The 130,746-nt window shown below is 37.8% G+C and overlaps 1 protein-coding gene across 1 annotated transcript; it reads left to right on the forward strand.

The window, feature by feature from the left end:
* The first annotated feature begins 59,018 nt into the window (after positions 1 to 59,018).
* LOC134848359 (uncharacterized) lies at positions 59,019 to 121,498 on the forward strand. Its single transcript, XM_063865768.1, has 5 exons — positions 59,019 to 59,129; positions 59,479 to 59,617; positions 116,638 to 117,135; positions 117,616 to 117,856; positions 120,309 to 121,498. Exons 1-5 carry the CDS (start codon positions 59,119 to 59,121, stop codon positions 121,124 to 121,126), a joined length of 1,707 nt encoding a protein of 568 aa, XP_063721838.1. The 5' UTR covers positions 59,019 to 59,118; the 3' UTR covers positions 121,127 to 121,498.
* The last annotated feature ends 9,248 nt before the right edge of the window (positions 121,499 to 130,746 follow it).

Below are 130,746 nucleotides of genomic sequence, written 5' to 3' on the forward strand. Positions count from 1 at the left end.
GGATCATTTGGATCAAATCTTTATATTAATTAAAAAGAATACCCATACTGTTTTATAAGACCGATCGTTTCGATCAATCTAGCAATTTAAACCAGTGACTTCAATAAGGTGTCCGAGTGGGGGGCGTTGTTAAGGGTTTTCAGATAGATTGCAACCTAGCCGGACCACTAGGAGACTTGACTGGAAGAGGTGACCAACCGAGTGGGAAAGTGGTTCACAAGGGCGAACCGGACCACTAGGAGACTTGACTGGAAGAGGTGACCAGCCGAGTGGGAAAGTGGTTCAGAAGGACTGAGCTGAACCCACTGGAAACTTGGCTGGAAGAGGTGACCAGCCAAGTGGGAAAGTGGTGCTGCTGTCAAGTGCAGAACAGAGACAACCAGCACAGGATCACTACAAGAGGACGCTCAAGTTGGGCAACGGGTATCGTTAGAATCCACATTACATTATAGGAGATAAGTGTAAAATTGGATAAGCGGAGCCCCACTGTTTTGAGGAAGTTTTTACACAAGCAGGCCTGGAAACAGGTCTACGGTTTTCTCTCGAGAGGTTTAGCACCCGGCGCTTAAGGGATTTTTCGACTTAAGAGGGGGGCTAAAGAAGGGGGAGGTTAGAAGGGGGACTGGTTAAGTTAGAGGTTAGCGGTTGTAAATTGTAAAAGGGGGGACACGTTAGAGTAACTAATTGTTCGGCATCGTCGATTTAGTTACATTAGATACTTACACGCGTTGGTTATAAGAAGCGGATATCCAAATTTAAAATCAGGTTAAGGTAGGTACCCTGGTTGGATCGGTAGGGGGGAACGGACATAGACAGTTTTTGTGATACCCTATAAGATCGCTAGCATGGGGGAGGAAAACGCGTGGCAATTGGGTACTAGACATTTTTTCGGACAAAGATTGACATCGGTCAACCTTGAATTTCAGGAGAATTCATCCATCTGTTTTTGAAATTTTTTCCAGTCTAAATCTTTACGTTTTGGTGAATATTTGTTGCTGGTATTTTAACGAACAGGTGATCACAAGATACCTGCGGGGAATTTAGGGTTTCAAATAGCCTGAAACATAGAGAGGGAGACAAATACAGGGGGATTAGTATTTGGGTTTTGACCATTAAGATAGGGATTTTGGGAAAGTTTTTACTAGAGCTCAAGTGGTGGCAAAAGGTACAGTGGTTCAATAGTCCCTACAACGAAGAAGAAGAGATCCGATATCCAGACACTCAGTGACAAGTCTTGGGACAGTACCGAAGAAGTCTTGGGACATTGCAGTCTGGGGACAGTCTTAGAGCAACACGGTCTTGGGACAGTCTCGGCACAGAGCAGTCTTGGGACAGTCTTGAGACAGTGCAGCCTTGGGACAGTCTTGGACCAGAGCAGTCTTGGTACGAAACAGTCTTGGGACATTGGTCTTGGGACATTGGTCTTGAGACAGTGGTCTTGGGACATTGGTTTTGGGACAGTGGTCTTGGGACATTGGTCTTGGGACATTGGTCTTGGGACAGTGTTCTTGGGACATTGGTCTTGGGACAGTGGTCTTGGGACATTGGTCTTGGGACAGTGGTCTTGGGACATTAGTCTTGGGACATTGGTCTTGGGACATTGGTCTTGGGACATTTGTCTTGGTACATTGGTCTTGGGACAGTGGTCTTGGGACATTGGTCTTGGGACATTGATCTTGGGACAGTGATCGTGGGACATTGGTCTTGGGACAGTAGTCTTGGGACACTAGTCTTGGGACAGTAGTCTTGGGACATTAGTCTTGGGACAGTAGTCTTGGGACAGTAGTCTCAGGGCAAGGGTCTTGGGACAGTGGTCTTGGGACACTGACAAGAAGTACTGGGACAACACTGAATAGTCTTGGGACAGTAGAGAGAAAGTCTTGGAACAGCATAAAGAAGGGGGTACTAAAAGAGTACTAAGTCAGGTTGAAGTAACCAATTGCAAAATCAAATTTTCTATTCAATCCTAACACATAGAAATTTCATAAGCTCAGGAAAAGTTGTTTTTAGCAAATTGTAATTTTCTTTTCACAAAATTTTGTCAAAAGAGGTTTTAACCTTAGAGTAGAATTTTGTAGATAGTAATACTGTAAATAGGAACAATTGTAAATAATGAAGCGGAGCAGGGTACCGGTAGCTGAAAGAAGATCTACCGAGGCGAAGACAAAGTATAATTCGTCGCTACGTAAAACAACATAAATGGGTCCGAAGGTAACAAAGAAGAACTTTTCAGTTAGTATGGTCAACACGAGGAGTACTACGGAGAACAGAGCAAAAGTGGGCACGGAAGGGGAACGAGTAGAACCCACCATCGAGATTGAACTAGAGACACCGGATCAAAGTGTAGATGAAAAGGGAAAGAAAACGACAGAGTCAACTCCGATGCCCAATGCGGAAGAACCTAATCCGAAGCCCATGGAGTTCTCACCGATAGGCAACGTGGAAGACACAACAGGCAACACGCCAGAAACGGTGAAGGATGAGTCTCAAAAGAGAACTTCTTCTACTGAAAAATTGGCGATGATGGTCGGAATGAAATCGAGAGACGCAGCAGTGGAGGAGACGAAAGCCGAGAAAAGCAAAACATTTGGAACAGTATCCACGAGAACGACAGAGACCGACCAAAACGAGGATCAGAAAAAACCGGGACCAGCGACCAACTACAGGACAACAACGGACCATGGAACAACTACTCTTGAGCTAAGCGATTTGATGGCGAAGCTAGATCAGATAGACGAGAAACTGAAGCACAGCGAAGAGGATAGAAATGTGATAAGGAAGGAAATGAGAAACAACAAACATGAGCACCTGGACAACTATTTCCATCTAGCAAGAGCAACGGAGGAAAAGCTTCAGCAGATGTCTGACAAAGTAGAAACCACTGATGGAGAGCGAGACAAGAACATCAGAAAAGACATGCTAGAAATGAAGCAACGATATGACGCAGTGAATAGCCAGTTGGGGAGTTTGGAAACGAGAATGGATACGACGAGTAGGGACCAGGCTGAGAGCTCAAGTGCTATACAGCCAAAGTTAGATGCAATCTTGAGGAATTCAACACCACAAGACAGGCCAGCGGCAGAGCGGACACAAGGTAATAGAGTTGACTTCGTGGAACCACAAAGGAACAAACGACAGTCAACACCGTTACCAATAACCCGTGAGGCCGCGAGTACGGCACCGGTGGGGGCCAAGGCTATTATAAAAAATGGAACAGCGAACACAACAAGTGGTCCAGGAGACTTCAAGACTCAGAACAACGTGGGACCGGATGCCATGACATGGGCAAGTACCTGGGAAATGATGAACAGGACACTAGAGGCCTTCGCTACAAGGAACACCGACTCGAGTGACAGAGGAAGCAACAAATCCAGGAAAACTTTCAAGAAACCAAAAGAATTCAAAGATGATTCAGATGGATGCATTGACACTTGGGTAGAAGTCATGAGGTTGCACTTGGAACAAGACAACTTGAACGATGAGAGGCAGGCATGCACAGCGATACTGAGTAATCTGGAAGGCACGGCATTGAAATGCGTGGTTGCGAAGAAGGAAGAGGAACGCGACACAGCGGACAAAATCTTTGAAATATTGTTAAATAGATTCGGCTCAGGCATGAAGGGTTATCAAGCGATGATGCGATTTGAAAAGAGAAGACAAAGGGACGATGAATCGATAGACAGGTTCCTAGATGATCTTGAGACCAATCGAAGGAACTTCAGCATCGCCTCAAAGTTTATTGATGGGGTAAAGAGTGATGACTTGAGAACGATGTTAGCAACATACTATACATTGTCGAAAGACAGTGCACCAACTCCAGAAGAGATGAGACAGAAGTCAAGAGAATACATGCTGATGAAACCCAAGAAATACTCGTACTCAGACAACAGGAATACGCAAGGGGGAGTCAGCCACAAAGGTCGTCATGGTACAAGCCCAGAGATGACATGGACAAACGCAGATCATGCGCTAACTGCGGGTCAGCTGATCATTATGTGGCGGATTGCACGACATACAAACAGGGCATGAAGAGTTTGGGATATGCACCCGATGAGGAAGATATGAGCCAGATGGAAGAACACGAGTTATATAGTGGCTTGATCATCAAAATAGGTGCAAGATGCTTCTTCTGCAACGAAGAGGGGCACTTCAGGATGGACTGTCCGTTGTTTTGGGAAGCGGTTAAGAATCAGAGTCTTCCAAAACACAAGTTGGCGCTAGCAGCAGTACAGAACCAGAGAAACAGACAAGGTGAATTTGAGAGGAAAAACCTAGAAAAACCAAGTGCGGAGCTACCGACGAAAACAATGAAAGCTGTAACACAATGTAATGGTGCAATAGAGGCCACGGCAAAGAACGCCCTAGAAATAAATTATGAGAAGGCGGCAGCGGAGGCTATCAACAAAGTGAAACAGGACCTGGCAGCGAAAGAAATAGAACAACGGCTGAAGCAAGAAATCGAAAGACAGAAAATGAACGAAGCATTAAGTTGCTCACAAACAATACCAGAAGCTGCTGAGGGGTCGACAAAAAATGGAAACTGCAACACTGTAAAGATGATTACAGGAAAGCCATTTGGCATAACAAAGTTTGGGGCAAAAATAATGTCAATAATCACTGTGGGCGGCCATGAAGTAACGAGAAACTTGAGCGAACCAAGTGACCAGACAATAATGCACATTGATGTGTACGCAGATTACTTGAGTTGTATAAGCCCACAAACGACTTTTAGAGCATTGAGGGCACTACTCACGAGAGGGGGTAGCAAGTCGGTACGTGTTGATAACAGGTACACAGAAGCTTATGGTCCAGCTGAGGTGATGCTAAATATAGATGGAATCAACATCTATACGAAAACAATGATAACATGTGATGAAGATCTAATTGGGCAAATCTACGTGGGAAAAGAAGAGTTGACAGTGAGATCGATTGGACACTGCGCCATGCTTGAGGAAGATGCAATGCACATCGGGACAGAGGCAGATGTGACAGCACATGTGCTTGACATAAGTGGTAAGAAGACTCAGTTACGTGGGTTACTTGATACGGGAGCAGTCTTGAGTGTCATACCAATCGAAACTTGGGAACGAATGGGCTTCAACAAAGATGGTTTGATAGATTCAAGAATACGGTTGTCAGCTGCAAACAAAGGGGCCCTGCGGGTGTTGGGCAGAACGCCGATAATAACCCTCAATCTGGGGGAACGTAACCTGTGGATGAGCTTTCTTGTGGTAGAAAACATAGATGAGTCTGACCAATTTATTTTAGGCAGAGACTTCATCAGGAACTTTGATGTGGCGATTGATCTAAACAACACAATGTTCAGGATACGGAACCCGGATAGGAGGTACGCAATCAAACCGGTAAATTTAATAATGGCAAATGAAACCAAAGCAACGGTATTCTTGAGTAGGAGGGTGAGGCTAAAGGCGAACGAGGCGGCGATCGTAAGCTTACGAATGAAAAATTACAATGAACTAAGTGACAACAAGCAGGTATGCATAGTCCCAAATCCAAATAGTCAAAGTGCTGCTGTTTTAGGAAGATCCTTCTCGATCACGAAGAGCGGTCTCTGCGTGAGTGTCTTGTTGAATACCCTTGACATGCCAATCACGATACAGAGGGGGAGGAAACTGGGATATGCTTTACCTGTAAAAACTCGATAAGAAATGACTGAAAACCATAAACAAAATGAATTTGTTGATTGTCCCAATCATAGGGACAAAATTTGTATCTTGAGACGATTGACGAAAATAAAAGATTCATCAGGTCTTGTGAAGTCACTTAAGTCAGAGACAGACGATGGACTATCGAGCTGTTCGAATTTCCCGGAACGGCCCACACTAGATGAAATACAGAGTGATAAACCGGTCTTACCGGAAATTGAACACTTAAGAGGCAAGTTAACGGACGAACAGCTCGAAGCCATCAAGGACGTACTAGAACGGAACGAGGAGGTTTTTTCAAGACATGAGGCAGACATCGGGTGTTGTAATTTTGTTGAGCATGAAATAGAACTCGAGGAAAACGCAATACCGCACAGGGAGGGGGCGAGGCGCATGACCCCACACAAATCGGATGCGTGTAGAAAGGAGATTGAAACGCTACTAGAGTATGACATGATAGAACCATCCAAATCACCGTGGGCGTGTGGAGTAGTGATGGCCAAGAAGAAAGGCGACCAGTTGAGGTTTTGTTGTGACTTTCGATACCTGAACTACGTCACGGTGAAGGATGCCTATCCCATACCTAGGATTGATGAGAGTCTCTCGAAGTTAGGTGATGCAAAATTTTTTACGACTCTTGATTTAGGCTCGGCCTTTTGGCAGGTACCACTCAGGAAACAGGACAGGGACAAGACAGGGTTTGCCTGCGAGTTGGGTCTGTTTCAATGGAAACGGATGCCGTTTGGACTTTGCAATGCCACTGCCACGTTTCAGCGGCTGATGGCACGCGCGCTGATAGGCGTGACGAAAAAGTACGGCAATCTGGTAATGTGCTACGTGGATGACGTGGTAATAGCGACACCCACACTAGAGGACCACATTGAGAGACTTGACGAAGTATTTGCGTGTATGAAGAGGTCGGGGCTGAAGTGCAAACCATCAAAGTGTGAGATACTCAAGGACTCGATAAAATACTTGGGCAGGATGGTGGACAAACACGGCATCAGACCAGATCCAGACGCAGTAGAAGCAGTTCTAACTTGGAAATCGCCGAAAACGGAAAACCAATTGATGAGCTTCCTGGGTTTTGCAAATTACTACAGAGAATTCGTAAAAGGCTATGCAGACAAGGTTTATCCGATGCAACAGTTAATGAGGCACAAGGGCAAGAAGTTCACGTGGAACAACGCAGCGGAAGAGTCATTCCAGAGAATAAAGAAAGAGTTGTGCGAGGCACCAGTACTAGGGATGCCAACAGAGAAAGGTATGTACGTGCTGGATACGGACGCGTCGGTAGTAGCGATATCGTAAATACTCCACCAGGAACAAGAGTGGAACGGGAAGACAGTCTTGCGACCAATAGCGTACGGGAGCAAAGTCCTAAGTGACACGGAAATGAAGTACGGAGCACCGAAAGCAGAGATGTTCGCGGTGGTTCTCTTTGTCGAGAAATATAGGGCATACCTAGGCAGCGAGCCATTCAAGCTGCGGGTCGACAACAGGGCACTAAGCTGGCTGAAGACGTACTCAATGGACCAAAGTTACATTGGGAGGTGGATAGTTCGCCTGGACGGATACGATATGATAATTGAGCATAGAACACGAGACAAACATCAAAATGCTGACAGCTTGAGCAAGAAGACGGAGTTCTACGAAAGACAAGAACAGAGGGAGGCAGATAGACCTGAGATCAAAGATGGCTTCTCCTTCATGGACAAGGAAACCTATGACAGTCTTCCTTTCACGAGATGGTTGGACAAATCAGGCAAACCAATAGAAGATCACCCCGAATTACCAAAAGATACTACGAAAGAAACAATCTTGAAAAAGAACCGAGGGATGCCGATAGGAATAATGCTCAAGTCAAAGATCGTGAGGGAGATGCTCAAAGCAAAAGGCTACGATCTTAACCAGGTAGAGAAGGGGGAAGCACAAATAGACGATGACTTAAAGAGGTTACTCGAGAAACTAGCAGATGATAAGCCCGTGATTCAAGAAAACTGTAAGGAGGAACCTGAGGTCACAATACTGCGAAAGAGCGGGACAGCTAGTGATGGAAATACCTCGAAGGTGACTAACCTTGATGGGAAGGAAGTGGTGCAGTCACTGGTTGAAAAGATCCCTGCCGACTTACTTGAACAGACTAGAGTTAGGAAAAAGAGAGTGGAGTTCAAGGAAGAAGCTGAATACCTGGGACTAGGTCAAGAGTCCGGGGAGCGGTCCACGTCCACGGAGGAAGAAAACACTGAAGGAGAAAATTTGTCCGGGGAGTGTGAAATGTGGGATGAGGACTCGGAAGCGAGGAGTGACAATCAAGATAGTCTCTGCATGATATTGGCAGAAGAAAAGATTAGACACCGCGACAGGGAATTACAAACAGATCCGTCCTCAGGAACCTTCAACTTGGACGTGCAGGAAGTACGAGGAGGTGAAGAATTTGAAAGGATTGCAGTTTCCAGGAAGCCATTCAGGGAACTATCATGCAACTCAAATAGAGAACAAATCTGGTGCCAGAAGATGACATGAAGATAGTAAAGAGGATAGTATGCGTGAAGCTGAATGACGATGTCCACAACCCTGGGGAGATGAATGGGCAGATCATGGCGCTGAAGGAACATGTCAAGGCGAGATATAGGCTGTAGGACCTGATAAGAGCCCAGAAGAATGACAAGATGACAAGTAATCTCTCCAAATGGATCCGAATGGGGTCCAAGGAGAAGGAGGAACTTGAAGAAGACAGCTACAAGATCCTGAGCCAGTTCTACAAAGAGAGGAAAGAGTTACTCTATCACATGACTGACGGGGTGGTAGCATGCAAGAGAAAAGACGAGGAGAAGATACACACAAGGGTTAGGGTTAGGGTTAGGGTTAGGGTTAGGGTTAGGAGTAGGGTTAGGGTTAGGGTTAGGGTTAGGGTTAGGGTAACCTCATCATATTACCACAATTGTATTAGACAGAGTTGCTGTTCAGATCGCATGACCAAATGGGGCACCAGGGGATAGACATGGTGCAACAAAGAATACTTCACAGGTTCGATTGGCCAGGATTGAGGAAAGCCTGTGAGAGGTGGGTGAATGCATGCCTGGTATGCTTGCAAGTGAAAGACCCAAGGAAGATGAATGTTCCACTCAAGTCGGTGGAAAGCTCGGAATTTAATGAAGTGGCGCAGATAGACCATCAGAAGATCTGTGTGACGAAGTCGGGGTATAACCAGATACTGGTTATAATTGATCACATCACAAAGCTGGCAGAAGCCGTGCCGTGTCAAACAACTTCGGCAGAGGAGACTTGTGACCACTTGATAACCCATTGGATATCAAGGTATGGTTGTCCAATGACTTTTCAGTCAGACAACGGCAAGGCCTTTGGGGGAATTGACTAAGGAATTAATGAAGAGGTCACACATTGCTCAAGCACACTCAACGACTTACCATCCTCAGACCAACGGGCTGGTAGAGAGACAGAATAGAACGTTGGTGAACATGCTGAGGGTATACTGCTCCAGATACATGACGGACTGGGATAAATATCTGCCGCAAGTCGTAGGGGCATACAACAGTACTCAACACTCAACGACGGGAATCAGTCCATTCATGATGTTGACAAGCAAAGAGAGAGCGATGCCCCTGACGTTCTTTTACCCGGAGTATGAAGGGAAGAGGACGTCGCCTCAAGCTTACGTGAAAGAAGCGATCAGGAGACATCAGGAAATAAACGAGCTATGCAGGAGGAACACTGCGCAGGCACAAATGAGACAGCGCAAGAATTATGATGAAAAGATATTACAGGCGAAGCCATATGAAGTGGGCCAGTATGTGTGGGTTTTCCAGAATGTTATACCGCCGAAAGGGACGAAGAAACTACTCAAGAAATGGAGAGGACCATTCATGATAACTGAAGTACATCAACAAGGACGGTTCTACCGCTTGAGTACTGGGCGAGCAGCACATTATGAGAACCTGAAGCCTCATGTCCCATCCCCAGTAGACTGGTGTATACCAAAGGAAATGGAGGGACTAGATTACCTACTGGTGGAACCAGCATGTGAAGTGAACGAAAAAGGCACCAGAGATAAGAATGATGGCAATGAGAACTTGAGTTTGGATGACAATGAAAAAATAGACGCGAACTCTGAAGCGGAATCTTATTTGGAAGAAGATTGGAACGATCCGGAGCAAGGTGAGGTGCCGAAGTGGACTGAACCAGACTTGTCAATACCAGCGGGGACAAGGAGTGGCAATCGCAAACGCACAGGCATGAGGTACAACAGGTATGGGGACGATTTCCTGATCGACAAGATACAGCCCAATGACCTAGGCAAAGAACTAATAAGTGTGGGCGAGCTGGCGGCAGATGGTGAATGGCAGATCATCGATGATAATGAACACTACCCACAGGAAGACTACTCGACACCGGAACAGGAGACGGATTTAGAACAGAGCGAGATAGAGAGGAGGGAGAATAGGAACCTGAGGATATTAGAATGGATGCCTGATGTCAAGAACGGAAGCGAGGAAGGACAGAGCACACAGCAAGTTGACATATCAGCGGGGAAGTACATATGAAAACGGAAAATCCTCTTTTCGGCTGTACGGCAACAGACAGCCCGCTCGATATTCCGCCAGAGAATTCAGACCCAGCATAATCGACGGGGACGTCGATAAATATTTTTGTCCGAGGAGTGGGGGTAGGACTTACCCACACCGAAAATTTAATGATAAAGAAACTCAGAGAAGTGAGAGAAACGTGCGGACTGGAACTGGAAGGGGAGGAGGCCGAGCCTACCATAGGACGGAATTTCAAAACGATGTTTGAAATACCAAACGAATACTCAGAAAATATCCTGATAACGGATAGTGACTTCATTCTGTCAGACAGGACTAGCGCAATCTGTATCACCGCGGACATGAGTTTCAAATCAAGACTGGAGGCTGACTTCAAGAGAGAGTACCAGAACGTGGAGTTTCTGTTTAGACAGAGACCGGGACTGGGACGAATGGCCGCGCAAATACCTGTGCTTCCTAGTGACGAGGGTCAATGACAGGAACACGATCGATCCCGAACACGTGATGTTGGCACTAACAAGACTACGAGACTTCATGATTGAAAGAGGGATAACGGAGGTCTCAATGCCGGTGTATGACCCAAACAAGGGGAAATTGAGCCCAAGGGAATTGTACGCTATCCTACACGTGGTCTTCGCAGAAACTGAGATAATGGTGCATCTTCACAAGAAATACTACTTGAGCATCGCCTGAGTCGGGTACACAGGGGTCTCGAGTTGGGCATGAGGGAAGAATCTCGAGTTAGGTGTGGGGGTACAAAACAGGTAAAGAATCTTAGAAGTGATTGGCATGACAATTAATATTTTAAATGATTGATGGTGCTAAAACATAAAATGAATCTGCATGTTTTTAGAAAATTTCCAATTGAACTATTTTTGTAGGACGAAAAGGAAAGGGTTTTAGCTATAGTAGTGAAGGGGGTTTTTAGGTTAGGAACACAGCCGGTTAGTCTAAAAATCGGGTGTTATTTTCAGATTGATTTGGTAAAGTCAAATTGACTACCCAAATGTATTCAATTGAAGAAAGGAAACGCAAATTGAACGACGCTTCAAGAAGTAAAATCAAGTTGCTCAAGTAAACTCAAGAAAACTCAAGTTGCTCAGGTAAAACTCAAGTTGCTCAGGTAAAACTCAAGTTGCTCAGGTGAAACTCAAGTTGCTAAAACTCAAGATCATCTGGAAATTACAGAAATGGCAGATCGATTCTGGAAGTCCATGCCATCGGCTTTGAAAAAACCCACACTTGATGAGTTGTACAGACGTCTGCGGGACCTGGATTACACTCAAGTGGATAAGAGAATGGCAGTGATGCTGAATGCCATCCTCCAGTTGGAGGAACAGGGCGAGTGCCGGGAGTCTGCGATAGAAGCGGTTTTGATGGTGGGCTACACCACCGATGGAATATCCAATCAAGAGCAAACCAGGTGGCTGTCCTGGAACGTGGATGGAGCAATAAGGGGGTTCGACTTGGCAAGGAACCCTGGCTTGAGTAACAATACTGAGTATGGTGCAGGGGAGTTCCCACTGCCGGTCAGACCATCAGTCAGATCCACGGGCCCGAGCACGAGTAAGATACCATCGATGTCACGAGCGCAACAAACGGGGGAAGCGTATCCAGACCTCAGCATCATGAAGAGAGAGCTTGAGAGGACTCAGCGGGAGAGGAACAAGGCGAACCTCGACCGGGATCAAGCGAAGCTTGAGAGAGATCAGGCGAAACTTGAAAGGGATCAAGCGGTCGTCGAAAAGGACCAAGCGCGGAGGGAACTGGATATGTTGAGAACTGAGCATCTACAGGAACAAAGAGCACGAGAAAATGATGGAACTTGAGCCTCTCCTAGAAGCCTCGGGAGAACGCAATCTTAGGAGCATCGACCTCACACACGGGGATTGTCCATGCCACTGTCTGGCGCAGACAGTGTGGTACCCAGACCACGCCAATCTCTGCCTGATCTGGGATGTGGAAGAAATCAGGTCGTTGGGACTACCCGAGCATCAACAAAAAGTGACCATCTTGGTGGTGAGCACAATGCTGGCTCTACGATGGATAGAAGAAAATATAGCAAAGTATCGGGAATCGAAGGCGCCAACAGCAGAGTCGATTCACGCGATAGATTACAGCAGGAGACTTGAGTTGTTCGAGACCGCATGCAAGGTATTCGCCATACCAATGGAAGTCAGACACATGTGGAGCCGCTTGAGATTCTTTCCTTGGTTTCGCGCGACGTTAACGTCCTGGTTATACGTGGTGACGAAGGATCACATTAGGAAACATCAAAAGGAATATCGACAGTTCCAGGCCGAGATAGGACCAGATGCCTTCAAGAGACCTCTGCTGACCCATCGAAATGCGATCACAATACTGGAAAAGGGTGGGTAGAGTATCCAGAAACAACACTAGAGCGAGGGAGTCGATACTAGAAGAGGACCTGGCGAAAAATGTAAGCCTGAGTCTTCACAATTCCTTCTGTTTGAACCGGGAATCGAAAGTGAAGAGCTTACCGAGTCAAGTGAAGAAATTGCAAGAGCAAAGGGAGTGGATGCGATCCTATGAACAGCTGAAGGCTTGGGAGGAGATTGTGATCAGCTCCGATGACGAAGAGGCACTATTGAAACAGGTCACAGTGTCAAATATATCTGGATCGGGTACCTCGAGGGCGAAGAATACGAGGTGAGCCGGTGGCTCAAAAGGAAATTCTAGAGTCTTGAGTCTTGAGAGGGAGGGGGCTCGAGGGTGAACTCGGATGAAATCTGGGTTCACCAAAAAGAAATTTTAACAAATGAGATATTGTTTTTAATATGCTATATCTATTATTTAAATCAAAATGCTGCATGAAAATTTCCTGATTGAATAGGACAAAAGAAATTTTAAATTACCAGCTTAAAAAGCGAGAATTCATAGGTGCAGGTGTGTGCAGATTTTGATTGCTGTTTAGCGATAGTGTGAAAATTTTATATGGTTGTGAATTTTGGAAGGTAGATAAACTTAAGTCTGCTGCAAACTTCTGTAAATGACCACTGGCACTGTATCTTGAGTGAAACTCGGGTTTCTGGGGATTCACTGACAGAGACAGCACGCGATGAGGACATCGATCTTGAGTCCGGGGAGTATGTGCCAGTCGGTTATATCTGGAAGTTTGACCTTGAGGGACACGAAAATACGTGATTTTGGAGTGAAGTTTTAATTTTCAAAATTTCGAATGGAGCCTGTCATGCTCAGTTTTCTCGCACCAACTGAAAACACAAAGTGAAAAATCAGAACGACCGAATTTGCAATTGCGGGAAAACACTTAAGAAAACAGCAGGAAATTGCTATTCGCAATATCCAGATACAAAATAATACACGAGTAGAGCCGTCTTATCCTGAAATAGGAGACGAGATAATCGCGAGAGAAGAGTACAATTATTCGAACTGAACTAGAGTGAACCTTCAACGGAAAGGTGGACAGCTTGAGTGTCCCAATGGTTCAGACAAAAACTCCAAATCTAGAGTCAAAACTTATTTCTGTTATCAAAACTGATTAGTATTGAACTTATCTAGTTATCTTATTTAATTCTTGAGTTGCTTATCAATTTAATTACTCCCTGTGCTTGAGTGCATCAACATGTGAGTCCCTAATTTAATTTTCTCGAGTGTGTTTTAAGATTGTTATGTCGAGATAAGGCGAGTTTTAGGTTGATTCATCTGAAATGGATCAAAGTTCCACTGTCCAATAAAAAGTAACTTAACGGATTGTTCCGACCCTGTTTTTAATGGCGTTCGTGTATTTTGGGTATTTCGAGATCTAAGTATGGGGACGTTCTTATTTTCTAGAGTGGGGTGATATTTTGGTAGTAGCCTTTAAGCTGTAACGGGTTCTAGTCTCATGTCGCAAGCGAACCGAATTGGCTCCGACCGTTCTTGAGGTAGAAAAACACAAGACATAGTGTCCCTGACTCTTGAGCCAATGGTTATAGGGCCTATTTTTCTTAAGCCTCATATGTGACCGAAGTAGGCGACTGTTACAAGTACAAAATGAGAAAGAAAGAAACAATTTCTGGTATCGTGCGTGCATGAGAGCAAATATTTCTGATGTGAATATTGATTTCAATAACCCCGAAGGACTCAAGGCTAGATTATTAGATCATATGTGGAGCTATTTTGTACAACATTATCAAGAGAACAATGCCTGTTCATGGACCTTTTATTGTCTATGCAACAACTGCAGAATGATTTACCACACATGATCAGAATTGGAAAGAAATCCTTTCGCATTGCGAAAATCCACCACAACAACAACAACAATAAACAAAAAATAAAATCTTAATATCAATCAAATTTTAGCATTATTACGTAAGAATTTTGTAAACTTTAGTTTCCTTAAATTTCAGAGATTTTAAATCTTACTTAGCGTCTCCTTAAACTAACTTTTCGATAATACAATTTTTTTGATTGACATGTTCGATATTTTAAGCCAAAAATGTTTTCGAACTAAAATCATAGTGTTAGCTCCCTGCTCCTGAGCTCATCCCGCGTGTTGAGCCCTGGCCTCAGTTTCTTAATATGCAGCGCTTCCAACGAATTACGAGTTTCATTGCGTTGTTTGAATGATCTATTATTACCCAATTCAATTGTGCAGTGGTCGCTTCCTCGTCACACTGACGTATGTGAATGCCAACAGGCGAGTCCTCTTTTTTGTGTTCCTAAACCCTCGTGGCAAATTGTCGAACAGTTTGTCCAATATACGTGGAATTATATCCACAACAAGACAGTTTATAGACCACATTAGATTTCAGAACACGGGAGAATGACGACTTAAGGGCGGGAAGAGCGGTTTTCAATTTCCTGGTCGTACACACAATTTCAGCGGTGATGATGCTGCGCACCTTGTTTGCAAACAATTGACTTTGATTTCCTCGATGTTGAAGCATGAGCATTGGGGGTTTTTCGTCTCGTTTGTCATCGGTTGCCCGGGTTTCTTTCTTAGTTGGTACTATTTTTGCTCCACTAGTTTTGCTTAATGTTTCCGACTTAATTTTGGATGACCACTTCTCTGGGTATTGATTTCCTTTTCATTGCTTTCTATTGATCAGCATTGCATTATGTAAAGTTCCCATGTAATAGATGTGCTCTTCAAAATCCTGTGCACCGTACCCTCTATTATATTTCTCTGCAATGGTGCGCAACTTCTGAACTTTAGAAGCGTGCCAGTTTCCGTTGGTTTTTGGTACCATCCACATTCAACTTGCATGTTGCCATCTACATTCATATTAATGTCTAAAAACGGGAAATCACCGTTCTCATTCGGTGTTTCAAGCGTGAATTGTAAGCTGGGGTTCAATTTTTTGGCAGCATGAATTACCAGGCTCGGGTCACCTTTAACAGTCTTTAAAAAATCGTCTAGAGATCGTAGGAGAAGCTTCACACCTGTCACTGTCAGCTCACATTCACGCCCCTCCTTGCAAAATTTGCAGAACCAAAATTTTTTTGATATGCCTTTGTATTTCTCATCCGAAAGGCCCCCACAATCTTTATGATACCAATTCAAACAATCCTCACATTCCACTGCCTTGGTTTCGAAAGTCACCCTTGCGTTGCATTTTGGGCATTTTACATTCATGTCCTCTGGGATATTAATCTTTTGAGGGTTATCCATAGCCAGAACTTTTTCATAGTCTTTCAACCAAAAGTTTCTCAGAATGACTGCCATGGATGCAGCCGTGGCAAATCCAACTTTCTGTACACACGTTGGGTCGTTGCACTTAAAATGGCCATTACTAACAGCCATGTACAAAAGGCGTTTGATTGTACTTCTTGACAAGTCAGGTGAATCTTTCTGGCTGTATAAACTCTCAAGCGCAATGTCAATGGCATCTCCGAGTGGAACATTTGTGTACAGTTTTTTCACATCCATTCAATGATGCCCTTTACAATGCGCTTAAGAATTTATACAGCCGGAATGAGCCAATTGAATTGTCAAGAAGTACAATGAAACGTCTTTTGTACATGGCTGTTAGTGATGTCCATTTTAAGTGCAACGACACATGGTACGTACAGAAGGACGGATTGGCCATGGGTGAATCCCTGGCACTCATTCTGGCAAACCTTTGGTTGAAAGACTATGAAAAAGATCTGGTTATAAATATCCCTCAAAAGATTGATATCCTAGAGGACAGGAACTGAAAATGCCCAAACTGCAAAAGAAGGGTGGAATGTGAGGATTATTTGAATTGGTATCGTAAAGATTGTGGTGGTATTTTGAATGAGGATTACAAAGGCATATCAGAAAAAATTTGGTTCTGCAAATTGTGCAATGAGAGGCGTGAATGGGAGCTGACGATGACAGATGTGAAGCTTTACCTACGATCTGTTGAAAATATTGTAAGGACTGTTAAAGGCTAATCGAGCGTGGTATTTTATGCTGCCATCAAATTGCACCCTAACCTACAATTCACGCTTGAAACACTAAACGAGAACGGTGAATTGGCTTTTCTAGTCATTGATATCAATGTAGATGGCAAAAGGCCACAGGCAAAATTGTTGTAGCAAAAATAGTACAAATTAAGACAGAAACCCTAGCAACCGATGACAAGCGAGACGAAAAACCCCCAATGCTCATGCTTCGACATCGAGGAAATCAAAGTCAATTGTTTGCAAACAAGGTGCGCAGCATCACCACCGCAGAAATTGTGTGTACGACCAGTAAAATGAAAACCGCTCTTCCCGCCCTTTATTCGTCATTCTCCCGTGATCTGAAATCTAAAGTGGTCTACAAACTGTCTTGTTGTGGATATAATTCCACCTCTGTTGGACAAATTGTTCGACAATTTGCCACAATTGAGGAACACAAGAAAGAGGACTCGCCTGTTGGCATTCACATACGTCAGTGTGAGGAGGAAGCGACCACTGCACAATTGAATTGGGAGATAATAGATCATTCAAATAACGCAATGAAACTCGTAACGTTGGAAGCGCTGCATATTAAGAAACTCAGGCCAGGGATCAATACGCGGGATGAGATCAGGAGCAGGGAGCTAACAGCTACAAGATTTTAATTCGAAAACATTTTTGGCTTAAAATATCGAACATGTCAATCGAAAAAATTGTAAAATTGAAAAGTTAGTTTATGTAAACGATGAGTAAGATTTAAATCTTCAGAAACTTACGGAAACTAAAGATCACGAAATTCTTATGTAATAATGCAAAAAACTTGAATGGTGGAAAGATTTTAATTTTTGTTTAGAACCTCTTGATAGTCTGTTATGATGTTTTAATGAGGGTGAATCAATTTATATCCATTTTGTTAACCTGACGATTGATATTATTCCGAAATCGTTCGAATTCACACTTAAATCATTTTCCCTCGAAACGAATTTCATGATTCGATGAAACGAATTTTATTTCATGGTAACGATCCTAATTGTGAAATTTGTAACAATCGCGTGTAAGTACATACCGACGGAAAGAAAAACTAGGTTCTAAAACGACTGGCTAGCGCCTAAACAGAGCTTCACATGCTTTTAATCGTCTCTACCATAGCCAGTTCAATGTGTGGTTCTCGTAATATCGGGTCGACAAAATCGTTACTACCCAATAACTATCGGCCGAACGGCTCAATTAATCCTAAATACATGCAAAATACTGGATTTATAGCTGAATTTCAGTATACCCAGACCTCGAGGTCACTCCTTAAAACAGGGCTTGATTATCATATTACTATTGTTTTTATTCAGTAGATAAAATCATATCAGTCAGAGATGGATCGACCCTTCAACTCAATCTTTAGCTTCTCATAATCTGAAAATGAATCCGATGTTAATTTAAGTTAAATTCAGGCCAGTCAGGTAAGCTAAGGTTGTTAAGATTGTTAGAAACTTCCTGATTCCGAGTGATGAAACAAGTCCTTCACGATCAGAAAGGGTGACAAGTTCTCCCGTTAGTCCTGCTGGTTCGGGGGGTTTGCTATATAACGAGTATAGCCGAAGAATCGTTGCAACTCGAAGCGTCTTCTTCTATTGTTCCAATAATTCCGAATTTGATCGTTTTTTCTGCATCTGATCAGCTAAAATTGTTGTTCTATCCAATTTGTTCTGGCGAAAAGCGACTGTCTGATTTTTGTCTTCACTTCTACACTAATGGCAGTGACATTCGCATGCTTCTGCTCTAGGTTAGATAGTGATTTTAGAGAACCAAACATGCTGCTGAATCCTAGAACAGTCACTAGATTCACTTCGGTTACTGCTTGAGAATCTGCTTCTAATTCTGTTTCCGTCTTTGTTTCCAAATAGCATAATTACTTGCTTATGCTGCCTTGGAAGTATTTTCACACAGTCAAGACCTTCACAAATTTGACCTTCCAGTCCGCAGATATTCGCCAAACAGCTACTATGTTTAGCCCGGGTCCCCAGCCAGGCAACTCCACAATCTTCTCTCGGGTGCTCCTAGAGGCTGTAGTCATCTAAATACTGATGGTGTTGAGGTTTCGCAAAATGCACTCCGCGGTCAGTTCTCTTTATATATCTTGCGTCGCTCGCAATATCGAAACAGCATTTGGACTTGAACACCATGATAAATTCATTAGTTCCCAAAGGACCATCAAACTTGTCCACAGTAACTCACCTGAGAATCCCAACCCAAACTTTTTTCTTTTATCAGATCTCGGTGTACGAGTAGTTCAGATTTAAGTCCAATTTAAGTCTCAACCTATATTATTGAATGGCAAAATTTCTTAATGTAGATTTTCTAGACACCTAAAATTTTAGCAATATTGCCTGTTCGTAAGTGGGGTGGCAATGAGGTATAACTTCATTGATGAAATGGTTGTATGCCATTCCAACAGTTCTGAAACAAAATTGTGCCATTCTGCCACACTGACACAGCGCAACCTTCCGAAGCACGTAAACATAGAAGTAAAGGTCTTAAGGACTGAAAATTGCTGCGAAGGAGGGTCGGAATATTCGATAATTTTAAATTTTCAACGAACTGAAATTTCTCAGAAATACAAAAAACTGCCATTTTGACTAGAAAGAGTGATAAAATCAGAACAACAGCAAACTTAGTGAAAAAAATCGCACGAAGACAATAAAAACACAAAGCCTCGTATCGTGAAGATCACGCACGATAAGACACTTAGCGGAAGAAATTAGTGGGGAAGGAGGCTTCAGTGGGGAAGAATATTGAGCAGTACCCTCCCGTGCCACGAATTGAGAGTAATAACGACATTGATACAAGAAAAACACGGAAGCGGAGGCTCGGCCCCCCAGAGACTGATATATGGTGAAAAACTAGAGTAAACTAACTTTTTAGCTACTCTGATGCCATAAAAATTTGAATTAACACCGGTATTGTTTTCCTATTTTTGAATATGAGTAGCTAGGAAGAGGAAAGGGTCAATCCATCTCCAATGGATTTAATTTAGAACTGACATCAAAAACATATCAAAATAGGGTATTCGAGCCGTGTTTTTAATAGCAATCACGTAGTCTGAGGATCCGAGACCCAGCGATGTGGTTGTGTTCGCATGTAAACGAAAGCTGATCAAAAGTCGTTTGACTGATGGCCTAAAAATAGTAACTTTTTACTTAGCCCTAAACAGACCAGAAAATCAACTGGCAAGGTCGAGACGGTGAACAACGAGTAGAATTAAGGTAACTGACGCCTGCGAATCATTAATAAATGTTTTTTCTACGCTCTGTCACTGTGTAGTATTTGGGCGAATGTTACAAAGACGTTTTTATGGCGCTCCTGGGTGGACCTGTTAAAGGCATGAGACCATCATGATCAGCAAACGTTTCAGCGACAAACCCTCCGCTCCCGGCGTATGCCCGAGTTAGTGGCCTTAGTGACATTTGTTGTACTAGGGGAAAGGTACCTACCCTCCGCCTAGTGCTATTTAGCTTTTTAACTTAGTTAAGACCGAAAATTCCGGGGGCCGGAGGGTTAGTTGGCAAGTCATGAGCCCGCTTGTCCCTAGGTCCCAGGACCAAAAACAATTAAAGAGAAAGAGTAAAACCAAACAAAAATTGTGTATAACCAAGAAAAAATCAAAAAGAAATATATTTGAGAACAAAAAATACAAAAAACAGTAAAAATTCCAAAAAAGACCAAAAAAACTATAAAAAACATAAAGTGACAGTTTATATGTTTTTTCCGGACAAGATGTGACGTGACCTTCCTATTTCTTGTTGTTTCAGATTCATTTATATCATTTCTGATAGAAAGATTGTGTATTTTGGTGACGGGTTGGGTACCCTCCCTTGAGTGTAATTTGAGTATTTAAGCACGTTAATGATGATTTTGCCGGTGACCGGAGGGTAGAGTGGCAAGCTGACCGACGTGGTCCACAATCAACAGGGGCACCAGAGACAACATCCACAACGACTGTTGGTTATCGTTGAAAGAATTTTAGTATCGTTCGGGTACTATTTCATTAAAAATTAAGAGTTGGGGGCACGAGTGGCACGGTCCGATTGTATCCTCCATCGATCACGAATTTCCGAGTTAAGGGTCTTAATTCGGGTGTTTTGGTGCAAAGGAGGGTATAGTAATATTCATTAATGACTATTAATAGATTATTGTCCCTACTATATATTACTTATCTTTTATTTAGACCCGAGAAACCCCCCAATTTTGTCAAAAATTACCGATGACCCCCAAAATTTTGGATATCGGAGTTTTTCCGAACAGCAAAAAGCTTTCAAACAGGGTTTTACTACGTATTTCGATTCCTCTGACTAAAGAAACCGCGTGAAAAAGGACTCAGTAGAAGTTAGAAAAAACAAAAATTCTTCGATCAAAGTTTTGATAATTTTCCGAATTTTGTTAATATGTTTTGGGGATCGAGTTTTTGAGTTTTTAGAGTTAGAGCAATAAAATATTTTGCGTCAGGAGTATTCCAGCATACCGTGCTCGGTTACTAGAGAATTTTCTGAGAAACACTCCGATTAACTCCGTGGATAGAGCTAACGACTTAAAGATTGGAAAATGAAGGAATCGGAGGGTCCAAATTTGATAGTTATTGGCCAAATTTTTGATTCCAAACCAATTTTTGGTCCGGTTTTTGCATTGTTCTAGTGCCTTACGGGGCTACCACGCTCGTTTCAATTATTTTTAGGCACTTTCAATAGGAATTGCGGAAAAAGTCTTTCAGAACCTATATAGGTGGTGAAAAAAGGCCATTTTAACGAACGCGTTTTTGGCAATTTCTCAAAGACTAGCCAACCGATTGGGATAACTTTGATACCATTAAGCGAAATTTTTGATCATTTTCCCCCACTGCAGCCGTTTTTGGGTTGATAATATCGGAAAAGAAATTTTTTTTAGAATTTGTTAGTTCGGAGGGTCCGAATTTTAGGGAACACTCCGAGCGGCAGAAAGTTTTATAAGATCACCTTTTCAAACTACTGGGAAGGTTGACCGTGTCAGCCAACCTGGTTTTAAGTCAGTTATACCGCATTCGGAGGCTTTACCGCGGTAGAATAACCAGTTTTCTTGATTTTTGGGGAACCCTCCGATGTAACCCTCCGGAGTCAGCTAAGCTCCTTAGCAACCCTCCTTTGTGGAAACTTTCCACGAGACCCTCCGAAGAAGCTAAAACAACCCCCCACAGAGAGTTTAGCTTGTTTCGACACCTTTTGAGACTACTTGGAGAACATTTTAAGTGAGATTCGAAGAATTTGGAAGGAACCCTCCGAGGTAACCCTCCGGAGCATATTAAGCCTCTTATTGACCCTCCTTAGTGAGTTTAAGGGGACCCTCCGAAGTAACTTGGGTGATTAAGGTACCGTCCGAAGTAACCCCCCGAGGTAAGCTAAGTGTCTTGACAACCCTCCGAAGTAACCCTCCAGAGTGACTTAAGCCTCTTAACAACCCTCCTTATTGAAAGTTTAGGGGTACCTTCTGGGGAAATTTGAGCAACTAGAATATCCATTTATAATCGGAATAAAGGTCAACTACCAACGGGCGTGCATATTAGGATCACAGGAGCCCATTTGACCCGGAGATTTGTGATCAACTTTGGGTTCTAGATCGGGTCTGACGCAAGCACCCGAACCAAAGTTTTTTTGATTGTTATTTTGGTTGAGTGGTTGCCTTGAGCAACTTAATAGGAAAGCTCGGGCAATCCGGGAACACATAAAAGAAGAACTCGGTGAGTGTATCAGGCAAATACACACTCACTTGAGAAGAAAAGTTGTTCCCTGCTCTCGTGCACTTGGGGCGTCCCGGGTGTGGGGGAGCTTTTTCATAGGCTTTGGAGATTTTCGATCAGAGGTTGCCTTGAGCAACTTGGTAGGACAGCTCGGGCAATCGCAGGACACCTATAAGAAGACCTCGGTGGGTGTATTAGGCAAATACACACTCACTTGAAAAGACTGTGTCCTGGGCTTCGTTCTTTTGGAGTGTTCCGATCGAGGGAAGTCTTTTTCTTTAAGACTAAGTTTTATTTATTAATTCCTGAATTATCACTGCTTTTTTACAGTAGATTGTTTGATTTCAACAAAGCAGTGATTTGCGAGGAGTATGGCGGTAAAACTAGGCAACTGGGTGGATTAGCATTATCTTAGTACTAAGCAAGCTCCGTGTGTAACCTTAGCTGAGTCACTAATATCATCACCAAAAGATCTAGGGAGCAGTCTTGAGATTGAAGAAGTCGAGTAGGTAGCGTTAAGTAAATTAAATTGAATTTATTTGCGGTACGTGTGCATTGCCATTAATTTGTGCGAATATTACTGTTCATTACAAAATATGCAGCGTAGAGACTCGTTAGGATCGACTACCAAGATTCACAGGCTGAGCGAGGTAAGCACGCGAAAATTTAAAACTAGACGTAGCCAATCTTCGTTTAGCAGCGCTTCCGACGTTTTTGCTGACAACGGATCGACCTAAGGTCAAGCTGATCTTTCGGTGAACGGAATGAGACTAAGGAGCGAGAAGAACCTCGATGGCAGTCAAGGGCGAAGTGCCGAGGTCGGACCGGCGAGCGAGGCGCTTGTGGACCCCTTCGACGAAGAGGAACAAACGCTCATCCGACCCGACTTTGAGCCAGGTGAGGACCTTGAAGGGGAGGAAATCGAAAGGACGGAAGAGGCCTCGGAGCGTTCCGAGGTCGAGCCGCGAGAAGAAGTGTTATTCAGCGGAATGTCCAAATCGGAGACTAAGACTCACAAGTGGAGGAAAAAACAATCATCTCTGGTCAAGCAGAGCAAAAATGCGATGATGTCGAGTATAAGTCCGAGTGAAGAACAAACGGGTTCGAAAGCCAAGAAGAGCTGGAAGTCTTTGTACGATGAGCGCATGGCTTCATTACGAACTGAAGGTCTATCTTCCAGTTATGAACATCCGGAGTTAACCCATCCGGATGTGGATTTCACGCCGTGCCCAAGGAACGACATGAGCAGGAAGGCGTTGTCCGCCTCGCCGACCAGGCCCATGTCTGATGGGATAACGATGGGAGCGTCCTCAACGTTCGACAGATTGATGATTACGATGGGCGAGCAAAAGGGCGGCGCGTCATCAAGTACCAGGCTGCAACCGCAATTGACCTCATCTTCTCTGGGCCTAACCCCGTCGTTGGGGGCGGCGGGTGATATAAGCGACATGTTTGCTGGCCTAATAACAGGCCTGGAAGAACTGCGACAGGACATGACTAAGAGAATAGATCAAGTCGAGGAGAGAGCTCACCAGGGTCAAGAGAAATTGCGAGATGAACTGACACAAGTAAAGTCGCAGGCGAGAGTCGGTCAGGCTCAATTGATTGGCAACACCGGTCAATGCCTGGCGGAGGGCTTGGCTCAGGCGAACAAGGAGTCAGAAGAAATAGAAGTTAGGATGACGAGAGAGATCGAGCGATTATTGAACGATCAAGACAATAACTAAGCTCACACGATGACTAGCCTGGAAACAAGGTTAGATGCCAAATCTGACCTGATGATGCGGAAGCTTGACGAAATCTTAAACGGGAGCAATCGGGAGAAGCGTTCAGCCTCAAGGGAGCGTTCACGCCAGGCAAATGCTGGAGATGGAGCACGCAGCCATCGAGGCCAGGTTGGACAAACCCGGTCCCGCCGGAGGCGGATGCCATCCCGGAGACTAGATTGCCCACTGTGCCACAAGTCAGATCAGTGCCACATTTGACTACGGTCTCACAGGACACAACGATGTATGCTTCGATGTTTGAGCCTCTGAATGGATCGCTCGAAACATTCATCACCAAGCTCTCGAAGTCAACCGAGAGAGGAGAGAGGTCAAGAAGGACACTCAAAAAGCCGAAATCATACAAAGACGAGTCAGACGGTTGCATTGATACTTGGATAGAGGCGATGAAGTTGCACTTTGAAGAAGAGAATCCCTCAAAAAACGGGAATGCAGCGCACTGACAAGCAACCTGGAGGGTACCGCCCTAAATTGTGTGATGGCGAAGAGGGCCAATGAACGAGACAGCGCTCGCAAGATATTCGACATCCTGCTGAACCGTTTCGGCTCTGGAGTACAAGGGCATCAGTCTATGGTGAAGCTCAAGAATAGGCGTCAAAGAGATGAAGAATCCATAGACAAGTTTTCGGACGGCCTTGAATTACTCAGAAGGTGAACCAATCCCGATGAGAGAATATCGGAGCGGAACTTAGCGATTGCTTCGAAGTTCATGGATGGAGTAAAGAGTGACGAGCTGAAAACCATGCTAGCCACACACTTCACCCTGTCGCTTGACCAGGTACCCACGCCCGATGATTTGCGTATGAAGTCGCGTGAGTACTTTTTCATAAAGCCGAGGGCGCAAAACCGTTACAGCAACTATGGCAACTACAGCGGAACAAACACTGGCGCGAACTCCAGTTGGTACAGACCTCGTGACGACATGGATAAGAGGAGGTCATGCGCAAATTGTGGCTCTATGTACCACCATGTTTCCGCCTGTTCTGCTTATAAACAGAACATGAAAGTGATAGGCTACTTTCTCGATGACGTTGAGGCGACCGACGAGGACCACGAAGAGTACGTCAGAGAACTCATAATGAAGTACGGACCGAGGTGCTTCTTCTGTAGTTGAATTGCACTCAGTTTTGGCATGCATTGGCGGATGCGAAACATCCCCGTCATGAAGAGGCGCTTTCAGGTGTCAAAGCCAGTCGAGCACGTCTGATGAACGAGGCTGAGTCTCGGAGAAAAGAAACGACACCAAGCACCTTTACGACTAAGAAGGTGAAGACCTTGCCCCCTTGCCTGAAGAGGTGGTAGCCTCGAGTCTGGAGGCAGAGTCGGCCGGCCCGCTCAAGGTGGATTATGGCTTAGCAGCGAGGACAGCGTTAAAGAATGTCCAACAGGAACAGGCCACGAAGGAAGTTGAGCAATGGGTGAGGTCGGAACTGGAAAGCGGGGACCCAGAAAGACTGGACTAAAGCTAAATGATATATCGGGTAAAACCTTTGGCATGACGAAAGAAGGGACGAAGATAATGTCAATTATCTCGGTCGCAGGACGCCCGGTGGTCAAGAACTTGAGTGAACCGTCCGAAATTACGCTGGTACACCTGGACATTTATGCGGACTACCTGAGGGAGAAGGATCCCAAGTTGGACTCCAGGGCAGTGCGAGCGCTGCTCACGACAGGAGGTCCGAGGCTAATGAGAGTGGATGGACATTACATCGAAGTCCATGGCCCATATCCGATTCTGATGAATGTAGATGGCATTAATATCTACACGAAGGCTCACGTGACTGATGCCAGTGATCAGGTGGGCCGGATATACATTGGCCAAGAAGAGCTGAAGGTGCGACGAATCGGACACAATGCCATGCTTGAACAGGATGCGGTCGACATAGGTTGCGAGGCCGATCTGGCAGCACACGTGCTAGATGTGTAGGGCAGACAACTTTCAGTAAAAGGACTGTTAGACACGGGTGCAGTGGTCAGCGTCATGTCTGTCAGCACCTGGACTGATATGGGCTTTAACAGGTCGGATCTGATATCGACAAATGTCAGACTGGCAGCTGCTAGTCAGGGAGAAATCTACGTGACAGGACGGACCCCGATTAGATCACTGCAGCTTGGAGGAAGACATCTTTGGATGAGCTTCCTGGTGGTGGAAAATTTGGACGAATCCGATCAATTCACCCTGAGAAGGGTTTTCGTACGAAACTTTGATGTCACGATCGACCTCAATGACGGGTTGATCAGGATCAAAGATCCTGAGAGGAAGTATGAAAAGAAACCTCTTAATAAGATCTTAATTAACCAGGCTAAGGTGCCGATTTTTCTGGATCGAAAAGTGAGATTGAAACCAAACCAAGCCGTGGTGGCGAGGTTTAGGATGAGGAATCTAATTGAACTCAGTAATGACAGACAGGTGTGTCTGGTACCAAATCCAAACAGTAAGAGCTCGGCTATTTTAGGAAGAAGTTTCTCACTCACTCAGAGCGGACTGTGTGTGAGTGTGTTGTTGAACACAGAAGCAACCACAGTGACAATACAGAGGGGAAAGAAATTTGGCTACGCATTGCCTCTGAACACAGACTTTCAGAGTGTGGAGAACTTGAAAACGTTTGATGTAACTAAATGTGCCTTGCACGCGAACCAAGAATGTATACTGAAGACAATAAATGAATTGAAATATTCTATGAAATTGTTTTCAATGAAGTCGGAGACAGATGATGGGTTGTCTAGTTGTTCGAAATTTCCCGAGATACCGACAGAAACAGAGATAGAATATCTGAAGGATAACGTATCAGACCGAGAACTAGATTCGCTTAGGGCGGTGCTAAATCGGAATGCAGACGTTTTTTTCAAAGCATAAGGCCGACATAGGTTGCTGCAATTTTGTAGAACACGAGATTGAGATAGACGAGGGCTCGGTACCTCATAGGGAAGGGGCGAGAAGAATGACCCCTCATAAGTCGGAAGCGTGCAGGAAGGAAATCGAGATGTTAATGGAGTACGACATGATCGAGCCGTCGAAGTCCCCGTGGGCTTGTGGCGTGGTCATGGCTAAAAAGAAAGGGGGAAACTCAGGTTTTGTTGTGATTTCCGTTATCTGAACGCAGTGACAATGAAGGAAGCATACCCAATTCCCCGCATCGATGAGAGCCTTTCCAAGCTGGGGGACGCGAAGTTCTTCACGACGTTAGATTTGGGCTCGGATTTCTGGCAAGTGCCACTCCGAAAGCAAGATCGTGAAAAAACGGTCTTCGCGTGCGAGCTGGGATTGTTCCAGTGGAAGAGGATGCCGTACGGATTGTGCAACGCGACGGCCACATTCCAGCGACTGATGGCCCAGGCACTCACGAGTGTGACAAAGAAATACGGGAACCTCATCATGTGTTACGTCGATGACGTCGTGATAGCAACACCAGCCCTGGAGGATCACATAGAGAGGTTGGATGAGATGTTTATTTGCATGAAGCAGGCGGGTCTGAAGCGTAAACCCTCAAAGTGTGAGATCCTCAGAGACTCCATAAAATATCTGGGCCGCCTGGTGGATAAGCATGGAGTGAGACCGGATCCCGAAGCCGTCGAAGCGGTCTTGACCTGGAAGGCACCCAAGACAGATACACAACTGATGAGCTTTTTGGGGTTTGCTAATTATTATCGAGAATTCATCAAGGGATAGGCCGACAAAAAATACCCCATGCAGCATTTGATGAGAAATAAGGGCAAAAAATTCACTTGGACTGATGAGGCACAAGTTTCATTTGAGAACATTAAACGTGAACTTTGCGAGGCACTGGTCCTCGGCATGCCAACGGAGAATGGGATGTTTGTGTTAGACACGGATGCATCAGTGGTTGCGATATCGGGCATACTTCACCAGGAGCAAGAGTGGAATGGTAGAACGGTTCTCCGTCGATAGCCTACGGAAGTAAGGTCCTGAGCGATACTGAGATGAAGTACGGCGCACCAAAAGCGGAGATGTTCGCGGTGATCACTTTCGTGGAGAAACACAGGGCCTACTTGGGGAGTGCTCCCTTCAAGTTGCGTGTGGATAATCGTTCCCTTGCCGGCTGAAAACCTATTCGATGGACCAAAGTTACATTGGTCGTTGGATCGTGCGCCTAGATGGATACCACATGAACATCGAGCACCGTACCCGTGACAAGCACCAGAATGCTGACAGCCTCAGAAAAAAGACAGAATTCTACGAGTGCCTCGAGGTGAAGCAGGCTAACCAAGCGGAGATCAAAGACGGATTTTCATTCCTAGACAAGGAGACCTACGACAAAATACCACTCACTAGGTGGCTGGATAAGTCAGGGCACCCTATACCAGGACACCTTGAACTTCCAGTGGAAACGGCCGCTGAGATAAAGGTTTTAGCCAGGGGTGAACCCGTTCCGCTGGATTTGCTAGTCCGATCCAATCTGGTACAGCAGGAGCTTACCAGGTTGGGTATAAACAGCATAGCTCTGTTAAACAGGACGGTGAACGTGGCGCCGGACGTCATGAGGAAGCTCCGTGACTTGCTAGATAGGGAAATCGATAGACATGATCGTGAATGGATGGAAACTATGCATCGATTGACCGTCACTGAGAAAACGGAGAAGAGGCCAGTGATCATTCGCAGTCGAGGTTTCGAACGGGATTGTCGGTTGATAGTGAACCAGCTGGTGAACTCAATGCCGAAATGTGTCTTGTTGAGGACTTCGCTCACGGAACATCGGACATTGACCCAGTCCATGCCACTGAAGAAGTCAGGGTCAAGTCGAGATCCAGTTTCACGAGAAAAGTACATTTCATGGATGCAAAAGAAGAGTACGAGCCGAGCTCAGATTGTTCTTCCGGGGACGAGACAATGTCCGGGGAGTCAGGCACCTTCGAGCCCGACTTGTCCGGGGAGAGGTTGATGAGACAACCAAGGGATAGAATGTTGTCCGGGGAGTCGGATTCAAAGCGACCAAGGGTCGAATTTTGTCCGGCAAGTCGAGAAACATCGCAGACAGATTGGAACATGATGGTGTGGAATCATTCGGCTCAAGTGATGACTCGAGGCCCCATCTGAGACTACTTCCAAATCTGATGTATCGGAGAATGCGATTCATTCCTTGTTGGTGGACTGGAAACAGCGCGGGCTGGACCGAGAAATGCATCAAGATCCGGACAGAGACAGGTACACCTCCGATGAGGAGGGCACTGTGGTGGGTAATGCCGCCGATGAGCTCGAGCTGATAGCAGTTTCGAAACGCCCAAACAGATTACTACTACATGGTACGGTCGTCCGTACTAATCTGGAGCCATCCGTTCAGGAAGCAACACCCTTGAAGAAGATATGGTGTGTTAAGTTGATGGACGATGCTCATGCTCCGGGAAGGATGAGCGGGCAACTGAACGTGGTAAAGACGTATCTGAAAGCCAGATACCGGCTGTCGGATCTCCTCAGGGCTCAAAGAAATGATAGAATGACGAGCAATCTGAAGAGATGGATTGAGAATGGAGCACCTAACAAAGGAGATATAAGATCTTGAAGCAGTTCTACCTGAAAAGAAAAGATTTGTTGTACCTGAACAAAGACGGAATCGTAGCCTGTAAACGTAAAGAGGGGGACAAGGTCCTTTACAAGTACAATTCGATAGTGTTACCACAGTTATACCAGACCAAATTGCTCTTCCGTTCACATGATCAGATGGGCCATCAGGGCGTGGACAAAGTGTACAACAGGATACAGAAACGATTCGAATTGTCTGGTTTGAAGAAGGCTTGTGAGAAGTGGATCTCTGCATGCCTGTCATGTCAACATGTCGAAGTGGTGCAAATTGATTATCAGAAGATTTGCATGACAGCCACGGGCTATAATCAGGTGCTGGTAATGATCGATCTTGTTACGAAATATGCGGAGGCAGCCCCCTGCATGACAGCATCGGCAGAAGAAACGTGCGACCATTTGATAAATGTGTGGATAGCGAGGCACGGCTACCCCATCACATTCCAATCGGACAATGGTAAAGCGTTCGTGGGTGAATCACGAAGGAGTTAGTGAAGAGGTCACAGGTGGCACAGGCCCACTCGACCACTTATCACCCACAAACGAATGGCCTAGTTGAAAAGCAAAATCGCACACTGGTATCCATGTTGAGAGTTTATTGCTCACGCTACATGGATGACTGAGACAGGTACTTGCGCAAGTGATGGGCGCTTACAACAGCACATAACATTCCACCACGGTAATAAGTCCGCATATGATGCTAACTAATCACGAGAAAGCGCTTCCGTTGACGTTCTTCTACCCCGATTATGAAGGGAAGAGAACAGCACCGTAAACGTACCAAAAGGAACCAAAAACAACCAAAGTAGTTCCACCAAAAGGAACCAAAAAATTATTAAAGAAATGGCGCGGCCCATTTCAGATAACAGAGGTGCACCAAGGAGGTCGTTTTTATTGATTGAGCACTGAAAGAGCAGCTCATTGCGAAAGCATCAAACCACACAATGCCTCATCAGAGGACTGGTGCATCCCAGCGGACATGCAAGAGGGAGACTATTTGATAGTGGATCCTGCTTGTGAGGTGAATAAAAGGGGTACTCGCGACAAAAACGACGGGAATGAGGTGGTGGATGATTGCGATCTACCACTGGACCTGGAGTTGACCGTGCGAGTAGAAGTGGACGACGAAACTACATTATGCCAAAGAGGACTGGGACTGCCCAGAACAAACTGAAATTGACAAAGGAATACAACCTGACTTTTCTCTCACCATGGAGACACGCTAGAGCAAGAGAGGAAGGAACAAGAAGAAGTACAATCCGTATGGCGAGGATTTCGTCATAGACAGGATGGTTTAAAGTGATATGATGGACTCGCTGGTAGGATTGGATGAAGTGGCGGTGCCAAAAGAGATTGTCTTGGTGAAGACATAGATCATGATTGGATCGACGATCGCTCCGAACCAGAAATAGAGTTCGAACCAGAGGTGGAAGAGACTCATGAGCAAGAATTAACGAAATTGCGAGTGCTTGAATGGCTCCACGATCTGCCGGCAGATCTCAAAGAGATGATCTTGACGATTCAGGATGTCGATAAAGACGGCATCAAATACGTCAGCCATGACAATACCTAGTCCAACTGGGTCGCTCCAGATGGCCCTCTACGCGTTCCGCAATCCAACCTCGATCTGCTTGACTTTGGGCGATCGACCGGGACGTCGATGGATATTTTGTCCGGGGAGTGGGGGTAGGACTCACCCACACCGAAAACCTGATCATTAAAAAATTAAAATCGGCAAGAGAAACCGGAGAACTGGAAACGGAAGGCGACAACGCTAAAAAACCACCTTTCGGACGGATTTTTGAATCTTATTTCGACCTACCGAACCATTACTCAAACAATATCGTCATAACGGACGGCGATTTCATACTCACGGAACGTACATGCGCTATAGCGATAACCGCGGATGTAAGCTTCAAAACAGCACTAGCGGCTGACTTTAAAAGAGAATATAAGAATATCGAGTTTTTATGGAAACAGAGGCCTGGTGTGGGAGGGATGATAGCGTTGCCCCGTGTTGCATGAGAGATACCAGGGAAATATTTGTGTTTTCTTGTTACTAAGACCACTGATAAGCAACATGTAAGTCCAGAGAGCTTGGTATTGGCCTTGACTCGACTTAGGGATTTTCTGGTTGAGAGAGGACTGACCTCTCTCTCGTTACCAGTCTATGATCCCAATAGGGGAAAACTGCATCCGAGAGAGTTATACGCCCTTGTACACGTGATATTTTCAGAAACTGACATAGAGGTTTACTTACAAAAAAATACTATCTGAGTATATGCTAGGAGTTGCATTCGACGATAAGTGGTTTTTATTAAATACTTTATAGGCATTAAGATTAAGTTTTAGGCAATCCACTAGGGATTATGTTTATACGTAATAGAGTGAATATGTGATGCTTATGTGTTATGTTAGTTAGGTTATGTTTTATGTGATGTTTGTGTCATAAAGGACCTGGAACACTCCAGGTAGTGAAGGTGACAGCGCTCATTTGTGTTACCTTGATGAGGTTGAAGGTGGACGATCCACCTTGGTGCTAAGTTTTAAATCAGCAACGAAGAAAAAATTTCGATGGATTGTTTTTAAAGGATGTGAATGATGTTTTATCCTGAAAATGGGACGGCAAGAAACGATGGTTATAAGTCGTGAATTGCTTTTTAGATCTTTATTGATCCAATCTTATTTATTGAATTTGACAAGTCAGAAAGAAGACGACGACGAGAGATAAAACTGTAGAAAAATGGGTAACACGAACGATTTGATAGAATTCCTCTCAGCGAGTTTAGGAGCGACTCTGGACGAGATATATCAGCGGCTGATTGACTGTGACTTTACACAAGAAGACCGGGCATTGGTTATGTTTGTGGTCGCGCTCCTCAACGCGATAGGACGAGAGGGTCGAGGGAATCGTCCCACGGAAGTAGTGCTGGCCTTCGGTGAGCCCGGGACCGCCGAGAGAGGTCGAAATCGATTGATGAGATGGCGCCGAGGAGAAATGTCTGGACACGACTTGGCTCGTGAGCCGGGACTAGGCGAGCAGAGGGATCACCGGCTAGGTGAGATGCCCCTACCTGTTCAACCTGCACAGCCGCTCATCGGAGCAAAAAGACTAGGTGATGGGCCGGGTCCGTCACATTCAGTAGACTCTCCAACAGCTGATCTTCCTCTGACGAGAGTGAGGGTGAGTGAGATAGAGATACAGACCTCGGAGACGATCGAGACGTTGGAAAGAAAGAAAGGGATCAGAACGAGCTGTGTGCCAAACTGCAGGAATACCGAGCAATAGCTCGAGAAAGGGATGAATGGAAAAAAAAGTTTAAAGATCTGCAAGTGGCCTACAAGGAAGAAGAAATAAAGCACCTGAAGGAGCTGTTTATGGCGAAGATGAGCCAACTGTCACCGGAGGTTCTGGCGACGATGAACCCCTCGGAGTGATCCAGAGCGAGGGACCCAGGACGAGGGTACAGGAGCTGTGCGCACCGAGAGAGCCCGAGGATCCTCAGCAGACATCAAAGTCGGCCTCCAACCCGAGAAATACGATACCAGACCGCTCAGTCACCTATCTCGCTCCTCAGTTCCAGGAGTCGTTCAATCAGGTGGTGAGAGCAGCTATGAACAAGATCAATAGGACCACTAGCCGGACGCTGGGTAGTGTTGTCCCTTTCCAACGCTTTGATCGTTCTTCAAGCAGCTCGGAGCGAATACCCCGAACTGTAGTACCAGCAGGGACCACGCATGGCGGGACGATTCAGAGATCTCGCGTAGTTGATATTAGAAAGAACCTAACGGTGCGCAACCAGTTCGTGCAAGTGGCCGCGGAGCATCCTCGTGCTTGTTTGAATGGCATGGGCTGGAACCCCGCCATAAGCAACCAGGCAATTCCCTCAGGGAGTCGTCATTTGGTTATAGGGGACAGTTTAGAGAGGGATCTGAACAAGATCGTTGTCAACGGGCAGACTACTGTCCTATCTTTTGGAGGCGCTTCCGTGGCTCAAGTCATCAAAATGATGGAGTTCCAGGGAGAGGATCACCTAGACACGCTGGTGATAATGCTCGGGACCAATGACGTTTCGAGGGCTCCTATAACTCCAGAGGGCAAGTGGGAACCCCTACTGGTCTGCCTTTTGAATGAGCTGAAGGAGAAGTACAGACCCAGACTCGTGTTTCTATGTACGATACCACAGAACCCGGAGGCGGGCACGCCGGTTGCGGATTTTATGAATGGTACGTGAACCGGTGGAACGAGATGACTCGCAGTCTGGTAAGGAGCAATCCCAGCGAGCTGCGACTCATGGATCTGGAAAACATGCTGCGCATAGTCGATCACCTCGCACTCACCAGGGATGGCATACACTTCAACACCCAGCAAGGGAGGTACTGGACAAGCGACGTGTTCCAGACGCAGTTGAGGGAAATGAGCAAGAATTGAGGACAACCAGCTCACTGGCTCGGACCAGTTCGAGTGGAGGAGGTAGAGTCAGGAGTAACGTGCCAGAATCACTCGCTAATTGCCTCGGGCCCCTGGCAATGGAAACGGGTGCAGCCGCTCTCGTTGCTCCAAGCTCGGATGTGAGAGAAAGGTTGAGCAATGCTCCTCTCCCTAGAAGACAACCGTTGGAGAGCCGACTTGGGAATTCGGTTGATCAGAATCAACCTAGATCCCAGACGGTGTCTAGGACAAGTGATCCGCCCACTACGGCAACTCCTGCCTCGACAGCAAACCAATCGACGAGCGCCATGCCGGTGGAGGGAGTTGAGCCAAGTAGCGTGCTGCTTTGGAACCGTCCAGATTCCAGCGATTGGGGACAATATAAGACGGACATGTCAGCGAGATTGAATATGAACACATTGACGTGTCGGGAGGACGCAAGGAAGTTGATCGGCGGAGAGGGTCCCACAGTGTCGCGATTATATCGAATACCGGGCGTGGATTGGCTGTTAGCGGAACAGGATTAGTTTAGCTCCGCTTCTACGCTCAGGTACGTGGACCTTAATGGATTGCAACAGGACAAAACCTTTGGGCCCTTGAATACCCGATCTCTTACGGACGTCCGTCGGAGAGCCAGAGAACTGACACCACCTGCTCGGAAGGGCAAGTTTCTGGCAGAGAATAAGCCTAACAACAAGCATCACAAGATGTACAGGTAGTTCTCTAAACCACCCGGCTAGGCGCCTGGTGAATATTCGAGAGACTATCCCCGAGCGACTTCGGTGGAAGGAGACGACAAGAGATATGCGGGACTGAAGGCACCAGTCGGTTACAGCCTGTTTGCCGCCTATGATCCCTTGGATATAAAGGCTGCCAAATATCTGATAGTGACCAGTTCGGATTACCTCTAAACGCCCCGTTCTCATTTTTGGCCCGATGTGATTTTCTTGACGGCGCCTAAGTTGGACTGGGGACAGTCAGGAGGCATGACAATAAGTGTGCGAAGGATAGTCAGCATGGAGCCGCAGGTGATAGTAATTGCCGGCTCGAATGACCACCTGCAGAGCAGAGGGTTGTAGTCCCGTCTGACGGATGGGTCAATCCCGAGCAATGAAGTCATAGGAGAGGCGATAATGACATTGCTCTCAGCCATGACCGAGGTGGAGTCATCAGTACAACGACACTTCACTAAGAATGTAGTGAAGGTCATCTTTGTGTTATCACCGGGGTACGCCACATTGCCAGAACCCTTCAGTTTGTGTACAAGATGGTCACAACGATAGCAGAGGGACGATTCAGCGTGATAATACCCGTGCCAAATAGAACGGTGGAACCCAACAACTACTACCCATCCCGATGCGAACTTCCTGCCATTTGGGCTGACATTTCCAATGCCATACAGGGATTCAAGGATTGTAGCACAACTCGGTTGGTGCTGGATGAAGTCCTGGGGCTGGATCTGTCCAACTTCGCCAGGTTGCTGAAGTTGAGACCAGGGGTAGATGATGATCACCTGTTGGTACAACAGGTGGCCGATGACCTCTGGTTCAGGCAAATGGAGTACGCGGAAAATGAGCAGGGGAGGACAGTCAGAAAAAATATGACATCGGCTGAAGAGGTCCTCATGGCGTTGGCTTTGCGGACGAAGCCACACATCAACTCATGGCTATACTTGTCACCAAGACTGTGTACCTTGGGAGAAGACGAGTTTGAACATGCACCGGCGGTGATCAAAGAGATACATGCTTATCTGAAAAAAAATTTAAACGAGAGGGAATTAGCCGGGGGCATGATGTTACAATTGATGCAAGATGTGAACACGATGTCATTGGACAAATTCCAGGCAGATATTTTGGCCACGAGGGCACAATATGAGCAATCAGACGCTATCCTGGGTGGAATGGGAGTAGTATGGAAGGCATCCTTCCTGTCGACGTGTTACCTGAGGGCCTGCCGGAACCTGATCGCGAGCTTTGTCAAAGATATCCGGAAACTGTCGATCGGCCTGATATTAGCCTTGTACGTGACATTTGGTCACGAGAATTTCGTGAAGGGACCTGCGAATCTCTTCACCCAAGCTTTGGCAGACCTGAGATTGGACGGACTCCTCATACTGATCGCTATGACGTATGGTCGGTTGGGCGATTTGCTCATGCTATTGCGCTACCCAGAACAACTTCAGGGAACGAGTCGTGAATTCAACGCGCAGTTGGAAACCGCCTCGCTCAGTAAGATGAAGGATTGGAGGATCCTCTTGCTCCAATATCTCTAGCAACAGAACAGGAGTATTACAGGAGAAGATAAGGTGGCGACGGATGCGGGTGAATGTAAACCGTATTGTGGCATTGTTATGATGCGGATCGATCCGCTGACTCTAATTCATAGATCACGGGAGTTCGTCACGGTGGTGTATGGACCCGTGATGTCATTTGTGTTCCCAGACGTACAAGTAAAGGCATACAGGAACTCGGTGTTATATGTTAATCTGGTCTCGGTTGTGGAATGTTCCGTGCTGAATTGGGTGGAACAGAAGGAGCTGAGAGGGTTGGCCCGCAACGATAGGTTATTCGGAAGAATAGCAGAGCCGGGTTGGGTGCTGATGGACTTTAGCAATCATTTCAAATGTCGAATGGGCCGCGAGGACCTTTCCCACCATGTCCAGTTCAATCCAAAGCATTGGAATCTGCGACCAGTGGTGAAGGATTCAGGAGAAGCGATGCTGGTCCCACTTTGGTCAGAAGCCTATGCACATGTCAAAGAGAACCAGCAAGAGTGGCTTTCCGGGTCCAGGCCGCTGCCGGACCAATGCCCTCGATACCCACCGATAAAGAGGATGTTGTTGGGAGTCACATCTCCTGCCATCGTCTCTCGCATTGGAGTGGCTCGTGATGCAGTAGAAAGAATGCTGAAATGGAGAGGAGGGATGGAGCCACGCTTCATCAGTTGGAACGCTGCGGCCATACATACGTTCGATTTCACGTTCCCAGATGCTTGGAGCCGAAAGAAAATAAAGGCACCACCTTCCAGGAGACAAGATGTCCCGGTTGACGTGTGGAACGATGTGTATACACCCGCAGATGATCTGTCACGATTGAAGTGGTCAGGAGAAGTGAAAGTGGTGATATTGGAAGAAGCAAAGGAGTGCAGAGGAAGCACGTACATAACAATCGATGATCTGGCGCCATGTGGCGAGGAGTCGGTAGAATTTCTGGTAAATGACGAACTGTTCTATCACGCAGGGGATCTGACCGTACCGGCGCGGCCGGACTCGGGCAGGGATATGCGACAAGGCAAAACCTGATACGAATGACGACGAGCTGATGGATCAGGACGATGATCACATGGAGGGAAAGGGAGAGAATTCGTGTGGAGTGGACCTAGGAGCATTGGAGAGAGACTTGCTGGAATACCAGTTTAGTGAAGATGTCGACGGGGAAGTCGATGGGGATCTATTGCTGATGACACCATCGTCTTTCATGTCCCCTACGAAGGAGGCGCCGGCTAGCTTATCCCCAGTGGACCCAATAAGACTGGCAATGGACTACCGGAGTAGGGACCTACAGAAACTGCTCCATGAGTCACCAAGGAGGAGGAAGATTGAGGAGACTATGAGGGTATCCTTCCTGAGCACGCTACCGGAAGAGGAATTGGAGCGAACCAGAGCGAACTTGAACGTAAGACAGGAGTAACCTGGAACCGAGTGACCTTCATGGAGAGGACATGGGACGTGATACGTAGATACGGGTCGCAGTCCGTAATGAAGGTGGGATTAAACCAACCCATCATGCGCGAGGTACTAGAGAAAATAATGAACACCGTAGAGTCTGATGTTCTGACCGAGTCGGTTACAGAGGAAAATGCCGATGATCAGCAGATCACGAGAAAATTACCCGTCAGACGAGCCAAAAAAGGGCTGAAGCGGTTGAAAGGAAAGACAGGAAGCCGACCCGTGAACCAGAAAAGGGTGAAGTCAAAAGCCAGCACAGTGGTGACCTCGTTGGCAAGAGTAGGTCGTTCAGGCAAATGTGGGCAAGGAGATGGTGCGACGCTGGCCGGGGGAGAAAAAGAGAACCTGATACCCCCTATGCTATTGGCAGGTTTGACCACAACGGCCACGAAATCGAAGAAAAATGCATGGACTCTGGCGGATACTAAGCTAGAAATGGAGGTCATCAGTCAGTGTGGATCTGGAAGACTTGATGATTACAAGCCCTCGCGAACCAACATGGCCCGGATGAAGCTGGACGGACAACTCGACAGGGTCGAGTATAGTCGAATCACTGTGCCAGACTCGGTTCACGTGGGAGAGCCGGCAGGATTATGTGGAGATGCTGAAGGCAATGACTTCCGCGAGAGGGCACCTGATGGCTTGGAACGAGAAGCAAGCCATGCAGGAGTATCTGAAGGAGCTGACGGAGAACTCTAACTTAAATAGGAAAGAATACGGCACAGTGATGTCCTCGGAGGCAAACGAAATCGGGCTGGGAAAACTGCTAGAGATCTCTTGGAGGACGGTCCTCCAAAGATACTTTGACGAGACGATGCATGCGCCGGGGACGGTGGCAGCATACCTGACTTATCCGTGTATAAGAACTGACTTGCAAGTACGATTGGCCTGGTGTTTGATGGGAATCAAGAAGGCGGAATATGAAGCCAAAAACGACTCGAAATCAAAGGAACAGGAACTGGAATTGATGGGAGCCCTGCGAATGTTGATTTCTAGAGACGATTCTGCGACAGCCTGGGCTAAGCGTAAGGATGCCCGTTGCTTCGTAAGGTTCCTGGTGGATCGTATCCCCACTCCTGTGTTGGGAGAATGCATAAAAACCATTCGGCAAGGGGAAGTTGATTGTGAACGAAATTTCCTGAGGGCACTCCTGGAGCTATATCAGGACATGCAGCTGGCCATATCAAATAAGGAGTCGAACGACATGGAGAGCTACCGCAGGTTGGAAAAAGTGAGAAGGTATTCGAACAAAGAGTTGAAAGTGAGCCGGGAGTTAATTGAAGCAGACAGGGGACAGAAAGACTATGCAACACTGGGTAAGTTGAAGTCGTTCCAATATGTGTCTGGCATACCGGGGATGGCATATAATCCCTTTGTGAATGAGGAGGCCAGGGAAGCGTGCTTCGACTATGAGCAAGAACTATTATAGTACTTGATTTCTGGGTTGAGCGAGTCAAGGAAACTGGCATGTTGATGGTGGAACAACTCAAGCTGGGAATTGTTTTGGAAGAACGAGTTGTCGAACCGTCGGTTCCCGAGCTGAAGGAGCAAGTGAGTTTTGATTGTGGTTCTTCGGACGGTCCCTTGAAAACCAGCTTAGTAACCATGTGGGAACTCATGAAGCCTTCTTGGTGTCCACATCCGAATGCCGGCTTAATCTGGGATATGACGGCAGATGTCACATTGGACTTGGATGATGACACGAGGTTACACGATTTGGCCATGATACATCATCTGCTGGCCCTGAAGATAACGAATCAGAAGGGCAACTCATCCACGGAACCATCCGAAGAAAATCCCTCTGGTGATTGGTTGAGACAGGGTACCTGTCTAGCCCTAAGTAGCAGAATGGACGGACATGCTTGCAACTCGGGGCATTGCCTGATTACGCTGAGTGAGCAGCATCGCCAACTGGCGCAGTTGTATGGGAGGTTGAGCATGTCGGATAAGAGTGGAATGAAGTTGATTGTAGAGTGTCATGGAGTAACGGAAGTGAACTTGATCACTGCCTTGGGATTTTGCAGCATGACGAGCTCGATGGAATCACTGGAACGCCTAGGAGTAACGGAAGTGAACTTGATCACTGCCTTGGGATTTTGCAGCATGACGAGCTCGATGGAATCACTGGAACACAGAGCAAAAGATTGGAGGCTGGCAAGAAGCTCTGGAAAGTGAAATGAATTTGAAGGATAGTGAGGCCTATCATAGATCTACTGGCTCGAAATATCTGGTGGGTTCGAGCTCTGCACCATATCGCAATAGTAGATACCCTACGCACATGGTGGTAATGGATGCGAGGACACAGCAGGTATTGGTCGACCAACTCTTCTCTGTGCCAAAGTGCGTGAGGTTGGCCAGGATGTCGGAAAGGTCATACGATTTACTGACGAAGATCATTCGGGTCGTCCCAAAGAGATCTGAAGGCGAGTTTCAGGACGTAGTGGGTGAAGAGTTCATGAGATTGAACGATGATAATGTGAGCGAATTCCAGAGGCAGAAAGCGAGCAAAGCGTTACCCACCGAATTCCCCACCATAGACGAGAAGGACGATGTACACAGGACCATTATAGAAGTGGAACCGTTGCTGGGAGCCTCAGGGTATCGGACACGACGGATCATACTGATGATCCATGGGGAGTATCCTTGCCACTGCCTGGCGCAGACGTTGTGGTACCCCAAACGCGGGAATCTGGTGTCAGTGTGGGACGTGGAGGAGTTGTACTCCACGGGGTTTCCCGATCAAAATCAACAAGTGTCAATCGTGGTGGTTAGTGCCATGCTGGCGTTGAGACAATTGGAGGCCAACGCGGGCACAAGTGAGCAGGAGACGGCCGTGCCGACACCTGAGCAGCTAAGCAACGTAAAGATGAACCGCAACCTAGATCTTTTCAGAACCACCTGCAAGGTTCTGAGAATACCCAAAGCCATTGAAAGAATATGGTCAAGGCAAAGGCTGATGCCTTGGTTCCGTGCAGTGATGACATCATGGATGTATGAACGCGCGAAGCGTCATATGTCTAGGAACACGGAAGCCTATCAATCCTTCCAACTAGATATAGGACTGGGAGCCTAAAAACGAGCATTCTTAACGCACAGAAACGCTGTTACCAAGGCGGTGAAGCGAGTGGCTGGAGCGCCTTGTGTGACTGAAACTGAAAAGAGAGAGGTCTTACGAGCTGACCTAGAGCGGAATGTGAGCCAGGAACCGGGAACAAAAGGTGAATGTAGACTTGCTACCCTGTTGTAAACCGAGGCTGTTAGAGCAGGAGAGTTGGGGTCGGCCCGCAACTCCATGGACATGTTGAAGAAAGTTCTGGAAGACAGTGAAACTGAAGAGCAAGACAAGAAGATGGGACGAGAAACATGTAACGAGGAAGAAGAGTAGAGAGAGAAGGAGAAAAACTTGATTGTCTTTGTGCGTTAAAACTGATACCAATCAACTAAGATTGATCATTGAAACTGTTGAGTTTTTCGTTTTGTGAGGACTGGGTTAAAAGCAGACCTTGATATTGTTGGAAACAGTTGAGAATTGTTTAATTGTTACAATTAATAAATGACAATGAAAATTTTAGTTGTGCTATTACTATATATATGGAGAGCATAGGTGAGTATATTTACCTATTTAAACACGACTGGTGTTTTTAACCTGTGTAAGACACATGCTCACTGTGTGGCGCCCTGGTAAGTTTGGGTAAGCTCGCTCGAAGAGGGTGAGTACCTCAATAACTTTCCTAGCCAGAGAGTTTCTTTGTTTTAATATTGAGGACGAGAGCATAAATAACTGATTATACTTGGTGAGTGGCGTTAAGTTATTTTAACGGGTGCGTGGCCGTGCCACGTTCCAATTTTTCAATCAGCAAGAGCGAAAAATTTTTTATGGCGAGATGACGTAAGTAGTCAGAAAAGAAACTTTATCTAGGACACTCCTCATGGTGCAAATTTTGTGAAAATGTTGAAAAGGCAGTGAGATGTAGTATGATGCCATTTTTGACACGTAGTGAGTTGAGGTGGAGTAGATAAATTTCATTTTCTAATGCGTTTTGTAAGATTGTTGGTAGAGAATTGGAACACTACTTGACGATAACCCGGTGTTATGCGATCAATAGGGACATTGATGGGGACTGTCCGGGGGAGTATGTGTCATTCTGCCAGACTGACACAGCGCAACCTTCCGACGCAACGTAAACATAGAAGTAAAGGCCTTAAGGACTGAAAATTGCTGCGAAGGAGGGTCGGAATATTCGAGAAATTTAAATTTTTAAAATTTAGATTGACGAACGGATATTTCTCAGAAATACAAAAAACGGCCATTTTGACTAGAAAAAGTGATAAAATCAGAACAACAGCAAACATAGTGAAAAACAGTCGCACGAGAACGATAAAAACCCGAAGCCTCTTATCGTGTAGATCACGCACGATAAGACACTTAGCGGAAGAAATTAGTGGGGAAGGAGGCTTCAGTGGGGAAGGAATATTGAGCGGTACCCTCCTGTGCCACGAATTGAGAGTAATAACGACGTTTTTACAAGGAAAACACGGAAGCGGAGGCTCGGCCCCTCAGAGACTGATATATGGTGAAAGACTAGAGTAAACTAACTTTTTAGCTACTCTGATGCCATAAAAATTTGAATTAACACCGGTATTGTTTTCCTATTTTTGAATATGAGTAGCTAGGAAGAGGAAAGGGTCAATCCATCTCCAATGGATTTAATTTAGAACTGACATCAAAAATATATGAAAATAGGGTATTCTATCCGTGTTTTCAATAGCAATCACGTAGTCTGAGGATCCGAGACCCAGCTATGTGGTTGTGTTCGCATGTAAACGAAAGCTGATCGTGACCTAAAATGATGGCCTATAAATAGTAGCTTTTTACTTAGCCCTAAACAGACCAGAAAATCAACTGGCAAGGTCGAGACGGTGAAAAAAGAGTAGAACTAAGGTAACTGACGCCTGCCAGTCGTTAATAGGTTTTTTCTACGCTCCGTCACTGTGTAGTATTTGGGCGAATGTTACAAATGGTACGACTTTTTCTGATCGTTCCACAGTATTCACTGGACTTCAGAAGTGCCCGCATCAATTCTTTCATGATACTAAGCTCCTCGTTAGAAAAACTTCGGATTTCATCAATCTTCCTTTAGGGTTTTAGTTCTATTGGTTCCTTCCTATTCATTCTCAGTGGCTTGCGTTGATGAATGTCAAACAGCGCTTGTAAGAGCAATGTTTTTCCAAGTTCACTGCGTTCTCTCAACACTTTCGTGTGGTTTTCAGCGTTTGTACCGACATCTGTACACTAGGAAACGGACAAAACAGAGAGCGTTCCTCCATTTTGGACACGCCACTGTCGCTCCTTCGCAAATCACCAGGTCTTCTAAATGTGTCATTGAAAGCACTTTTTCTCCCTTGATCTCCATCTTTCTTCCGAAATGCACTCTCCCATCGTCAATCCTGCAATACACCAAGCAAGTCTGAGTTGCAGATCAGTCCTGACGTACGGTATAGCTATGAGAGCATGTGCTTTTGGGGTAGGTCTCAGTTCTCTTTCAAAATTCTTCTCAATTCTATTGCAAATCTGTTCTCAATTGTCTTAACACAAGTTGGTCCTCTGATTCCGTGTGTATATTTAAGGAGGCTAGTGTTCTATATCCATAAGCTTTTTGCTTCATGGTCGTGCTTTTGATAATTTCTAGTCGTATATGTTGGGGCAAAATCGGATCGAGGAGGGGGGGGGGGGGGTGATGACTGATGATCCCCATGTATTAAGATAGGCAATCAAGAATCCGGTCTTCACCCTACGCATTAAAATAGGGGAAAATTACCATGTATTAAACTCACAGGTTTAAGAGTTTCAGTTTGTAAGATAGTAGTTTCGAGAAAAAATTGGCCATAAATTTTTGGCGCCCGAACTCGCCGATAAAACAAGGCTAAAGATTCCAAACGGAACATTTAAAAATCTAATTTTTAAGATAGGTAACAGATTTCTCAAGGTCTCGATAAAGATAAATTACAGTTGGTAAGTTTTTTAAGCAAAAACCTCAAGTTTTTGGGAAAATGTTAGTATTTTGGAAAATTTTTCAGAAATCTCAAGTTTTTGCCAAATTGTTGTGATCAATCTTCTCATGTTTGGGAAAACAGATGCTATATTACGTGAAAAGCGTTAAACCCAAATTGTTGATAAATTGGTACCATGTTAAGACAATGAGATAAATTTTGATTAAAAATAAAAGTTTTGTTTTTCCTTTTTTCCCCTAATAAAATAGAAAGACGTTAGGATTTGATCTCAATTTAATTTGTGCTAAAATGTGTGTTATATAGCGTTCTGAAGACCAAAAAATGTTCCGATCAGTTGAATCTATGCTGAAATTTCCGAATTCTTGGAAGAATCCAATAAAAAACGTTAATATTTACAGAAGTGAAGTAAAATGTTTTCTAATAGACAGCATCTATTCATTTTTTTCTAATTTACACCTTTCATATGAATACTTAACTTGTTTTTTTTTAGCTCAGCCTAAAAAATGTTTGTTGAAAATCAATTCAAAGGCTCAATCTTAGTATTACTCATATGAAAAATCTTGAGCAATCTTCATGATTCAATTCATCTTCGATTTTTTGAGAATGTTGAAACCAAATTTGTACAAAATTACAAGTTATTTTCACGCTAAGTATAGTTATTTGAAGAAATTGACGTAGAATGAATTTTTTAATGTTTCTTTAACATGAAAAAGGTTTGAAAATTTTTTAAAAATGTTTTAGAATGTGGATGAAAGGAAACCAAACTTCTTCATAACTGATCACTATCTTTTTTTCGCTTCTACAACTTAATTTATCATGAACACTCTGAAAAGAGTTGTTTTTATCAGGTGAATACTGCTATCTGCTTTTTATAGATTCTAATTTTTGAGCTCACTTTACATGAAAATTCAGTCAAAACTGGGCAGTTTAGGGGAAAATTGAACAAGAAGTTTGCTGGCAGAGATAAAATTAGAAAGGCAGTCGTCTAAATTTTACCCTGTGTTTTGTATAAGCTTACCTTTAGCAGAGACCAACTCTCTTTTTCAGATAAAACTAAAAATTTTTTAAGCAAACAGACAATTTTTTGTAATCACTTACTATCATTTTTCTTGCAAAATCTAGTTTAAAACTGTTCTCTTTCTGGATTTTTGTTCAAATTTTCTCAAAAATGTTCTTGTGAGAGAAAAGTGAACCACTTGAAGCATTCCAAATGAATTACCTGAGCTTATTGTAGTAATGAGAAGACAGGGTGTACTTTTACGAAAATTTTCAACAACAAATCTGTTGGTTTTTATCTGAAAAGCTTCGATGATTTTTTTCTACTGTAGAAATTTTTTGGTTAGAATACAAGATGAAATAATCAAAACCCAGTAATGAAAAAAAACTTCCCTAAGAACACTCAGAAAATTGACGCAGAAAACAAAATCTAGGTATAAACTGTATCAATTGAACAAACATTCCGAGAACTAAACCAAAACTCCTTGAGCAAAATTTCTACTGTTCCACTTAGTTTTCTAAAGCTTTGTTTTTGTTTCTTTTTGTTAATCCTAAATATAAGACTGATAACACAAATAACTAAACAAAATTTACGAATTTAAAACAAATATATAATTATAAAATAATACAGCAACCAAAACAAAATGCATGATTACATAACATACATAACGTACAAGTTTTTTACCTAACATACAACAAACATAATTACAACATAATCACAATTACAAATACAAAGTTGAAATCAAAAGCAATATAAAAATGGTTATACAAAATACGAAAACACAGGCTACTTTTTCAAATAACTTTGTAGATAGGTATTTCTGAAGGAAGTTTATATATTCACAAGGACGGCCGGTTTTGCGCAAGCAGCACAAAAATTTCCGACCATAGTCTGTAAAAAAACTACAAGATTTACTTTTTTTCAAATTACTTTTTCTGCGTGGAGTTTTTAAAAAAATCTGGGGTTATAAAAATATAAAACTTTTTTAGGCATATTTGACATTCATAGTAATACAGGCAAAACAGACAAAAGTATTTGTTAGAAAATTAACAAGCGAAATAAAAATTCAAAAAAAAGATTTCAAAACTCATTTTTTCAATTACTTTACAGAAAATTTTCCAAGTAATTTAAAGTTTTTGGTTCCCAGAATGGAACTACAAAACTGCAAAATTTAATTTTTCTTGCCTAAAATTAAATATTTAGAGCTTAAAAGTTAAATTCTCCTATTTCATTTTATGTTTGATTTCAACATAATCACAATTACAAATACAAAGTTGAAATCAAAATTAATATAAAAATGATTATACAAAATAAGAAAACACAAGCTATTTTTTCAAATAACTTTGTAGATAGGTATCTCTGAAGGAAATTTATATACTCACAAGGATGGCCGGTTTTTGCGCAAGCAGCACAAAAATTTCCGACCATAGTCTGTAAAAAAACTACAAGATTTACTCTTTTTTCAAATTATTTTTTCTGCGTGGAGTTTAAAAAAAATCTGGGGTTATAAAAATATAAAACTTTTTTAGGCATATTTGACATTCATAGTAATACAGGCAAAACAGACAAAAGTATCTGTTAGAAAATTAACAAGCGAAATAAAAATTCAAAAAAAATATTTCAAAATCTAGATTGTAAATCTAGATATATTTATATCTTGCCGCCGCTTTTATGAGCATTCAAAAAAGTAGTTTCCCAACTGGTCCTTCTTCTCGACTCTAGATAAAAACTTCTAAGTTTTTGGCTCAGAGAGAAAATTGATAAGTTGTTTTCTCCTTCCTGGTTGAGATTGGCAGTTGCTCGGGAAAGTTGAATGGGACAGAATCAATTTTTTTCTTTGCGCGTTTCGGTTTTTCAAAAATTCGCGTGTTGTTTAAATACGATTGATTAGTTTGTTTGAGACATAACTTTGCTTTGAAAAGAACTATTTGCTTTTGCAAACTCAAATGTTATGTTATGAGGGCTGAATAGGTTTTTTGAGATGTAGTCAATTAGTCAGTCGTATTGTTGTTTCTGTCGAAAGCTTAAAGTCAAGATTGAGTAATTAAAATATGTCATTCCATTTAATCAATCTAGATCAGATCATTTTTGATTTCTACGATGGTTTTAGTGAGCATAACAGGGCATCAGGGGGTTGCAACGTTAATCCGACGAAATAGCCATTATCATCTTAACAGTTTGTTTATTTTTTATGGTAGTTGAGAAATCTTGACGCGTACGAAAGTGTTATCTACCCTTCATTTGAACACTGTTCTAGCGCTAGTAAAAACCCACGTGACAAATTATTAGGTAGCCAAATTTCAGACCATAATGTCTGCTTGTCCACATTAAATTTCAGTCACTAATTTCAATAATTTTTTAGCAGCTTATGGTAATTGTTTTTGCTCGACATTGTTCACTTCGAAGTCCTTTTATGGTCCAGTATCCAATTGATTTTGACCTTAAAATTTTGGTACTATAATTATATACGAATGTGTTTTTGCTTGCAATTCAAAATGTTTTTACTGACCAAATTTTTGAAAATGAAGCCAAATAACTGTTTCAAATTCAATGTTGCTGCTTCAAGCAAAATTTTGAAAATATGATTGCAAAATATTTCTTTTTAAGAGCAATTTCACATCTCATTTTGATATTGACGAGATTCTTGATTTTGACTGGCCGATTCGCTTAGAATATAATTGTTAAAACCACAAACTCGTAGACACTGATAATGCGCCAAGCTGAGTGTTTTTTTTGAGATGTAGTCAAGCTGTCCTTTTTTGATCCCGCTGAGTCTTTAATAAAGGTCAAAGTCCAAAGGTATTAATTTGTCTGTCAATCATCTAGTTGATCAGAATTGGATCGTCTATGCTTTATCCGATTATCCGATATGTGTTGTGCGATTACTAGGGCTGAGATTTCAATGAAAATTATAAAAGAAACGCCGTATTAGATGTATTCAAAGTGTTGTTCCGACTAAACAACCGTAACACCATTTTTGCTTGTTTTTCTTCAGAAAAACGCAAGAAATTGTGACGGGTACGAAAATGGTACGCATCCTCTTTTTCACACTTGTATACAGCACACGGGTGTTAATGTTCTGATAGAAATATCTTAAATTTCTGCTCTTATTTTTTTCCAAACAACATAATTTTCTTGTTGTGCCCGAAGGTTTTTCATGTTCCAGAAGCCAATGCATTTTGACTCGACTTTTTGCTACTTTATTATATATTTACGCATTCCTGCAGACAAACAAGACAATTCTTATTTGCAAAGGCATTCTTTTATGCAAAAACGTTTCTTTCTTTTCTTTTCATTAATTTAATAAACATTAAAATTTAAGGAGATAACTTCTGAATAGAGAACTGCGATAGAATTAAAAACTGAATATTCGACTTTTTTGTGGATAACTAAGACAAGAATTGATCCGCAATTTACTATGGGTTTATCAACACCTTAAAAGCAAAGGCTGTAATAAATTAGGTTTTTTTTTTGAAATTTATGGTTTTTTTTCTGATAAAATTGCAGAAAATTAAAAATTTGACCATCCAGTGCGCAAACTCGTGTGAAATGAACCAGTCGAAATCACTTAGAAGGAGTCAAACAAGCTGTTAGATTAGACTCCAATTATTTCATTGAGTCTGAAAGTAAAGCGTACTGAAATTCAACTTTTAGATCACGGTAGATGAGGTATGTTCCCATTTCAGAAAGATAGAAAAAAAAAACTTAATTCCCACTCTCAAACTATTTTGATACCTTTTTTTTGGAAAAATGCGGTTTGATAATATTTTTAGATCAATAATTCAAGATGCTCAAAAGACAAGAATGTAAGTTTAACTATTGCGACGAACAAAGTTAGATCCTTATTAATTCACCATTATTGTAAGCGTAACATGGTTTAAAATATAAAAGTTCGGGTTTTCAACTCGTGTTAAGCCGCTCAAGTTGCTCATTTTTTTTCAAACTAGGCAGAAAAAGTTGAAGTGGGTAAAAATAGCTTGAAACTTGAAGTGGGTAAAAATTGCTTGAGTTTGCATCAAAATTTTAAGAATAGTCGAACAACCAATATAATGAATTTTCATTCATTTAAACCAAATCTTGTCCTTGCAAATGATACTCTCAGACTAATAGGTTATTCAGAAGAAATGACATGCTCCTTTAATTACTCAGGTGTGAATCAGAAGGTAAAAATTATTTTGTTTCCTTGGCTCAATTTTGTAATGACCGGACTTTACGTGACGTATTGTTTGTGCTTTTTTCACCAGAACAGTTTCGACTTTTAAGCTAGCCATTTGTGAACAAAAATAAAGAAAATTATTAACGTTCTGATATTAATTCTAAAAAGATACTTTGTTTGAAAACAGATGTTTGAAAACAGATAGAAAATTGATTGAAAACAGTTTGAAAGTTGCCATTCTGGCAGTTATGCGATAACAAGCGCGCGAGATTTTTCATGCTATTAACGTGTAAGCGGATATTTAGTCAGCTCAAAAGTGGTTCCAAATGGAATTGAGGAATGATGATTAGTGTAGTAAGGACATGACTAAACGTTTAGCACGTCATTTATTGTTTGGCACAGCGCCTGGAGAAAGTATTTTTTCATTTTTTCCTTGAAAAGTCAGAGAATCATTTTGAATCAAGAAGTATTTCAAAGATATGCATGACAGTTCAGAAATTCAGATTTTTGCCCTGATATGAGCAGTCTTGTACTATCTTCAATTTAATTTCTCTTTACCAAGAAAAACTTTTTCTCAGCCATTAAGGTCTATTTCAATTTTTTTTTTCAAGAAAAGCTAACTGTTGCTATTAAATAGATAGCAGCAATCTCAATTGGTAGTAAGGCTTTGACTCATGAAAAAGGCTTGCTGAAGTTACAACTAAAATCAAATTTTCCCTACTTTTGTGAAATATGATATTATCTGAATTGATAACTACACGGAAATGACTGAGAAACATTTGAAAAAGTTATCTAGAATAGCGTATAAGGGTCATGCTTCTAGCATACTTTACCCCTGAGTATCTCAGTATGTCAAAAAATGTTATTTGGATCATAATTTTATACATTTATTTGGGAAAAAGTGGCAAATTTTCTGTTCGCCACTGCAGATGCCAATATATTCGATAGCTCAAATATTGTACTTATGTATGCGCTTTTATAGTCGACTGTTAATACTTTTTTTTGTTGTAAAATGCTAACAAAGATCAAAGATATTTACTCAAGAAGTAACATGTGTTGCATAAAACCTGGCAGGTCAAGGCTAGAAAATTTTTATTGCTTTCATAAAAGTTTATTGCTTTTTCATAAAACAAGCATTTTAAAACTCTGAGCGTGTGTATGCAGTTTTTGAATACAGTGAGAGCCGGACAGTCGACTCTCAAAAAAGATTTTTTTTCGTATCACGGTAATTTAGATGTACACTTTAGAAGTACAATATGTTCCACAGTACTTTCATGTATTAAGACAACAATAGGAGAAGTTTATTGATTTTACATTTCATTCCAGTAATAAAAAGATAGAGGGATTTTTCTTGCAGTTTTGTTTTTCGTTCCGCGTGTTTTGTCAGTTTGAATCAAACTCCGCCTCTGAATAAAGGAAAAAAAAACATTTTTGAGAATCCTTTGATCTCAATTGCATGACTTCATCTCTGCGAAGTTTTTTTCAACTAATTTTGCAAAGTTGAATCAAATCAACATTGAAAGTTGCCTTAGAAACAACAGAAAATCCGGTAACATATGTTGTTTTAATTTCGTCGGAGAAGCTTACAATATATATTCGAAGTCCAAAGTTTATTTGCTGTTCAGTAGGAAAAAGTATACTTTTTAGAATAACATCACAATTAGCTGGCAGAAATTTCAGAAAAGAATTGATAGTTAACGAGACAGTTCGTATCAGGGCACAGCCCTGAAACCACCAGCTGCCTATCACGGTCTTTAGAGCAGTGTTTGTTTTAATAACAATGATGAATTTTTCAGAAACTGGAAAAAATTTCAATAGCCCGCCTCAGCTTAGAACGATTTCTGTGACGGATTGAATCTTAACTTATGCTTTCATAGCACAAAAGGTGCCTGTTAATAGTACCAAATTGAACACTTTTACAATCCCTTAATTTTTAAGAGACGATGATCACAGGTTGAATGTCAGTTTAATTTGAGCTCAGGACAAACGTGCATTTAGAAAAATATTTAAAAAGTTCCGTCAAAAGATGGTAGCTAAAAAGGCGAAATATGGCTAGATGAAAAAAACGCTGGGAGTACAAAAAGTACGTTATTCTCTCCAAAAAGTGGATTAACAAGGAAATGTTCATGAAAAAACCATTCAATTCCTGACCTTGAGCCTGTACGAGTTGGGTTGTTTTTCAAAACGAATTCCCATTTATTTGTATAAGAAAGTGTGAAAAAAATTACAAAAAAATGGCTCCAAATATTTATAAACTCTGGCCAAATTATCGGAACAGAAAAAAAGCGTAAGCTTTTTGCTCGTTATAGTTGAAATAACCACGCTAAAAAATTTTAGACCCCACTCAATTTTTCTGCTCTGAGATTTTATGAAAAAAATTGATTATAACCCATTTTGGTTTTGAAAATAGGTTATTATTATTGCGTATAATTATAGTTTGGGCCCACGGAACCCTAAGCGTTTTTTGTGAAATTTTAAATAACTATAACCCATATAAAATCAATTATACTGGTTGATAATCGGGGTAATTTTTTTTTAAATTCTTTGCAAATTAGAAGCTTTTTCTCCTTACACAACATGCTTGATATTTTAACCTATTTAGTTTTTGTAAAATAACGTTTTGAACACCTTTTCTTATTTTCAACAACCAAACTGAACACCCCACTCATTAACAGTTTTGTAAAATTTAGCTTTGCTTTGTACTCCTTAATTTTCAAATGCTGTCATTTGCTCTCATCAATAAAAATTCAGCAAATCTTAAATAGTTTCACAGTAGAAAAATGCTTTCTTAGAAAGAAAAGAGGAACATAGTTGAGGGAGCGTTGATCAAATATGATCCCAAATTGGAGAGCATTGGGTCGTTCGGACCCGAAAAACAAATGAACAACGTCTCAAATTATTACTTTCAACACTGCAAACAATTATCAAATAACTTCTACAACTGTGTATTCATTTGAAATCTAAAAGTTTTTTTACAAAGGTTGCTATCTTTTAACATCTTTGCATTTTCAATTAAATACGGAGGATACTGATTTGTATCAAACAAAAGGATACGTTAAAAAATAAGAAGCTCACAAAACAAGTCGAAAAAAGAACAAAAAAAACGCAAATTGGATCCAGAAGAGATGCCACCAATAATTGAAGCATAAATCGAACGAAATATTCACGTATGACAAAGCCCTGAACGGCGCCAAAATTATTTAAGTTTAAAAAATCTACAGCAATGAAAAAAATAACAAATAAAAAATAATTATCTTATCCCAAAAATTGTACTTTAAGAAATAAACTCACTCGTTTCGAAGTGTTTTATGCCACAAATAAAGAAAAATTTTACTTTTTTCTAAAACAATTTAGTTTTTGTAAAAACAATTTCAATCACCTTTTGACACGTTTTCTTATTTTCAACAAACAAACTGAACACCCCACCCTTACTTGCATTCCTTCCACTCTTATCCCTTGTTCATTTTCCCCATACCTACGCCCATCCCAACCCCGACAATTAAACCAAAATTGGTCGGGAAGTAAAAGTAATTGAAAAAATAAAGTAAGAATGGTGGGAGTGAAAATAGTGTATATGAGAGATACACCCAATTGAAAAATAACATGATATCTAACACAAATGAGGTGGGTAAAAGAAAAAGAGCCACCTTGGAACGAAAATAGTAAAAACAATTAGAAAACAATACAACACTTTTTTAAAACAAGCCAAAGGTACATATCAATTCAACGATTGCAAAGTTCAGATTTTGAATATAATCGAAAAGCTTTTTTGGCATTTCCTCGCTCGTACTTACTAAAGATAACAAGACTGCTCGTATCAGGGCGAAGCCCTGAATGTTCCGACTGCCTTTTAAGGTTTATGGAGCAGTAATGACATGAAAAAAATAAATTGAATTAAAATAAAACGAATTTTTTTTCTCTGAAATTTGAAGATTTTTTTATGAAAATCATCCCCCCACACGCCATATAAAGTACAAAAGGATAAATTTCGCTCCTTGTAACAAACAAATTATGACAAATAAGCTTCTTTTAACCAATTTGGAACGATTTTTAAGACGGATTAAATCTCCGCTTACGCGTTAATAGCTCGAATTTTATCGCGCGTTAATTGTCCAAAATTGGTCAAAATGGCCAAAATGGCAATCTTTAAACCCTCATAACTTTACGCAAAATGATCACAGGTGAAATATCTTTTCAAATTTAAGCTCAGGACAACGATGGCTTTCGAATTATATTTAAAAAAATCCGTGAAAAATGGCTAGTTGAAAAGTCGAAATTTGTCTGAAGAAAAAAAAATCACCCCGAGCAAAAATATTCCGTTACTTTCGTATCGAAAGTCGGAACAAAAACCCACCCCGAGCACAAATATTCCGTTACTTTCGTATCGAAAGTCGGAACAATTACTTTCGTATCGAAAGTCGGAACAATAAAATAATCGTTTATACCCCATCACATTCCATTATAATCAATTATAATCCATTATCATCTACTAAAATTGATTAAAATGAATTGATTTATTTCTCCTTTGTGTTTTATTACTGATCAGAGTCAGAGTTAATTATTTAAAAATGTATGGAGGCAGACAATGAAAGTCCATTGTAATTGATACACATTATGATGCGAGATATACTAATATCAAATGATATAGATTAATGCGATACTAAAAACTGTTCGAATTCTTTAAAATTATCTTGATCTCTACCCTTTGTTGAACTGGGATTGTTCTAGTGGATATCGAACAAAAATTAGAGTGACTTAAGTTGGATCGATTTTATAACTTATACGATTCGTAATTGATTTGTTAGCTACTTTCAATTTTTCATACCTAAAAATGTTTTTTTTTGGTACTGAGGAAGCTTTATTGGAAATCAAACACAACTGAGAATGAGTTGACAGTGATAAACTTTTCATCCGATTTGATCTTCATTCGTAACTATGTAGTTTTGATCATAATAAAACCGGTTTTGTTGACACTGGGATTGTTGGTCCGACTTTCGATACGAAAGTAACGGAATATTTGTGCTCGGGGTGGGTTTTTTTTTCTTCAGACAAATTTCGACTTTTTAACTAGCCATTTTTGACGGAATTTTTTTTATATCTTTCAAAAGCTATTGTTGTTCTGAGCTTAAATTTGAAAAATTATTTCACCTGTAATAATTTTTTGTAAAGTTATGGGGGTTTAAAGATTGCCATTTTGGCCATTCTGACCAATTTGGGACAATCAACGCGCGATATACTTCGCGCTATTAACGCGTAAGCGGAGATTTAATCCGTCTTAGAAATCGTTCCAAATTCGTTTAAAAAAAGCTTATTTGCCATAATTGATTTGTTACAAGGAACGAAATCTATCCTTTTGTACTGTATGTGGCGTGTGGGGGGATGATTTTCATAAAAAAATTTCAAATTTTAGAGAAAAAAAATTTCATTTTATTTTGTTTCATTTATTTTTTCTATGTTATTACTGCTCCATAAACCTTCAAAACAACAGAAGCTTGAATGATTAAGACGGTTATTAACTAAAATCACCAAACCGATTGATAATAGTTACAACTTGGGACCACGAATCTATTAGAATGCATTCTTTGCAGTGAAATAAAATCGATTAAAAACCATACAAGACTGCTCGTATCAGGGCAAAGCCCTGAATGTTCCGACTGCCTTTTAAGGTTTTATGGAGCAGTAATAACATCAAAAAATTAAATGTAATAAAATAAAATGAAAAAATTTTTTTTCTGAAATTTGAAAATTTTTATGAAAATCATCCCCCCACACGCCATATAAAATACAAAAAGATAAATTTAGCTCCTTGTAACAAATCAATTATGGCAAATAAGCTTCTTTCAACCAATTTGGAACGATTTTAAGACGGATTAAATCTCCCCTTACGCGTTAATAGCGCGAAATATATCGCGCGTTAATTGTCCCAAATTGGCCACAATGGCAAAATTTAAACCCCCATAACTTTACGAAAAATGATCACAGGTGAAATATCTTTCAAATTTGTGGTCAAGGTAACAATAGCTTTCGAATGATATAAAAAACACCCGTCAAAAATGGCCAGTTAAAAAGTCGAAATTTGTCTGAAGAAAAAAAAACCCACACCGAGCACAAATATTCCGTTACTTTCGTATCGAAAGTCGGAACAATGAAATCTGCTCTTGAAGAGCGCATATTTAAACATATAAATGATTATTAGCAAAAAAAATTTTACCGAGTGTCCATAAAACGAAACAGTGTCCCTCTATTTATAGGGCTAAGTGACAAAAACATTATACAAACATCTTTATACGAAATTTTTTTTTGTTGTTGTTGGTATTTTTGTTCAGAGTTTCTAGCAGTATTTTACTTGTTGTTAATTTTTTTTATCTGTCTTTCCGAGTTGAGAAAAAACGGTAGTCATTCAAAACTGTGGAACTAGCATTTCACGCAACCAGAAAGTTGTCTGATAACTCTAGAAGTAACATTTTTCGAAGACAGTAAATGTTTGACTAACCTTTTTGTTGCATGAAATTGCGTGACTAGCATTTTCTTCTGATATGAAAGATAACAAGATTGCTCGTATCAAGGCGAAGCCGTGATTGTTCCGCCTGCCTTTTAAGGTTTATGGAGCAGTAATAACATAAATATCATTAACAAATTAAATGTAAAAATAATAAAAAAAAATTTTCCTAAAATTTGAAATTTTTTTTTCCATGAAAATCATCCCCCCACACGCCATATAAACTACAAAAGAATAGATTGCGCTCCTTGTAAAAAATCACTTATGGCAAATAAGCTTCTTTCAACCAATTTGGAACGATTTCTAAGACGGATTAAATCTCCGCTTACGCGTTAATAGCGCAAAATATATCGCGCGTTAATTGTCCCAAATTAGCTAAAATGGTCATCTTTAAACCCTCATAACTTTACAAAAAATAATCATAGGTGAAATATCGTTTCAAAATCAAGCTCAGGACAACAATACCTTTTGAATGATAAAAAAAAATTCCGTCAAAAATGGCTAGTTAAAAAGTCGAAATTTGTCTGAAGAAAAAAAAAACCCACCGCGAGCACAAATATTCCGTTACTTTCGCATCGAAAGTCGGAACAATAACTAGTTTTTGAGTTTCGCGTTCTGTTCTCGTTTCCAATTCGCAATGCAATAGCCAAAGATTTTCTGAAATGAGAAAACGAAGAGGTTGAGTGGCAAGAATCCAATAGATAAACTGCAATTGGATCTTTGTCATTTGAATTAACGTTCTAACTTCACTAATAGTTATATCAAAATTTCTAATGGTTCGTGAACGACTAAAAAGCTTCGGTTTCGAAAGTTGAGTGTTTGTAAACCGCGGCCTGTTTTTGCGAAATTGTAGAAAAAAATGTTTTGGAAAATGTATATTTGTGTTTATATCCCAATTGTGGATTCGTTAGAAAAATGCTACTCACACAGTTTTCATTGTATGACTAGCGTTTTCTTTGTGTGGAGATGAACAATTACTCGCTAACCAATTCACGCGATGCGAAGATTTCTGAAAATAAGTCTCAACTGTAAAGTATCAGAAAAAATTCATGCAGTTTATATTACGAAAATGGCTGTAAAATGGATTAATAACCCAAACCCATACCGTCCATTTATAGAAACTTTGCTTAATGTAGAACGTTGCAAAAACCTAAACTGAGATGCTGGTACAATTTGAAAAAAAAATTTATCATACTTTTCCTTAAAGACCGACATTACGATAAATTGTCGGTAAAAAAAAAAGATTCCCATAGCTCGACATTTATTTAGAAAAAAACATAGGGCAATATTTTTTGCATAAGAAGCAGTGGATTTGAGGTTGAAACCTTAGAACTTGTAAGGACTTGGAAAATTTTGGAACTGAATAAGCATCAAATATTAAAAACTTAGGTCAAATTTCCGCATCAATTTGAAAAATTCGACATTATTGTCGATCAATTTTATCAAAGTGTAAAACGATTTTCGAACTTGTGGAAAAAAATTGAGATTTATTCTAGTTCATCATTGATACTCTTTTGTTAATTGTACTTTTTAGCTCTACGAACTTCCGACGAGAAAACCTTGTGTACATATCTGATGCAGAGGTTCATATAAATTAACCAAACAAATTAAACATGAGAAATGAACAAACCATTTACTTGTAATCTACTGACTTAAGATCCTAAATATTTATTTAGTTATGTCTATATCTGACTAATCTTTTGTTAGGAATAATCAAGTAATATACAGGTTGTGACTTAAGATCCTAAATATTTATTGTTCGGACTTTCGATACGAAAGTAACGGAATATTTGTGCTCGGGGTGGGTTTTTTTTTCTTCAGACAAATTTCGACTTTTTAACTAGCCATTTTTGACGGATTTTTTTTATATCATTCAAAAGGTATTGTTGTCCTGAGCCTCAATTTCAAAAAATATTTCACCTGTGATCATTTTTCGTAAAGTTATGAGGGTTTAAAGATTGCCATTTTGGCCATTTTGACCAATTATGGACAATTAACGCGCGATATAATTCGCGCTATTACCGCGTAAGCGGAGATTTATTCCGTCTTATAAATCGTTCCAAATTAGTTGAACAAAGCTTATTTGCCATAATTGATTTGTTACAAGGAACGAAATCTCTCTTTTTGTACTTTAAATGGCGTGTGGGGGGATGATTTTATAAAAAAATTTCAAATTTTAGAAAAAAAATTTTTCATTTTTTTTTACTTAATTTAATTTTTTTATGTTTTTACTGCTGCTCCATAAACCTTAAAAGGCAGTCGGAACATTCAGGGCTTCGCCCTGATATGAGCAGTCATGTTTAGATATGTCTATATCTGACTAATATTTTGTTAGGAATAATTAAGTAATATACAGGTTGGTTAAGTAATTAGAGTAGACTTTGCGACATTGCATTGACTAATCTGTTTTAATTTTTGAGATCATATGGCTATTTGGCTCCATCGATATGACTTGATAAGCCTAATTCAGATGCCAGAAAACTAACTATTCAATGGCTCTTTTGTTATTGTTCCGACTTTCGAAACGAAAGTAAAAGAATATTTGTGCTCGAAAATTTTTTTTTCTCCAGACAAATTTCGACTTTTTAACTAGCCATTTTAGACAAAAATTTTTTATATCACTCAAAAGGTTTTGTTGACTTGAGCTTAAATGTGAAATGATATTTTACCTGTGATCATTTTTCCTGAAGTTATGTGTTTTTAAAGATTGCCATTTTGGCCAATTTTGGACAATCATCGCGCGATATGATTCGCGCTATTAATTCGTAAGCGGAGATTTAATCCGTCTTAGAAATTGTTCCAAATTTGTTAAAAGAAGCTTATTTGCCATAATTGATAAATATGTTATCCTAATTGATATCCTGTTGTACTTAATATGGCGTGTGGGGGGATGATTTTCCATTTTATTTTAATATATTTTTTATGTTATTACTGCTCCATAAGCCTTAAAAGGCAGTCGGAACATTCAGGGCTTCGCCCTGATACGAGCAGTCTTGTATTTTTTGTTTCGAAACCTAAAAGTAACAATTGAATGACGAGGAATGATATCGAACTCGATATGCTTTTTTGAGCGTACATTACATTGTAGTGTTCTTGCAATTGAGGAGCAAAATTTTGTTTTCGGCAGTCATTTAAACTTTAGCCTATTCCCATTAAGGAGCAAAAAGCTTCTTTTAATCTGTACAAATAATAATTCTGTAAACTTGAGTTCAGCTCCGAATGTTACTCATGCTAAAAGCTATGGTTTAGTAAAGAGAAGCACTAAGTCACCACGCAAATGCTTGATTTAGGAACATCTTCATCTGATTAATGACATGAAATGAAAATCAAGGACACACCGTATATTTGTTTTGGAAACAATGTTGTAGATCTGATATGTCTAAAGTGCAGGCTACTTGAAAGATTTTTTTATTACATTACTTAAGGTTTTAAAAGAGCACTTTACATCAAGTCACGCTATTCAATTGGATTTGTTGAAATATTAGCCAACTCTTACATTTTTTTTGTTAAGCGTTATCGCCTCTGTGTTTCAGTATTGGAGTTTTTAAACTGTTAACTCTCGCATTGCTATTGAACAGTTAAAGCAATATTTTTTGTCAGAACTTTTTCAAGTTTGAATGAAAAAAAGGTAAGTAGCTATTTCAAGTTGTGCTAAATACTACAAAAAAATGAGCATTAGAAAATACTAAAAGTCTTACGCTTCTTATAAAATTTTGGGAAACGGATTTTGAAGGTCATCATAAGATTAATCTTTTTGTGACAAATTACTATGTTTTCATCTGTCGGAGTGTTTCATATTTCAAAGTAACAACTGAAATCAAGACTTTCCAGAAAAAGCTATTTTCACCGCTGCTAAGTTAAAAAAAGGGTTGCTATCATGCACGGATAAGAAAAACGGCAGTTTCATGCACTTATATCGAGTTCATTAGGAATCCTAGTTATACGCAAACTTTTTTTATCTGTCTCAGTTTTTTCAGCGTTATTCAACTCTCACTGGTCCATAATTGGAGAATGTTTCCGATTATTAGTTCCGTCAATTCTATTCCGAGAAACGAACTGCCACAAAACGAAAAACCAGCCCATCGGTCGCAGAAGCAACGCATAGCAAAAAATAAGGTAAGAAAAACTTTTTCCTCCTAAAAATTCAGGTAACCATAGAATCAACAAGACTGCTCGTAAATCAGGGCAAAACCCTGAATGTTCCGACTTCCCCTTAGCCGCTGTCGATTGTTTTTAAAACTTGAGTAGAATTAATATGTTCATAATATAGTTGGCCTCAATTCAATTTTAAGCAATTACTAGTATGGATAGTTTGACACGCATAAGTAATTCGCGTATTAGAAGTATCAAAGCATTATTCGAGCAGCAAAGTTTAGACTACAGCTAGCTTACTCGCTTGGCAGTCGGAAAATGTTGCCCAGAAAATTGCTGATAGTTGATGTTGGGACCATGTGTAGGCCTTCTCGTGGCGGTCTTGTATATGATCAACAAATATGCTGGTCTAGCTAACTGCACATTAAAAATACATATATACTGGCTTATTTTGCTATTTGCAAACTGTTTACATTTTGCAAGCAAAAAATCCGACAAAATTTATAACTTAAATCAAACTAGTTTTAGCTTGAAGGTAAGTGCTTGTTGTTTGTCAAGTGATTGCTCTGTTGCTATTTGAGGACTGTTGATTTAACTCAAGTAAGTTTGCTTACAGCTGATTTTCTACCAAAAATTTTTTGTGGCGAGTTTTTCGTCGTCAAAAAACTGCTGATTGAAGTAATTGAAGTTGGAACCGCGCATAAGCCTTCTTGTGGCGGGCGGTCCTGTGTATATACTGACTTATTTTGCTATTTGCAAGCGGTTTACATTTTGCAAGCAAAAAATCGGACCAAAATTTATAACTTAAATCAAAATAGTTTTAGCTTGAAGGTAAGTGCTTGTTGTTTGTCAAGTAATTGCCCTGTTGCTGTTTGAGAACTATTGATTTAACTCAATCAAGTTTGCTTACAGCTGATTTTCTCCCAAAAATTTTTTGTGGCGAGTTTTTCGTCGTCAAAAAAACTGCTGATTGAAGTAATTGAAGTTGGAACCGCGCATAAGCCTTCTTGTGGCGGGCGGTCCTGTGTATATACTGACTTATTTTGCTATTTGCAAGCGGTTTACATTTTGCAAGCAAAAAATCGGACCAAAATTTATAACTTAAATCAAAATAGTTTTAGCTTGAAGGTAAGTTCTTGTTGTTTGTCAAGTGATTGCTCTGTTGCTATTTGAGGACTGTTGATTTAACTCAAGTAAGTTTGCTTACAGCTGATTGCTTCCCAAAAAATTTTTGTGGCGAGTTTTTTGTCGTCAAAAAAACTGCTGATTGAAGTAATTGAATTTGGAACCGTGTGTAAGCCTTCTTGTGGCGGGCGATCCTGTGTATATACTGACTTATTTCTCTCATTGCAACTGTTCCACAGTTTTGCAAGCAATAAAGTCCGACAATGAAATCAAATTCTTGGTGATATTTTGTTTGTGTTTGACTCTGTTTCGACGGACTCAACTTAATGTTTCGTCTTTGAGTTCGACTGTTCTGTAAACTTGTGTTCAACTTTATATTTAACTTTGTGTTCAACTTTATGTTTCGGTTATGTGTTTGACTTTATGCTTCGACTTTGGTTTTGATGTTGTATTTCAACCGACTCGAATGAACTTAACGTTTCGACGATGAGTTAAATTATAGTGCCTTCTCGACTGTGATTTTTCTCCTCGGTCGAAACAGAAATAGCAAAACTCGACTCGTGTACCACTACACTGTAAACTTTTGTAAAATCGGTCTGATTAAAAAACCAACCAAACCATATATTTTCATAGATTTCTTCGCAAGTCGGATCAATAATAACCAGAGTCAAAATTGAATTATATTGATGAGGAGAAACGCTTTAAGTTTACAAATTAACTATAAAATTAATTTATATTTTTCGATCAGTTCCACTTTTTGCTGCAGTGCATAGTATATCAGCGTAATTTTTTTTAGATTACTTCTCTAAGTGACCATGTAAAAGGCATAAATTGGTTCCAAAAATGTTGGAAAGTTTGAGAATTTTTGCGCAGTTTGCAGCAAATTAAGTCAGCAACGTAGGGTATTTGATTTAATTCCACTTAAGGGGACAAAATAAGCTCATTGTCAATTTTTTACTCACCAAAGTGTCTATTTTCAATGTCCATTGTGCACATCATTCATTGATAGCTAAAACAAAACTTCTACCGTAACTGCTGCTTTTCATCGACATTATTAGACTAAGGTATGCATAAATATAAAGCAGAGTAGTTTTGAGCTTAAACGCCGATGGATTCCAGATGCAAGCCTCAAAAATGCTACTATTCTACTCCAGAATTAACGTGAGTTAGCAGTGAACGGATTGTCAAAACTTATGACTGCTATATTTTAAATGATTTATTCAAATTTTGTCCATAAAATCCTGAACATGGTTTTTCGAACCAAGCAGAACAGCAGTTTTTACAAAACTCAGATGTTATTTGTCATGGTTTTTTCAATCGAACTTATGTTAGTATTACAACAAAAAGAGCTAGATTAATTCGACATCTATATTAAGCAAAACGTCAAAAACTACTTCAGTCTAAGAATAAACGTTTTTCAAATTGGATTAGTTTAAAGGAGGTTTCAGCAAATGTTCAGAATTCAGAGTGATGATGGTGAGACTTGTTTGACAATACTTGAGGTTAAACTGGGTTTGAGATTAATAATTGACGCTGTCCGCATTTTGTTTTCCAGTATACATTTGGAAACCTGTTTCGTGGGCAAATTGGAGATTCAGCATACACTGAGTCAGTGAATGTCTTCGTCAGTGATCGTCGATCAGAAATAGGATGGTTGAAGTTTCCCATTGAGGTATCCTAAGATAGGGTAAAAAAGACATTCGATAAAGGAACTGGGCCGAGAAATGTTGGCAAAATTGTTCGGGTAAAAATGTTCGGGAACTGGGCTGAAAAATTTTTGCTAAATTATTCGGGTATAATGGCCTTTTAATTTCATTTTCTGTATCCGTGATTTGTTTGCAAAGAGACTTCTTTGCAAAGGATTATGTGATTGTTGCACTATGTTTTCAGCTTCCAATCTTGGCTTCGAATAGAACTGGTCGAGAAACATATACGAATGTTTCTTACTGGGGTCTTAGTTATTTAATGTAATCTTAGTTATTTAGTTATTTGATTCAAGTAATATTTTTTTTCTTGTTTCGACCATTGAAAATGGGTAGTAACTTTGAACTCAAAATCAGGTACTAAAAAATTTCATCGGAACGGGTCGAGGGATAAATTATAGTTAAACCCTTCCAATCGTGAGTAGAACAAAATATAAAAGTATTTAAAAAAATTGCCCCAGTGTTGAGAAAAACTGGTTTGAAACTTTTGAGAGTTAGTCTAGTTTCAAGCAATTAATTTAGAGCTTTAATATTTCTTAGACTTTTAGAATAAAAATTTTGATTAAACTATAAATTAAATTAATTTTGGATGTTTCATTTAGCACTACTTTAGCACTAAAAATTTTAAAGTATTTTTCCTCATTCCGCATTGTATTTTTCCTCTATCTTCGTTTTTAATTCACTTTTGAAGCAAAATATTGTCAATATTGCCTTATCCATTAATTTTCTACGCAATCAAATATTTCTCGAAGCACACTACCCACTAAAACGACATCATCTTAAAAAAAGTAAAAATAATTTTTTTTTCTAATTTTTGTATGAATACGGTCGGAATAATCTGTGCTACTTGCACAGTAACCGGCTAACCCTTATGTTGGGTTGAGTTTTTTTGGTAAGTGTTGCTTGCACTGAAGGGGGAGTTCTATCCCAGTTTTTGTAAATAAACGAGTGTTCTCAGCCCTAAAAAAGACCACCTCCTTAGGATCTTGTTAAGCGCAGCTTAACAACCGAGACCCGATACAATCGCTTTTTCTACTTCCCCCTAAAGCTGGCTCTTTTCCGGGTATGATTAAATTTAATCGTCCCAGTTCCGGAATTTTTTCATCCTGTTTTTTTTGTGGATATCAATTCCTAACTTTCTTTCTTTTATCATCGAAAATTTGGCATGCTTAAAATAATTTGTTATCAAAACTGAACCCAAGGATGTCAATCATTGGTCTGAACCAGCAATTGAATTGTTCAACTAGTTTATTTGCTTGAAGCTATCTATGTTGAAACAGTGATTGAACCTAATAACATTATTTTATTAGTTGTAAGCTGGTTGAAACCAAAACAGGTTTAAGCCGAATTATAACAACGAAGAACAAACAAACCAACTCAACTCATGTTTCAAAATTTTTTATTTTTTGTTTTTCTTTAATTTGCGCTTTTTTAAGATGATCATTCTTTCGAGGCTTCCGAAAAAAAAATAAAAAGTTTTGTTATAGAGTACCTTTTTTTCTGGCTACTAAAAGCTTCTTATTCTCACAGCTCTGTTTCTGAGTAAGGCTGTAAAAATCCACAACCCAGAAATTGAAACATGAGCAAATTGTTATCAGCTTCATTGTATGAGTTGGCCTGCTCGATGTCCATGTACATGTCTTTTAAAAATGATTTTTTTATTCTGCCGCCTTATGGCCAAAGCGAATCTTGGAGATCCCATCGAATCTATAATTTCGCTAAAGTCAGCTAACTGCCCGTATTTTATTGCATCAAAGTTAAATAGAATGGAATGGGGGTAAAAAGTGCTTTAAGTTGGTATTTAACTCATTATTATGAACGGCGGAATAAATTTTTGATTTTAGGGAGATGAATTTTCTGATCAAGTTCCCACCAGTCTCGTTTTTAAGCTTCAACAGAAGTTTCTTGTTTGTAACGTCGAAAAGGAATGGTCCTCATCATAATTTGTTGTGTCGAAACCAGCTAAAATTTTCTCTAAGTCTCGGTAAACATTATCAGTTTTTATGGCAAAACAAAACTGCCTGGGGAGGAGTACAGTAGTTCCAAACATAGATTCGATTCCATGTTTTGATAATGAAATTGAAACATGGAACGGTTGGCGAGGTCTAAGATGATTGCATCAACTATCATAAAGTTTTCTTGTGACTTTTTTGTTTCCGAAAAGCTGATTGTGTTTAAAAAATCGTTAAAGATTTGAAAACTCTTCATTGTGTTAAGAGCTGTTTTTTGAAGAAGATCCCTCTCATTCATGACAATCTTCGAATTTTTTCTTCCTACCACTGCTGAATTACCAATCAAATTGTGAATTTTTTGATGGAATTCCTTTACCGCATCTTTTCGTAAATGGTTGTTGAGGTCGATAAAGGTTTCTATCCAGTGACTCTGACGGAACTGGAGAATTTTGTACGGGGTGAGTTTTTTTCATTCTCAGCTCGAGGTACAACTTTAGGATAAGGTAATGTAATGTCTGCAGAAGCTTTGGCACCTTTAAGAGTGTGATGTTTCCCAATATGTCGACTCTCTCGTTGCTCATTGCACCGATGCCCACTATTTCAGGAGCGGAAGTAAGAGGGCACTCAGAGAAGAAGTCAAAAAAAACTTCGGTTTTCGTCTAATTGAATTCAACTATATAACCCCACTGGGAGATTCCGCTGGTGAGCAGTATGTATTCTAACCTTTGTTCATCTATTGAAAAATCGCTTAATGGCAAACGGCAGTGTTTCAATACCCGTGCGAATTGTTTGCGTCAATAGTAAGGATGGCTATGAGGGGCGAAAAATTGTAGTTTTTGTTTGCTTTGTAAAACCGGCGCGACTATACTGGTAACACTCCTACTCCATCCTAGAGGATTTGTCCATATTGATTGCTCGCGGGAGAAGTCGAGTTTCTGGTAATTATGGTAACACTCACATTCCCTCCCAAACTATTTGTCCACATTGATTGCTCGCGGGGGAAGTCCAGTTTCTGGGTATTCTGGTTACACTCACACTCCCTCCTAGTCTATTTGTCCATATTAATTGCTCGGGGGGAATCGAAACTCTGGGTATTCTGGTAACACTCACACTCCCTCCTAGACTATTTGTTCATATTGATTGCTCGCGGGGGAATCGAAACTCTGGGTATTCTGGTAACACTCACACTCCCTCCTAGACTATTTGTTCATATTGATTGCTCGCGGGGGAAGTCCAGTTTCTGGGAAGTTTTCTAAGGAATTGAAATATGAGTGGAAATTTTGTTCTTTTTTTCAACATACCAACTTTACGCGCAAGTGGCCGAGTTTTTGAAATAAATCTCTATCCGAAAAAAAAATTTTACGAAAATTCTGCGGCGCTAGCATGAAGCTATACGACGCAATTGAATCTGAGATTTTCGAAGTGTTTTTCGATTTTTCAGTTTTTTTCTGTACAGTTTTTCATGTATACCGAGATCAATAAGAAAGCACATTTCTTTTCAGTGCAGATATTACAGAAAAAAAATGTTTTCCAAATCGCTCTTCGCCAGCACTTTGATTATAAAGTGTAAGTCATAATGTGATAAAAAATTGAGTTACCACTAAAAGTAATTTGCTGTTATTCTGTTAAGGTTTATCTCATTGTCCGCTCTACTCAGAAACTTATTTGTGTAATAGCAATTTTGAAGTATAACAACATTGATTGAGAAGTTTTTCGCGCGTAACCAACAAAATGTAGCATCTTCCCAAACCGTAGCATGTTCCTGGTTTTTATACCGATTAAATCTAATTACTTCTTTTTTTCCACGTGAATTTGTCTCGATGACGACTCAAGGGAGCTAATCAGCTCTTCCATCCTATTCGGTCCCCTTTTGGACTCGAACTTTAAAAAATACTTTTTCCCAAACTCGATTACTACTAAGGCGTAGCCAAACGGTTGATGGATTTCAAATGTTTGCATGCTAGATTTTTGCCGATCAGGTGGAGGCCCGTATACTCAAATCAAATTAGGTTACTCTGGGTGCGTATCATCGAACTGTTAAAAATTTGAATTTTTGGTCATGGTTTCCTGAATAAGGAATTGTGATGACAGCATCTTTGTCTTGATAGCACATTTCTTGATGACGTCTCAGAGTTTCGATGGAAGCACATGAGTGGAAACATTTGCGGCAACTATCAAATTGGAATCGATGAACTGTGTACAGCAGGTACTCCTCCAGTTTCTGGAGAGACATAGTGATACTATAACCGATCTTTCAGTAGCAGCAAGTCCACAATCAGATAAATACTGAATCTGACTGATTCTATTAAGGGCAACAATTCGTCAATGTTGAACCTAATAAGAAAATTAAATTTCACATTTACCTGAAGAAAAATATTGAGGAGGTATTAGGATTTTCAAATCAAAACAACTAGATTTTTCTGAACAAAAGACCTTGTTTTGACAATTTTTCAGTCTTTCAAATATGTGCATATTCATCAGACCAATTGGCATTTTGTATTTCTCGTTAGTTTTTACAGTTTCTTTTTTGTCGAGATCATTGGGTTGAAAGTTCGTTTTTCTCCAGCCACCATCTAGATGTGAGGCAAAGGGTTGGCTCATTCACGCTGTGATATGCTGCAACAAAGCAGTATAGAAAGCGATAGTCATCAGCTTCAGTGTTGGCGTTTGAGCTGAGTAGAAGCAGCACTGAGTGAATCGGGTAGCTCGGGGTAGGATCCGGCATTTTCAGCTCGATAAATTATCCAACCCTTTCTATGAGAACAGAATAAGTCGACTTGGTCAACCATATATTCAATCAGTTCCATATAGTAATTTTAGCTATTCCATCGAAGTACATTGTCAATGTCTTAGTGTTTACGAACAGCACAGACTTTTCGTAATTTCCACTTTTTGCGTCTCGCACAGTGAGAGTTTTTATCTTTACCACTTCCATATGAAATTGCACTTTGTTCGGGCCCTCTTTGAACACTTCCAGATTGAGAGCGTCAAATTCCTCTTTGCTTTTCATAAAGATTTGAAACAAATTAGTTTCTTCTTCCTTAACTTCGAGATCTTATCGGAACAAAACCGCTCTGAACGCGCTTTCCGTTGGCGCACCAGAATAGGTCGTCTCAATGCCATCCCATTTTGGGAATGAGTCCTTCATCAGCAGATTTTGGTGATAGCTTTCCGCAGTGAGAAATAATTTATGGAAATCGTTACAATGACTTTGTGTGTACCAGCTCAACCAGCTCTCGGGCTTCCCTCAAACTCTCGAAGGATTACGAAGAATCATTGCAAACTCATTGCAAAGAGTTTGACACTCATTTCAAACAGTTTGAATCACTCATTGCAACCAGTTTGTGGAGGAGGCTGAGGAAGGATTTTTGCTCAAGTCTTCTTAAGTTCATTTCTGAGATCAGCATTTTTTTTCACACTGCGGGCAGGGAAGAGGTGCTACGATAGAAGTAGAGCTAGAAATTGTTGATTTAACTAAAAATATTCAGGAAAATTTCGAAACGAGCTGTGACTTGATCTAACAATTAAAAGTTTTAAGAACAAAGACAATTAAGAGCTATTAACACGAGTTAAACTTCGGCGTGATCTCGACATTAAGTGATTTTGTTTCCAAAACAGGTTTTTAATTACAGCTTTAGGCCCTATATGTCTCATTACCTTGTTCAAGTGCAAGGGTTTTGTATATCAAAAACTGTTTCGCTTACAGCCTCAAGAATAATTTCTTGTAAGGGTTGGCAACTTTTAGGGAACTGGTTTTGACTTTCAAATAGCATTTCAGCACTAAGCCACACAACTTATAGCTTAAGCTGATTTATATTGAGCCTAACACTCTGACTATTTTAAAATGGAAAACAGTTTGTTTTTGATGAGTTCAAGCCGACTACTCGATATACTTAAATAGGTACTAAAAACTGAAGCAAGGAGATAAAATTTTTCAAAAATTTTTTGCCCACAATTACAAGAACTAATTAAATTATGTGCTAGAAACAGAAAAACGAAGCGTTTTCAATTTGTTTTAAATGAATATGATCAAAGCTGCCGATGTTTGTAACCATAGATTGTCATTTGAACATGTTTAAAAGAAATCAAATTCAAGTTTTTTTTTACGTGTGAGTTAGTGTTTCGTGAAGCATTTTACACCATGTGTTTCAAAATTTTAGGGCATAGCCGTTCGGCTTAAGGTTTAGTAGCTAACCCGGCGGTGGTCGTCGCTACGTTCCGTGGGAACGCCTTCTTTCAGTAAAATCAAGTGAAAAATCTTGGTTCCTTAACAAATGAACGGAAAACCGCAACTTTTTTGTTGCAAAACAATACATATTTTAACAAAGCTATAAATTTTTACATATATTACATAAAATGAGATATGAACTATCTGATACTTAATTGGGATGAATGCAGAATTTGAAAATTCATAGCCCAATCCCGGAGAGTAGACGCTTAAAATTGTGTGTTTTTCTGCGAAAAATCTGATTTTTGTATTAATTATAAAATATACAATTTTGGAAAAAAGTCTTCGTCTCGAAATTCAAATAGACTACCCTCAATCTTCGTTCCCTGATATCCTGAGCAGAGCTAAAGTCTTGTTCAGACTTTGAAAAGAACATAAGTTTTAATTTTTCTTAAGTTTTTTTGCCAAAAGTTATCAGTTATACACAAAGAACATGTATAAAAACAAAAATTAAAAAAAACTATAGCCTTAAAAACTCTCTGTTACTTCGCTTAAGAACTGGCTAGCCCCATCAGACACTAAGTAAAGCGAGAGAGAGAAAGAATAAAGAGTGTTTCTAAAATGTCAAAAAGTATGGTTGGACTACCGACATGAAAATCTTAAACCTTGGAAAAGAAAGCATTAACCTCGGAAAAATAATCCGAATGGGGCTCACCAATGAGCAAGTGCCTTTATCTGCCTCTCTCTCTCGTTTTTTCTCAAATAATTTTTAAAACAAAAACTCGTCTCGATTATATAATGATTTATTTAATTTTTTCTTTCAACATTTTTTCTAACTCTTTGCTGAAAGCATTACAGCGCAAATTTAAATTGATCTGCTAAAAAAGCTGAAATCTCACAAAAATTTTTTAAAAAATAGTCATGTTAAAACGAAATTGAAATCAACTGAAAAACGAAAATAAAAATGCGGAAGGACCAAAATCTAAACAAAAAAATAGAAAACACTTTTTTGTCCAAGTTATTAAAATTTTCCTAGCTGTAGTCTTTGGAGAATAGCAAACTGCATTTGGAGGGGTTCCTGAAATGATATCTGATGTCACTACATCGATTGAAATCCGAGCAACCAAACAAGAAGTTGGTTGTTCTGGAGCTGGTTTTGAAACTGTCTCCCCCAACAAAAGACTCAGGAGACAATAGTAGATGTGTGAGCTGATCAGGGCGAGAGGAGGTGGAAGACCACCATGTATTAAGATAGCGAATAAAGCTTCCGGTCTTCCAGCTATATATTAACATTGGGTATGGAGTCTTAAATGTATTAGGATAGGGAATACCAAATGTAAGGTTTCAGTGTGATGGTAAGATAATGGTAAGAAAAACGATTTTTTTTTGGATTTTGTGTGTTAATTTTGTTGCAAAACTTTTGGAGCGCGTTATCTAAGTGTTAAATATTACTGGTTAATTACGTTTCCTGTGTAAAATTTAGGTTACTTGTTTAGTTTTTTGGTACATGGTAAGTCAATGATAAAAGTTTTTGGGTAAAAACTTGGAAATTTTGTCACAAAAATTTTGCAAAAAAATTTCAAAACAAGATAAAATTTGTTATATTTCGATCTAATATCAATTTATTAGATACTCTTAGTTTTATCTACCTCAATCTATTCTGAAACTTACTGAAAATTCGAAAAAAACCGAAATTTTAAGAAAAAAAAATAAATTACAAAAAAAGTATATAAATCACAGCATTGTATAATAAGTTTAATGCAAAATTTTAAATTTAAATATTATCAAAATAATATATTAAAAAATTTTCAATTCAGAACTGTCCTTATAAATTCAATGGTTTTGTATGTATTTCATCATCTTGAACTTGTCTTTTTGGATAAAAATAACTAATTCCTTTCTTTGTTTGCTCTTATATAGCCACCATGTGATTTATAGTTCTGAATCCTCTATTTGTAGATGTTAGGTTGATTGCCTCATCGAGCATTCTCCTGTATTTTGACATGGGTTCATCTCCAGAATCTTCTAGAACTCTAACTTGTTGTCATAGCAGCAATAAGTGTTGCTACCTAAACAGCATTTTTGTACATCTAAATTCCTCTTTGAAAAGTACCGGCTTCCGCTTTTCTTGATTTTAATGGATGCTGCAACTTGTTCGAGGGAAGAAATTAGATTTTGCACATGCTTTGAAGGAGTCTCTGCAGTCATGCTCCCTCAATTTTTTTCCCAAATGTCTCTTTTTTCTGCTTCGATACAGCCATAAAATAATTCTTCAGTAAGTGCTAAGTAAAGTGAGTCTGTGTCCATCTCTAACTCTTTAAATTTATTTACATCACAGAACTTGTCAGAGAAGTTTTAGTAGAGTTCCAACATTCTCAATATTGCATACTGAAATATGAATCAGCCAACAATGATGGGTTGTCTTTGTTCAATAGTGGATTTCAGCAATTCGACCTCATATAAGTCTTTTTCAACTGTATTCGGTCTTTTAAACAGTGGTTCACTGATTGCCTTATGAGTTTTTTCATCGTCCAGATTGTCTGTGATTGTATGCCTGGATCTATCCATGATCTGATATCCATAAGAGGAATTACCCAAAAGTTTCATTGTTTCTGCTACAACTCCTGATTGAGGGTTTTCATCTCCTTCTCTTCTCGCATCAACCACTGATTGAACGAGTTTATTGCAACATTTTCGTGGAGTGTTTTGAACAAAACGGTAAATTTTGGTGCATTGCAAGCTAAGTTCCAAATAAAACTTGAACAAGGGAGTTATGACAGTTCCATTTTCTACCTTGAAACTAGACATCAGCATTCTCTGAGGATGTTTTAACATTTCGTTTTCGATACATAGTTTTTCATGTAGTCTCCAATATCATTTCTTCCAACTTCAGTTTTTTTGAAAATTGGAGGAAAGTTAGCAGATTTTGATTTTAGTGGAAAATTTGATCTGGAACAACTAAATCGCACTGAACATAGCCAAAAAGAGATCCATCTTTTATTTTTGCCAGAAGGGAGTCTGTAGAAAATGTTTTTTTTTGTTGGGAAAGTGAGTTCTGACGTAACTTTTGATCTTGTCATTAGTTTTAAAACTTTCCCACCACTCACACCCCCACATTTCTTCAACTTTGTATCCTTTCTCTTTAAAGTTTTCTCGGCACATATTTTCCATCATTCTCTTCTTATTACCTCGTTCAATATCCTGATCTATTAACGAGGGACGAGCTTCTTGACAAGAACAGAAGTGGTAGTAACATCCCATTGCTTCGAACACTGTCTTACAGTGATCAAATTAACCGTCCAGATTGAAACAATCAATTTTCTTTTGTTTTCCAGATGTGAAAAAGCTCTCAATTTTGCATTCTTGTCGTGTTTCTTGATAGAAAGACATCACCATATTCTCAAAGTTGCGAGATCGGTTATGTCTAGCTTTAAACTTCTGCATATCGGTGTCAAACTCCCATCTCGTATACAGTCCTGTTGGCGTATCTTGACACGTTGAGAAAGGAGAAAGCTGGCTTGCATCAATTCCAACGATTGATTTACAAATATTTGATGAATTTCTTATGAATGTTTCATGAACTACAGCTTTTCGAATGAAAAAAATGGAAGGACCACCAGTCATGTCTTCTCCAATTTTTTCACACAAATCTTCATCACTTTCGCAAAATGGATGAAACTTGTAATTTGTAGATTTGTGTAGACATATGTTTGCTAGATTTGGAAGTCTGCATCCAAGCTTCAACATATCTATCCCCTTGTTATGATAAAAATGAATCATTTTCTACATTGCCTCCAGTGTTGGAACTACATCCTTGTGGTTGTACCAGTTCAAAATTTTTTTTTCCAAATCTCTTGAAAATAATTGTAATTATCAAATCCAGAAGGAGGAACTGTCTTGATTTGAACCTTCTTAAGTGCTTCTTGTTCATCAATCCTACTCTTTCTCAACTTCTCATAATCAATGAAATCTTTGTCTAGAGTATTGTTGTTTCTAATTTGTTTCTAAGAAAGGCTTGATACGGCGGCAATTCGGGAAAATCAAGTGTGTCTGGGTTATCAAACCACTCATAGGGGAAGAATCTTTTCGTTTCGCTAGCTTTATAGGCTCTGAGAAAGAATCCAGATTAGTTGCCCCACTCAAAAATCTCATTATGTCGAGAAATTGTTCATCTTAAAGCTTGAAAGATATAAATTCAATTGCTTTTTTGATGACGGAAGTTTCTTGTTCTTCATCGCGAATCAAATAAGGGATTAAGTAAGACTTGGTCAAATTCAAATCATATCTACCGCTGTTAAATCCAATAGCAGGTAAAGTATTTACATATCTCTCCAGATGTTGTTTCAAATCAATGAGTTGATTTTTCTGAATTCGCAGGATTCGTGTCGACATATTTGCTTGTTCCGAATCTTCAATGCAATCATCGTCGTACTCTAATTTATTGCTTGAATAGTTTTTACCTCGCTCGTTTAGCTGATCAAAGCCCTTTTTCATTTTTTCATTGAGAGCTACTTGAATATTTTGGAATTTTGTTCCCATCTCCGGCTAACTTTTCTCAGCCAACTGCTCGAGTTTGCTTACAAAATCAATAATCAATTTCTGTGGATCCTTGTTGTACTAAAAAATGGGTTCATCAACCGGATTTGACGATATAAAGACTGAAATTGGAACATGTTTTCCGATCCAGGTAGTAGTTTGCGTCTCGTTTAGTTCTTCTGTAGGAACACAAATCGACTCAAAATCGGAAAATGCTAGATTATTAAAAAGTTTGTTTTCTTCAGAAACTGGAAGTTTGGTTCCTTCCAGCTTTTCAAACAAGGTTTTGCGAAGCTCATTGACGTTCTTTGGATAATTGTGTCGCACTCGATCTTTACAAAACTTAAGATGTATGTTGAAAATGTTTGATCTGTTGAAGAAACAGTCACAGCTGGGACATCGAAAACACTCAAAGAGAGAATGAATATCATTTGTATGAATGATATAATTGTTAAATCTCAGTAATTTGACTGCTTTTTCAAACTTTCCAGTACTTCGCTTGGCTAATTCTCCAACATATTCTCCTTCTTGAATGTCAAAATCAAATATAAAGATGTTTCTTTGCACAAATTCCTCGACAACAGGTAAGAAAAATTTTAGGATCATAACCAGATTTTGTTATAAATTCTGCAAATTATCTGGAAGTGTGAGAGTCGAGATCATTGTATCCGTTCATGTACATAACTAATGTGCGGAAATGACACCAATGATCATTGTATGGTTCCTTGTCTTTGTTAGATAAAAGACAGTTAACAGAATGGTATTTCAGTAAAGGTTCGGGTAAAACAGAGTCCGGACAACCCGTTGGGATGTTTTTGAGCATCGCAGCAAAAATATCAAACGTTTCTTCTTTTCCTTGAATTGTTATCAAATTCGCTTTCGTACACAGTAAGTAGGATCTTTCAATTAAAGTGTTGTTTTCATGAGACGATTCATGGGACGAATTCCGAAGGACGAATCCCAGAGCAATGTTGATTTTAGCGGCAGAATCGAGCTTGTTGAAGACTTATTCAAGTTTCTCATTGATTATTTTAGTATCTAACTTGAACATTTGGAAGTAAAATACCTTACGCCTCCCATTTTTCATCTCCGAAACAAGCAGAAAATTAGACAAGCACTAATTTGCTCCTTTAGTTTTTCACCATCTTTCCCTTCTTCCTCCACAATCTTGTTCAAATCCGCTACAGTATCACTGGGTTTCTGTTGTTTTGCTCCATTATCCTTTCTCCGATGTTGTTGGAGAGAGTAGTAACTTGAGAACTCTTGTTCACAAAAAGTACCAACCGTCGACTGCTTCAAAGTTGAAGGTGCATGCTTCTTGGCCATTTGATAGTTCATTTCCCATCAAATGGCCAAGAAGGTAGAATACTTACAATCAGTACAAGAAATAACTCCTCTAACACATATTTTTTGATGTCGAGCTGCGTTTTGGCGATTGTACATAATTCCACATTCTCCACACTTCAATTTCTCCTTTCGGCTAAGGGCTGGCCTTATCTAAAAAAACTTGGGACTTTAGAATTGTTCCAAAAAATAAAAAATTAAAGTACCAATTGAATGAAAATAGTTACTTTTTTGTTTTTGCGAAGTAAAGAAATGTAAGATTTGAAGTAAAATTCGTTTAACTGTTTCTGATTGGCAAACAAAATGAATGATTTGAACAAATAAAATAAGCGTATTTATACTAACAATGATGTCATCGCCTACGCAATTATACTTTTATGGCAATGACGCCTTTCTATGAACAGACGTGACGTCACCGCCTACGCAATTTTCCTGTTATGGTAATGACTTCATTCTATAAACAGAATTGACTTCACCACCCACGCAATTTTCCTTTTATGGTAACGACGTCATCGCCTAGGCAATTTTCCAAGTACGGAGAAATAACTAGAATTTTCCAGAAAAGATTTCAATCAATCAGAACTCTGCAGTTTCTAGACATAACTTTGAAACAAAAATAATCGTTTTTTTCTCGTAATTTCCTTATAGTTGAAACAGATCAATTTTTTGGACGATTATTTTGTCCAAAATAGAGTTCTCCGACTAAGCAAAGGTCTATTAAGGAAGGTTTCTCAATCAAAGCTACTTTTGATTTGAGTTTTGAGTATCAAAGATATAAACTTACTGCTGAGTTACACTTAAGTAGAGAAGAAAATTTGAAGTTAATCAAAAAGTCGTATGATAATATTTCAATGTCTCTTTTTATTCCTCACCCAATTCCAAAAATTGTCAAAATTCCCCAGCAAAATTGTTTAATCCTCCACTTCTTTAAAGATTTTCAAAGTTCAAAATCTTGCATGATAAGTTTTGGAATAAGATTTCCAGAGATTCGCTTCGAAAAATTCATCAATTTCGAGCTATCTTCTCAAATCTACATCAAATTCAAAGAACTTGACTATCTACTCAAAAACCAACAGTTTTTCATTGATTGTATACAGAAAAACCAATAGACTTCATGGGAAATCTTCTTATTTTTACGCCGAACAACTTTTGGTCATTTATTTTAGCAATTGCTTTTGTGTATATATATTTTTTTGAGAGTTAGTCTAGTTTCAAGCAATTAATTTAGAGCTTTAATATTTCTTATACTTTTAGAATAAAAATTTTGATTAAACTATAAATTAAATTAATTTTGGATGTTTCATTTAGCACTACTTTAGCACTAAAAATTTTTAAGTATTTTTCCTCATTCCGCATTGTATTTTTCCTCTATCTTCGTTTTTAATTCACTTTTGAAGCAAAATATTGTCAATATTGCCTTATCCATTAATTTTCTACGCAATCAAATATTTCTCGAAGCACACTACCCACTAAAACGACATCATCTTAAAAAAAGTAAAAACAATTTTTTTTTCTATTTTTTGTATGAATACGGTCGGAATAATCTGTGCTACTTGCACAGTAACCGGCTAACCCTTATGTTGGGTTGAGTTTTTTTGGTAAGTGTTGCTTGCACTGAAGGGGGAGTTCTATCCCAGTTTTTGTAAATAAACGAGTGTTCTCAGCCCTAAAAAAGACCACCTCCTTAGGATCTTGTTAAGCGCAGCTTAACAACCGAGACCCGATACAATCGCTTTTTCTACTTCCCCCTAAAGCTGGCTCTTTTCCGGGTATGATTAAATTTAATCGTCCCAATTCCGGAATTTTTTCATCCTGTTTTTTTGTGGATATCAATTCCTAACTTTCTTTCTTTTATCATCGAAAATTTGGCATGCTTAAAATAATTTGTTATCAAAACTGAACCCAAGGATGTCAATCATTGGTCTGAACCAGCAATTGAATTGTTCAACTAGTTTATTTGCTTGAAGCTATCTATGTTGAAACAGTGATTGAACCTAATAACATTATTTTATTAGTTGTAAGCGGGTTGAAACCAAAACAGGTTTAAGCCGAATTATAACAACGAAGAACAAACAAACCAACTCAACTCATGTTTCAAAATTTTTTATTTTTTGTTTTTCTTTAATTTGCGCTTTTTTAAGATGATCATTTTTTCGAGGCTTCCGAAAAAAAAATAAAAAGTTTTGTTATAGAGTACCTTTTTTTCTGGCTACTAAAAGCTTCTTATTCTCACAGCTCTGTTTCTGAGTAAGGCTGTAAAAATCCACAACCCAGAAATTGAAACATGAGCAAATTGTTATCAGCTTCATTGTATGAGTTGGCCTGCTCGATGTCCATGTACATGTCTTTTAAAAATGATTTTTTTATTCTGCCGCCTTATGGCCAAAGCGAATCTTGGAGATCCCATCGAATCTATAATTTCGCTAAAGTCAGCTAACTGCCCGTATTTTATTGCATCAAAGTTAAATAGAATGGAATGGGGGTAAAAAGTGCTTTAAGTTGGTATTTAACTCATTATTATGAACGGCGGAATAAATTTTTGATTTTAGGGAGATGAATTTTCTGATCAAGTTCCCACCAGTCTCGTTTTTAAGCTTCAACAGAAGTTTCTTGTTTGTAACGTCGAAAAGGAATGGTCCTCATCATAATTTGTTGTGTCGAAACCAGCTAAAATTTTCTCTAAGTCTCGGTAAACATTATCAGTTTTTATGGCAAAACAAAACTGCCTGGGGAGGAGTACAGTAGTTCCAAACATAGATTCGATTCCATGTTTTGATAATGAAATTGAAACATGGAACGGTTGGCGAGGTCTAAGATGATTGCATCAACTATCATAAAGTTTTCTTGTGACTTTTTTGTTTCCGAAAAGCTGATTGTGTTTAAAAAATCGTTAAAGATTTGAAAACTCTTCATTGTGTTAAGAGCTGTTTTTTGAAGAAGATCCCTCTCATTCATGACAATCTTCGAATTTTTTCTTCCTACCACTGCTGAATTACCAATCAAATTGTGAATTTTTTGATGGAATTCCTTTACCGCATCTTTTCGTAAATGGTTGTTGAGGTCGATAAAGGTTTCTATCCAGTGACTCTGACGGAACTGGAGAATTTTGTACGGGGTGAGTTTTTTTCATTCTCAGCTCGAGGTACAACTTTAGGATAAGGTAATGTAATGTCTGCAGAAGCTTTGGCACCTTTAAGAGTGTGATGTTTCCCAATATGTCGACTCTCTCGTTGCTCATTGCACCGATGCCCACTATTTCAGGAGCGGAAGTAAGAGGGCACTCAGAGAAGAAGTCAAAAAAAACTTCGGTTTTCGTCTAATTGAATTCAACTATATAACCCCACTGGGAGATTCCGCTGGTGAGCAGTATGTATTCTAACCTTTGTTCATCTATTGAAAAATCGCTTAATGGCAAACGGCAGTGTTTCAATACCCGTGCGAATTGTTTGCGTCAATAGTAAGGATGGCTATGAGGGGCGAAAAATTGTAGTTTTTGTTTGCTTTGTAAAACCGGCGCGACTATACTGGTAACACTCCTACTCCATCCTAGAGGATTTGTCCATATTGATTGCTCGCGGGAGAAGTCGAGTTTCTGGTAATTATGGTAACACTCACATTCCCTCCCAAACTATTTGTCCACATTGATTGCTCGCGGGGGAAGTCCAGTTTCTGGGTATTCTGGTTACACTCACACTCCCTCCTAGTCTATTTGTCCATATTAATTGCTCGGGGGGAATCGAAACTCTGGGTATTCTGGTAACACTCACACTCCCTCCTAGACTATTTGTTCATATTGATTGCTCGCGGGGGAATCGAAACTCTGGGTATTCTGGTAACACTCACACTCCCTCCTAGACTATTTGTTCATATTGATTGCTCGCGGGGGAAGTCCAGTTTCTGGGAAGTTTTCTAAGGAATTGAAATATGAGTGGAAATTTTGTTCTTTTTTTCAACATACCAACTTTACGCGCAAGTGGCCGAGTTTTTGAAATAAATCTCTATCCGAAAAAAAAATTTTACGAAAATTCTGCGGCGCTAGCATGAAGCTATACGACGCAATTGAATCTGAGATTTTCGAAGTGTTTTTCGATTTTTCAGTTTTTTTCTGTACAGTTTTTCATGTATACCGAGATCAATAAGAAAGCACATTTCTTTTCAGTGCAGATATTACAGAAAAAAAATGTTTTCCAAATCGCTCTTCGCCAGCACTTTGATTATAAAGTGTAAGTCATAATGTGATAAAAAATTGAGTTACCACTAAAAGTAATTTGCTGTTATTCTGTTAAGGTTTATCTCATTGTCCGCTCTACTCAGAAACTTATTTGTGTAATAGCAATTTTGAAGTATAACAACATTGATTGAGAAGTTTTTCGCGCGTAACCAACAAAATGTAGCATCTTCCCAAACCGTAGCATGTTCCTGGTTTTTATACCGATTAAATCTAATTACTTCTTTTTTTCCACGTGAATTTGTCTCGATGACGACTCAAGGGAGCTAATCAGCTCTTCCATCCTATTCGGTCCCCTTTTGGACTCGAACTTTAAAAAATACTTTTTCCCAAACTCGATTACTACTAAGGCGTAGCCAAACGGTTGATGGATTTCAAATGTTTGCATGCTAGATTTTTGCCGATCAGGTGGAGGCCCGTATACTCAAATCAAATTAGGTTACTCTGGGTGCGTATCATCGAACTGTTAAAAATTTGAATTTTTGGTCATGGTTTCCTGAATAAGGAATTGTGATGACAGCATCTTTGTCTTGATAGCACATTTCTTGATGACGTCTCAGAGTTTCGATGGAAGCACATGAGTGGAAACATTTGCGGCAACTATCAAATTGGAATCGATGAACTGTGTACAGAAGGTACTCCTCCAGTTTCTGGAGAGACATAGTGATACTATAACCGATCTTTCAGTAGCAGCAAGTCCACAATCAGATAAATACTGAATCTGACTGATTCTATTAAGGGCAACAATTCGTCAATGTTGAACCTAATAAGAAAATTAAATTTCACATTTACCTGAAGAAAAATATTGAGGAGGTATTAGGATTTTCAAATCAAAACAACTAGATTTTTCTGAACAAAAGACCTTGTTTTGACAATTTTTCAGTCTTTCAAATATGTGCATATTCATCAGACCAATTGGCATTTTGTATTTCTCGTTAGTTTTTACAGTTTCTTTTTTGTCGAGATCATTGGGTTGAAAGTTCGTTTTTCTCCAGCCACCATCTAGATGTGAGGCAAAGGGTTGGCTCATTCACGCTGTGATATGCTGCAACAAAGCAGTATAGAAAGCGATAGTCATCAGCTTCAGTGTTGGCGTTTGAGCTGAGTAGAAGCAGCACTGAGTGAATCGGGTAGCTCGGGGTAGGATCCGGCATTTTCAGCTCGATAAATTATCCAACCCTTTCTATGAGAACAGAATAAGTCGACTTGGTCAACCATATATTCAATCAGTTCCATATAGTAATTTTAGCTATTCCATCGAAGTACATTGTCAATGTCTTAGTGTTTACGAACAGCACAGACTTTTCGTAATTTCCACTTTTTGCGTCTCGCACAGTGAGAGTTTTTATCTTTACCACTTCCATATGAAATTGCACTTTGTTCGGGCCCTCTTTGAACACTTCCAGATTGAGAGCGTCAAATTCCTCTTTGCTTTTCATAAAGATTTGAAACAAATTAGTTTCTTCTTCCTTAACTTCGAGATCTTATCGGAACAAAACCGCTCTGAACGCGCTTTCCGTTGGCGCAGCAGAATAGGTCGTCTCAATGCCATCCCATTTTGGGAATGAGTCCTTCATCAGCAGATTTTGGTGATAGCTTTCCGCAGTGAGAAATAATTTATGGAAATCGTTACAATGACTTTGTGTGTACCAGCTCAACCAGCTCTCGGGCTTCCCTCAAACTCTCGAAGGATTACGAAGAATCATTGCAAACTCATTGCAAAGAGTTTGACACTCATTTCAAACAGTTTGAATCACTCATTGCAACCAGTTTGTGGAGGAGGCTGAGGAAGGATTTTTGCTCAAGTCTTCTTAAGTTCATTTCTGAGATCAGCATTTTTTTTCACACTGCGGGCAGGGAAGAGGTGCTACGATAGAAGTAGAGCTAGAAATTGTTGATTTAACTAAAAATATTCAGGAAAATTTCAAAACGAGCTGTGACTTGATCTAACAATTAAAAGTTTTAAGAACAAAGACAATTAAGAGCTATTAACACGAGTTAAACTTCGGCGTGATCTCGACATTAAGTGATTTTGTTTCCAAAACAGGTTTTTAATTACAGCTTTAGGCCCTATATGTCTCATTACCTTGTTCAAGTGCAAGGGTTTTGTATATCAAAAACTGTTTCGCTTACAGCCTCAAGAATAATTTCTTGTAAGGGTTGGCAACTTTTAGGGAACTGGTTTTGACTTTCAAATAGCATTTCAGCACTAAGCCACACAACTTATAGCTTAAGCTGATTTATATTGAGCCTAACACTCTGACTATTTTAAAATGGAAAACAGTTTGTTTTTGATGAGTTCAAGCCGACTACTCGATATACTTAAATAGGTACTAAAAACTGAAGCAAGGAGATAAAATTTTTCAAAAATTTTTTGCCCACAATTACAAGAACTAATTAAATTATGTGCTAGAAACAGAAAAACGAAGCGTTTTCAATTTGTTTTAAATGAATATGATCAAAGCTGCCGATGTTTGTAACCATAGATTGTCATTTGAACATGTTTAAAAGAAATCAAATTCAAGTTTTTTTTTACGTGTGAGTTAGTGTTTCGTGAAGCATTTTACACCATGTGTTTCAAAATTTTAGGGCATAGCCGTTCGGCTTAAGGTTTAGTAGCTAACCCGGCGGTGGTCGTCGCTACGTTCCGTGGGAACGCCTTCTTTCAGTAAAATCAAGTGAAAAATCTTGGTTCCTTAACAAATGAACGGAAAACCGCAACTTTTTTGTTGCAAAACAATACATATTTTAACAAAGCTATAAATTTTTACATATATTACATAAAATGAGATATGAATTATCTGATACTTAATTGGGATGAATGCAGAATTTGAAAATTCATAGCCCAATCCCGGAGAGTAGACGCTTAAAATTGTGTGTTTTTCTGCGAAAAATCTGATTTTTGTATTAATTATAAAATATACAATTTTGGAAAAAAGTCTTCGTCTCGAAGTTCAAATAGACTACCCTCAATCTTCGTTCCCTGATATCCTGAGCAGAGCTAAAGTCTTGTTCAGACTTTGAAAAGAACATAAGTTTTAGTTTTTCTTAAGTTTTTTTGCCAAAAGTTATCAGTTATACACAAAGAACATGTATAAAAACAAAAATTAAAAAAAACTATAGCCTTAAAAACTCTCTGTTACTTCGCTTAAGAACTGGCTAGCCCCATCAGACACTAAGTAAAGCGAGAGAGAGAAAGAATAAAGAGTGTTTCTAAAATGTCAAAAAGTATGGTTGGACTACCGACATGAAAATCTTAAACCTTTCCATAATTATCTTTCTTGGAAAAGAAAGCATTAACCTCGGAAAAATAATCCGAATGGGGCTCACCAATGAGCAAGTGCCTTTATCTGCCTCTCTCTCTCGTTTTTTCTCAAATAATTTTTAAAACAAAAACTCGTCTCGATTATATAATGATTTATTTAATTTTTTCTTTCAACATTTTTTCTAACTCTTTGCTGAAAGCATTACAGCGCAAATTTAAATTGATCTGCTAAAAAAGCTGAAATCTCACAAAAATTTTTTAAAAAATAGTCATGTTAAAACGAAATTGAAATCAACTGAAAAACGAAAATAAAAATGCGGAAGGACCAAAATCTAAACAAAAAAATAGAAAACACTTTTTTGTCCAAGTTATTAAAATTTTCCTAGCTGTAGTCTTTGGAGAATAGCAAACTGCATTTGGAGGGGTTCCTGAAATGATATCTGATGTCACTACATCGATTGAAATCCGAGCAACCAAACAAGAAGTTGGTTGTTCTGGAGCTGGTTTTGAAACTGTCTCCCCCAACAAAAGACTCAGGAGACAATAGTAGATGTGTGAGCTGATCAGGGCGAGAGGAGGTGGAAGACCACCATGTATTAAGATAGCGAATAAAGCTTCCGGTCTTCCAGCTATATATTAACATTGGGTATGGAGTCTTAAATGTATTAGGATAGGGAATACCAATTGTAAGGTTTCAGTGTGATGGTAAGATAATGGTAAGAAAAACGATTTTTTTTTGGATTTTGTGTGTTAATTTTGTTGCAAAACTTTTGGCGCGCGTTATCTAAGTGTTAAATATTACTGGTTAATTACGTTTCCTGTGTAAAATTTAGGTTACTTGTTTAGTTTTTTGGTACATGGTAAGTCAATGATAAAAGTTTTTGGGTAAAAACTTGGAAATTTTGTCACAAAAATTTTGCAAAAAAATTTCAAAACAAGATAAAATTTGTTATATTTCGATCTAATATCAATTTATTAGATACTCTTAGTTTTATCTACCTCAATCTATTCTGAAACTTACTGAAAATTCGAAAAAAACCGAAATTTTAAGAAAAAAAATAAATTACAAAAAAAGTATATAAATCACAGCATTGTATAATAAGTTTAATGCAAAATTTTAAATTTAAATATTATCAAAATAATATATTAAAAAATTTTCAATTCAGAACTGTCCTTATAAATTCAATGGTTTTGTATGTATTTCATCATCTTGAACTTGTCTTTTTGGATAAAAATAACTAATTCCTTTCTTTGTTTGCTCTTATGTGGCCACCATGTGATTTATAGTTCTGAATCCTCTATTTGTAGATGTTAGGTTGATTGCCTCATCGAGCATTCTCCTGTATTTTGACATGGGTTCATCTCCAGAATCTTCTAGAACTCTAACTTGTTGTCATAGCAGCAATAAGTGTTGCTACCTAAACAGCATTTTTGTACATCTAAATTCCTCTTTGAAAAGTACCGGCTTCCGCTTTTCTTGCTTTTAATGGATGCTGCAACTTGTTCGAGGGAAGAAATTAGATTTTGCACATGCTTTGAAGGAGTCTCTGCAGTCATGCTCCCTCAATTTTTTTCCCAAATGTCTCTTTTTTCTGCTTCGATACAGTCATAAAATAATTCTTCAGTAAGTGCTAAGTAAAGTGAGTCTGTGTCCATCTCTAACTCTTTAAATTTATTTACATCACAGAACTTGTCAGAGAAGTTATAGTAGAGTTCCAACATTCTCAATATTGCATACTGAAATATGAATCAGCCAACAATGATGGGTTGTCTTTGTTCAATAGTGGATTTCAGCAATTCGACCTCATATAAGTCTTTTTCAACTGTATTCGGTCTTTTAAACAGTGGTTCACTGATTGCCTTATGAGTTTTTTCATCGTCCAGATTGTCTGTGATTGTATGCCTGGATCTATCCATGATCTGATATCCATAAGAGGAATTACCCAAAAATTTCATTGTTTCTGCTACAACTCCTGATTGAGGGTTTTCATCTCCTTCTCTTCTCGCATCAACCACTGATTGAACGAGTTTATTGCAACATTTTCGTGGAGTGTTTTGAACAAAACGGTAAATTTTGGTGCATTGCAAGCTAAGTTCCAAATAAAACTTGAACAAGGGAGTTATGACAGTTCCATTTTCTACCTTGAAACTAGACATCAGCATTCTCTGAGGATGTTTTAACATTTCGTTTTCGATACATAGTTTTTCATGTAGTCTCCAATATCATTTCTTCTAAATTCAGTTTTTTTGAAAATTGGAGGAAAGTTAGCAGATTTTGATTTTAGTGGAAAATTTGATCTGGAACAACTAAATCGCACTGAACATAGCCAAAAAGAGATCCATCTTTTATTTTTGCCAGAAGGGAGTCTGTAGAAAATGTTTTTTTTGTTGGGAAAGTGAGTTCTGACGTAACTTTTGATCTTGTCATTAGTTTTAAAACTTTCCCACCACTCACACCCCCACATTTCTTCAACTTTGTATCCTTTCTCTTTAAAGTTTTCTCGGCACATATTTTCCATCATTCTCTTCTTATTACCTCGTTCAATATCCTGATCTATTAACGAGGGACGAGCTTCTTGACAAGAACAGAAGTGGTAGTAACATCCCATTGCTTCGAACACTGTCTTACAGTGATCAAATTAACCGTCCAGATTGAAACAATCAATTTTCTTTTGTTTTCCAGATGTGAAAAAGCTCTCAATTTTGCATTCTTGTCGTGTTTCTTGATAGAAAGACATCACCATATTCTCAAAGTTGCGAGATCGGTTATGTCTAGCTTTAAACTTCTGCATATCGGTGTCAAACTCCCATCTCGTATACAGTCCTGTTGGCGTATCTTGACACGTTGAGAAAGGAGAAAGCTGGCTTGCATCAATTCCAACGATTGATTTACAAAAATTTGATGAATTACTTATGAATGTTTCATGAACTACAGCTTTTCGAATGAAAAAAATGGAAGGACCACCAGTCATGTCTTCTCCAATTTTTTCACACAAATCTTCATCACTTTCGCAAAATGGATGAAACTTGTAATTTGTAGATTTGTGTAGACATATGTTTGCTAGATTTGGAAGTCTGCATCCAAGCTTCAACATATCTATCCCCTTGTTATGATAAAAATGAATCATTTTCTACATTGCCTCCAGTGTTGGAACTACATCCTTGTGGTTGTACCAGTTCAAAAATTTTTTTTCCAAATCTCTTGAAAATAATTGTAATTATCAAATCCAGAAGAAGGAACTGTCTTGATTTGAACCTTCTTAAGTGCTTCTTGTTCATCAATCCTACTCTTTCTCAACTTCTCATAATCAATGAAATCTTTGTCTGTATTGTTGTTTCTAATTTGTTTCTAAGAAAGGCTTGATACGGCGGCAATTCGGGAAAATCAAGTGTGTCTGGGTTATCAAACCACTCATAGGGGAAGAATCTTTTCGTTTCGCTAGCTTTATAGGCTCTGAGAAAGAATCCAGATTAGTTGCCCCACTCAAAAATCTCATTATGTCGAGAAATTGTTCATCTTAAAGCTTGAAAGATATAAATTCAATTGCTTTTTTGATGACGGAAGTTTCTTGTTCTTCATCGCGAATCAAATAAGGGATTAAGTAAGACTTGGTCAAATTCAAATCATATCTACCGCTGTTAAATCCAATAGCAGGTAAAGTATTTACATATCTCTCCAGATGTTGTTTCAAATCAATGAGTTGATTTTTCTGAATTCGCAGGATTCGTGTCGACATATTTGCTTGTTCCGAATCTTCAATGCAATCATCGTCGTACTCTAATTTATTGCTTGAATAGTTTTTACCTCGCTCGTTTAGCTGATCAAAGCCCTTTTTCATTTTTTCATTGAGAGCTACTTGAATATTTTGGAATTTTGTTCCCATCTCCGGCTAACTTTTCTCAGCCAACTGCTCGAGTTTGCTTACAAAATCAATAATCAATTTCTGTGGATCCTTGTTGTACTAAAAAATGGGTTCATCAACCGGATTTGACGATATAAAGACTGAAATTGGAACATGTTTTCCGATCCAGGTAGTAGTTTGCGTCTCGTTTAGTTCTTCTGTAGGAACACAAATCGACTCAAAATCGGAAAATGCTAGATTATTAAAAAGTTTGTTTTCTTCAGAAACTGGAAGTTTGGTTCCTTCCAGCTTTTCAAACAAGGTTTTGCGAAGCTCATTGACGTTCTTTGGATAATTGTGTCGCACTCGATCTTTACAAAACTTAAGATGTATGTTGAAAATGTTTGATCTGTTGAAGAAACAGTCACAGCTGGGACATCGAAAACACTCAAAGAGAGAATGAATATCATTTGTATGAATGATATAATTGTTAAATCTCAGTAATTTGACTGCTTTTTCAAACTTTCCAGTACTTCGCTTGGCTAATTCTCCAACATATTCTCCTTCTTGAATGTCAAAATCAAATATAAAGATGTTTCTTTGCACAAATTCCTCGACAACAGGTAAGAAAAATTTTAGGATCATAACCAGATTTTGTTATAAATTCTGCAAATTATCTGGAAGTGTGAGAGTCGAGATCATTGTATCCGTTCATGTACATAACTAATGTGCGGAAATGACACCAATGATCATTGTATGGTTCCTTGTCTTTGTTAGATAAAAGACAGTTAACAGAATGGTATTTCAGTAAAGGTTCGGGTAAAACAGAGTCCGGACAACCCGTTGGGATGTTTTTGAGCATCGCAGCAAAAATATCAAACGTTTCTTCTTTTCCTTGAATTGTTATCAAATTCGCTTTCGTACACAGTAAGTAGGATCTTTCAATTAAAGTGTTGTTTTCATGAGACGATTCATGGGACGAATTCCGAAGGACGAATCCCAGAGCAATGTTGATTTTAGCGGCAGAATCGAGCTTGTTGAAGACTTATTCAAGTTTCTCATTGATTATTTTAGTATCTAACTTGAACATTTGGAAGTAAAATACCTTACGCCTCCCATTTTTCATCTCCGAAACAAGCAGAAAATTAGACAAGCACTAATTTGCTCCTTTAGTTTTTCACCATCTTTCCCTTCTTCCTCCACAATCTTGTTCAAATCCGCTACAGTATCACTGGGTTTCTGTTGTTTTGCTCCATTATCCTTTCTCCGATGTTGTTGGAGAGAGTAGTAACTTGAGAACTCTTGTTCACAAAAAGTACCAACCGTCGACTGCTTCAAAGTTGAAGGTGCATGCTTCTTGGCCATTTGATAGTTCATTTCCCATCAAATGGCCAAGAAGGTAGAATACTTACAATCAGTACAAGAAATAACTCCTCTAACACATATTTTTTGATGTCGAGCTGCGTTTTGGCGATTGTACATAATTCCACATTCTCCACACTTCAATTTCTCCTTTCGGCTAAGGGCTGGCCTTATCTAAAAAAACTTGGGACTTTAGAATTGTTCCAAAAAATAAAAAATTAAAGTACCAATTGAATGAAAATAGTTACTTTTTTGTTTTTGCGAAGTAAAGAAATGTAAGATTTGAAGTAAAATTCGTTTAACTGTTTCTGATTGGCAAACAAAATGAATGATTTGAACAAATAAAATAAGCGTATTTATACTAACAATGATGTCATCGCCTACGCAATTATACTTTTATGGCAATGACGCCTTTCTATGAACAGACGTGACGTCATCGCCTACGCAATTTTCCTGTTATGGTAATGACTTCATTCTATAAACAGAATTGACTTCACCACCCACGCAATTTTCCTTTTATGGTAACGACGTCATCGCCTAGGCAATTTTCCAAGTACGGAGAAATAACTAGAATTTTCCAGAAAAGATTTCAATCAATCAGAACTCTGCAGTTTCTAGACATAACTTTGAAACAAAAATAATCGTTTTTTTCTCGTAATTTCCTTATAGTTGAAACAGATCAATTTTTTGGACGATTATTTTGTCCAAAATAGAGTTCTCCGACTAAGCAAAGGTCTATTAAGGAAGGTTTCTCAATCAAAGCTACTTTTGATTTGAGTTTTGAGTATCAAAGATATAAACTTACTGCTGAGTTACACTTAAGTAGAGAAGAAAATTTGAAGTTAATCAAAAAGTCGTATGATAATATTTCAATGTCTCTTTTTATTCCTCACCCAATTCCAAAAATTGTCAAAATTCCCCAGCAAAATTGTTTAATCCTCCACTTCTTTAAAGATTTTCAAAGTTCAAAATCTTGCATGATAAGTTTTGGAATAAGATTTCCAGAGATTCGCTTCGAAAAATTCATCAATTTCGAGCTATCTTCTCAAATCTACATCAAATTCAAAGAACTTGACTATCTACTCAAAAACCAACAGTTTTTCATTGATTGTATACAGAAAAACCAATAGACTTCATGGGAAATCTTCTTATTTTTACGCCGAACAACTTTTGGTCATTTATTTTAGCAATTGCTTTTGTGTATATATATTTTTTTGAGAGTTAGTCTAGTTTCAAGCAATTAATTTAGAGCTTTAATATTTCTTATACTTTTAGAATAAAAATTTTGATTAAACTATAAATTAAATTAATTTTGGATGTTTCATTTAGCACTACTTTAGCACTAAAAATTTTAAAGTATTTTTCCTCATTCCGCATTGTATTTTTCCTCTATCTTCGTTTTTAATTCACTTTTGAAGCAAAATATTGTCAATATTGCCTTATCCATTAATTTTCTACGCAATCAAATATTTCTCGAAGCACACTACCCACTAAAACGACATCATCTTAAAAAAAGTAAAAACAATTTTTTTTTCTATTTTTTGTATGAATACGGTCGGAATAATCTGTGCTACTTGCACAGTAACCGGCTAACCCTTATGTTGGGTTGAGTTTTTTTGGTAAGTGTTGCTTGCACTGAAGGGGGAGTTCTATCCCAGTTTTTGTAAATAAACGAGTGTTCTCAGCCCTAAAAAAGACCACCTCCTTAGGATCTTGTTAAGCGCAGCTTAACAACCGAGACCCGATACAATCGCTTTTTCTACTTCCCCCTAAAGCTGGCTCTTTTCCGGGTATGATTAAATTTAATCGTCCCAATTCCGGAATTTTTTCATCCTGTTTTTTTGTGGATATCAATTCCTAACTTTCTTTCTTTTATCATCGAAAATTTGGCATGCTTAAAATAATTTGTTATCAAAACTGAACCCAAGGATGTCAATCATTGGTCTGAACCAGCAATTGAATTGTTCAACTAGTTTATTTGCTTGAAGCTATCTATGTTGAAACAGTGATTGAACCTAATAACATTATTTTATTAGTTGTAAGCGGGTTGAAACCAAAACAGGTTTAAGCCGAATTATAACAACGAAGAACAAACAAACCAACTCAACTCATGTTTCAAAATTTTTTATTTTTTGTTTTTCTTTAATTTGCGCTTTTTTAAGATGATCATTTTTTCGAGGCTTCCGAAAAAAAAATAAAAAGTTTTGTTATAGAGTACCTTTTTTTCTGGCTACTAAAAGCTTCTTATTCTCACAGCTCTGTTTCTGAGTAAGGCTGTAAAAATCCACAACCCAGAAATTGAAACATGAGCAAATTGTTATCAGCTTCATTGTATGAGTTGGCCTGCTCGATGTCCATGTACATGTCTTTTAAAAATGATTTTTTTATTCTGCCGCCTTATGGCCAAAGCGAATCTTGGAGATCCCATCGAATCTATAATTTCGCTAAAGTCAGCTAACTGCCCGTATTTTATTGCATCAAAGTTAAATAGAATGGAATGGGGGTAAAAAGTGCTTTAAGTTGGTATTTAACTCATTATTATGAACGGCGGAATAAATTTTTGATTTTAGGGAGATGAATTTTCTGATCAAGTTCCCACCAGTCTCGTTTTTAAGCTTCAACAGAAGTTTCTTGTTTGTAACGTCGAAAAGGAATGGTCCTCATCATAATTTGTTGTGTCGAAACCAGCTAAAATTTTCTCTAAGTCTCGGTAAACATTATCAGTTTTTATGGCAAAACAAAACTGCCTGGGGAGGAGTACAGTAGTTCCAAACATAGATTCGATTCCATGTTTTGATAATGAAATTGAAACATGGAACGGTTGGCGAGGTCTAAGATGATTGCATCAACTATCATAAAGTTTTCTTGTGACTTTTTTGTTTCCGAAAAGCTGATTGTGTTTAAAAAATCGTTAAAGATTTGAAAACTCTTCATTGTGTTAAGAGCTGTTTTTTGAAGAAGATCCCTCTCATTCATGACAATCTTCGAATTTTTTCTTCCTACCACTGCTGAATTACCAATCAAATTGTGAATTTTTTGATGGAATTCCTTTACCGCATCTTTTCGTAAATGGTTGTTGAGGTCGATAAAGGTTTCTATCCAGTGACTCTGACGGAACTGGAGAATTTTGTACGGGGTGAGTTTTTTTCATTCTCAGCTCGAGGTACAACTTTAGGATAAGGTAATGTAATGTCTGCAGAAGCTTTGGCACCTTTAAGAGTGTGATGTTTCCCAATATGTCGACTCTCTCGTTGCTCATTGCACCGATGCCCACTATTTCAGGAGCGGAAGTAAGAGGGCACTCAGAGAAGAAGTCAAAAAAAACTTCGGTTTTCGTCTAATTGAATTCAACTATATAACCCCACTGGGAGATTCCGCTGGTGAGCAGTATGTATTCTAACCTTTGTTCATCTATTGAAAAATCGCTTAATGGCAAACGGCAGTGTTTCAATACCCGTGCGAATTGTTTGCGTCAATAGTAAGGATGGCTATGAGGGGCGAAAAATTGTAGTTTTTGTTTGCTTTGTAAAACCGGCGCGACTATACTGGTAACACTCCTACTCCATCCTAGAGGATTTGTCCATATTGATTGCTCGCGGGAGAAGTCGAGTTTCTGGTAATTATGGTAACACTCACATTCCCTCCCAAACTATTTGTCCACATTGATTGCTCGCGGGGGAAGTCCAGTTTCTGGGTATTCTGGTTACACTCACACTCCCTCCTAGTCTATTTGTCCATATTAATTGCTCGGGGGGAATCGAAACTCTGGGTATTCTGGTAACACTCACACTCCCTCCTAGACTATTTGTTCATATTGATTGCTCGCGGGGGAATCGAAACTCTGGGTATTCTGGTAACACTCACACTCCCTCCTAGACTATTTGTTCATATTGATTGCTCGCGGGGGAAGTCCAGTTTCTGGGAAGTTTTCTAAGGAATTGAAATATGAGTGGAAATTTTGTTCTTTTTTTCAACATACCAACTTTACGCGCAAGTGGCCGAGTTTTTGAAATAAATCTCTATCCGAAAAAAAAATTTTACGAAAATTCTGCGGCGCTAGCATGAAGCTATACGACGCAATTGAATCTGAGATTTTCGAAGTGTTTTTCGATTTTTCAGTTTTTTTCTGTACAGTTTTTCATGTATACCGAGATCAATAAGAAAGCACATTTCTTTTCAGTGCAGATATTACAGAAAAAAAATGTTTTCCAAATCGCTCTTCGCCAGCACTTTGATTATAAAGTGTAAGTCATAATGTGATAAAAAATTGAGTTACCACTAAAAGTAATTTGCTGTTATTCTGTTAAGGTTTATCTCATTGTCCGCTCTACTCAGAAACTTATTTGTGTAATAGCAATTTTGAAGTATAACAACATTGATTGAGAAGTTTTTCGCGCGTAACCAACAAAATGTAGCATCTTCCCAAACCGTAGCATGTTCCTGGTTTTTATACCGATTAAATCTAATTACTTCTTTTTTTCCACGTGAATTTGTCTCGATGACGACTCAAGGGAGCTAATCAGCTCTTCCATCCTATTCGGTCCCCTTTTGGACTCGAACTTTAAAAAATACTTTTTCCCAAACTCGATTACTACTAAGGCGTAGCCAAACGGTTGATGGATTTCAAATGTTTGCATGCTAGATTTTTGCCGATCAGGTGGAGGCCCGTATACTCAAATCAAATTAGGTTACTCTGGGTGCGTATCATCGAACTGTTAAAAATTTGAATTTTTGGTCATGGTTTCCTGAATAAGGAATTGTGATGACAGCATCTTTGTCTTGATAGCACATTTCTTGATGACGTCTCAGAGTTTCGATGGAAGCACATGAGTGGAAACATTTGCGGCAACTATCAAATTGGAATCGATGAACTGTGTACAGCAGGTACTCCTCCAGTTTCTGGAGAGACATAGTGATACTATAACCGATCTTTCAGTAGCAGCAAGTCCACAATCAGATAAATACTGAATCTGACTGATTCTATTAAGGGCAACAATTCGTCAATGTTGAACCTAATAAGAAAATTAAATTTCACATTTACCTGAAGAAAAATATTGAGGAGGTATTAGGATTTTCAAATCAAAACAACTAGATTTTTCTGAACAAAAGACCTTGTTTTGACAATTTTTCAGTCTTTCAAATATGTGCATATTCATCAGACCAATTGGCATTTTGTATTTCTCGTTAGTTTTTACAGTTTCTTTTTTGTCGAGATCATTGGGTTGAAAGTTCGTTTTTCTCCAGCCACCATCTAGATGTGAGGCAAAGGGTTGGCTCATTCACGCTGTGATATGCTGCAACAAAGCAGTATAGAAAGCGATAGTCATCAGCTTCAGTGTTGGCGTTTGAGCTGAGTAGAAGCAGCACTGAGTGAATCGGGTAGCTCGGGGTAGGATCCGGCATTTTCAGCTCGATAAATTATCCAACCCTTTCTATGAGAACAGAATAAGTCGACTTGGTCAACCATATATTCAATCAGTTCCATATAGTAATTTTAGCTATTCCATCGAAGTACATTGTCAATGTCTTAGTGTTTACGAACAGCACAGACTTTTCGTAATTTCCACTTTTTGCGTCTCGCACAGTGAGAGTTTTTATCTTTACCACTTCCATATGAAATTGCACTTTGTTCGGGCCCTCTTTGAACACTTCCAGATTGAGAGCGTCAAATTCCTCTTTGCTTTTCATAAAGATTTGAAACAAATTAGTTTCTTCTTCCTTAACTTCGAGATCTTATCGGAACAAAACCGCTCTGAACGCGCTTTCCGTTGGCGCAGCAGAATAGGTCGTCTCAATGCCATCCCATTTTGGGAATGAGTCCTTCATCAGCAGATTTTGGTGATAGCTTTCCGCAGTGAGAAATAATTTATGGAAATCGTTACAATGACTTTGTGTGTACCAGCTCAACCAGCTCTCGGGCTTCCCTCAAACTCTCGAAGGATTACGAAGAATCATTGCAAACTCATTGCAAAGAGTTTGACACTCATTTCAAACAGTTTGAATCACTCATTGCAACCAGTTTGTGGAGGAGGCTGAGGAAGGATTTTTGCTCAAGTCTTCTTAAGTTCATTTCTGAGATCAGCATTTTTTTTCACACTGCGGGCAGGGAAGAGGTGCTACGATAGAAGTAGAGCTAGAAATTGTTGATTTAACTAAAAATATTCAGGAAAATTTCAAAACGAGCTGTGACTTGATCTAACAATTAAAAGTTTTAAGAACAAAGACAATTAAGAGCTATTAACACGAGTTAAACTTCGGCGTGATCTCGACATTAAGTGATTTTGTTTCCAAAACAGGTTTTTAATTACAGCTTTAGGCCCTATATGTCTCATTACCTTGTTCAAGTGCAAGGGTTTTTTATATCAAAAACTGTTTCGCTTACAGCCTCAAGAATAATTTCTTGTAAGGGTTGGCAACTTTTAGGGAACTGGTTTTGACTTTCAAATAGCATTTCAGCACTAAGCCACACAACTTATAGCTTAAGCTGATTTATATTGAGCCTAACACTCTGACTATTTTAAAATGGAAAACAGTTTGTTTTTGATGAGTTCAAGCCGACTACTCGATATACTTAAATAGGTACTAAAAACTGAAGCAAGGAGATAAAATTTTTCAAAAATTTTTTGCCCACAATTACAAGAACTAATTAAATTATGTGCTAGAAACAGAAAAACGAAGCGTTTTCAATTTGTTTTAAATGAATATGATCAAAGCTGCCGATGTTTGTAACCATAGATTGTCATTTGAACATGTTTAAAAGAAATCAAATTCAAGTTTTTTTTTACGTGTGAGTTAGTGTTTCGTGAAGCATTTTACACCATGTGTTTCAAAATTTTAGGGCATAGCCGTTCGGCTTAAGGTTTAGTAGCTAACCCGGCGGTGGTCGTCGCTACGTTCCGTGGGAACGCCTTCTTTCAGTAAAATCAAGTGAAAAATCTTGGTTCCTTAACAAATGAACGGAAAACCGCAACTTTTTTGTTGCAAAACAATACATATTTTAACAAAGCTATAAATTTTTACATATATTACATAAAATGAGATATGAATTATCTGATACTTAATTGGGATGAATGCAGAATTTGAAAATTCATAGCCCAATCCCGGAGAGTAGACGCTTAAAATTGTGTGTTTTTCTGCGAAAAATCTGATTTTTGTATTAATTATAAAATATACAATTTTGGAAAAAAGTCTTCGTCTCGAAGTTCAAATAGACTACCCTCAATCTTCGTTCCCTGATATCCTGAGCAGAGCTAAAGTCTTGTTCAGACTTTGAAAAGAACATAAGTTTTAGTTTTTCTTAAGTTTTTTTGCCAAAAGTTATCAGTTATACACAAAGAACATGTATAAAAACAAAAATTAAAAAAAACTATAGCCTTAAAAACTCTCTGTTACTTCGCTTAAGAACTGGCTAGCCCCATCAGACACTAAGTAAAGCGAGAGAGAGAAAGAATAAAGAGTGTTTCTAAAATGTCAAAAAGTATGGTTGGACTACCGACATGAAAATCTTAAACCTTTCCATAATTATCTTTCTTGGAAAAGAAAGCATTAACCTCGGAAAAATAATCCGAATGGGGCTCACCAATGAGCAAGTGCCTTTATCTGCCTCTCTCTCTCGTTTTTTCTCAAATAATTTTTAAAACAAAAACTCGTCTCGATTATATAATGATTTATTTAATTTTTTCTTTCAACATTTTTTCTAACTCTTTGCTGAAAGCATTACAGCGCAAATTTAAATTGATCTGCTAAAAAAGCTGAAATCTCACAAAAAATTTTTAAAAAATAGTCATGTTAAAACGAAATTGAAATCAACTGAAAAACGAAAATAAAAATGCGGAAGGACCAAAATCTAAACAAAAAAATAGAAAACACTTTTTTGTCCAAGTTATTAAAATTTTCCTAGCTGTAGTCTTTGGAGAATAGCAAACTGCATTTGGAGGGGTTCCTGAAATGATATCTGATGTCACTACATCGATTGAAATCCGAGCAACCAAACAAGAAGTTGGTTGTTCTGGAGCTGGTTTTGAAACTGTCTCCCCCAACAAAAGACTCAGGAGACAATAGTAGATGTGTGAGCTGATCAGGGCGAGAGGAGGTGGAAGACCACCATGTATTAAGATAGCGAATAAAGCTTCCGGTCTTCCAGCTATATATTAACATTGGGTATGGAGTCTTAAATGTATTAGGATAGGGAATACCAATTGTAAGGTTTCAGTGTGATGGTAAGATAATGGTAAGAAAAACGATTTTTTTTTGGATTTTGTGTGTTAATTTTGTTGCAAAACTTTTGGCGCGCGTTATCTAAGTGTTAAATATTACTGGTTAATTACGTTTCCTGTGTAAAATTTAGGTTACTTGTTTAGTTTTTTGGTACATGGTAAGTCAATGATAAAAGTTTTTGGGTAAAAACTTGGAAATTTTGTCACAAAAATTTTGCAAAAAAATTTCAAAACAAGATAAAATTTGTTATATTTCGATCTAATATCAATTTATTAGATACTCTTAGTTTTATCTACCTCAATCTATTCTGAAACTTACTGAAAATTCGAAAAAAACCGAAATTTTAAGAAAAAAAAATAAATTACAAAAAAAGTATATAAATCACAGCATTGTATAATAAGTTTAATGCAAAATTTTAAATTTAAATATTATCAAAATAATATATTAAAAAATTTTCAATTCAGAACTGTCCTTATAAATTCAATGGTTTTGTATGTATTTCATCATCTTGAACTTGTCTTTTTGGATAAAAATAACTAATTCCTTTCTTTGTTTGCTCTTATGTGGCCACCATGTGATTTATAGTTCTGAATCCTCTATTTGTAGATGTTAGGTTGATTGCCTCATCGAGCATTCTCCTGTATTTTGACATGGGTTCATCTCCAGAATCTTCTAGAACTCTAACTTGTTGTCATAGCAGCAATAAGTGTTGCTACCTAAACAGCATTTTTGTACATCTAAATTCCTCTTTGAAAAGTACCGGCTTCCGCTTTTCTTGCTTTTAATGGATGCTGCAACTTGTTCGAGGGAAGAAATTAGATTTTGCACATGCTTTGAAGGAGTCTCTGCAGTCATGCTCCCTCAATTTTTTTCCCAAATGTCTCTTTTTTCTGCTTCGATACAGTCATAAAATAATTCTTCAGTAAGTGCTAAGTAAAGTGAGTCTGTGTCCATCTCTAACTCTTTAAATTTATTTACATCACAGAACTTGTCAGAGAAGTTATAGTAGAGTTCCAACATTCTCAATATTGCATACTGAAATATGAATCAGCCAACAATGATGGGTTGTCTTTGTTCAATAGTGGATTTCAGCAATTCGACCTCATATAAGTCTTTTTCAACTGTATTCGGTCTTTTAAACAGTGGTTCACTGATTGCCTTATGAGTTTTTTCATCGTCCAGATTGTCTGTGATTGTATGCCTGGATCTATCCATGATCTGATATCCATAAGAGGAATTACCCAAAAATTTCATTGTTTCTGCTACAACTCCTGATTGAGGGTTTTCATCTCCTTCTCTTCTCGCATCAACCACTGATTGAACGAGTTTATTGCAACATTTTCGTGGAGTGTTTTGAACAAAACGGTAAATTTTGGTGCATTGCAAGCTAAGTTCCAAATAAAACTTGAACAAGGGAGTTATGACAGTTCCATTTTCTACCTTGAAACTAGACATCAGCATTCTCTGAGGATGTTTTAACATTTCGTTTTCGATACATAGTTTTTCATGTAGTCTCCAATATCATTTCTTCTAAATTCAGTTTTTTTGAAAATTGGAGGAAAGTTAGCAGATTTTGATTTTAGTGGAAAATTTGATCTGGAACAACTAAATCGCACTGAACATAGCCAAAAAGAGATCCATCTTTTATTTTTGCCAGAAGGGAGTCTGTAGAAAATGTTTTTTTTGTTGGGAAAGTGAGTTCTGACGTAACTTTTGATCTTGTCATTAGTTTTAAAACTTTCCCACCACTCACACCCCCACATTTCTTCAACTTTGTATCCTTTCTCTTTAAAGTTTTCTCGGCACATATTTTCCATCATTCTCTTCTTATTACCTCGTTCAATATCCTGATCTATTAACGAGGGACGAGCTTCTTGACAAGAACAGAAGTGGTAGTAACATCCCATTGCTTCGAACACTGTCTTACAGTGATCAAATTAACCGTCCAGATTGAAACAATCAATTTTCTTTTGTTTTCCAGATGTGAAAAAGCTCTCAATTTTGCATTCTTGTCGTGTTTCTTGATAGAAAGACATCACCATATTCTCAAAGTTGCGAGATCGGTTATGTCTAGCTTTAAACTTCTGCATATCGGTGTCAAACTCCCATCTCGTATACAGTCCTGTTGGCGTATCTTGACACGTTGAGAAAGGAGAAAGCTGGCTTGCATCAATTCCAACGATTGATTTACAAAAATTTGATGAATTACTTATGAATGTTTCATGAACTACAGCTTTTCGAATGAAAAAAATGGAAGGACCACCAGTCATGTCTTCTCCAATTTTTTCACACAAATCTTCATCACTTTCGCAAAATGGATGAAACTTGTAATTTGTAGATTTGTGTAGACATATGTTTGCTAGATTTGGAAGTCTGCATCCAAGCTTCAACATATCTATCCCCTTGTTATGATAAAAATGAATCATTTTCTACATTGCCTCCAGTGTTGGAACTACATCCTTGTGGTTGTACCAGTTCAAAAAATTTTTTTCCAAATCTCTTGAAAATAATTGTAATTATCAAATCCAGAAGAAGGAACTGTCTTGATTTGAACCTTCTTAAGTGCTTCTTGTTCATCAATCCTACTCTTTCTCAACTTCTCATAATCAATGAAATCTTTGTCTGTATTGTTGTTTCTAATTTGTTTCTAAGAAAGGCTTGATACGGCGGCAATTCGGGAAAATCAAGTGTGTCTGGGTTATCAAACCACTCATAGGGGAAGAATCTTTTCGTTTCGCTAGCTTTATAGGCTCTGAGAAAGAATCCAGATTAGTTGCCCCACTCAAAAATCTCATTATGTCGAGAAATTGTTCATCTTAAAGCTTGAAAGATATAAATTCAATTGCTTTTTTGATGACGGAAGTTTCTTGTTCTTCATCGCGAATCAAATAAGGGATTAAGTAAGACTTGGTCAAATTCAAATCATATCTACCGCTGTTAAATCCAATAGCAGGTAAAGTATTTACATATCTCTCCAGATGTTGTTTCAAATCAATGAGTTGATTTTTCTGAATTCGCAGGATTCGTGTCGACATATTTGCTTGTTCCGAATCTTCAATGCAATCATCGTCGTACTCTAATTTATTGCTTGAATAGTTTTTACCTCGCTCGTTTAGCTGATCAAAGCCCTTTTTCATTTTTTCATTGAGAGCTACTTGAATATTTTGGAATTTTGTTCCCATCTCCGGCTAACTTTTCTCAGCCAACTGCTCGAGTTTGCTTACAAAATCAATAATCAATTTCTGTGGATCCTTGTTGTACTAAAAAATGGGTTCATCAACCGGATTTGACGATATAAAGACTGAAATTGGAACATGTTTTCCGATCCAGGTAGTAGTTTGCGTCTCGTTTAGTTCTTCTGTAGGAACACAAATCGACTCAAAATCGGAAAATGCTAGATTATTAAAAAGTTTGTTTTCTTCAGAAACTGGAAGTTTGGTTCCTTCCAGCTTTTCAAACAAGGTTTTGCGAAGCTCATTGACGTTCTTTGGATAATTGTGTCGCACTCGATCTTTACAAAACTTAAGATGTATGTTGAAAATGTTTGATCTGTTGAAGAAACAGTCACAGCTGGGACATCGAAAACACTCAAAGAGAGAATGAATATCATTTGTATGAATGATATAATTGTTAAATCTCAGTAATTTGACTGCTTTTTCAAACTTTCCAGTACTTCGCTTGGCTAATTCTCCAACATATTCTCCTTCTTGAATGTCAAAATCAAATATAAAGATGTTTCTTTGCACAAATTCCTCGACAACAGGTAAGAAAAATTTTAGGATCATAACCAGATTTTGTTATAAATTCTGCAAATTATCTGGAAGTGTGAGAGTCGAGATCATTGTATCCGTTCATGTACATAACTAATGTGCGGAAATGACACCAATGATCATTGTATGGTTCCTTGTCTTTGTTAGATAAAAGACAGTTAACAGAATGGTATTTCAGTAAAGGTTCGGGTAAAACAGAGTCCGGACAACCCGTTGGGATGTTTTTGAGCATCGCAGCAAAAATATCAAACGTTTCTTCTTTTCCTTGAATTGTTATCAAATTCGCTTTCGTACACAGTAAGTAGGATCTTTCAATTAAAGTGTTGTTTTCATGAGACGATTCATGGGACGAATTCCGAAGGACGAATCCCAGAGCAATGTTGATTTTAGCGGCAGAATCGAGCTTGTTGAAGACTTATTCAAGTTTCTCATTGATTATTTTAGTATCTAACTTGAACATTTGGAAGTAAAATACCTTACGCCTCCCATTTTTCATCTCCGAAACAAGCAGAAAATTAGACAAGCACTAATTTGCTCCTTTAGTTTTTCACCATCTTTCCCTTCTTCCTCCACAATCTTGTTCAAATCCGCTACAGTATCACGGGGTTTCTGTTGTTTTGCTCCATTATCCTTTCTCCGATGTTGTTGGAGAGAGTAGTAACTTGAGAACTCTTGTTCACAAAAAGTACCAACCGTCGACTGCTTCAAAGTTGAAGGTGCATGCTTCTTGGCCATTTGATAGTTCATTTCCCATCAAATGGCCAAGAAGGTAGAATACTTACAATCAGTACAAGAAATAACTCCTCTAACACATATTTTTTGATGTCGAGCTGCGTTTTGGCGATTGTACATAATTCCACATTCTCCACACTTCAATTTCTCCTTTCGGCTAAGGGCTGGCCTTATCTAAAAAAACTTGGGACTTTAGAATTGTTCCAAAAAATAAAAAATTAAAGTACCAATTGAATGAAAATAGTTACTTTTTTGTTTTTGCGAAGTAAAGAAATGTAAGATTTGAAGTAAAATTCGTTTAACTGTTTCTGATTGGCAAACAAAATGAATGATTTGAACAAATAAAATAAGCGTATTTATACTAACAATGATGTCATCGCCTACGCAATTATATTTTTATGGCAATGACGTCTTTCTATGAACAGACGTGACGTCACCGCCTACGCAATTTTCCTGTTATGGTAATGACTTCATTCTATAAACAGAATTGACTTCACCACCCACGCAATTTTCCTTTTATGGTAACGACGTCATCGCCTAGGCAATTTTCCAAGTACGGAGAAATAACTAGAATTTTCCAGAAAAGATTTCAATCAATCAGAACTCTGCAGTTTCTAGACATAACTTTGAAACAAAAATAATCGTTTTTTTCTCGTAATTTCCTTATAGTTGAAACAGATCAATTTTTTGGACGATTATTTTGTCCAAAATAGAGTTCTCCGACTAAGCAAAGGTCTATTAAGGAAGGTTTCTCAATCAAAGCTACTTTTGATTTGAGTTTTGAGTATCAAAGATATAAACTTACTGCTGAGTTACACTTAAGTAGAGAAGAAAATTTGAAGTTAATCAAAAAGTCGTATGATAATATTTCAATGTCTCTTTTTATTCCTCACCCAATTCCAAAAATTGTCAAAATTCCCCAGCAAAATTGTTTAATCCTCCACTTCTTTAAAGATTTTCAAAGTTCAAAATCTTGCATGATAAGTTTTGGAATAAGATTTCCAGAGATTCGCTTCGAAAAATTCATCAATTTCGAGCTATCTTCTCAAATCTACATCAAATTCAAAGAACTTGACTATCTACTCAAAAACCAACAGTTTTTCATTGATTGTATACAGAAAAACCAATAGACTTCATGGGAAATCTTCTTATTTTTACGCCGAACAACTTTTGGTCATTTATTTTAGCAATTGCTTTTGTGTATATATTTTTTTTGATTTGGAAGATTTAAGTCCTTAAAAAGTAAACTTTTGTCTGATTGGATACGACAACTAAAACAAAATTGAACATTTTTGTTCATGGAAACGACAATGCGTAAAAGTATCAAAAATGGAGCTTTGTTTCCGATCGGACATAACTTTGCTATAAGAATTCCGTAAAAGAAAATTGAAACCTGATTGGACACGACTACCTCCTTTCTTAGCTCTAAATATTTTAATTTCAACTTAACCATCGTCAACTACTTCTCTCGCAATTGTAAATTTAGTTTTTGTTCTGAATCTTTTACTTATTCCCTCGCAACTTATTGTTTAAAATGATCTTCTCAAAGCAAAACAACAACCTTATGTTCTCGGTAGAATTTTTGGCTGATTGAATACAAATTCAAATGCGAGAAACAGTTTGTGGTGTTTTTCTGGCCGGAATGGACATCCCAATCCAAGTCTGGCACATGGTGGAGGTGATGCGCAGGGATTTCAACGAATATCGTATAACGCAAGTACCCATGACAGAGAACCAACTTGGAGAAATGCAAATGAAGGAGGAAGTGGCTGGGCATGTGGGAAAGAACTACCCCGAAACTCCTGACTCTAGATATGTGGCTCAACCATTCGACAATTTCCTCTTTCCTTGTGAAGAGAGATCCTCCTACCTTCTATCTCAATTCTAAATCAGTAAACATTCTTCTTTTCCATTTTTTCAACTTATTGCTTAAAAAAATTTTCTCAGTGCAACAAAGCAACCTTAAGTACTCGGTAGAATTTTTGACTGATTTAGTCTAAATCCAAGTCTATGGAAAATTTTTGGAACAAATGGACATCTCAATCCAAGTCAGGTTTAAGTGATGCAAAAGATTTTCAACGAACATCAAATGATGCAAGTTCCCATCACAGAGAACCAACTTGGATCAATTCAAATGATGAAGGAAGTGTCTGAGCATGTTGGAATGAACTATCGCAAGATTCCTGGCTCAAGATATTTGGCTCAACCAGCTAACGCCTTTTCTTTCCTTTGGAGGAAGAGATGAGACCAGCCGGAACTACATCGCAATAGACGAAGATGAGGGATTCACTAAAACGTTGCCCCAAATCACCCCACCGCAACAACCACCAGCGATGGACCTCGACCAGCTTTGCGTTCTATAGAGAACCTCCAGATTTCTTGACCGCTCTTTGGTCAATGTTTTTTTTTGTAAAAAATAGCAGTTTGATATTTACTTCAATCTTTGTGATTAATTAGTTTCTTTAAAATTAATTTAACTATGAGAACAAATGAGAAGTTCAGAGTAAATTATTCCAATTGATTGAAAAAACAATTAGAAAACAAATTAAATGACCGCTAAAATCATAGACTTTTCAAAATGAAGAGAGAACTCCTCGAGAGTAAAAGAATTAGAGAATTTAGAAAAGAAGTAGCTATGTCTAACCATTTTTGAGAAAAAAGTACGGGTTTTCATATGATTTAAATGCAAAATACTTGAAAGTCAAAACAGTGTTCAAGCGTTTGAAGAGTGGTTCATTAATTGCTCTGTGAGTTTTCTCGTCATTTGAATACTTTGTGATTGTATGAATCAATCTATTCATTATCTGGTACCCGTAGGATTAATTACCTAAAAATTTCATAGTTTGTGCAAGACCTCTGGATCAATGGTTCCCATTTCTTTTTCTTCTAGCATTAACAAAAGACTGGAGAAACTTGTTAAATCGTTTTCGACGAGAATACGGTACAAAGCGGTATTTTTATAATCTGTAAGCCAAGTTCCAAGAGAAAAGATATGATAGCAGGTTTGGCTTCCAGTTCATCTGAAACAGCTAAGTCACCCTGAATGTAGGAATAAAGGGATCCGTCTTTTAATGTTTCCAATAATGATTCAGTAGAAAGCGGTCTTTTGCAGGGAAAATTGGTTCGAATTTGTTTCTTAATTTTTTCGTTCGTTTTGAAGTTTTGCCAATCTTCACATTCCCACATCTCTTCGACTTTGTTTCCTTTTTCACGAATATATTTCTGTCATAAATCATCCATCACTCGCAATATCTTGTATTCTCTCTCAATAACTTCATCGGCTCGTTGAGCGACGAGCCTCCTGTTAGGCACGGAAGTAGTTATATCATCCCATAGCTTCAAACACTGTTTTGCAGTGATCGCAATATTCATCTACAATGAAACAGTCTGTTTTCTTTTGTCTTCCTGATGTGTGGAAGTTCTCAGTTATGCAATCTGGTCTTGTTTCTTGGTAAACAGACCTGATCACGTTCTCAAAATTATAAATAGGTTGTGTATAGCCTTAGTTTTTTGCATATCGGATCCAAAATCCCATCTTGTGTGCAATCCTGTTGACATATTTTGACACATTGAATAGGGGAAAAGCTGGCTCGCCCCAATTCCAACGAACGATTTGCAAATCTTTGATGAATTCATGATAAAGGTGTTGTTCACAACAATTTTTTGCGTGAACACATTTGGTAGTCCACCCGTCATGTCCTCTCTTTTTTTCTTCCAGAAATCCTTATCAGTTCCTGCAAAATGGATAGAATTTTTAAATGTGGACTTGTGCTGAAAAATATTTGCCAGATTTGTAACAGTACATCCAAGTTTTTAAAATCAATTTCTTTGTGATTATGAAATGCAACCATTGCTTTGGTTCAAGGATTGGAACAACAACTTCTTTGTTGTTGTATTTTTGCAAAAAAAAACTTCAAAAGTACTCATTTCATTTTTCTGCCAATTCTCTTGTAATCATTTGTAATTATCCGATTCAGATGCTGATACTGTGTTGACTTGAAGCTTCTTCAGTGCTTGTTGCTCATCAAGTCCACTTGATTTTAAGTTCTGGTGATCCATAAAGTCTTTATCAAGAGTGTTATAGTTTCTCAGTTAACTGAAAAAGGCTTCGTTTGGAAACAGTTCTTCATTCTTGAGCTTGTCAAATCATATAGGCGAAAAAAACTTTTGTCTCTTCTACTTTATAGTGTTCAAGAAAGGAGTCTAAAGGTAATGCTGCACGCAAAAATTTTTCAAGATATCGAGAAACTGTATGTCTCCAAACTTGAAGTATATGAAATAGTTGGTGTTTTTTGATAACCATTGTTTAGCTTCTTTATCATTGACTAAATAGGGAACCAGATAGCTCTTGACCAAGTTTAGATCATATCTTCCCCTGTTGAATCCAAATCCAGGTCTTCAGTTTTTGTTTCAAACCAGTCAGCTGTTTTTTCAGCTTTCTCAAAAACTGGGTTGATATATCATTTTCCTCTCGGTCCCCTATACATTCGTCTTCATATTCATAGTTTTTGATTGAATGATTCCGACATTTTTCCTTCAACTAGTGGAACAATTTCGACATCCGCTCACTTACTATTCTTTTAACATCTTGAAAAATAGTTCTCATTTGGAGCTTTTTTCTCAGCCAAAAGTTCGAGATTAATAACAAAATCGATAAGAAGTTTTTGCGGAAATTGCATCATCTATCAGGCTTGGCGATACTGATACAGAAACTGTTTTCCAATTCAAGTTGAAACACATATCGACTCAAAATCAAAAATGGCTAGTTTGTTGAAAAGTTTGTTATCTTTGAAAACTGAGATAAAGGAGTCTTCCAAATTCTCAAATAGCGTTTTTTGAAGTGTATGTTTACTCTTTGGGTAAGTTTGCCGCTCTCGATCTTTACAACTAAAAGATGCCTGTTGAAAATGTTCGACCTGTTGAAAAAACCATCATGAACCAGCCAAGGCCTTGAAAACACTTGAACAAACTATCTGCATCATTTGTATGAATGATTTGATTGTTGAATTGCAATAGTTCCATTGTTTTGTCAAACCTCCCAATAGTTTGACGAGTAAAACCTCCCGAGTTATCTCCCTCTTGTGTATCAAAATCGTAATTAAAATTGTTGCATTCGGTCATTTCTTCAACAACAGGTAAATCCCCAAAGCAAACTCACAACGAAAATTTTTAGGATCATGTCCAGACTCCGATAAAACCTCGTTGAAGTATCTAGAAGTAGAAGAATCAAGATCCTTATGACCATTGAAGTACTTTAATAATGCTCGGAAGAGACACAGATGATGTTTGTAAAGTTGCTTGTTTTTGTTTGACTAAAGATAATTTACAGAAGGATTGCTCAGTAAAGATTCTGGTAGGACAGAGTTTGGACATCCCATATGAAAATTTTTGAGCAACGCAGCAAAAATTTTCATGGTTACTAATCAACTTGAACCTCCATTTTTTGTTCTGGCGTTCTTGGGTGCTTTGCCTCACGATACGAAACTTTTCAACTTTACCCTGGATTGTAATCAAGACTTCTTTGGTACACTGCAAAAGCAGTTTTTGAGTTGAAGTGTTATCTTTGTGAGCGTAGTAATACCGATATTCTCCCGTTTCTACAATACGAAGAACGGATCCAAGATCAACATTGATTTTCGAGGCAGAATCCAGCTGATTGAATGTTTCATACACCTTTTTGTTGATTATTTTGGTATTTAAATTAGTTATTTGTAAGTAAATCTTTTATGTCTTCCGTTTTAAATGTCTGTTTCCATCTGAAAGTTTTTACAAACACTTAGCTCATTTTTGAGTTTTTCACCATCTTCCCTTTCTACTCACACAATCTTGTTCAAGTCCACTACTGTGTCGCTTTCTTCCGTTGTTTCGCTCCATGTTCTTTTCTCCCATGCTGTTAGAGAGAGTAGTAACGCGGAAACTCTGTATCACACGACGAACACACCGTTGACTTCTTCGAACTTGAATGTGAATGCTTAATTTCTTGTTGATTTTTAGTGAAATACTTACAATAAGGACGATAATTTACTCCCTTAGAACAAGTTTTCCCGCATCGACCTGCATGAGATCTCGTATACTCTTTGCTACAGTCCCCACACTTCACTTTCTCGTTTTCAATCAGCAATGGTATCTAAAAAGTGGGAAATTTATGAGATATCAAAATTTAGGAAATTAGTACTTTGTACATAATAAAGTGAACGATTTGAATTATCTCAGAAGTTTTACTTGGAAATTTATCGTATTCTAAATTTTTGAGAAATAAAGTTTTTTTTACAAGTATAATATAATGTAAAGAACGATTGTTTTTGGCGTAAAAAAATTCTGAAAAAACTTTATCATTTTTGCTGTCGCTTAAAGGAAATCATCTAATTTCGAAATCATCTAATCAGAAGTGAGCATTACTGATTTTTTTTTTTAAATTTGGTTTTTAGCCTTATTTGGAAATTGTCTATTAAAAACACTTGAGTTTCCTGGAGTGACTTTACAAGAAAAAAGAAAAAATTATTGAAATAAACGTTGACTTTTCTTTTTACATATTATTTTGGACGTTTATATAGTACAAAATAGAGTTTAAAGACAGAGAAAAAGTCTCTTTAGCGAAACCTTTTCAATCAGAAAGAAAAGTTTACTTTTGCACCCATATTTAGTAACAAAGCTTCAAGCTTACGGTTTAGTTACACCTGACAAGAAAGGAAAACTAACTTATCCTAGAAAATATGAAATAATTAAAAAACTGTATGATTAAATATCAAAAACTCTTTATATTCTCTACTCGATACCCAAATTTTTCAAAAAACTCCAGCAAAGTTCACTTTACCTCCATTTCTTTGAAGATTTTCAAATTTCAAAATCTAATAAGATTAGGTTTGGTATAAGATTTTCAGAGACTTGCTTAAATAATTTCATCATTTTCAAGTTTCCATCTCAAATCTACATCAAAATCAAGTAACTTGTCTATCGAATCAAACAGCAGCAATTTTTTGTTGGCTATATACAGAAAATTTAATTGACTTCATTAAAATTTTCAAAAATACTAGATTTTTTATGTTTCTGTCTTTTGTTGCTTATATCGGCAATATTTCTTATTTTTACAGCAAATAACCTGAGGTCATTTATTTTGGCGATTTTTTTTGTATATTTCTACTTATTTTGAAATTTTAAACCTTTAAAAGGTAAACTTTACTACTATTGAATAAACCACCATAAGATAAATGAATTTTTTTTGTGATTGGAAAAGGCAATGTGTAAAATTTTTCTGAAATGGATATCTATTTCTGATTGAACACAATTTTTTTCATAAAGTTTCGATGAAAGGAAGCTGAAATCTGAAAGGATACGACTATAGTCCAAATAAAAAAAAATTGTTTTTGATTTGTTATGCTTACATATTTGAGTTGAAGGTACCCCTCACTCTTAACTTAATTTTTTTTTCCATTTAGCAACCATCAACTAGCTTCTATCTCAATTCTAAATCAGTCATAATTCTTCTTTTCCATTTATTCAATTTATTGTTGAAAAAAATTTTCTCCGTGCAAAAAAGCAACTTTTAGTTTTCGGTAGAATTTTTGCCTGATCTAGTCTAAATCCAAATCTATGGAGTTTTTTTGGACCGAATGGACATCTCAATCCAGGTCAAGTGGGCAAGGTCCCATCACAGAGGACCAATTTGGATCAATACAAATGACGGAGGAAGTGTCTGAGCATGTTGAAATGAATTACCCCAATAATCCTGACTCAAGATGTTCGGCTCAACCAGCTAATGACTTACTCTTTCCTTTGGAGGAAGAGATGAGATCAGCCAAAACTATGTCGCAATAGACATAGATGAGGGATTCACTGAAACATTTCCTCGAATCAACTCAACAGAACAACCGCCAGCGATGAAACCTCGGCCAGCTTTGCGTTCTATAGAGAACCTCCTGATTTGTCGACACCTCTTTGGTTATTGATTTTTGTAAAAAATAGTAGTTTGATATTGATTTCAATTTTTCTTATCAATTAGTTTCTTCAATTTTTTTTAACTATGAGAACATATGAGAAGTTTAGGGTAAAATATTCCAATTGATTGAAAAAACAATTAGAATACAAAATAAATGACCGCTAAAGTCATAGGTTTTTCAGAATGGAGAGAACTCGAGAGTAAAAGAAATAAAGAATTTGGAAAAGAAGTAACTATGTCTTATTATTTTTTGAAAAAAATACAGAATATCAATTAATTTCAATTAAAAAATATCTTTGAAAAGTTTGTAGATTTTGGATACGGAAAGTTTTTCATGTGCTGACAAGTGAAAATTTACTACAAATGACAGTTTTTGAAGAAACGATTGAAATTGTTTTCTTCTACTGATATCCGAAGAAGCGTTTTAGTCCTTTAAGAATAACCCTGCTTCATTTGCAAAAGTTTGAAACAATTCGTGATAGAGGATAAAAGTAGAAAAAAAATGAAGATTTAACAGGATAATTTACCTCTGTTGAGAAAAAAAAACAAAAAAACTTAGAAAAGTTTTCTTTTGCTGACAAGTAATAATGGTGTGGCACATCAAGAAGAAAAGACAGCGAACTCAAAAGTTAATTCATTTTTTGTTACAAAAAGATTTTTTTGTCTTTTTACACACTCATTAAAATATCTTATCTGCTTGTGAATTAGATTTTACTCTCATTTGAATTAAATTTCCTGAACTAATGCTTACTTTTTAAAGACTAATCATTGCAATTTTTCTAAGAAAACATTTTGAGACAGTTGATTTTTTTATCACAGCGTTTACATATACACTATGCACAGAACCATGGCAATCAATAAAGCAATCAAAAATCTTCATTAAATCAGATTCATTATTGAGTCTTAATTTCTTAGAATTCAGTCAAGAATGGCTGAGCCAAGAGTTTGTTTGGAAGGAAGTTTTTGATTATAAAATAGATAAAACCTATTGAAACTTTCCGGATTAAAATTTTCCTTGCAATACTAAGCTTCATATTGGCTCGTTTCCATCATAAGTTAAGTTGACATTTTCAACTAAGCTTATTGACAGTCGATTTCTTGATATCGGTAATTATATCTATCTAATCTCTGCAAAATTTGGCTGTCTCTGCAGAAAAGATGTTTCTACTAAAAACAAATGGAGCCTAAATTTCTCCAAAAAACTTCAAGAGTTGCGAGTAGACACTTAATAATCTTGGGTTAACTTGTTTTTTTTTTGTAAAAGACGTTAGAAGAGAAATAAATAATTAATTTTTACAGTAATCTGAGTAAAAGCTGGGAAGAGCTTGAAACATAGCAGCGGTCATCTGACAGAGTGGTTCTTGCAAAGTATTGTGTTTTTTAGGAGAAGTAACGCAGGCACAATTTCCATGTAGGGAAAAAAAAAACATTCCAAATTTGGTACAATTTCAATGCATCAAAATTATGATAACTCATACTGTTTACTTCCTTTTTCGTTTATTCTCCAACTTATTTCTCTCATTTCTCCTCATCTGATCAGTTGGCACTTCTTTTCAACGGGGTACTCTATTCCCAATTATATTGAATTTTAAAAAAAAAAGAAAATAAAAGCTGGGAGAGTTGCTTGTTACCAAAAATCCTACAAGGGGAAAAATCTCTTTGATCCCTGCTTTCTACTATTCATGAAAAAAGAAATTAAGAAACTCGAATTACCCTGCAAGTATATCTTGGTGATAAAGAAGGAGAAGAGATATCAGCAATTCGGATTAATGCTATTCATAATAAGGAAAATTTTGGACTCGAACCTTTATATGAAGCCAGACCTGGCAAAAGTCAACTATGGACCGGGAACTCGACATCTGTTTTGATTATATGAAATAGCAACATACGACATCAGGAGATTGTGAGTCACAATCAAATTGTACACTGTGAACAAGCCATCCTACCTTCAGATTCGACTCCTCACAGCAAAAAGAATGGAGTCTTGAAACAAGTTGCCTATAACAACTATACTTTGGATGAATTCAAGAAACTCTTCAACGTTTTGGGAGACATTAAGTTTGTTGATAAGTGTAAGCTTCTATGATGATTTGTACGTTTGGTAGTTGGATTAATATTGTTAAAAAACTATTTTAGGTAAAAAATGCATTTTAGCAAGAAGAACATCTCTAACAAAATTTTTCTCAAAGGTCAAATTGAGAATTTCTGGTTTTTAACAAGATGCTAAGTTTTACACTAAATTTGAATGGATGCTAAACTTTTTCAAAACAAGATCAAAAATGGTAGAGTGATCTTGTTGATGAGGATCTTATTAGTTTTTTTTTCTTGAGTAACACCTTTAAGTTGTTAAAAAGTTGGAGAGAAGACTTGAAACAAAAGAGAATTGCCAGGTTTATGAACAATGTTTTCACTTACAAGAAGGGACTCAGACTGAATGATCGAAAATTGGATGACAAACCGTTGCAAAAACCCATGAATGAAAAACCATAAAGTTTTGAGTAAATCAATATGATTGGTTTTGATATTTTTTATATATAACCTTTCTAATAACCTGAAAAACATCGAGAAAACTTCTAGGTTTGAAAGCTCATTTCTGATTGGTTGATAACAAAATGGTTAAATTTTGCATTATAAAAAAATTGATTTTTGTTGGTTTATTTTTAAATGTGCAATTTTTCCATGACAGGTAAGGCTCGGCCTTGATTCGCTGCCCTTAAAATTGTTGAAAATTCCATGATAAGTGATACTTGATTCTGATTGGTTGGCATTACAACTGTTGAAAAGCTTGATTCTGATTGGTTGATTCTGATTGGTTGATTTGAAAACTTTTGGAAATTCGTTGAAGTAGAGATCCATTCTGATTTGTTGGTTTCGTTTCAGCTATACCAAATAGGTTTAATTCTGTTTCGATTTTCAATCAGGATAAAAAAATAGTTGTTATTTACTTTTATCCATTTTTCAGAACGTATCAAAATTATTCTCACTCTCCAACTAAAAATAATGGGTTTTTTTTAAAATCTCATTTGATATCTCAAGTTTATTCTTTACTCATTGAGATGTCTTCACTAGATAGAAACGGAAAAATAGCATGTCTTGAGTTTGGTAGATGTACACACGTCAAAATCAACAAAACATCGGGAGGTAAGACGTTAGAAGTTTTGAAGAGTCTAAATTGTGATTTGCATACTTATATTTTAACAGCGAGGAACTGAAAGGTCTTATTAAGAGGAGTCATTCTCCCTAACCAAATATTCTTCGTGGCTTACTTATTGAGATTTCGTCACTGAATAGAAACAAAAAAACTGCATGCCTTGAGTGTGGTAGATGTTACACACGTCAAAATGATCAAAGCATTGTAAAATATGTGGAGTTTTGAAATGTCCAAATAGTTTGTTTTTTCATACTTAGGGCAGCAAGTAACTCAATTTTAATGTCAAGAAGAAACATGCTTATTGCCAAAAAAGTATAATCAAGGTGATTGAAAACACGCTCAGCAGCTTCCAATCAAGCTCCGCGAGTGAGTAATTTTATCAATATATATGTATTCAAAACATAGTAAAGCCAAGAGAATTAACTATATTTAACAATTTTACTCTCAGTATTTTTAGCTTGAAAAAATCTATAATTCCATATAATTTTGATAAAATTGGATTATTTTAATAAGACAATGCAGTACTCTCAACGCATTTCCTAATTGTCCGTTTATATTTTTGTTCAAAAGTTCATATTGATGATAAAACCAACTCGAGCGATGATCAGATTCAAATTATTGTGAAATTCTCGATGGAATTCGAAGCAAACATCTTTAATCCACACTGAGAGCTGCAATAGTGGCAAAATTACGGCGATGTTGTTTTCTTAAAATTGCAGTTAATTTAATAATTTTGAGCTAATAAGTGGAATAAGTTTTTGCTGAAAAATAGTTACAAAAATGACAAATTTTTATAAAACATCCACTAATTGGTTCGGTATGACCAGCTATCTTTTTTATAAATTTCCTAGTTTAGAGTCTTTAATTGAATTTACAGAATAGCGTGTTTTCAACCAGATGATTTTTTACTGTTTTTGATAAGTGACTAAGAAAAGTTGAAAATTTGGAATTTTTTTAGACCCTGATCATTTTCAGATAAAAATATTCATAATTTTGCTCTGGAACTTCACTTCAAAATCGAAAGTTAAGATTAAAATAAAACATACATTTATCAGGTTCAGAAGTGTCTTTCTGAAGGTTCAAAGCAAATGGAGTTTTTGGTGCCAACATAGTTTTGGCTTTTTGATCGTTCATTGAACTGATACAGTTTTCTGAGTAAATGATTGTTCAAATTGGAATAAATCTGAAGTTGATAGATCCAGCAGAAACCAAAAAAAACTCAGATCAAACTCTTTTGACTAAACAATCTAGAAGTTGATTCTTTAGGAGTTTCGAGATCATTTTGCTTCAGTTTAGGTTACAAATTTTAACTTACAAAAAAATCCAGCTTTAAAAAAATCAAAAATTGGTAATTTGTCAAAAATTTTGTGATTATTTGATGTATAAATTAAAATTACATAAAAATTCAGATGTTTCAAAGATTTTTTTTGAAGTAACCCAACTCTGAGACAAGAAAAATTGGTTATCTTAAAGTTTTCAATGAACTTATCTATATTTTTTGTTGAAATCAAGCAAACTTAGTTCTTATGGAAGATAATAGGTGAAGCATAAATCAAAACTGGCTTTCAAAGCCCACATATGTTCAATTTTGTTTTGAAAACCTATTATTGTGTTGCTGGAGACTATTTTAGAGAAAGTATTAAAAAATGTGCTGGAATTTTCTAAGCAAAATTAATACGATATTTAACATGAACAAATCAAATAGACATACTGTGAATTTTGTGTTTTTGCTCTTGTTAGCTTCAAAAATATTTCAGTTAGAAAACTAGCCGGAACTGTAGAATTTTTGATCAATCAGTTTTGCTTTAGTTTCAAAACAATTGTTCAATTGATACAGTTTTTACCTGGATTTTGTTTTCTGAGTCAAAATTTTCAGTGCGTTATTGGAAACTTCTACTGGAGAAAGAAAACATCGAAGCTTTTTAGATAAAAACCAACAGATTTGTACTTATTTCAAAACTTTGTGTAAACATTAACCTATTTATTCTCATTTCTACGTTGTGCATTTTGCATGTATTTCATTTTGAATGCTTCAAATGGTTCCACTTCCCATTAGAACACTTTAAAACTCAAATAAAAAATAGGAAAAAAATTTTTTTTTAAAATTATTTGCGATAACACAATGTTAGTAAATGATTACAAGGTTTTAGATTGCTAATAAACCTACAGTAAGAACTGAACACGAGAATTGGTCTCTGCTTATGGTGAGCATGAAAACACAGAGTAATACTTTGCCGTTCTAAATTGTTCTCGGCCAGCAAAATATTCGTTCAATTGATATCATTTTTACCCTATATTCCCCAGTTATGACTAAATTCTTATGCAATCAATTTCAACAGCGAGAACCTATTTAAAAAACACTGCACTAACCTATGCTTATTTTGTACATTACTTCGCGCTCGCACTGCATACTTACATTATGTCTTACATCGTGGTCATATGATTTTTTTCCTGGCTGAAGTCAGTAACAAAAAAAATCAAAAATTTGCTACCAAAACCTACATATGTTGAGTTTTCTTTAAGAAAAACAATAATTTTGTCGTTGTAGAAGACTTTAGAGAAAAAATACATAATTTGCTAGAATTTTCTGAGCAAACTGTTAATTTTAGCAGAATTAGATGTATAATTTTTCGGTTGATATGATATTTAACATGAAACAAATCAAATAGAGATACTGTGAAATTTTTGTTTCTGTTCTTGTTAGCTTCAATAATATTTCAGTTAGAAAACTAGCAGGAACTGTAGAGTTTTTGATCAATCAGTTTAGCTTTAGTTGAAAAAAAAATTGTTCAATTGTGCAGTTCTTACCTGGATTTTGTTTTCTGAGTCAAAATTTTTAGTGCGTTTTTGGAAACTTCTACTGGAGAAAGAAAACATCGAAGGTTTTTAGATAAAACCAACAGATATGTATTTATTTCAAATTTTTCATATAATTTAACCTATATTTTCTCATTTCTACGTGGTGCATTTTGCATGTATTTCAATTTGAATGCTTTAAATGGTTACACCTCTCACTAGAACATTTTCAATTTTCATTAAAACAGTTTTTAATATTAATTTGCCAGAACACAAGGATAGTTAATGATTACAAAGTTTGGAATTGCTAAAAAACTTACAGAAATAACTGAACACGAGAAAAGGTCTCTGCTTAAGGTGAGCATTTACAAAATACAGAGTGATATTCAGACCATTGCCGATCTGATTGGTTCTCGGCCAGCAAATTTTTCGTTCAGTTGATATTAATTTCCCCCTAATTTCCCCAGTTATGACTAACTTTTTTTAGCAAATTGAGTGCAAATGCGAGAATCTATTCAAAAAACACTGCACTATCCTGTGGATATTTTGTACATCACTACGCGCTCGCACTGCATTCTCACATACGTCTTACATCGTCGACAGATTTTTTTTCTTCCTGGTTGAAGTCAGTTACTAAAAAGGGATGCCAATTTTTTCGTAGAAGATGATTGTATAACCAAATTGTGGCCGTCAAGCTAGTTTGATTTTTTTTCGAGTTAGGTTTCCTCAAAACTTTCTTTTCGTTAAAAATTCTAATTATTGGAAAATTTGGGAAGTTTTTTTGTGAGGTTAGCGTGAGACAATCATTGTATACGAAAGTATTGCAAACAAAATTATGATCCCCTGACCAACACTATCTTGATAGCCATTATATACCATAAAAGCATGAAGCTCCAAAAAAGCACAAGTAAACCAACGTTATGCTTCTTATAACAAACAAGTTTGCTCGTATTAGGGCAAAGCACTGAATGTTTCGACTGATGTTAAGTTCCATGAAAAAAAGTCTTTCGTAAAAAATGATTTTTTTTTGAAATTTCGTTTTCAGTACCATTGACCCACACGGTTTAAAAAGCAAAACGTGATAAGTTTGCAAATAGAAAAATTTTAAAAAGTCCAAAAAGTTTGCCTCAATTTTATATGGAACTATTTCTAAGATGGTTTAAATCTGTGCTCACGCGTTAAAAGCTTGAAATAATAGAGCAATTAATTATCCGGAAATGGCCAATTGGAAATCTTCATAAACCCATTGCTTCACCAATCTAATCACAGGTGAAACATCTTTTTATATTAGAGCTCAAGACAGCAATAGATTTTGAAAGCTATAAAAATCTCTGTCAAAAAAGTTAGGTAAGAAATGAAAATTTTTCTGGAGAAAATAAAACCTTCCTGAGCATAAATATTCCGTCATTTTTTTCGAAAGTCGGAACAATAACAACTTATTTAAAGTTTTCATTTTATTCTCTGTGGTGGTCTTGAAATGCAATGGTAAGCAAGATTTGCATTCAATTTCAAAGAAAATGCCAAGCCTTGCATTCTACTGAGTATAATCTTCAATTTTATTAGCTGTTTCTGGCATTTTAACGCTTTGATAGTTTTCTAAGTCGTTAGAACTCACTTGGAAAAACTTCATACCGAAGAATGTTGGAGTTGGATTTCCACACGTGACATGCATCGAAAGACGAGACATGCATCGAAAAACTGCAAAAATGCATAACTATCAATGCCTTTTAAAGCGTGTTCATTGTTTTTAACACGGTTTTTTTGAAAATAGTCAACTAGAAGTACCCGGCTTGACCAAAATGTGCAACCATACGTCGCACCATGAATGGTTCCATGGAAGCCATGAAAATTGCCGACGTATTTTTATGTTAAATTAACACATTTTCCATGCATGGCGCGACGTATGGTTGCACACTTTTTGTATTATGGGGGGCTACAAATTAGACAATATTGATACTTTTACCAGGTTGATAATTTATTTGATGCTCGATTAAAGTTGTTTTTGTTTGGAAACATCGTTTCCATAAATAGCACCATTTATGGTTCGACGTATGGTTTGCATGGTGGAAAAAATGAGAATCTAATGAAAGCGTTCCGTGCACTAAGGATACTTTTTCTCAGTAATTTTTTGCTATTTAACTTCTATTTTCTTGGTTTTCCAGAGAAAAAAAATTGTGAAAAATCTCTTCCATACGTAGCACCATATATGTTGCGACGTATGATTTGCATGGTGAAAATTTTTCATATCTTAACAACAGCTTGCATAAGGAGGATAAACCGTTTTTTCACTAATCTAATCGATTCAAAAGCTATTTTGAGGGTTTTCGAAACAAACGTATGTGCCACGTATGATTGGTCATTTTCCATACAAATCATGCATGGATGTGTATGGTTGCGCATTATCTTCTATGGTGGGCAACCCGGGTATGGTCCTAAAATATTTGTTTCCGCCAAATTTGTCTATTGCTTTTTAATCGTATTTAACGGACAAAAAGCTAAAATTTGCAAGTTGAGATATTTGCTCGAAGTTTTTTTATACATCATCAGTGAAGTTTGTACGTGCAAAAGTCGGACAAGATTCTTTCAAAACATGCATTCTTAAAAATCAGAGCAGTGAAAAACTGAAAGCGTTTTTTCATAAAAATTCTAGTTAACATGATTGCTTCGGACGGCTTTAGAAGAAGTGAAGAAAATTAACGAGAAATTGTAGCATGTAAGATTGTTGCAAGATTTGCGTTTCAATACGCAACAACCATGCAAGATTTGCTTTCCAAATTTATCAGGGTTTACTGTTTATCCGCTAAGAGCTCAACAACTCGTATATTGTTTTTTTCCCTCGTTGATGAATAATCTCAATCTTAACATTAATAATTCGTACAAGCACATTCACAAATTGTAAAATACCAATATTTTTCAGCGTCAACTGACAGTGATCAAATCATTTAAGCCGGCCAACAAATCAACGCACTTGTGCAAGACAAATGTGACGTCAGACGGAACAGTTGTCGAAATCAACGAACAAAATGGTGCCAATTTGGTAACAGTTACGTTTCCACGAGGATGCGTCATTGGGGAGAGACTAGTGTCTCTAGAATTCCTCGGAGTTAAGGGGAAGGAGCTTAAAATATCAGATGGTGAACCGGCAAAACCATCAACAAGAAGTGATCACGACGGCAAAGGAACAATGCTAACGGACATTCTCAGATTAGTCCAGCCAACGGACTGCCCTTTTCTCTTGCCGGTCACAGTTAAATTCCCTTTATCTGAACAACAAAAAGAACAGATACAAGAAGATGATTATGAATTGGACGAGGACAACTTGCTAGGTAGAACGGCTGAAGTGCTGGATGAATCTATTCAATTGAGCTCAACTGTGTTTTCTGACGTGGGGTTTTTTCTGACTAAAAAAAAAGCAGTGAGCACATTTGAAAAATCTTAACCTCCACAAAAGACTTCAAGGTGTCGTTTAAAAAAATCTACTAACTAATTTTTCATTTGATAGTTTTAGAGCACCATAGTAGCTATACCGCTTTTTCCTTTTTCATGGATTCGACCCATTCATCCCTTCCTTTGGAATTATTTTTTGACATGCATTTTTGGCGGCAAACCTTAAAATGTTTCTAGAGCCTCCTTTGGTGCCAACATATACTAATTTTGAAGAGAAGCGAGCGCCGACAAAAAACGCCTAATTTTTAAATCAAATTATTTTCAAAAAGTTCCAAAAAAGCAATTTTTCCAGTTTGTTTTTCAAAATTACATGCGGCACTGAAAGTTTTCACACAATAAGGCCTTTATAAATTTCTGGTAGCCTAAAATTTGGTCGACTAAAAAAAGGCCGAAAATGTTTGTTGAAAATCCGCCTTTCCTCGAGAAAATCTTTTATATGCCCCTGTAGGTAGTGGCTGCTTTGAGAATTGGATCGAAAGCAGGTGAATTCTTCACAAAGAGCGATCGTTATTTGAAGATCCGCCAAGTTGAAAGCAACGTCACTGATGATCAATATTATCTGGAAATTTCCTGTGATAAATTCGAAACCTGGCAGGAACGATATGAGTACTTGAGAAGAACAGACATGTTTTACACGATTGCCGATGATATCAAACCGAACCAAACGATTTTCTACGCTATTTTTACAGGTAGTAGACTCTCTCAGCCTTCAAACTTTTGCTGTGTAGTCATTAGTTTTCTCTTTTCCTCATCCTCCTTCTACTCCTGCTCCGCCTCTTCCTCATCTTGATCCTGCTGCTGCTGCTGCTGCTGCTGCTCCTCCTCCTCCTCCTCCTCCTCCTCCTCTTCCTTCTCCCTCTGCTCCAAATCTTCTCTTCTCCCCTCTCTCATATCTCTTCATCTCTTCTCCGTTCTTTTTCTCCTCTCTTTTCCGCTCTCTCTCTCTCTCTCTCTCTCTCTCTCTTTTCTCTCTTTTTCTCTTCTCAAACTCTCTTGCACAACAGTTACACTTGTGAAAAATTGTTGACCAAAAAGTAACTTCTTTGACATTTAGTACCACATTTTGCAATAGATAAAAGACAATCCCTTTTTGTCACAAGTACACTGGAAAAATTGTCAAAAAAGAGACAGATGTTTCTAAATCTCTACGATATTGATTTTTTGCTTTTTTTGATGATGCTTTTTTCGAACCGTTTCTGAGTTATTTTTAACTGCTGGGTACAATGAGATTACTGACTACTATCTTTGATCATTTTCAAGCTTCAAAAGCTGCTAATGGGTGTGATGTTTGATATACATTATTTTAACAAAAAGCAAAACAAAAATTATAGAAAAACTATAATTAGCTAAAAAGTTTGCGATTTCTATGTTGGGATGATAGCCTCAGTATAAAACTGATTGCTTAGAGAATGACAGAATTCTCATTGTTGGTGAACGCTGTTTTTGAATTGCAAACATCGAGAGACAATTTCGAAAACTTCTCGATCAGATTTTCATCAAACTAAAAAACTAAATTTCAAAATGGCATAACTTTCAGCAAACAGTTTGGATACCAATAATTCAAGAATACTTGGACACATCGGTTGTTGCAAATAAACAACAAAGCAAAAAATTTTAAAAATAAACATTTTTTTTGTTTTTATGGGCTTAGAAAATAAGAGTTATTTTTAATTTGAGGCTGAAAAAAACTAAATCTAGTTGTACTCAAAGGCTCAATTCCTATTTACTCTGAATCACTTCGATTCGCAACAATCTCAATTGTATCATTTTTGTTCGAATTTTACTCCTAATTTTTACCTAAGCCATGCATTTTGCGTACGGTTGGACATTTTGTTCTAATTTTTAGAGAAAATGACAAAATAGTTTTGTTCGGTGTGGTTTCTTCAAGCTTTTCAACTAGCTACTTTCAAACTGAAACTTTTCTGTAAACTAAAAGGAAGTTACATTTTAAGCTCATATTTCTCGTTTCAAGGCGAAGCCCTGTGTGTTTTGACTGCTTTTCCATGTCTCTGAAATAGTTTTTGAAAAACTCAGATGAAAATTAATTGAAAAATTTTCAAAAAAGGAACAATGGTTTTTTTTTGTTTCCAAGCTAAAAAGATGTTCTTATATTTCTAAACGTATTAATTAAACAATTATCTTGCCTCAAATAAAATTGAAACTACCTATTAGTGAATTAAAAAGTCGCTTGTGCGTTAATAGCACGAAATATCCCATTAAATGTCCCAAATCAGCCGAATTGGCAATTTTCTCACATCAATAACTTTTTGAAAATGATCACAGGTAAAAAAAAAATTAAAGTTGAGCTCAAGATGTGAATACCTTTCAGATGGTACAAAAAAATTTCGTTTAAAATTGAGTAGTTGAAAAAACGAAATTGTTCTGGAGAAAAAAATCCCCGAGCACACATATTTGGCCTTTTTCTTAGAAAGTTGGAACAAACATAATTTTTTAAGTTTGAATATTTTTGTGTAGAAGGTTTGAAACTTGAACATTTCGGGGATGTTAATGTGCGATAGGGTTCCGGCTAATAACGCGTCAGCAGTGGCTTGATACCGCTCCGAAAATTGCTCGAAATTGAATGACAAGTTTCATGATCTCATCGATACGTTACTGGATGAAAAATAAATCATTACTTTACATGAAAACTTGGGTCGAAGGTTTATTAAAATACAGCCTTTTTAATTTTTTTTAATTTTAATTTTTAATTTTTTTTTTAATTTTTAATTTTTTAATTTAAAGTTTATCTTTTGTTTTTCCAAAAACTGCATCAAATGTGTTGAAGGGCAGTCGTTTGAACGTTCAGAGCATTATCTTGACTCGAGTCGTCTTCTTTATGTGTTCTTCAGGGACGGATCCAAGATTTTCTCGAGGAGGTGGGGGGGGGGGTTAGATTTCTAAAAAAATTCAAATAAACTCTTTTTTTTTGTTGTAGATCGAACAAGTTTGATTTTCTGAGCTCTCCCAATCACTACAAAGACTTTTACTGACTAAATTTTTCACACCGAAGGCAAATGTTTGAAAAAACAGATCAAAAATGCCGTTTTTGGCCACTTTTTGAAAAGTTTTGAATAATTTAGTAAGACAGAGAGATGCTGATTAATGGAATTTGGTTCAGTATAATTAACGTTTTTTTACCAGGTCTGCTAAAAGTGTCTACGAGTGATCCAAGCACAATAGAATTCAAGCTCAGAAACAGCGATCTCAGGCCATATAAAATGAACTGCAGTTTTGGTAACTGTGAAAGAAAACCATTCTTAAATGTGAGCTCCGAATCTTTCGGAGGAGCTGGCAAAGTAGACTTTCGGCTCCTCAGTAAAAAAGAACTACGAAGCTTGAAAACTTACACAGAGCTTATGCCCGAAGCGGAGACGCTTGGAAAGGCACTGGTCATGCTTGGTGATAAATGGATTCACTTTCTCGCCGACAATAAGTTTGTTGAGAATAAAAGTTACCTGGCTGACTTCATTGAAAAGGATGCTAAATGCGAACTCGAAGCTTTTTTGTCATCGCTATCGCGCGTACCACGCGTTTCATTTCCACCTATTGGTTTTTCTACTGCAGATTGTCTAAAAATACTGAAAGACTGCAAAGACAAAAGTGTGGGAAACGAGGAAAGAATGAAAACCTCTTTCTTTAGCGCTATATTACCAGGACACAATTATACTTCGGCTTTAACTGATGACAACTTCAACAAGTTGGCCTTCTGTCTGATGTACGTTCCACATGACGATGTGCGTGAAGCGCTTCAGAAATGCATTGACCTGGGACAACCTTGCAGGTTGAACGAGAAAGCACTCCCTGAACCGGTTAGGAAATGGTTGAAAGACAAACGTATCTACCATGAGCAAATGGACGTTGAAAGACGAGGTCCAAAGAGAACCTTCCAGCATGAAAACGGATCCCTGTCAGCATCCTCTGAAAGTCCAGTCAAAAAGAGAAAGACCGGCAGAGATTAAAAATTAGATAATTAATACAGTTATACCCCGTACCTCAGTAAAAGCATTAAAACACTCACACGCACTCTTAAATTACTTTTCATGCATTTATGGTGCAGGTCAGGTACATGGCTATATCTCTACTGCCCATTTCACATACAAACATGCTGCACCAATGACAACACGTTTTGACTCATACCAGAGTCTCTCTCGTGTGGATAACTGTATAATGTACATTATACAGTTATCCGCGCGAGAGAGACTGGTGGTTGGATTGAAAAAATGGACAAAAATTTTGTTGAAAACTAATACTACTCTTGATAAATAGCACAGTACTAAATTAGGCAAATTTTGATGACTGCAAGTTAGGGAAGATCTTTTACCAGACCAACTTTTACCAGAAAAGTTAAAACCTGGTCCGTTTACGAGACCTGATAAACAAATTTGATTGACATATGTGGAAACGCTATTTAACTTGGATAAAGACAATTCTTTTACGGTTTCGTTTGTTTTTATCGCTTCATTTTTGAATCTCCACTATTTTTTTTACTGATCTTTGTTGAGTTATTGTTTTGCGGTCTGATAAAAGGTCGGTCTGGTCAAAGACCAAGCCTCCTGCAAGCTAGATAGATTGGTTATCAGGGTGGTATATAAACGAGCTGAAGTATAAAGCAACCGAAGTATCGACCAGCAGAAAATACGGAAGTGTTGCATAATAGTTATGTAACAGTTATGCAACCGTTACGAAAATTATGCATTTTCATTCATATGATTTAACAGTACTAAATTATGGCTTATATACTCCGCACTTTTTTGGCTGGTTTATTTTCTCGCGGTTATCAGTGCTTTGATAGTCTCATTCATGTTGAGTTGAAGCTTTTCTGGTCTTGATATCACCAATCATGTAGTTCATGCATTTAAATTAGATTTATGAAATTACGTTTAGAATTATGGAAGTTGTATGTTATAAAATTTGTATTTTCACGATTACTGCCAGTTCATTTGGTATTTGTGGCACGCAATGAAAATAATTCAACAATTAGATAAAACCAGATGAAAAAACAAAGTCAACAATCTATGAAGCTAAGCGCATAACGAATAACCATCAGACTAAAACTCACCGTTTGAAATAAAAACTTCAAAATGTCCCTAAGATAATCAATGTAAAAGGGATTTCAGGAAAAAGATTTAGCTAAACTTACTCATCAAATAGCAACGTATTTGTCAAAAACATTAGCTAACAATCATCAGTTTTTTGTCTGAACGGCGCAAAATTTTTAAAAGATTACTATTGCAGATAATAAAAAAAATTTCGCAGATGAAAATTTTAGAAATAAATGATGATTGCCAGCTCAATGATTGTTTATTGGAGCACTAAAATTTAATGTAGAAATCAAATAAAAATTGGGATTATGCACCTAATAAATAATCAGCTGTCTAAAGTTGAACTTTTTGCGAGCTGCTAGTTTCAAAACTTTTTAGTTGATTATCAGTTTGAAACAAATTTCAGGGAATCAGCTGTAACTTATTATAAATCGATTCCTCGGTTATCTTTAAACACGCTTTCTTTTAATGTTTACAGCAACCTTTGATGAATTGCCCAAAACTGTTACTAAAATGATGAAAAAAATCTGAACAAAAAATCGAATTTTACTATCAAGATTTTTCCAATTGAAAAAATTTTCGGCCTTCTTATTCAACGTTATTCTGAAAATTTGGGGAAAAAAACTCACCAGTACTCTCGGTTATAAACCTAAATGATAAAACCGATACAAATTTGGCTAAATATGGCTATAACACTGTCAAGCAATCAAATAAACTAAGAGCACAACATATAGCCATCAGAAGAAAAGACCAAATCTAATTGAAAAATATTAGCTTTAAAGCAAATTTAGTAAACAGATGAGGTAATTTAACAAGTCAAAGTAAGTGCATATAAATTAAAAATAATTATTTGCAATTATCCGTTTTTGTTCTAAAAATACTGCAGAATTTTCAAACTTTCACGATTCAAGATTTCTGAAACAAAACTTTTCAAGTGATAAAACTCAGAACATACCGATGATTGCTGTATCATTTTTGATTATTGTCTGTATCAAAACAATTTCAGGCAATCAAATGTAACATGATGTGAATCAATTTGTTAGTTGTCTTTCGAAATGCTTTCTTTTAACGTTTGGAGTATTATTTGATTGATTGCCTAAAGTTGATTTTAAACTAAAAGTCATCAAAAAAAATTTGATTTATTTTGGAGGAATAATTTTGAGTTTTTTTCGGAGAAAAATTTCAATTAGTGTTATGTTAATGCAAATTGTTAACGCAAATGATATCCCACATTACATCGTCGATTTGTTTGTACATTTATACACACAAATTTTCATTGTAACGACACTAAAAATAATCAAACCATAAACTATCAAAGAAAATAACATACATGCATTAATAATTTAGAATCTCGAATTTATTTTTTGACACAAATATTACACAGAGACAAATCAGAGCTTCGAATCACTTGCGATAACAGCCAAGTGTAGGTAATAAAACGTAAGTAGTAAAACATAGGTAGACGTCTGTAGGTAGATGAAATGCCATAAATTTTCAGCGACTACATCAAAGTTTTTTGAAAACAAAGAGGCTGTTTTGCCGTTCAAACGAAACAAAATAAGTCAATGAATCACAAATTGAAACCCTTTGGGTTGCTCAAATTTTTCAGCAAAAAATGCAGTTACCAAAAAAAACAGAATTACATTCCTCTTGAAATGACTCAAAGTTAGTTTAATAAGCCGATGAAAAAAATCCAAACCATGTGATTCGAATAAAGTTTGTAATCTAAAAAAAAAGAAAAAAAATAATTGAAGTCAATGTTGAAAAAACTACGAAATGCAGGAGTAAACCATGACACTAAAGGCAACTACAATAAAACTTGCGTAAATAAAAAATATTGATAAGATGGGGCATCTCAGCCAATAAAAAGTAAGCAAACAAAATAAAAGACCGACAAAATTTTGAAAAGTAATATTTTCCGTTGAGAACAAGAGGTCCTGATCTGATTCGAACCTAGACCCTTTACCGTCCCAGGCGTATTCGTTACCTCTAGACCAAGTGTGGCGTAAACGCTAAGAATTTTCGATTCATTATGACCCAAGTTAACATATGATTCAAGCGAATCTGCTGAACAAAAACATAGTCCAATAAAAAGTCTATACTTCGACTTGATAATGACCGCAAACGTACCTAAAAGTCACTGAAAACCTTTCGCAACCTTAAAACGTTTATGTCACGTTTTTTGTTACCTACACGCTTTTGTTTATTGCTTTTTCTTAACTTAGGAAGAAACAAAACGTCATAACGCGAAAATTCAAAATTGACCGTGAACAATTTCTTAGACTTTTTTCTGACTTTTTAAGACTTTTTCAGAGCAAAAATTCATCAGACCTATATAAAAGTCTTCACTACGTTCCTTGATTCTTAATCCAACAATTTCTCAATAAGAATACCCTATTTTTGTCCCGACCGAAATAAAAAAAGACGAAATCGGAGGCAGCTGGTTTTCTCGGCTGGGCTGATGAATCGTGCACATTGGTGGAATCGGTTGGCGGATTGATAGATGGCTGCATGATTGGTTGGCTAGATTCTTGATGGATGGTTACCTGTATGGATGGATGGATCGAAGAAAGACTTGATGGTTGGATGGCTGGCAGAATGGTTGGATGATTCTATGGAGAAACGGGTGGAAATATAGATGGAAGGTTGACAGGATGCTTGGTTGACTTCATGGATGAATTCAGGGATGGATACTTAGATCGATAGATGACAGGATAGATGGATGACGGATTGATGAATGCCTGGATCGATGGCTTGCTGGTTGGATAAAACGATGACCGGATAGGTGGATGCCTGGCTGGCTGGGTTGATGGCAGATTGTATGGATGGCCGAAGAGTTGGATGGACAATGTCTGGCTGAATAGGTCGATGGTTGTATCGATTGCTGAAAAGATAGATGACTGAACAGATAACTAATTGAAAGAATAAGTATCTGGGTGCATGCCTAGATGGATAAGTCGATATGTCGACGAATGTCATCAGGATAGAATGACTTTTCGGACTTTTACTGAATGACTGATGTCAACGCTCGAATCTTTCGTCAATCGCCTTGGATTGTAATAAAAAAATGTATCCTACCGGCTTGCTCGCCTGTCGTTTGACAATTTGTTATCGACCAGTTGTCTTCACGCGACTTGTCAGTCTTAGCTAAACCAATGACAAAAAGATGCACTTTCTATTGCACCCATTTGACTCAAACAACCCAATCACCAACATAAATCAATATTACGATCGCTCCCAAAAAAATTGTAGTAACATCTAGGAGCTGTTTCATTTCAGTTTCTCTAATTTTTGTTTGATTGAAGTTTGAAACATTTAAAGAAGAGTTTTTAATCAGCAAAATCTTTACCATAATTGAATTCATTAAGGGTCAACTTAGTTTTGAAGTTTTCATTTATTGTTACGCTTTGTTTTTGTTATTTTTGATGATTTTAATGCCAGTTTTATGATTAACCACTAAATTCAGGGTACAAACATTTTCTCAGAAGGCGACGAGGATGAAGCTTCGGGTAGGAAATGGAACGTTCACCAGGTGGATTGATGGAATTATCAAGGCTAAACTGTACCTCCGACTATATGGTGTGAATTCTTTAATATTTTCCTAACTAGTACAATATAACAGTAAACCAGTCAATTTCTAATCGAATAAGGTACATTTAGCAACAAATAGTGAAGTAGTCCTACTATTTTGGCCATTGGATTCTGCGTATTCCTCTTTTTGACAGAAAAAAAAATGGAAGAACAAAATGTGAAATCCAGCGACAGTAGTAAGGATGGATAAGACTACGGTTTCAACTAAAAAATTGTGAAATCCAGGGACCAGAAGAACAGAATGATTGCGGAAAACACAAACAAACTGTCGAATTTAGCAATACTTTGCTTTAATTTGCTCACAAAATTTGCAATTTCACTGGATTTTAAAATCTTGCCCGCAAAAATTAGGTTTTAGCGCCTAGTTCTTCAGGATTTGTTTTTGATTCGATCAGAATTCTGACTTCAAAATGTTTACGAATTTTTGCAAAATTCAACATTAAAAAAAGCGCGTTTAAGCGAGTCATTTTACGCTTAGCTAAACCAGTGTCAAACTTCCGAGCTTCAAAGTTTTTCAAATAAGCAATTTTCGAAACCCCATGCTTGTACAATGTTTGATCACATGGAAATCATCTTAATTTTGAGCTCCAAAAAACATAATTGAGTTTGATTTTGAACATTGGAACCAGTTTAAATCAAGTATTTATTTTTTTACTTATACTTCTCGCTGTAAGAGCATTTTAACTAACCAATCATGATCCATGATCAAAACGTAAAATGAAAATTGTAAGGCTGAATTTATTCTTAATTTCAGTCAGAGAATCAACAAAAAAGATAAAAACCAGTTGCTTTTATCCCTCTTTCAACCTCGCAATAAACCAGTACATCTCTATATCTATTGAGACATCAAAGTATAAGGAGTTATAAGAGATATAGGAGAAATGAAAAAAAAAAAGATTACGATTGGTATTAGGCTAAGGACTTTGCGTAACGAACAGACGATGTACCCTTATCCAAAATTATTCTTGTGGAAGGCCACCCGGTTCAAAAGTCATCTGGTGCGACCAGTGAGGCTCGAACTGACCTAATACTAATTTAATTTTAGAAATCAATAAACAAAAAAAAAGAAATTGACAATAAATTAGCTTATTTCCACGTCTCAAAAACTCTGATTAAGCTGAGCCGAACTAGAAGCCAAAAACCCATCAGAACAAAGATAAAAGCCAAACTTTTCGTCGCAAAGCGAAAAAAAACAGACACTGACAACATAATTAGAATTTATTGGTACAGTAAACTTTCCTTAAAATACTTATTTTGCATTAAATAGAGCTGTAAATTCAAAATATTAATCCGTTTATTTTAAATAGCATCTGATAGATAAATAGTTTAAAAGATTTCAACCAGACTTTTTTACAAACTCTTTGTTCGAATGTTTTAATTCATAAAAATACAAAAACGCAAAAACCAAAATACTACAAAAATTACTTGTTGTTGGTTTGGTGAAGATCCCTCGTCCATCTCGAGAATCATCATCAATTCTTGTCTTCATTTAATTTCCTCTATCAAAATTGTAAATAGTTACCTAATCAAGTAAAAGATCATCAACACTTTTTTGGAACCTCAACCACTTAAATCATCAAGTTTGTTTTTACTAATAAGTCATCAAGGAACCTCCTTCACTTTGATTCTTGAGTTTTCAAGTTTGCTTATTTCATTCAGATCATCAAGGCTTCTCAATGAATCTAAGACTTTTAAATAATTTATTCAAAAAATTTGAGTCATCGAGGTTTTCCTTGGATCTACAAAAGTTCAATTTAAATTCAAATCCATCTCTTCAATTCAGTGTCTAACGACCTAAAAGATCGATTCAGTTTCTAACCCTATTGAGCAACCAAGAGAAGTTGACAATATCTCCTTTAAAAACTCAACTATTAAGTTATGCTAAATAGTGAAGAACTTCGGTTACTCATGGTTCACTTGAAACTTACCTTCTAATTGAACCAGGATTTTTTATACCTGATTCTTGTTGATTGGTTTCTTTTATCTCAAACTAGATCTCATATCGATCACCATTTAACTAAGATTTTCAGCAATTTAAAAGTAAAAAGTGCAACAAACCTTTGGGAGCAGAAAGCTTCATTCTATTGAACTGATATACTTTCTCCCCAACCCGTCTGGCCACGACAATACGACCCGAGGAATTAGGATAAAAATCACAAAAAGTGCAAGAAAAATACTTTAGGATCTAGAACAATTAACACCTGGATTGTTATCAAACAATCAATCTAACATTTATGTCAATATCCAAGTTACCAAATAAGAAAAAAAAGTATTACATATTTGTCTCATCGAAAATTACCAATTACACTTTGTATGATCATCGTTTCAACAACGAATAGGATTTATTAAAGTAAAAAGCAATCAAAAAAGATTGAAATCAACAAAAATTTTGAAGATAAGATTTTTTTATCATTCGTCAAAGATCCCGATAGCAACCCATGCCGCGGAAAAGTATTAAATGTGTCGTAAACTATAAATGAATACATGTCGAAAAAGTAACGGGCTATACAAAAAAAGTTCCGATGCTAAAATAAATCAGCATATGAGTGACTATTGTTTACCAAGTTCATGCATTATATATTCACGGTATGAAATATTTACAATCGGAAATCATTCAACCTATTAAATTAACTAAACACCTTATAATTTACGAACAGATGACAGAGAACAAAAGTTTTTCAAATATTTTTTTATAGGATTTATTGAAATAATCAACCCTAAAACCCACAACATGCAAACTCAATATTCAGAAAGGACTTTTTTGCAGTAGTTTACTGCTATGTCTCCAAACTAGATACGACGAAACAATTTTTGTGTCACCACCACAACTATCACGACTTACAACAGTAAGAATTTAAATTAGTTAGTTTCAAGATTCTTAGATGCAATTTGCGAGTTTGCAAAAACTCACCGACACTGGAATGTCATCAAAAGTAAAAATAGATCTCTAAAAGACTAATTTCAAGAAAACATAGACCTCATAGAGCATTCAACAAAGCAATTTCGTATAACCTCTGTTGAAGACACAATTTTGGCAGATGAAACATATATATAGTAATTGGGACCCTGAATGGTATCATGATATGTTCAATATTATATCAAAATCCGAACAACATCAGTCAAAAAAAATGATAAAAAACAACTAATTTAAAACACAATCTTTCACAAAAGAACAGGTAACACTATTTTAAAACCATTATTAATGCATACACAAAAATATTCAGACGGAACTATATCGCTAACTCAACGAAATTTTGAAATACCATCACACTCTGCAAACGACGAAATTGTTCCGACAATGCCCGTGACAACATAATAACATAAATCAGCAAAACAAGCTACATTTACAACATCACACACTAAAAGCACACCTTTTCAACAATCCAAATTATAATTGACAGAAAACCAAATCCCTTTAGTAAATACTCATTTGTTGATTATCAAACCTACCGACCTATGACCAATAAAAATATTTTTTTAGACACAGCCACAAGAAACAACTGATAATATACCTGGCACAAAGAAAATAAAAAGTTTTAAGCTTAAAAGACTCTACACAAAGAAACACTCATAAATATACTCCAACTGACCTGGATCACCAGTGAAAAGAGTCCTGAGCATGCTCCATAGACGGTTTTATCCACCGAGCTAACCACATTGAGAACAAATGTCGACAATGTTTCCTAAAAGTGGCTCTAGGGTGAGCAAATCTGTAAAAAATCCGAACTAACTAAAAATCTTCTGCGAGAGTAATTAACACAATCATAAATGAAGCTGAATTCCTAAAGTGCAGAGAACAATTTGTAAAAGTTTCACAGAGAAAAAAAACGAGCAGCAGAAAGGAGATACCAGCGACGACATTCCCACTATGGAATGGCAAATGCAATGATTTTGCCTCTGCAGTCATAATCCTCACTGGATTTAAAGTATATAGCAGACGCCGCAGCAAAGTAATTTGCTGAAACCAAACAATTGCCAATTCGATGTCAAAACTCAAACATACTATCCTTGTATTTTGTGGCTTCACTCAGAGAATTCAATCTTTTATCTCGCTTCTCGATCAATTGCGAACGAATAGAGAGAAGGCACGTAGTTTCGCTCTGACTTGTCAAATCGACACTCTGCAAGACACAAATCCGCATTCCAATACAATGTTTCAGGATTCACAGCAGTCCTTCAGAATCATCACACGTGCACCGCAGGTTCAATCAATCTATACTTTCTATGAAGAAATTAGAAGACACTGCATCCATCTCTCACAAGAGAATTTTGGAATTTAAAAGAAATTCCCTAAGCCCCTGATGGATGCAATCACTTAAAACAAGTATTTATTTTATACTTTGATGTTTCTCACTGTAAAGTAATATTGACTAACCAATCATGACCCGTGATTAATATTTACAACACAAATTATAAAGCTGAAACAACTTGTGTTTTCAGTCAGAGACTTGAAAATAAAGATTGAAAATAGTTGCTTTCTCCTCTCCTCCTACATCGCGATTAATCAGTATATCTCTAGATCTATTGAGACTAGGAAATATTATATAAGAAAGACCGAGGAGTTGACGAAACTATCCGCCTGAAAATAGGTAGCAACGAACAGACGGTGTGCCCATATCCAAAATTACTCTAGAAGAAGGCCACCCCGGACCTCAACTCAACATAATTGAGTGTGATTTGCTTTCAAATCTGAGAATTATCGACTTCAGTCAAGAGACAGAGATCAACTAAACGAGAAGGTCGAAATTTTCGTTCGGGTTGCAAAGTGGGGCGTTTTGTCAGCAATTTTGGTCGTTCTGACCTGTCGATAACCTCAGCAAGGAAAAGCAGTGACGCACAAGCTCAATTATCCCATAGACTACTACATGCGTTTACATTTGATTTCTTTCGAAGCGGTTTGATATAAAACGTAACTTTCTGCTACTCCAGCTTTGTTCAAGTCAGTT

This window comes from Symsagittifera roscoffensis, chromosome 6 (assembly GCF_963678635.1).
Source record: "Symsagittifera roscoffensis chromosome 6, txSymRosc1.1, whole genome shotgun sequence".
Lineage (NCBI taxonomy): Eukaryota > Metazoa > Xenacoelomorpha > Acoela > Convolutidae > Symsagittifera > Symsagittifera roscoffensis.

Excerpts from the sequence above, each read along its gene's own strand:
- LOC134848359 (XM_063865768.1), top strand. Across the intron at positions 117,136-117,615 it reads TTCTGACTAAAAAAAAAGCA|GTAGTGGCTGCTTTGAGAAT; the intron begins GTGAGCACATTT and ends ATGCCCCTGTAG. Across the intron at positions 117,857-120,308 it reads TTTCTACGCTATTTTTACAG|GTCTGCTAAAAGTGTCTACG; the intron begins GTAGTAGACTCT and ends TTTTTTTACCAG.